Genomic DNA, 144,179 nt, shown 5'->3' on the forward strand with positions numbered 1-144,179 from the left:
AACAGGCCTTTTCCTAGTTTATCGATTTTGTCTCTTGCTTCTAAAAATATAGTATAAAAATAAGTCCATGAGGAATCAGAAATATTTTCTTGGAGAAAATAAAAAAAATTAGAATATTGAGAGAGGAAGCCACATCAGCCTTGGATGGTTTTCATGCGGGTCCTCCATCCTGGTCGCCTGGTTGCACAAAACCTCGTTTAAAAACACACGTAAAAAGCTAACTTGAAACGGCCCAATTCTTTTTTAATTATTTTTGAATCTGGTAATAACCAATGTCTAATCAAGTTCTCTGAACCTTTCTTCACTATTTTACAATTTCGTGTTTCACAAAAAGGGAGTTTAACAATAATGAAGTTCTGCCAAGAAAGCTTTTTGCATCTTTTATCAGTATAGATCTAAAAACGACATATTAGACTTCCACGTTGTCTAAACATTGTTGTCTTATATTGGTGTACATGAGAAGTCATACTGTGCCCCTAAATCGGAAGGTATTACCGCCAGGGATATAAAATATTGTACATTTCTATTTCACAACAACAAGCATTCCGACATATATAAAATAAACAAATTATTTTTCCCTTTGTAATTAACACTTTAGATATCAGCGAATGTCAATCTGAAGCCCTGGCGTCTCATCACAGCGATTATGCTCATAATTGTCACGACAATGCTAACTGTACCAACAACAAGGGATCATTTTACTGCACGTGTCACCATGGTTACTCAGGAGATGGTGTTATTTGTGCAGGTGAAAAATGTCATTAATCTGGGAAAGTTTAACGATGAGTGATACATAGGAAATGTAACTTAGATTAAGTAAACAACACCAGTTCTTCCAGAGCTACCCTTACCCAGACAAGACAAACTAAAACTTGAATTCTCTCTACAGTTGATAAAAATCATACTGTCACAGTAGCCGAACAACCATGGTGTTGTCTTGGTAAAGCAATGAAGCCTGTATTTCCAATAACAATCCTTGTTAAGATGACTTTATAAAAAATTCCTATCTAATGAAATGGTACAACTATTAGGGAATTGACAACTGAAAACTCAATATAGGATTATCTGATGCTCCAGGTTGATGCCCTTTCCCAAGAAAACAAAATAAATCTAGATTTACGGAAGTAAACCACACAGTTCATAAAACCATACCAGTTTTCTTGTTCAGACGTAGACGAATGTTTTCCGAGTCAGTTATCTGACCCACACCTTCATCTTGCTCACAATTGCCATGCTGATGCCAACTGTACCAACACCAAAGGATCATTCTACTGCACTTGTCTTAATGGCTATTCTGGTAATGGAGTGGCTTGTTTAGGTAGGTGATTCTCATAAAGAATATATCTAATCATGTCATTATGTCCAGAGGCTCATATAACTTAATAGTGCGGTATTACCCATTAGCAGGAACTGACTAATTCCTGTAAGTGCTCCAGTTTTTCAGTTCCTTGCCCTCCTTGACGTGTTGTCTTCAAACGAAATAAACGGCAGAAACAACAAACACGGAACTATGAAATGCTGCACTGTGAAAAATGATAAAGTTCACCACATTATTGTGAACGTTTAGTTTCCTGTCTATAGTCGACAAAAATTCATTCGCCGCTTAATAGTTCTTGTAGACACTGTGGTCACATGCATAAGTGTAACTAACAAGTGAAGCGAACAGGACGTATTTCATTAACATCAACGAAAAATGCACTACGAACAATTATGCCTGGACATGGCAGAATTTGGCATGAAGAAGGATATTCTATCATCCAATTTCTCACTCAGATCTACTATACCGTACTCACTTAGTCACCTATCAGTGTACCATGAACCTAGATCAAAGTTATGCAAATACTCTAATCAGTGACGACTAGAACAGGCAGCGCCACGAAACCATCAACAATGGTATGTCTCCAGGTAATTTCCTGACGTTCTCCATGCTTTTGGTCAGTGGTGTTTTCATACTGGAAGTCTTCAAGACTGGCATACACTTACAGCGCAAGCGCAAGCATAAGAAACAAGGTGGGTGTTAACCGTGCGATAAGTATACGCACAAGTTAACACACCAAGGCAAGTGCGATGGCTTTGCTTTATACTGTGCGCAGTGCCTATGCTAATTTTCAGGGGCTTGTAAGATTTGGATGCATCAATCATCGCCGTCGTCGACTTTCTCTCCTTAACCTGAAGAATTTGGCAAGGTACTCGCCGTCTAAAAGCTGCTTTGACCACTGCTGTTCAGATTGTATTGGCACCGCCTCAGAGGAGTGTGGGTAAGACCGAGTGCATGCAAAGGCTGAGCAAGAGCCTGATCTTGACCCACAGGCGCTCAAAACGACATTTTGCGGATTTTCCTAACAGTTCATCGGTCACTCATTCATACTTCTGGGAGGAGATATGCAGTGCGACACGAAAGTCGCACGATACACAAATCACGATCAGCAGTCAAACACGGGCCGGTATTTTCATTCATTGGGCTTTTAGGAAAAAAACCAGAGAGGTTTGTTGCATGCTGCTACTACATTACTGATCTTAGCACTGAGCCTGTGTTGCTAAGCATGCCCTGCTTCCAATGCTTTCTTGTTCTCTGATTGTGCAGACTCTGTGGTGGCCGACTCTTCAAAGCAGTACGGGCAAGACGGGTGTGATGAACTTTCCGGTTTACCTAAGGAAAGTTCTGGGAACTCCTGATCCATATTTTCTGTTTACTTTTTGATTTGTGGAAATGAAAAGTTAGTTTGGAATAATTTAGTTTGAGTGATTTTTTCAAAGTCTAACAAAATGATATAATCACGACAAAATAATATTATTCACATTCTTTGAAAAATTTACTTGTGCTGATTTATTCAAAATTACACGACGAACCTAATGCCCTTGTTGTTAAACAGTGCACATACAAGAGTTACTTCGGGAACCTGCTGACAGGACAACTGGGGTTTTACCGAAAGGAAAATTCTGTAAGGGTCCCAAAATTGTCTCAAACCTTTGGTGATCTTAGGTAATCTTCAGAAACCCTCGAAGTACTTTCCGTTAACTACTTACGTCCTTGGACTATATTTTGAATTGAATAGAAATCTTAGTTTTCACCATTATATATTATATTACGGCCTTTTCCTTTTTTAGACAATCACCATTGAGCGTTTTTTCAAGTACATTCTTACTTGGTTATTTTTCCTAGCGGCTAAACAACCATCAACATTTCGAACTTTGTATTTTAGACATTGAGGAATGTGCGGCAGAAATGGACAACTGTAACCTGGATGCAAACTGCACCAACACCAAAGGATCATTCTACTGCACGTGCCATACGGGATACTCAGGAGATGGAGTCACGTGTGATGGTACTGTAACGTTTTAATGCTTTGAGCCAGTAGGATATGCAATTGCCTCGATGAGGAATATTCATTTTCTCTACAAATTGTTCACTTGCTACTTTCAGACATCGATGAGTGTTTTCCTGACCTGATATCTTATGAATACCTTCATCTTGCTCACAACTGTCACCTAAATGCCAACTGTTCCAACACCAAAGGATCATTCTACTGCACGTGTCATACGGGATACTCTGGAGATGGAGTCACATGTGTTGGTAATGTACTCTATTCTCCTCCATTCTACTCTACTCTACTCTATTCTCATCCATTCTACTCTACTCACCTCTCATCTCTTCTACTCTATGTCAATGTGCTTGCGCACTAAATTACTCTAATCTACTCTCTATCACTCAACTCCTCTACATTCTACACTTCTGCATTATGTTCTACTTTTCACTTCAAATTCCTAAACTCTACACTGCTAAATTCAATTCCACTCTATTCTATGTTGCACTCTACTCTATTCCACTTTAGTCAACTATATGTACTCTACTATATTTTATTCTTCTGCCTCCTACTTTAATCTAATCTACACCTCTGCTCTACTCTACTGTACTCTCCTCTCCTCTCCTCTACTGTACTGTACTGTACTCTTCTCTACCCTACTCTACTCTACTCCACTCTGTTCTATTTTACTCTATTCTACTCTACTTTACTCTACTCTCCTCTACTCTACTCTACTCTACTCTCATCTACTCTACTCTACTCTACTCCACTCTACTCTACTCTAGTCTACTCTACTCTACTCTGCTCTACTCTACTCTACTCTACTCTATTCTACTCTACTCCACTCTATTCCACTCTACTCTACTCTACTCTACTCTACTCTACTCTATTCTACTCTATTCTACTCTACTCTACTCTAATCTACTCTACTCTACTCTATTCTACTCTACTCTACTCTACTCTACTCTAATCAAATGTACTCTACGCTACTCTTCGCTACGCTACACTACATTACTCTACTCCACTCTACTTTACTCTACTATACCCTACTTTACTCTACTCCACTCTACTTTGCTCTACTCTACTCTATTTTACTCTACTCTACTCTACTCTACTCTACTTTACTCTACCCTACTCTATTTTACTGTACTGTACTGTACTCTAGTCTAGTCTACTCTACTCCACTCTACTCTACTCTTCTCTACCCTACTCAACTCAACTCCACTCTACTCTAATATACTCTACTCTACGCTACTCTCATCTGCTATACAATACTCTCTTCTGCTTTACTCTACCCTGCTGTACTCATTTGCACTGACTCTTCTGTAAACTACTCTACTTTACTCGACTTCACTCTACTCCCCTCTACTCTACTCTACTTAGCTCTATCATACTCTACTCTTCTCTACTAAACCATACCCTACTCAGCCCAACCCTACTCTCCACCGTTTACTCTTCTTTAAATTACTATGCTCTACCCGACTCTACATCACTCCGTTCTACTCTTTCCTTCTCTAAACTACGCTCTTATTTAGTAATGTAATGCACTACTTCAACCTTAGATGTAGTTTACTATACTATACTCTACTGCACTCTACTGCACTCTACTTTACTCCACTCTACTCTACTCTACTCTACTCTACTCTACGCTATTCTACTCTATTCCACTCTGCTTTGTTTTGTTATTAATTAGATTAGTTATCCTTTTGAAATACTTTAAACTTAAGGGTCATGCAAATAACGAACTTTGTACTTCTCTACTCTACCCTACTCTAACCTAGGCTACGCTTTTTCTACTTTACTTCAATTCACTTTATTCTAATCTTTTCAACTCCATTCTACTCTTTACTATGTTCTACACTACTGTATCCCACTTTAGTCAACTATAGCTACTCTACTATATCTTTTACGTTTGCCTCCTACACTATTCTGTTTTATAGCTCCACTCTACTTTAGTCCACGCAGTTTAATGTACTTCACTCTACTCTACTCTACTCACCTCTACTTCACTCTACTCTATTTTACTCTACTCTACTCTACTCGTACTCTACTCTACTCTACTCTACTCTACTCTACTCTACTCTACTCTACTGTGCTCTCCTCTGCTCTCCTGTACTCTGCGCTGCTCTGCTGTGCTCTATTCTACTCTACTCTACTCTACTCTACTCGTACTCTACTCGTACTCTACTCTACTCTACTCTACTCTACTCTACTCTACTCTACTGTGCTCTCCTCTGCTCTCCTGTACTCTGCGCTGCTCTGCTGTGCTCTATTCTACTCTACTCTACTCCACACTACTCTAATGTACTCTACTCAACTCTACTCTACTCGGTTCAACTCAGCTCGGCTCTACTCTCCTCAACTCTACGCTACTCTACTCTACCCTACGCTACTCTACTCTACTCTACTCTACTCTACTTTACTCTACTCTACTCTACTCTACTCTACTCTACTCTACTCTACTCTACTCTACTCTACTCTACTCTACTCTACTCTACTCTACTCTACTCTACTCTACTCTACTCTACTCTTCTCTACTCTTCTCTTTTCTACTCTACTTTACTTTACTCCGCTCTACTCTACTCCACTTTACTCTATTCTACTCTACTCTACTCTAATCTACTCTACTCTACTCTGCTAAATTCCACGTTAATCTACTCTACTCTACCATACTCTACTCTACTCTACACTACTCTACTCTAATCTACTCTACTCTGCTCTCGTCTACTCTACTCTAATATGCTACACCAGAGTATACTCTACTCTACTCCTGTCTATTCTCTTTTACTCTACTCTACTCTCCTCTCCTCTAATCTACTCTAATCTACTCTACTCTACTCTACTCTACTATACTCTAATCTACTCTGCTGAGCTCAACTCTAATCTACTCTACACTATTTTACTCTACTGTGCACAACTCTACTATACTGTACTCCACTCTACTCGAATAGTTTACTCCACTCCACTCTACTCTACTCTACTCTACTCTACTCTACTCTACTCTACCCTACTCTACTCTACTCTACTCTACTCTTCTCTACTCTACCCTACACTACTCTACTCTACTCTGCTCTTCTCTACTCTACTCTACTCTACCCTACCCTACTCTACTCTACCCTACTCTACTCTACTCTAATCTAATGTACTCTACGCTACTCTTCGCTACGCTACACTACATTACTCTACTGTACTCTACTTTACTCTACTTTACCCTACGTTACTCTAATCCACTCTACTTTACTCTCCTCTACTCTATTTTACTCTACTCTACTCTACTCTACTCTACTCTACTCTCCTCTACCCTAATCTACTCAACTCTACTCTACACTAATTATACTCTACTTTACTCTACTCTACTCTAGTCTACTCTACACTACTACTCTCTACTCTACTCTTCTCTACTCTACTCTAATCTACTCTATTCTACTCTACTCTACTCTACTGTACCCTCCTCTACTCTACTCTACTCTACACTAATATACTCTCCTTTACTCTACTATACTCTAATCTACTCTGCTGAGCTCAACTCTAATCTACTCTACACTATTTTACTCTACTGTACACAACTCTACTCTACTGTACTCCACTCTACTCGAATAGTTTACTCCACTCCACTCTACTCTACTCTACTCTACTCTACTCCACCCTACTCTACTCTACTCTACTCTACACTACTCTACTCTACTCTGCTCTTCTCTACTCTACTCTACTCTACTCTACTCTACTCTACCCTACTCTACTCTACTCTAATCTAATCTAATGTACTCTACGCTACTCGTCGCTACGCTACACTACATTACTCTACTGTACTCTACTTTACTCTACTTTACCCTACGTTACTCTAATCCACTCTACTTTACTCTACTCTACTCTATTTTACTCTACTCTAGTCTAGTCTACTCTAGTCTAGTCTACTCTACTCTCCTCTACCCTAATCTACTCAACTCTACTCTACACTAATTATACTCTACTTTACTCTACTGTACTCTAGTCTACTCTACACTACTACTCTCTACTCTACTCTTCTCTACTCTACTCTAATCTACTCTATTCTACTCTACTCTACTGTACCCTCCTCTACTCTACTCTACTCTACTCTACACTAATATACTCTCCTTTACTCTACTCTACTCTAATCTACTCTACTCTACTCTACTCTTCTCTACTCTACTCTACACTACTCTACTCTATTCTTCACTACTCTACTCTACTCTACTCTACTATACTCCTCACTACTCTACTCTACTCTACTGTACTCCAGTCTACTCTACTCTACTCTACTCCACTCTACTCAACTCTACTCTACTCTACTATACTCTACTCTACTTTACTGTACTGTACTGTACTGTACTCTACTCTACTTTACCCAACCCTACTCCTACTCTATATTATATTATAGTCTACTTTACTCTACTATACTGTACTCCACTCTACCCTACCCTACTCTACTCTTCTCTACTCTACTCTACTCTACTATACTCTACTCTACTTTACTGTACTGTACTGTACTGTACTCTACTTTACCCAACCCTACTCCTACTCTATATTATATTATATTATACTCTACTTTACTCTACTATACTGTACTCCACTCTACTCTACCCTACTCTACTCTTCTCTACTCTACTCTACTCTAATCTACTCTACTCTACTCTTCCCTTCTATACTCTACTCTACTCTACTCTTCTCTACTCTACTCTTCTCTACTCTACTCTTCTCTACTCTACTCTACTTTACTCTTCTCTTCTCTACTCTACTCTACTCTACTCTACTCTACACTACTGTACTCTACTCTGCTCTACTCTACTTTACTTTTCTCTACTCTACTCTACTCTACTCTACTCTACTCTACTCTACTCTACTCTACTCTACTCTACTCGACTCTTCTCTACTCTACTCTACTGTACTCTACTGTACTCTACTGTACTCTACTGTACTCTACTGTACTCTACTGTACTCTCCTCTCCTCTACTCTGCTCTACTTTACTCTACTCCACCTTACTCTACTCTACTCTGCTCTTTTCTACTCTACTCTACTCTACTCTACTCTTTTCTACTCTAACCTACTCTACTCTTCTGTACTCTACTCTACTCTCCTCTACCCTACTCTACTCTACTCTACTCGTCTCTACTGTACTCCACTCTACTGTACTCTACTCTGCTCTATGCCACTCTCCTTTTCTCTACGCCATTCTACTCTACTATAGTCTACTCTACTCCAGTCCACACCGCTCTACCCTACTCTACTCCACTCCACTCTACTCTATTCTTCTTTACTGTACTGCACTCCAATTCACTCCTCACTACTCTACTCTTCTCCACTTCACTCTACTATACTGTACTCTACTTTACTCCACTCTACTCTACTCCACTTTACTCTATTCTACTCTACTCTACTCTGCTAAATTCCACGTTAATCTACTCTACTCTACCATACTCTACTCTACTCTACACTACTCTACTCTAATCTACTCTACTCTGCTCTCGTCTACTCTAATATGCTGCACCAGAGTATACTCTACTCTACTCCTGTCTATTCTCTTTTACTCTACTCTACTCTCCTCTCCTCTAATCTACTCTAATCTAATCTTCTCTACTCTACTCTACTATACTCTAATCTACTCTGCTGAGCTCAACTCTAATCTACTCTACACTATTTTACTCTACTGTACACAACTCTACTCTACTGTACTCCACTCTACTCGAATAGTTTACTCCACTCCACTCTACTCTACTCTACTCTACTCTACCCTACTCTACTCTAGTCTGCTCTTCTCTACTCTACTCTACTCTACTCTACCCTACTCTACTCTACTCTACTCTACCCTACTCTACTCTACTCTACTCTAATCTAATGTACTCTACGCTACTCTTCGCTACGCTACACTACATTACTCTACTGTGCTCTACTTTACTCTACTTTACCCTACATTACTCTAATCCACTCTACTTTACTCTACTCTACTCTATTTTACTCTACTCTACTCTACTCTACTCTACTCTAGTCTACTCTACTCTACTCTCCTCTACCCTAATCTACTCAACTCTACTCTACACTAATTATACTCTACTTTACTCTACTCTACTCTAGTCTACTCTAGTCTACACTACTATTCTCTACTCTACTCTTCTCTACTCTTCTCTACTCTACTCTATTCTACTCTACTCTACTCTACTGTACCCTCCTCTACTCTACTCTACTCTACACTTATATACTCTCCTTTACTCTACTATACTCTAATCTACTCTGCTGAACTCAACTCTAATCTACTGTACACTATTTTACTCTACTGTACACAACTCTACTCTACTGTACTCCACTCTACTCGAATAGTTTACTCCAATCCACTCTACTCTACTCTACCCTACTCTACTCTACTCTTCTCTTCTCTACTCTACACTACTCTACTCTACTGTGCTCTTCTCTACTGTGCTCTACTCTACTCTACTCTACTCTACCCTACTCTACTCTACTCTACTCTAATCTAATGTACTCTACGCTACTCTTCGCTACGCTACACTACATTACTCTACTGTACTCTACTTTACTCTACTTTACCCTACGTTACTCTAATCCACTCTACTTTACTCTACTCTACTCTATTTTACTCTACTCTACTCTCCTCTACCCTAATCTACTCAACTCTACTCTACACTAATTATACTCTACTTTACTCTACTCTACTCTAGTCTACTCTACACTACTACTCTCTACTCTACTCTTCTCTACTCTACTCTACTCTACTCTACTCTACTCTACTCTAATCTACTGTACCCTCCTCTACTCTACTCTACTCTACTCTACACTAATATACTCTCCTTTACTCTACTCTACTCTAATCTACTCTGCTGAGCTCAACTCTAATCTACTGTACACTATTTTACTCTACTGTACACAACTCTACTCTACTGTACTCCACTCTACTAGAATAGTTTACTCCACTCCACTCTACTCTACTCTACTCTACTCTACACTACTCTACTCTACCCTACTCTACTCTACTCTTCTCTATTCTACTCTACTCTACTCTGCTCTTCTCTACTCTACTCTACTCTACCCTACTCTACTCTACTCTAATCTAATGTACTCTACGCTACTCTTCGCTACGATACACTACATTACTCTACTGTACTCTACTTTACTCTACTTTACCCTACGTTACTCTAATCCACTCTACTTTACTCTACCCTACTCTATTTTACTCTACTCTACTCTAATCTACTCTACTCTACTCTAGTCTACTCTACTCTACTCTCCTCTACCCTAATCTACTCAACTCTACTCTACACTAATTATACTCTACTTTACTCTACTGTACTCTAGTCTACTTTACACTACTACTCTCTACTCTACTCTTCTCTACTCTACTCTAATCTACTCTATTCTACTTTACTCTACTCTACTGTACCCTCCTCTACTCTACTCTACTCTACACTAATATACTCTCCTTTACTCTACTATACTCTAATCTACTCTGCTGAGCTCAACTCTAATCTACTGTACACTATTTTACTCTACTGTACACAACTCTACTCTACTGTACTCCACTCTACTCGAATAGTTTACTCCACTCCACTCTACTCTACTCTACTCTACTCTACTCTACTCTACTCTACCCTACTCTACTCTACTCTTCTCTACTCTACTCTACACTACTCTACTCTACTCTGCTCTTCTCTACTCTACTCTACTCTACTCTACCCTACTCTACTCTACCCTACTCTACTCTACTCTACTCTAATCTAATGTACTCTACGCTACTCTTCGCTACGCTACACTACATTACTCTACTGTACTCTACTTTACTGTACTTTACCCTACGTTACTCTAATCCACTCTACTTTACTCTACCCTACTCTATTTTACTCTACTCTACTCTACTCTACTCTACTCTACTCTACTCTACGCTACTCTACTCTGCTCTTCTTTACTCTACTCTACTCTACTCTACCCTACTCTACTCTACCCTACTCTACTCTACTCTACTCTAATCTAATGTACTCTACGCTACTCTTCGCTACGCTACACTACATTACTCTACTATACTCTACTTTACTCTACTTTACCCTACGTCACTCTAATCCACTCTACTTTACTCTACCCTACTCTATTTTACTCTACTCTACTCTACTCTACTCTACTCTACTCTACTCTAGTCTACTCTACTCTACTCTCCTCTACCCTAATCTACTCAACTCTACTCTACACTAATTATACTCTACTTTACTCTACTCTACTCTAGTCTCCTCTACACTACTACTCTCTACTCTACTCTTCTCTACTCTACTCTAATCTACTCTATTCTACTTTACTCTACTCTACTGTACCCTCCTCTACTCTACTCTACTCTACTCTACACTAATATACTCTCCTTTACTCTACTATACTCTAATCTACTCTGCTGAGCTCAACTCTAATCTACTCTACACTATTTTACTCTACTGTACACAACTCTACTCTACCGTACTCCACTCTACTCGAATAGTTTACTCCACTCCACTCTACTCTACTCTACTGTACTCTACCCTACTCTACTCTACCCTACTCTACTCTACTCTACTCTAATCTAATGTACTCTACGCTACTCTTCGCTACGCTACACTACATTACTCTACTGTACTCTACTTTACTCTACTTTACCCTACGTTACTCTAATCCACTCTACTTTACTCTACCCTACTCTATTTTACTCTACTCTACTCTACTCTACTCTAGTCTACTCTACTCTCCTCTACCCTAATCTACTCAACTCTACTCTACACTAATTATACTCTACTTTACTCTACTCTACTCTAGTCTACTCTACACTACTACTCTCTAATGTACTCTTCTCTACTCTACTCTAATCTACTCTATTCTACTTTACTCTACTCTACTGTACCCTCCTCTACTCTACTCTACTCTACTCTACACTAATATACTCTCCTTTACTCTACTATACTCTAATCTACTCTGCTGAGCTCAACTCTAATCTACTCTACACTATTTTACTCTACTGTACACAACTCTACTCTACTGTATTCCACTCTACTCGAATAGTTTACTCCACTCCACTCTACTCTACTCTACTCTACTCTACTCTAGCCTACTCTACTCTACTCTACTCTTCTCTGCTCTACTCTACACTACTCTACTCTACTCTGCTCTTCTCTACTCTACTCTACTCTACTCTACCCTACTCTACTCTACTCTACTCTAATCTAATGTACTCTACGCTACTCTTCGCTACGCTACACTACATTACTCTACTGTACTCTACTTTACTCTACTTTACCCTACGTTACTCTAATCCACTCTACCTTACTCTACCCTACTCTATTTTACTCTACTCTACTCTACTCTACTCTACTCTACTCTACTCTAGTCTACTCTAGTCTACTCTACTCTACTCTCCTCTACCCTAAGCTACTCAACTCTACTCTACACTAATTATACTCTACTTTACTCTACTGTACTCTAGTCTACTCTACACTACTACTCTCTACTCTACTCTTCTCTACTCTACTCTACTCTACTCTATTCTACTTTACTCTACTCTACTGTACCCTCCTCTACTCTACTCTACTCTACACTAATATACTCTCCTTTACTCTACTATACTCTAATCTACTCTGCTGAGCTCAACTCTAATCTACTGTACACTATTTTACTCTACTGTACACAACTCTACTCTACTGTACTCCACTCTACTCGAATAGTTTACTCCACTCCACTCCACTCTACTCTACTCTACTCTACTCTACTCTACTCTACTCTACTCTACCCTACTCTACTCTTTTCTACTCTTCTCTACTCTACTCTACACTACTCTACTCTACTCTGCTCTTCTCTACTCTACTCTACTCTACCCTACTCTACTCTACCCTACTCTACTCTACCCTACTCTACTCTACTCTACTCTAATCTAATCTAATGTACTCTACGCTACATTACTCTACTGTACTCTACTTTACTCTACTTTACCCTACGTTACTCTAATCCACTCTACTTTACTCTACTCTACTCTATTTTACTCTACTCTACTCTACTCTAGTCTACTCTAATTTACTCTCCTCTACCCTAATCTACTCAACTCTACTCTACACTAATTATACTCTACTTTATTCTACTCTACTCTAGTCTACTCTACACTACTACTCTCTACTCTACTATTCTCTACTCTACTCTAATCTACTCTATTCTACTCTACTCTACTGTACCCTCCTCTACTCTACTCTACTCTACACTAATATACTCTCCTTTACTCTACTCTACTCTACTCTTCTCTACTCTACTCTACACTACTCTACTCTACTCTACTCTTCACTACTCTACTCTACTCTACTATACTCTTCACTACTCTACTCTACTCTACTCTACTCTACTCTACTCTCCTCTACCCTAATCTACTCAACTCTACTCTACACTAATTATATTCTACTTTACTCTACTCTACTCTAGTCTACTCTACACTACTACTCTCTACTCTACTCTTCTCTACTCTACTCTACTCTACTCTATTCTACTCTACTCTACTCTACTGTACCCTCCTCTACTCTACTCTACTCTACACTAATATACTCTCCTTTACTCTACTCTACTCTAATCTACTCTGCTGAGCTCAACTCTAATCTACTCTACACTATTTTACTCTACTGTACACAACTCTACTCTACTGTACTCCACTCTACTCGAATAGTTTACTCCAATCCACTCCACTCTACTCTACTCTACTCTACTCCACCCTACTCTACTCTACTCTACTCTACACTACTCTACTCTACTCTGCTCTTCTCTACTCTACTCTACTCTACTCTACTCTACTCTACTCTACTCTAATCTAATGTACTCTACGCTACTCGTCGCTACGCTACACTACATTACTCTACTGTACTCTACTTTACTCTACTTTACCCTACGTTACTCTAATCCACTCTACTTTACTCTACTCTACTCTATTTTACTCTACTCTAGTCTAGTCTACTCTAGTCTACTCTACTCTACTCTCCTCTACCCTAATCTACTCAACTCTACTCTACACTAATTATACTCTACTTTACTCTACTGTACTCTAGTCTACTCTACACTACTACTCTCTACTCTACTCTTCTCTACTCTACTCTAATCTACTCTATTCTACTCTACTCTACTGTACCCTCCTCTACTCTACTCTACTCTACTCTACACTAATATACTCTCCTTTACTCTACTCTACTCTAATCTACTCTACTCTACTCTACTCTACTCTTCTCTACTCTACTCTACACTACTCTACTCTATTCTTCACTACTCTACTCTACTCTACTCTACTATACTCCTCACTACTCTACTCTACTCTACTGTACTCCAGTCTACTCTACTCTACTCTACTCCACTCTACTCAACTCTACTCTACTCTACTATACTCTACTCTACTTTACTGTACTGTACTGTACTGTACTCTACTCTACTTTATCCAACCCTACTCCTACTCTATATTATATTATACTCTACTTTACTCTAGTATACTGTACTCCACTCTACCCTACCCTACTCTACTCTTCTCTACTCTACTCTACTCTACTCTACTATACTCTACTCTACTTTACTGTACTGTACTGTACTGTACTCTACTTTACCCAACCCTACTCCTACTCTATATTATATTATATTATACTCTACTTTACTCTACTATACTGTACTCCACTCTACTCTACCCTACTCTACTCTTCTCTACTCTACTCTACTCTAATCTACTCTACTCTACTCTTCCCTTCTATACTCTACTCTACTCTACTCTTCTCTACTCTTCTCTACTCTACTCTTCTCTACTCTACTCTTCTCTACTCTACTCTACTTTACTCTTCTCTTCTCTACTCTACTCTACTCTACTCTACACTACTGTACTCTACTCTGCTCTACTCTACTTTACTTTTCTCTACTCTACTCTACTCTACTCTACTCTACTCTACTCTTCTCTACTCTACTCTACTGTACTCTACTGTACTCTACTGTACTCTACTGTACTCTACTGTACTCTACTGTACTCTACTGTACTCTACTGTACTCTACTGTACTCTCCTCTCCTCTACTCTGCTCTACTTTACTCTACTCCACCTTACTCTACTCTACTCTGCTCTTTTCTACTCTACTCTACTCTACTCTACTCTTTTCTACTCTAACCTACTCTACTCTTCTGTACTCTACTCTACTCTCCTCTACCCTACTCTACTCTACTCTACTCGTCTCTACTGTACTCCACTCTACTGTACTCTACTCTGCTCTATGCCACTCTCCTTTTCTCTACGCCATTCTACTCTACTATAGTCTACTCTACTCCAGTCCACACCGCTCTACCCTACTCTACTCCACTCCACTCTACTCTATTCTTCTTTACTGTACTGCACTCCAATTCACTCCTCACTACTCTACTCTTCTCCACTTCACTCTACTATACTGTACTCTACTTTACTCCACTCTACTCTACTCCACTTTACTCTATTCTACTCTACTCTACTCTGCTAAATTCCACGTTAATCTACTCTACTCTACCATACTCTACTCTACTCTACACTACTCTACTCTAATCTACTCTACTCTGCTCTCGTCTACTCTAATATGCTGCACCAGAGTATACTCTACTCTACTCCTGTCTATTCTCTTTTACTCTACTCTACTCTCCTCTCCTCTAATCTACTCTAATCTAATCTTCTCTACTCTACTCTACTATACTCTAATCTACTCTGCTGAGCTCAACTCTAATCTACTCTACACTATTTTACTCTACTGTACACAACTCTACTCTACTGTACTCCACTCTACTCGAATAGTTTACTCCACTCCACTCTACTCTACTCTACTCTACTCTACCCTACTCTACTCTAGTCTGCTCTTCTCTACTCTACTCTACTCTACTCTACCCTACTCTACTCTACTCTACTCTACCCTACTCTACTCTACTCTACTCTAATCTAATGTACTCTACGCTACTCTTCGCTACGCTACATTACATTACTCTACTGTGCTCTACTTTACTCTACTTTACCCTACATTACTCTAATCCACTCTACTTTACTCTACTCTACTCTATTTTACTCTACTCTACTCTACTCTACTCTAGTCTACTCTACTCTACTCTCCTCTACCCTAATCTACTCAACTCTACTCTACACTAATTATACTCTACTTTACTCTACTCTACTCTAGTCTACCCTACTCTACACTACTATTCTCTACTCTACTCTTCTCTACTCTTCTCTACTCTACTCTATTCTACTCTACTCTACTCTACTGTACCCTCCTCTACTCTACTCTACTCTACACTTATATACTCTCCTTTACTCTACTATACTCTAATCTACTCTGCTGAACTCAACTCTAATCTACTGTACACTATTTTACTCTACTGTACACAACTCTACTCTACTGTACTCCACTCTACTCGAATAGTTTACTCCAATCCACTCTACTCTACTCTACCCTATTCTACTCTACCCTACTCTACTCTACTCTTCTCTTCTCTACTCTACACTACTCTACTCTACTGTGCTCTTCTCTACTCTGCTCTACTCTACTCTACTCTACTCTACTCTACCCTACTCTACTCTACTCTACTCTAATCTAATGTACTCTACGCTACTCTTCGCTACGCTACACTACATTACTCTACTGTACTCTACTTTACTCTACTTTACCCTACGTTACTCTAATCCACTCTACTTTACTCTACTCTACTCTATTTTACTCTACTCTACTCTCCTCTACCCTAATCTACTCAACTCTACTCTACACTAATTATACTCTACTTTACTCTACTCTACTCTAGTCTACTCTACACTACTACTCTCTACTCTACTCTTCTCTACTCTACTCTACTCTACTCTACTCTAATCTACTGTACCCTCCTCTACTCTACTCTACTCTACACTAATTATACTCTACTTTACTCTACTCTACTCTAGTCTACTCTACACTACTACTCTCTACTCTACTCTTCTCTACTCTACTCTAATCTACTCTATTCTACTTTACTCTACTCTACTGTACCCTCCTCTACTCTACTCTACTCTACTCTACTCTACTCTACTCTACCCTACTCTACTCTACTCTACTCTTCTCTACTCTACTCTACACTACTCTACTCTACTCTGCTCTTCTCTACTCTACTCTACTCTACCCTACTCTACTCTACCCTACTCTACTCTACTCTACTCTACTCTAATCTAATGTACTCTACGCTACATTACTCTACTGTACTCTACTTTACTCTACTTTACCCTACGTTACTCTAATCCACTCTACTTTACTCTACTCTACTCTATTTTACTCTACTCTACTCTACTCTAGTCTACTCTACTCTACTCTCCTCTACCCTAATCTACTCAACTCTACTCTACACTAATTATACTCTACTTTACTCTACTCTACTCTAGTCTACTCTACACTACTACTCTCTACTCTACTATTCTCTACTCTACTCTAATCTACTCTATTCTACTCTACTCTACTGTACCCTCCTCTACTCTACTCTACTCTACACTAATATACTCTCCTTTACTCTACTCTACTCTACTCTTCTCTACTCTACTCTACACTACTCTACTCTACTCTACTCTTCACTACTCTACTCTACTCTACTCTACTATACTCTTCACTACTCTACTCTACTCTACTCTACTATACTCCAGTCTACTCTACTCTACTCCACTCTACTCCACTCTACTCCACTCTACTCTACTATACTCTACTCTACTTTACTGTACTGTACTGTACTGTACTCTACTCTACTTTACCCAACCCTACTCTACTCTACTTTACTCTACTATACTGTACTCCACTCTACTCTACCCTACTCTACTCTTCTCTACTCTACTCTACTCTACTCTACTCTACTCTTCTCTTCTATACTTTACTCTACTCTTCTCCACTCTACTCTACTCTACTTTACTCTTCTCTTCTCTACTCTACTCTACTCTACTCTACTCTACTCTACTCTACTCTACTCTACACTACTGTACTCTACTCTGCTCTAGTCTACCTTACTTTTCTCTACTCTACTCTACTCTTCTCTACTCTACTCATCTCTACTCTACTGTACTCTCCTGTACTCTACTTTACTCTACTGTACTCTACTGTACTCTCCTCTCCTCTACTTTGCTCTACTCTACTCTACTCCACCTTACTCTACTCTACTCTACTCTTTTCTACTCTACTCTACTCTTTTCTACTCTAACCTACTCTACTCTTCTGTACTCTACTCTACTCTCCTCTACCCTACTCTACTCTACTCTACTCGTCTTTACTGTACTCCACTCTACTCTACTCTGCTCTATGCCACTCTCCTTTTCTCTACGCCATTCTACTCTACTATAGTCTACTCTACTCCAGTCCATACCGCTCTACCCTACTCTACTCCACTCCACTCTACTCTATTCTTCTTTACTGTACTGCACTCCAATTCACTCCTCACTACTCTATTCTTCTCCACTTCACTCTACTATACTGTACTGTACTGTACTCCACTCTACTCCACTCCACTGCACTGCACTCCACTCCACTGCACTGCACTCCACTCCACTGCACTGCACTCCACTCCACTGGACTGCACCCTATTCTACTCTTTTCTACTCTGCTCTACTCTCTTCTACTCTACTCTACTCTAATCTACTTTACTTTACTTTACTCTATTATACTCCACTCTATTCTACTGTCCTCTGCTCTGCTCTGCTCTTCTCTACTCCACTCTACTCTAGTCTAATATACTCCACTCTACTCTACTCAGCTCTACTCAGCTCAGCTCTGCTCTACTCTACACTACTCTACTCTACTCTACTGTTCTCTACTCTACTCTACACTACTCTACCCTACTCTACTCTAATCTACTCCACTTCTCCGCACTCCACTCCACTCAGCTGCACTGCACCCTATTCTACGCTTTTCTACTGTGCTCTACTGTCTTCTACTCTACTCTACTCTACTCTACTTTACTTTACTTTACTCTACTCTACCCTATTCTACTGTCCTCTGCTCTGCTCTGTTCTGTTCTTCTCTATTCTGCTCTGCTCTGCTCTGCTCTGCTCTTCTCTACTCCACTGTACTCTAATCTAATATACTCCACTCTACTCTACTCGGCTCTACTCAGCTCAGCTCTACTCTACTCTACACTACTCTACTCTACTCTACTGTTCTCTACTGTTCTCTACTCTACTCTACTGTTCTCTACTCTACTCTGCTCTACGCCACTCTCCTTTTCTCTACTCTATTCTACTATATTCTAGTCTACTCTACTCCAGTCCACACCGCTCTACCCTATTCTACTCCACTCCACTCTACTCTACTCTTCTTTAGTGTACTGCACTCCAATTCACTCTTCACTACTCTACTCTTCTCCACTTCACTCTACTATACTGTACTGTACTGTACTCTCCTCTCCTCTCCTCTTCTCTTCTCTACTCTACTCTACTCTACTCTACTGTACTCTACTCGACTCTACTCCTCTCTACTTTACTTTTTTCTACTCTACTCTACTCTTCTCTACACTACTCATCTCTACTTGACTCTACTCTACTCTACTGTACTCTACTCTACTATCCTCTCCTCTACTCTACTACTCTACTCCACCCTACTCTACTCCACTCTATTCTTTTCTACTCTACTCTACTCTACTCTTTTCTACTCTACTCTACTCTTCTGCACTCTACTCTACTCTCCTCTACCCTACTCTACTCTACTCTACTCTTCTCTACTGTACTCCACTCTACTCTACACTACTCTGCTCTACGCCACTCTCCTTTTCTCTACTATATTCTAATCTACTATAGTCTACTCTACTCCAGTCCACACCGCTCTAACCTACTCTACTCCACTCCACTCCACTCCACTCTACTCTTCTTTACTGTACTGCACTCCAATTCACTCTTCACTACTCTACTCTTCTCCACTTCACGCTACTATACTGTACTCTACTCTACTCTGCTCTACTCCACTCCACTGCACTCCACTCCACTCCAACACACTGCACCCTATTCTACTCTTTTCTACTCTGCTCTAATGTCTTCTACTCTACTCTACTCTACTCTAATCTACTTTACTTTACTTTACTCTACTATACTCCACTCTACTCTACTCTATTCTATTGTCCTCTGCTCTGCTCTGCTCTATTCTGCTCTGCTCTGCTCTGCTCTTCTCTACTCCACTCTACTCTAATCTACTATACTCCACTCTACTCTACTCGGCTCTACTCAGCTCAGCTCTACTCTACTCTACACTACTCTACTCTACTCTACTCTACTGCTCTCTACTCTACTCTACTCTACTGTTCTCTACTCTACTCTACTCTACTCTACTCTACTCTACTGTACGCTACTCTACGCTATTCTACTCTACTCTACTCTACACTACTCTACACTACTCTACTCTACTTTACTCAGCTCTAATCTACTCTACACTCATCTACTCTACTTTACTCTATTGTAATGTACTTTACTCTACTCTATTCTTCTCTACTCTACTCTACTCTACTCTATTCTACTCTACTCTACCCTAGTCTACTCTACCCTTCTCTACTCTACTCTACTTCACTCTACTCGAATACTCTACTCCACTCTACTCTACTCTGCTTTATTCTACTCTACTTTACTCTACTCTACTCTAGTCTACTCTACTCTACTCTAATCTAATCCACTCTACACTATTCTATGCTGCTCCACTCCACTCTAGTCTACGCTACTCTACTCTACTCTACTCTACACTACTCTACTCTACTTTACTCTACACTACTCTACTCTACTCCTTTCTACTCTACTCCACTTTACTCAATTGTAGTGAATTGTTATCTACTTTATTCTTTTTTACACACATCCTCGGACTATTGTAGGTCTACTACTCTAGTACAATCTACTCTACTCTACTCTACTCTACTCTACTCTACTCTACTCTACTCTACTCTACTCTACCCTACACTACTCTACTCTACTTTACTCTACTCCTTTCTACTCTGCTCTACTCTACTCAATTGTACTGAATTGTTATCTACTCTATTCTTTTTTACACACATCCTCGGACTATTGTAGGTTTACTACTCTAGTACAATCTACTTTACTCTACTCTACTCTACTCTACTCTAGTGTAATCTAATCTACCTTACTCTACGCTACTCTTATCAACTCTACTCTATTCTAATCTACTCTTATCTATTCTACTCTGCTCTATTCTATACACATCCACGGTATATTCTAGATCTACTATTCTAGTTTACTCTACTCCACTGTACTTTACCTTACTCTTCTTCATTGTGTGCCAAAGATTTACTTGACTGGATTCGTCTTTCCTCTACTCTACTCTACTCTACTCTACTTACTCCACTCTACTTTACTCAGCTCTAATCTACTCTACTCTACTCTACTCTACTTCACTCTACTCTACTCTACTCTTCTCTAATTAGCTCTACTCTACTCTGCTCGTCGCTTATCTGCTAACCTTTATTACACTGTACTGTACTATCCTCTAATTAGATGTACTTTGCTCTGCTCTACTCTACTTTACTCCACTGTACTCTTTTCTACTCTACTCTATTCTACTCTCTCTTTCGTTCTCTAAGCTACTCTACTTAACCTTCTCTAAGCTATTTTTATCCTACTCGAAACTAATCCAAGTGACTCTAAACTATTCTGTTTCACTCCACTCTTTCATTATTATTAGAGCACTCACACTATTTACAATACTACGATAAACTACAAATACTAAGACATTTCTTACAAACACAACGTACTACTTCAGCCGTATAACTCTTTACTCTAAATATCATTACATAACTTACAATACTAGCTTAGACATACTGTACAATACATTTATGTTAAACCCCAATCACAAAGGCAATAGAAAGTTACAAAGGAAACAATACAATAAATAGTTAGAGTACAGTTATTGTTTAAACAGGACAAATTGTCCCCAATTTTTTAATAAATTGAGCTAAAGATTCTTCTTAGTACAGATAGTGCTTCACTCCACTCTACTGAACTGTTGTCTACTCTTCTCTGCTCTGTTCTATTCTACTTAACTGTACTCTACACTACTATACTCTCCTTTCATATACTCTACGCTACTCAACTGTACCCTACAGAACTCTATTCTACTCTCCTCCATTCTATGCTGCCCTCTCCTACTGAATTCTATTTTTCTGTACTCTGACCTACTCTAATCTAATCTAGTCCGCTCTCCTCTACTCCATTTCAATCTACTCCCTTCTACTATACTTTACTCTCCTCCACTGGCTCTTCGTTATTTAACTTTACTTTACCCTACACCACTCTACTCTTCTTCTCTCCTCTCCTCTCCTCTCCTCTCTTCTCTTCTGTCCACCTGTCCACGGACTATCCCTACGGACCCCCTCTACGGACCACCCCCAAAAAAGAATAAAAATAGGAAATAAATATTTCACTTACGGGTTGTCTAAGGTCACACATGGACCGTATAGCGGCTGCCAGAGGCGTCAACGTATGCTTTCGGCTCGACCTTGTTGAGCTGCGTCGTTGCTGTACTTTGCGACGGCGGTTAGCCACGACAATTATTATTATTATTATTATTATTATTATTATTATTATTATTATTATTATTATTATTATTATTACTTGTGTCGGCAAGATTTCGAACGTTACAGTGTGAAATGTAACATTTTCGGGTTCAGGCTCGAGCGCAAGTCATATCATTACACATTTCCGTTTCCTTTACTGTGGCGAAACAGTATATGAAAAACCGGGAAGCCTCCAGGAAGCCTCTGGGAAGCCTCGAAATTTGTGCTCTTTCCCCTCTGCCATTTTGTTCGGCCCATTCTCGCGTGGATTCGTGAACTCGTTCCAAGCTTCATAATTTGCTCAGCGGAATTACAGATACAAACAAACTTAATTAAACAACCTAAAAACACACCTCCCATAGCCCGATTGAGCCACGAATGAAAGTTAAGAACTTTCCTTCTTTTTGTCATTGGCATCTTCTTAAAGTGCCACTGAAACGAAATTTTCGTACTCTCTTTTATTAGCCCAGTTTGTAGTTTCAAACGTGCTTAAAATAATGGTGAACTTTATTTCTGTCAAATCCTAACGGAAAGTGTTTTTTTTAGCTACTGAAATCGACTTTTTGGAGCAAAACTGTGTCCGGGCTCTGGAACCGAGTTTAAGGACCTTGTGACGTCACTGGTTGTATTCACGCGAGAAGGGCTATAGATTCTCTCTTGTTTTCACTTGATTTATGCAAGTTTATTCTTCATATTGTCATACCTGCTAGTTTTCTACCTTGTAATTTCTGTCCAGCCTTGACAGGAAATACACATCATAAACGTTGGAGGGCGCCAAAGAGTGTAGATTCACCAAAATAAATGCTACAGATTAGAACAGCTCAGTATACTTTTCGAACATCTTGAGTACTCGATTGGATATTTCGAAGACGAGTGTGGCAACTTTTATATCACGTCCTGAAGCCTTAACACGATATTTCGTCGTCTGTTTTCAGCCTGGTTCTGAAATTTGGGTTCTCACGTTTATCTGAGGTCTATTAACAAGGTTCGAATATATCCTCGGCAACTTTACTGCATTACTAGCCGCAAGCGCATCAGCCATCCGCACAATCACGAAGTTATTAACGGTCCACAAGCTTTGAGTCGAGTGCTTGTTTGCACACAGAGGGCATCTTTTTATGATACTAATAAGTGAGAGTTCTTGTGGTAGACAAAATGTATCTTTGAAAATTGTGATCCGCAGCGGGGTTTGCCATATCGCCGCACACGTATCAGTGTAAACAAAGCGGGAATTTCGCTTCTCTTTGGCACGTATCTCCCAATTGCAATACTTCACGGCCGATGGATTACTTTGAGTTCTTTAGCACATACTTATGTCTATGATCTTCATTTAATAGTATCCAAGTTCAAAGCAATTCGTTAAAACGTCACTAGTTTACCCTCCTTTCGAAGGTTTATTAAACAGAATTTGAACCAATTTGCATATATGACCTTTCGGGGCCGACATTGTCACGCTTTCTCTCGTTTCCTGAAAACAAACCTGTAGGGTTATGGTAGCTTAGTTTACCTTATAGTTTAAATTCGCTCCCTCATATAAAAGAAGAGGGTTTCCTAAATTGTTGCTGTTGTGATAACTTGTAGGATGTAGCAGATACAACTGGACTAAAGGTCACTGTGACACAATCTCGTCCGCGGTGAAACTCACAAAGCGTCCGGTTTCCTCGAAGCGAAGCGACTCGAAAACTCGAAGCGTTGTTGCTGCGATTCGTGCAGCAGAACTCCGGACAATATTTTCAAAAGCCGCTTTCTCTTGTTTTCATGTCTTTTTTACTTTATGAGTGTAGATATTGTTTAATTGAGTGCTGGCCATTTCGCCAAGAGTCCCGATCATTTTGCGATCTAAGAACTCGCACTCGTTTGCTTGCTTACATAAAATATCCCGCAATTATCCAATTAAATAGACTGAAAAGCCCCAGGATCGACTCTTGACCTCTTCATGTGTAAGGCTACTGTTATTATATACTTTACAGCTCTGAGATGTCATTAAGATGTTTTTTGGGGGGCTTCGAACAGTATTCTCTTCTCCCATAATCACTCTAAATTTTCAGCGCGGCATGAGAGTAATACAACCAGTGACGTCACTAGGCTGTTTTGGCCGCGCCAAGATGGCCGCCAATTTTGGGCTTAACCAGCCAACTTCGAACGGCTGAAAAAGCAGTTTTCGCTTACCGCATGCGAAAAAAAGTCTGCAGTGTTTCCAAGTAAGGTTGAAACTTTATTACTAAGCAAAACTCTCACATACGAAAATTTCGTTTCAGTGGCACTTAAAGCTGAAAACAGCGTTTAGGCATTTTTTTTTTTGGAGGGGGAGGGGGTGTTGGGCGTGTTAATTACATTTGCACCGTGTAACACTCGAAATTTCGCCGATATGAGTAATCTAATAGACAACCCATTAGTGAAATATTTATTTCCTATTTTTATTCTATTTTTTTTTTTTGGGGGGGGGGGGGGTCCATAGAGGGGGTCCGTAAGGGTAGTCCGTGGACCGGTCCATGGGTAGTCCACGGAACCAGTCCATAGTGGGGATCCACGGACCGGGGGTCAGTGTTTTCGGGTTACCCCCCACTCCATTCCACTCCACTTCACTCTGCTCTACTCCGCTGCACTCCGCTCCACCCTACTCTACTCTACCCCACTCTACTCTACTCTACTTTATTCTACTCTACTCTACTCTACTCTACTCCACTTTATTCTACTCGACTCGACTCGACTCGACTCGACTCGACTCGACTCGACTCGACTCGACTCGACTCGACTCGACTCGACTCGACTCGACTCGACTCGACTTGATTCGACTCTACTCTACTCTGGTCTGCTCTTCTTTAAACTACGTTACTCTAGTTTGATCTACGCTAGTATATCCCACTTTACTGTACTTTATTCTACTTTATCTTACAGTATTCTACTCGGCTCTATCCTTCTGTATTCTCCTCTACTCTATTCAACTTTACTCTACTCTACTTACCTTACTTAAATTTGCTTCACTTTACGTTACTTTATTTTACTATACTATACTGCTGTCAGCTCTATTCTTTTCTACCCTAAGGTACTCTACTTTACTTTATTCTGATCTGCTCTATCCTACTTTACTCTACTGTGCGTTAGATCCATTGTTTACTTTAATCGATTAATCTCTACTCTACTCTACTCTTCTCTACTCTACTCTTCTCTACTCTACTCTTCTGTTCTCTGCTCTACTCCAGTCTACTCTACTCGACTCGACTCGACTCGACTCGACTCGACTCGACTCTTCTCTACTCTACTCTACTCTACTCTACTCCACTCCACTCCACTTTACTTTACTCTACTTTATTATAAAATCAAAAAGCGAAGTAAGTAAAATTACAAAAGTAATTTTACTTACTTTGCTTTTTGTTTTTCTTTTTCTCTAAGATGTCGATGAGTGTTTCCCTAACCAGATATCTGATGAATATCTTCATTTTGCTCACAACTGTCATGCTGATGCCAACTGTTCCAACACTAATGGATCATTCTACTGCACGTGTCATACGGGATACTCAGGAGATGGAGTCGTGTGTTTGGGTAGGTCTTTCGTATCCCGTTTTGTGCCATCTTTTACTAATTTGCGAACTTATTTATATGTTTTGATTATCGTTACTCTTTTCTTTTATTAAGACATCAACGAATGTAACCCATCTGGATTGTCATCGGAGTATCAACACTTGGCTCACATTTGTCATGATGATGCTAACTGTACAAACACAAAAGGATCTTACCACTGTGCATGCCTGGACGGATACTCTGGCTTAGGAGAATATTGCACAGGTACAGTTCTAGTGATGGTTTAAGTAGGGAAGGTAGACATGGCGATGGAATTGTATAGGAGTGACATAAAACTAGCAGGATGGTTTTGTTAGGATAATAATCAACGTCATTAATATTAATAATAACAATCAGTTCCAGCCACTAATAATTGAGCCTGATAAGTCAATGAAGTTTGTTATAGGATCACTACTGTTGATTCGAACCTGGACCTGTGCATATTAGCCGGTTCTCACTCCAGAATAGGAAAGGGCAGCTATGACTCGATTTGCTCGCTAATTCTGTGGAATATGCTTTTTCTACAATAGATATCGACGAGTGTACATCTGGCACACACAACTGTCATGCTGACGCCAACTGCACCAACACCAAAGGATCATTCTACTGCACGTGTCATACGGGATACTCTGGAGATGGAGTGCTTTGCGAAGGTGAGCTTAAGTACTTTAGGCTGTATAAGATCAGGTAAATACATGTTACAAATATTCAGAATCGGTGGTAAACTAACGCACCTAATAAGTCAGTACAGTGTGTGAACACAGTCAGCGTCATGATGCAGCTCTGTTTCAGGCCACGCTCAAGTTTCCTTGTTCCTATTTTTATTCAAGCTCTTGCTGGTCAGGGTCATTTTCGTACATATAGAACGTTTAATTTTGCACCAAGGAACAAAGCCGGGATTGTCTATTTCGCCCTTATTTCCATTTCATTGTTGAAATTTAAATAGTTGTCTGTAGTGTCTGGTAGAAAACGTTTACAACAACTGGCATTAATCTGAAACGGTTTTCCCAACAGCACACGAAATTTTCCAACCAACTAAAGAAATGAAAACGAACCTGGCCGAACAGTTGCCAACAGTGTACAACCGAAAATGCCCGCCATTACCTTGAATGCGTCTTTTGGTATCTTTAAGCAAATGAATCAACGCCTGGCCATTGCAGTTGATAAGGTTATTTGAAAATTTAAGTACTTTTGGTTGAAAATAGCCGCCTCTCCTGTCAGGGTCTTTGATTACGGTGCATGCATTTTTGTCTAAAATCACCTTTTCTGGGGTAGAAACGACAGTTTATTTCCCTTTAAATTTACAAGAGAAAAGCACCTGAAAGTTACTAACATTCAACATTTATAGGTACGCAATATGCTTTCTAGATCTGTTGTAATTACATTTTAGATATCAGCGAATGTCAAACTGAAGCCCTCGCACCTCATCACAGCAATTATGCTCATAATTGTCACGACGATGCTAACTGTACCAACACCAAGGGATCATTTTACTGCACGTGTCACCATGGTTACTCAGGAGATGGTGTAATTTGTGCCGGTAAAGAAACACCTTTAATATGACATTACTTGATCCGCGCAAGTAACGTGAACAAGGTCACTTTTTCACGTTTTTAATTGAAATCTCTTCAAGTTATGACCATGTTGAAAAAATTCCTGCATCAGGATACATCAGATATCCACAGTCATAGTTACAACTTAGTATAATTTGACCGCTAAATCATAGTTCCTTCTGTGGCAATCCGGGGTAACTGGTAAAAAAAAAAGGGGTTGTAACGTTACCTCCACATAACTCGTTGAATCCTCCAAACATTTTTGTATACAAAGCTCTTTTATTGGAAAGTGATTACTGAAAATTAAAGAGTGATTGCTAAAGAAAGGGTGAGCGTAATGTTGTCTTGTATCGCTCCAAGTGAATGTAGACGACAATATATAGTAAAATCACCACCGCTGGAACCTGCTATTTCCCCAAAACATAACTGACTCTAAATTTGCGCGAAAAGTAACCACTACACGAAACTATCCTTTTTTTTTCTTGTCAGACGTGAACGAATGCTTTCCTGGTCAGATATCTGATGAATATCTTCATCTTGCTCACAACTGCCATGTTGATGCCAACTGTACCAACACTAAAGGATCATTCTACTGCACGTGTCTTAATGGTTATTCTGGTAATGGAGTGGCTTGTGTAGGTAGGTGATTCACCTGAATAATCCGTCGTCATCCCAAGGAGACTGATGTAACTTAACATATTCACAGCGGTCTTACCCAACCGAGTGTAAGATTCCACTGACATTTTGATTGAAAATACAACTGTTGTCTTATGGAGAAACGTGCTCCAGGAAACGTCAGCAACCTTGCTCTCCTCTAAACTGAAAAACAAAAAGTTTGCAAGCAATTTAAAGACTATTTAAAAATTAAACCTTAATTATGTGACTAAACCACGTGAATGTTTAGATTCTACCCTGTATTCCCTTCTTGTGTGGAGAAATGTGTTGATGTACGTTTTAGTTTGAAGTTCCTGGAGTATGTAAAATTCCATTAAGGCAATTATCTTGCCTGCCTTTCCCTGGGATCGGTTCACATGCGTGACCCAGACACACAAACAAAAGCGCACACAAGCAAAAGCACACGCTGTGAAGGAAATAAAAGGTTCTCTGTTACGCTCGGGTTAATGCTTGTATTGCACCTCCCTGCAGCTGGATTGGACGTACTTGTCTTGCATTTATCTTCATGGTTACAGAAGGCACGAGAAGTTGTCTGACTCTGGTTTTAGCGCTCGTACACCCTGTTTAGTATCCTCGCTTACTCATGCAATGAATTTAAAATATATATATTTACGACAATGTTTTTAAGCATTATTCCCTATTAAGCACGATTGTTTATAAGAGCACGCACATAGTTTGGCATGACTATCCCGTTCCATTCAGACCGCAAGGCATATGATTCTCTTGGCAACAATTTTGGCCCATAGCCTTTCCTGCATGGCTGGTAATTTGAAATAGGTAGGTCAAGTCGGGGTTCGAGCTTAGTGGCTCATCAGACCGACTCTATTTCCGGTTTTCGGTTGCATGAAGCGACCAGGAATATTTCTACGGTACCCATATATACACCTGGGCGAAGATAGGTTTCATAGTGCCTGGCCGAAAAACACCAAACATTGATCCCAGCCAGGGCTCAGTAGGTCACGATCCGGAGCGCAGCGTTAGGCCACCGCGCCAGTCACTAGGTAATCTGAAATACTTACATTGTATTGGATTCCTGCTCTGTGTGTTTCCGGGATGTTATGTTGATATTCCTTAGTTTTTGTTGTAATATTGGTTAGTGATAAGGTGAAGGTGATGAAAGAGTAACTAAAAATCATTTCCAGAATGCTTTGGGACCGTGGAAGGCCACTAGACCCCTCTGGGTTCAAAATTTTCCTACCCATATTGCCAGGGTTTGGATCCCGCTATTGCTTGTTACATGTAAGGGCATCTTTGCTGTTGCTGCTTGTGCGCTGCTCTGTCTTCAAGTTTTTGTGGTAGGTTATCTTCATGCCGAGTTTTTTGTGTTTCACATTGTGCTTTGCACTTTGCTGGTTTCAGTAGCTTGAAAAAAAGAGAGCGGTTGGAACCAAGTGCACGCAACCAGATAACTCGATATTCCACCATCAGGTTTCGTTGCTTTCAGTAGAAGGCATGTTTCCTCCTGCCACAGCCACCGACCACAAATTGCTTTGCATTGTTTAATGGAGTGCGAGCAAGACCGGTGTGAATTGCATAACGATATGTTAATACAGTTTCTCCAGAGAAGAGTTCTGGAAAGCCTGATCCATATTTGATTTTACGGACATCCAAATGTGTTAGTTTTTGTAATAAATAAGCACAAGCAATTTTTTAAAGGTTGACAAATTGTATCGTGGCAAATACAATCTGTATTTCTTTCAAAAACTTTATTGTGCTTATTTATTCAAAATAGCACAAGGACCTTATTATACTATTGCGACCAATATGGTTATCTGGTTATCTTGAACAGAATTTCGAAAGAGCTAGCAAGAGTCTTCAGTAAAGAAATTTATTCCTTTCCTTTTCAGATATCGAGGAATGTGAAAAAGAAATAGATAATTGTCACGTGGATGCAAACTGTACCAACACCAGAGGATCATTCTCCTGCACGTGTCATACGGGATACTCTGGAGATGGAGTCATGTGTGATGGTACTGTAATCTACTGTTTTATTAAAAGTTTTATGTTACAACTGATCCAATATCGATGCACCCTTGTCCTTATGACCCAGTTATTGAGACCTTTATGTTGTCACCCACTGTAGGAAATATTTCCTTCTTTCTTTTTTCTTACAGACATTGAGGAGTGTTTTCCTGGTCAGATATCTGATGAATATCTTCAACTTGCTCATGATTGCCATGCTGATGCCAACTGCACCAACACCAAAGGATCATTCTACTGCACGTGTCATACGGGATACTCTGGGGATGGAAATACGTGTGTTGGTAAAATGATTGCTCCTTACACAAGACTAATTATAGTTTTATGAATAAATACAAAACGTTTAAGATGTATAGCGTCCATTAAAATATTTGGTGATTTGTGCTTTTTGCTTTTTCTTAGATGTGGATGAATGTTTTCCTGATCGGATATCTGATGAATATCTTCATCTTGCTCACAACTGTCACGTGGATGCCAACTGTACCAACACTGAAGGATCATTCCATTGCACGTGTCATACGGGATACTCTGGAGATGGTGTCGTGTGTCTAGGTATCACTTTCCCATGGCATTCCATTGTTTTTATCATCTTAGCGAGGGCCAAACAAACTTAAATTAACTTAACTAAAAAGCTCAAAGCATTGCGAGATACAAAACGTTTCTGACAAAATGAAAACCCTTTTTCTAAGTACCGTACGTTTTTGTTGGTTTAAGATTGCACACGTGAAAAAAAAAGAGTAAATATGTCAAAAAGCATGGACTTATAACCACTTATTTACCTTTCTTTTAAAAGACATCAACGAATGTGACCCATCTGGATTATCATCCGAGTATCAACACTTGGCTCACATTTGTCATGATGATGCTAACTGTACAAACACAAAAGGATCTTACCACTGCGTATGCCTGAAGGGATACTCTGGTTCAGGGGAACACTGTACAGGTAGAGTTACAAGATTGCATTTTTAGCAGAAGGAGTGGGCAGTAAGACATAAGAGTACCACTTTATTCAATAAAACAAATCAAGCCTCCAACTTGGTATATTATCTTTTCTCGATTACTGGGACGTACGTGTCAAAAGGCTAGATGTGAGTTAAATAATGTGCATAGCTTGTTCCTGAAAGTCAGAATGCTGAATAGCAAACTGAGGAGAGGGAAGATAGATTCATTGCTACTGAGAATGATGACGAATTGAGAAGATGGTAATACAATTCTTGAAAGTATCTACAGGTACGGCTGTCAAAATGATTTTGATATTTTGTCTTCACTAGATATCGATGAATGTGCTTCTGGAACCCATAACTGTCATTCTGATGCCAATTGTACCAACACCAAAGGGTCATTCTACTGTACCTGTCATACGGGATACTCTGGAGACGGAGTCACTTGTAATGGTAAGCTGTTCCCACCGTTTAAAGGAGTTTATGTTTGAGCGTTATATGTTAGCTGATGACAATTAAGTACCGTAAATACCCAGTATCGTGGAAAAGTATTTCAATCGATTGACAACCATTGGAGCCATTCTGCTTCCTTATACTGCACTATTCTGGGCTCCACCATTTTTCAAAAATTAAAATAAGTTAAAAACTGTATCTTGGCGTATGTGTAATTGCACCAGTACCTATTGTCGGAGATACCTGCCTTGGCCTTAGCCTCTCAAAAAGGTTCTCGCACTAAATTAAACTCTTCTTCCGATCTATGGGGAATCAATTCTGGGTGGATAGATCATACTCTCAATTGAAGCATTATTTACAGTTCAAACCAAATGAAAGGTAACAAGAATTTTTAATTAAAATTACAGATATAAGCGAATGTCAAACTGAAGCCTTGGCGTCTCATCACAGCAATTATGCTCATAATTGTCACGACGATGCTAACTGTACCAACACCAAGGGATCATTTTATTGTACGTGTCACCATGGTTACTCAGGAGATGGTGTTCTTTGTGCAGGTAAAACGAAATAGCTTTGATTACTGAAAGAACGCCTGTCCATTTCGAACACTTCCTGGCTGCTTTTAACCTCTAATTGTAAAAGCCTTAGATGTCTTAGATGAGGAAATGAGTTTGATCAAATGTTTGTTTTATCCGTTCATGTTGACGTTTTTTCTCTGTAACTCACTCCAAGACAAGCCGAAAAATTGGCCTTAAGTAACTATATGCAGTTATTTTCCTTAGCATGAATATGATATTTGCTCATAGACACTGCTTTAAATAACTGCGAAATCTCTCTGCTTAAACTTCACTAGATTAAACAGTTTAACACATATTTTGTTTAAAAAACCGATTCGTAGCTAAGCTTTCAAAAGCGAATATGCTTTATCCTGGTATCCATAGCTATGTTTAAAACTATTGGTTTTGGTCTTTTCAGAAGTGAACGAATGTCATAATCAAAACGAGTCACTTAAATCAAATTGTAGATATCAACGAATGCCGATCGGACGACCTCGCGTCAATCCACAGTCACTTCGCGCACAACTGTCATGTTGATGCTAACTGTACCAACACTAAAGGATCATTCTACTGTACGTGTCTTAATGGTTATTCTGGTGGTGGAGTGGCTTGTGTAGGTAGGTGATTCTCGCCAAGGAAGCTTCGTCATGCCACCAGCGTTATAAGTAAGTCAATCACTTTTCAACGTTACTTCGACTGTTCTCAGGTGTCCCAGCGATAACCCTGTAGAATGTAACCTCGTGCCTCGGAATCGTGTACCGTTTCTGGGCATAAATACGTAACAAATGTCCATAAAATCTCTGTTTTAAGAAGTAAAATAATCGGCTAGCAATTAAACCAGGTTACACATCGTCAGGAAAGCAACATTTTCGGGCATTTTTGTTTTACTTACGTAATTCTGCGATTCTCGTAGTAATAGCTAATTACAATATAATACAACAGAATACAATACAATACAATACAATACAGTACAATACAATACTTTAAATGGCACTCCGCTGGTGGAGCAAATAAAAGTATGTGTATTGTCAAGCCGAATTCTTTTTGTAAGATCTTGTGTTGCCTGGCAACTCATGTTGTCGCAGCAGTACAACTTTAATATGAGACGTTGTAACTGAGAAAGACCCAGCTTCGTCCCGCCAAACCAGGCTGGAGCGAGACAAGTCAGAGGGGAGATGGGTGGGTAAACTGAATTTGACGGAACTTTTACAGTAGTCACACAAGCAATTCTAGATGGTATTTTAAGGCCAGGAAACTCCTGATCCATTATCGAAGTGAATATTATTCAACAAATTGCCACGACACCCATTTACGGTCTGGAAGTTGTTGCTAGGAACTTCTTGATGGGCCCTGCGTCGCTCACTCGTCGAATTTAATCTGGGTGAATTTAATCGAATAAACTTCTAGCAATTAAATTCGACGATTGCGCGACGCATTAATCGAAATAGTATAAATCTACTAACGTTCTATCACGAATGCCGAGCTCTTATTGGCTACGCTACTCACTATCTATTCTGTTGTAGATACTGACAAGCCTAGCAGTGTGCGGTTGTTAACAAAATGGCGGCGGTCTCTTTGCGTTTCGAAGTGTCTATGAAGAGGATTTAGATAAAGTTTTGAACGACTAATAGATTTATACTAAAACAATTAGATTATTCGCTCTCGATTTCTATGCGTGATAGAAATCTCGAGTTCATAATGTAATTGTTAATTTGACTCGTCTGGTGAATTAAATTCGTCCAACACGTTTTATCTGTGTTCGTAAGAAGGTCGAGAGAGCGTGTTCAGCGTGTTTAGCTTTAATTAAATTCATACACTATTTTAATGCATCGCAAATCGATTTTAATGCATCTGCATTAGAAGATACAAAGTATATTGCATGTGCCCAAGTTCATTTTGCTCCCCTTTCACGTTGTTTTGCATTTTTTTTTTTTTTTTTTTTGCAAGTCGAAGTCACTTCAGTCGAAATGGATTAAAACTCTACCGTCTTCCTCCAATGATAGTATAGGAGAAACCAAATATTGGCGTATAACTTGCACGTGAAACACCTGCGTTCGATTGCCAAAGAAAGCTCGGTATTGCCTCGAGTGGGCTGCTTCCGAGGCTGCTTGAGGCAAATCATGAAAGGAAGCCGAAGACCACAGTGAGGCAGCTGGTCAGGACTAAAATGACTCGATTTATAGTTCTGCCAGGAATAGTGAATAATCGACGAAATTTAATTCGAAATTAAATGGGTCTTGTTGACAATCTGTGGAAGAGTGGAACAATTATCCTGTTCAATCTTGAGGAATATCAACTGATTTTAACAACCTCTGCCCAAGGCCTCTTTGGCAAGGTATCAGGCTATCAGATATTTCTCGCGAACTCGCGGGATAATTGTTAAATATTCACTGACCCTAGGCCTGTGGTAAATTGTTTTAGTATATTAATTTAGCATGTTGAATATTATCAACTTTAGAAATAATTTGCACACATGTTCACCATAGTTACATCGATTGATAATCATTTTTTGCATCTTGTCAATTTGATACATGTAAAGACAATGAAAAAGGCAATCGTCAGGTACCTTTGTTTAGGTTTTGCTGGCTTCATGGGTAATTATAACTTAGCCCTAGAAATAAGCAACACTGGTCAGAAGAGAAGTACATCTCGCCCCTCGATCCAGGACAGGTTGTCATGGTTACCAATCCACAAAACTGCTGCCTGCAAATTTGAAACACCTTGAATAGCATCTAACCCAAATATTTTGGAGATTATTTCCCTAAATTCCGAAGCTTTAGGGATATGAGCATGAAAGACATTTTCGGACTTCATGTTACGCCAAAAACTGAAGCAACAAACGTTAATATGTCATCACCTGTCCTTTCTACGCCATGCGACAAATTAAGCCGCTACAATATTCCCCCAACGAACAAACGAAAACAACGTTCTTGTACAGCATGTCCTAAGGCACGAATCATTAGTAACACCTGTCAGTCACAGTCGAAAATGTCATAAATCACAGACTTTAGGAAACCACTTATTTGCTGTTCATCGTAGATTCTCCAACTAGATTGGCAACGTTGACACCGGTGTTTTTGCTGTCAAATGACTTGTCATGACCAAGTTGGTCAACCGCAATTTAAGAATAGTAATATAACTTAAGCTTTATTGGTGATCGCGTATGGAACAGGTTGTTACATTTTGCGCGTCAAAGAAATTGTCCCATTTGCGTCAGAGGTTCTACATTTGGCCTTAATGTTACAATTTGTGGCGTTATACTCCATGTTAGCTTGCTAGCACAGTAAATGTTGCTTAGCTTAGCAACCACTCCTTAAAATTCTATTTAACAAATTGACGCCAGTTTTTCATGTGTCTGTCCTTTTCTTGAGCCAATAACAAGGGTTGACTTTCGCCAGGTAAATAAATAAATGATAAATTAAAGTGAAGACAAAATGTATATTATTTGATAATTCTAACGTTTGTATTATTTTTCTTTCAAGATGATTAAGTGTTGGCATTACTAGCGGACAGGACATACGCGTCAAATAGAAATTGTAGTATTAAACCACACATTAGTTAGTTGCAAACAAACTCTCACAGGAGGTCACAAACTAACCAAAACCCATTTCATTTACTTCAGACATAGAAGAATGTACAACAGACACAGACAACTGTCACGTGGATGCCAACTGTACAAACACCAAGGGATCATTCTACTGCACGTGTCATGAAGGATACTCTGGAGATGGAGTCATGTGTGATGGTACCGTAATGTAACGTTTTGAGTTTGCTGAAGTAGGCGTGGTATACATATTTATTAAAAACAGATCTTTGGATAATGGCTTAGCCATCATGAGCTATGAGCCATTACACCGTGCCCTACAAATATGGTACAAGTATGTGTGAGTTTTGGGGGCGTTCTTATTTTGATTTTATTTTAGTTTTTTTATATTTTGAGGGCGTTTTTAATAAAACAATTATTCCACTCGCGCTTGTTGGAGATGACATGATTATAGCCAACTCGGCGCTACGCGCCTCGTGTACTATCTACCATCTCGTGCAAATTTCTAGTGAATGTGAATTACTCGTTCTGCAAACTGTTCCTCTCCACTTTGAAGTCACAATCACATTTCTTTGCTTCCAGACATTAATGAGTGTTTTCCTGGTCTGATATCTGATGAATATCGCGATCTTGCTCACAACTGTCATGATGACGCAAACTGCACCAACACCAAAGGATCATTCTACTGCACGTGTCATACGGGGTACTCTGGAGATGGAGTCACGTGTGTTGGTAAAGTATTTTGTTTTACGACGTTGTAACATCAAGTCGTTGTTATCAACGTAATTGAGTCTTTCACATATTCCAAGCAAATTTAAATTTGAAATCGACTAATTTGTTAATGACTAATTTATAGCGCTGAAAGCTGGAATGAATGCGTAGTTGTGCTATTACCTCGATGCTTTTAGATGTGGACGAGTGTTCTCCAGATCAGATACCCGGCGATTATCAGTATCGTGCACACAATTGTCACGCTGATGCAAAGTGCTCCAACACTAAAGGATCATTCCACTGCACGTGTCTTACCGGATACTCTGGAGATGGCGTCACATGTGTCGGTGAGTCTTGGATCGATTGGTCATAATGAGTAAAGCAACCCCACCCAATGCAAATCAAATTGAACGTAGAGAAGGAGTAAAAGGGGAAATGGGAATTACCTATTTTGTTTGACTGGGAATCACAAAACAAATCAGGGCAATGGGATTGGGATTTCGGCAAAAACTAAGCTAGAAAATGCGATTTTAGCAGGATTTGGGCTTGGAAAGGGGATTCATACCCCACCTCAAGACCCTCGATGGCTGGTTCTAACCTGAAGATCATATATAGTTAACTAGATTTTACTCTTTTAGATATCAACGAATGTGACCCATCTGGATTATCACCCGACTATCAGCATCTCGCTCACATCTGTCATGGTGATGCCAACTGCACAAACACCAAAGGATCGTATAACTGCGGCTGTCAGGAAGGCTATGCAGGAAATGGAAGTCAATGCGATGGTAACTTGACGGGACTTTTACTTTGTACCTTGTTCGGTTGGTATATGATATCCTGACCAACTACTCTGTCAACTGTTTTAATTTCGTGTCTGGAATGGGACAAGTAAATGCTGCATTTATTCTTACCGACTTATTGTGATTGTAATCGCTTTTTTCCCAAAAATAAGAGGTTGGGAGCTGTGAGCTCGTGTTTTTTATTATCAAGGTTACGGGGGAAACAGTGCAATGTTTGAACGTTTCTGTTTCCTCGCATTTTATATTGGTAGATTGTGACTGGTTTTTGGACTCCATGAGAGCTGCATAAACTCGCAACAACTTTATGTGGCACTGATTTCACGTACCTTAAAATAGCTCGACATGGCCAGGACGATTTGAGGTCATAAGTTCTTAAATCACTCGTTTTTAGGAACTTTTCTGACACTGCCCGTAACCATTTTTTTTTGTTAAGACATCGACGAGTGTGCATCTGGTACACACAACTGTCATGTTGACGCAAACTGCACCAATACAAAGGGATCATTCTACTGCACGTGTCATACGGGATACTCTGGAGACGGAGTCACTTGTGAAGGTATAATAAGTTATAATTTATTCATGTCTGAGCAAGACAATAAAACGAATCCACTGACCTTTTGTTTCAATTTTTTATAATATTTAACAGTTGAATTTTCATAGTATAGTCCATCTCTTCGGTCCTCTCGCGGATCTATTCCCTTAGCAACTTGGTGAAGCCGTACCTGAATGTTACTCCTTCATCGGAAAGCAAATAATTTATATGACATGCAATACGCAAGTGGACTTTTAATGCAATAATTCAACCGGTCGGTTGTTTACCTTTGTTGCCTGGTTCTATATACATGTATGCCGTCTTGAAACGACTACAACCTGAGAACGACATTTAATGACCTTTACCAGACCCCCAATGGAGTAATCATAATTTAAAATGTTTTCTTGACTTATTTATTCCAATGTAGATATAAGTGAGTGTAACACGGAGAGCCTCTCACAACAACACAGTGATTATGCTAATAACTGTCATCCTGATGCAAATTGCACGAACACCAAAGGGTCCTTCTATTGCACCTGTTTAAATGGATATTCCGGGAACGGCGTAACATGTGATGGTATGAAAAATGTGTATATTACGTGTTGCACTAATATTAGTCTGATGTCAAGCGTTCTTGAAGTCCAAAGTCAACAGAGAAAGCTTTCGGGAATAACGTTCAAGGGTTCCCCATTTTACTCAGCTGTTAAAATTGGATATTTTAAATCCATACGTTATTCCACAAAAACCAAAGAACTATCTGGCTATTGCAGTGCATTGCCAGAATTAGTTGGAGGATGACTGTAAAAAGGAATTTATTAAAGCTTGCTTCCTTGCATGTAAGTAAAATGAGTAGGCAGGACTTACGATCAGAAAGCACACGGATGAATGACTTTTCACTGTTTAACATACTTTACTCTACATACTGCTTTTCACTGTTTAACATACTATTTTCCTTTAGACGTGGATGAGTGTTTTCCTGATCAGATATCTGCTAATTATCATCATCTTGCTCACAACTGTCATGCTGATGCCAACTGCACTAACACGAAAGGATCATTTTATTGCACGTGTCTTAACGGGTATTCTGGTAATGGAGTCACGTGCATGGGTACGTATATAGGAAAGGGAACAATTTTCCTCAAGTTCGAAAGAGAGGTAGTTTTGAAAGCCAATTCAATTAAGAGAACTCCTGATCCAATTTCTGATTTGATAAACTTTAGTATTTTTTTCTCTGTAATATTTGTGAAGTTGTCATTAAAGTTAAAGTAAGAACAGAAACTGCGGAGACTGTGCATGTTCAAGTACGAACCAACTAAGTAAGACAACTACATTTGTCTTAGGCGGAAAAGTCGACTCAAAGAAAAGGAGTGTTTCCTGCCAATCTGAAACTTTTCTGCAGATCGTTGGTTTCTCACTTTTTTCGGAATGTGAACTTTACAAAAGATTTAACGCTTCGATAGCGTTTAAAACTTTTTAAAGGGCATTCCCAAAATTCTTCAATGAAAGGTCTAAAAGAGAGTGGCAAATCTCTAAAGAATCTATAGATTATCAAGATATTTCTGATGTTAATAAGACTAAGTCTAAGCTGTTAAATTATGGCTAAATAATGTTTAATTAACAAAGATTATGCGACTTAAAGTTACCTTTTCTACATTTTTCTACTTGTGTCTATTCTGTTTATGCCATTCTTGATAGTTGCAGTATTTATTATTACAGTTTGATGAGGTATTAAACTACCCTTAAGATGAAATGAGTATAATTTTAACTACTTTTGTAATAAGTATATCATTATTATTCTAAGAGTAAATAGATAAATCAATGAATTAAAAGCAAGGTCAAATGTGTATGTCTAAGTCAGTATATTGATTATTTTTTCTTGTAGGAAGTAAATAAATAAATAAATGAATAAATAAATTTAAAGTAAAGATAACATCTTTGTTGTGATAATTCTCACGTTTTTATTATTTTTCTTTTAAGGAGTTAGTGTTGGCATGACTAATGGACAGGGCACACACGTCAAATAGAAATTGTAGTATTAGAGCACGTGCTTTCTAGTCAAACAAACGTCACGAACTCACCAAAAATCATTTCATTTACTTCAGACATAGAAGAATGTACAACAGACACAGACAACTGCCATGCTGATGCCAACTGTACAAACACCAAGGGATCATTCTACTGCACGTGTCATAAGGGATACTCTGGAGATGGAGTCACTTGTTACGGTAAATGCATATTCTACAGATATCCCCATGATCAATTTCTCGTTTACTAAATATTAAGTATCTCGTGCTTTTCATTTGAATGATATCAAAAGTATTACACATTTCCTTTGGTTTTGCTTTAATCTTCGTTTAAAAATCTCACAGAACCTCCTCAACCAAGCCATCGTAATAAAAACCAAAACCAATTGTGAGTCTCTCGCATACTTTTTTTTTTTGCCGAACTTCGAGTTTTGATTGGGTCGTTGGATTTCTTGTGTTCATTGTGATTGACCTTAGTGGGGAGTTCCATTAACAAAAAATACTTTATTATATCATGTCAGAGATACAGCTTATTAATTTTACAGTGCAACTGTTCCTAAGAGTTATACACACAAAATGCCCATGTTGTCAATCTCCATCCAATATTTCAATGAGTGCTCAGGCTAGTAAATTATTGTTCAGGCGACTTGAATTGGCGAAATACTAGCGATCAATCTGAGATGGACTTGTATTTCTTTCATGTGGGTTTACCACTTGTCAACTTATTAACGCTATAAAAACGAAACTGCACGCTTGAGATCAATCCTAAATTATAAGAATTGCAATTTTCTTTACAGATATCGAGGAATGTCAAACCGAAAGTGACAATTGTCACGATGACGCAAATTGCACGAATACCAAAGGATCGTTCTACTGCACGTGTCTTACGGGATATTCTGGAGATGGAGTTACGTGTGATGGTAAGTAGTATCTTCTTTAATGCTGATTTAAAACTTTTCTCGTAGAATAGTGGCTTCAATCAAACCTTTCAAAATTCTGGCAGAGTTGTTAAAAAGGCTCTTAACGATAGATATAATCGACCCTCATTTTACAAACACTTGCCAAAATGCGCACATCCTCTTGCTGAAACCTCAATATTTCCTCTGGATAGCTAAGCTCGCGGCTTTACGTACTACTAAACCGAAAAAAAGAACAGTCAGTTTTCCTCTTCATATGAAACATCGTCCTCGTGACTTAACATTATACAAACGGTTCAGCAGATGTCTTGTCCTGAAGACCTGAAGACTTAGTACCACGGTATTTATATCGAAATACGGGAAAAGCAGAGGACTAAGGGATGCACCGTCAGTCTTAATATATTCACTTCTTTTTCATTTCAGATATCGACGAGTGTTCTCCTGGTCAGATATCTGCTAAGTATCTTCGTCTAGCCCACAATTGTCATGATGACGCCACATGTTCCAACACCAAAGGATCATTCTACTGTACTTGTCTTACAGGATACTCAGGAGATGGTGTCACTTGTGTTGGTAATGACAGCTTATTTAATATCACGTGCCACAAGACCATTTGCTCTGCCGATAATTCCTGATTTGTTTAGAATGAAATATCATCATGAAAGCATTAAAACTAGCCGGAACTTAAGGAAATTGATACATGAAAAGAATTCGTTGCCAGAAACTGTGGAACTCAAACTTTAACTTGGTATGACTTTAAAAACTAATGAGTATATTGGGAATCTCAAAGACTCGGAAATATATTGCTCCCTGTCCCCCTAATAAGCATGCCGGCAAATACACCACTTACTTGCCTCGACGATGCTAAGTAATAGGAATGAATTTTTAGTTTTCTATATTTCGCTTTTAGATATCAACGAATGTGACGCATCTGGATTATCAGCTGACCACCAACATCTGGCTAACAAGTGTCACGGTGATGCCAACTGCACAAACACCAAAGGATCGTACAACTGCGGCTGTCAGGAAGGTTATGCAGGAAATGGAAACCAATGCGATGGTAAGTTACAATGACATTGTTTGTTTACGCAAGTCGCGCACGGCCTGGAATGTGTTTGTATGGATAAATATATGCAAAGTTCGAAGGAAATTTAAAATTAGCGACCATCGTATCAATTTAACTAAAACTGATGATATTTGGAAGGATGAAAATGAAATGGAAAAAGTTAAAGTAAAGTTATAATCAATTCAGTGGTGCTGCAAGGACCAAATGTCAGGGCTGCAAAGGGATTCCGCTTTCCGGGGCGTTGTCCTCGATGCACTCGTACATCGATAGCAGGCGATTGCAACTTCATATATTGCTTCATGAATAATAGAGTCAAACGTAAGAGGAGAAACGCGAAAAGAGATGTCCAACGGAATATGAAGTAAATCATGGTCCTTGGGTTCCTGTGAGGAAAGCTTTGCTTGCTTCCACAAAGTAAGTTAAAATGCGTGCAGAATGTTATAACGCCACTATTCGAAGTGCTAAACCGTTAGCACTTTTAAAACTAAGTTAAAACCCCCATTTTTTATTTAAAATGAAACATTTGTTCTTAGCTTCCTATGAGAACATTTTATTAGGATTTTTATCTTCTTTTATCCTATATCTACATGAAGGAAGTGCCAAAACTGTTGTCCTTGTTGTGGTTGTTGTTAATTTTTTTCATTAAGCATTTTATCATAGCTTTGTATTGCCGGAAATTTGGATTAGGAGTTTGCTTTTTACCTCTTTTATCGCTATCCAATTTTTGTTATGTTATTAACGAAATTTGTACAATACCAATTATAATTATTGTATTATATTATTGTATTATATTTTTTGTGATGTAATTCGACATATTTCCCATTTTCATAAGACATTGATGAATGCACGTCTGGCACACATAACTGTCATGTTGATGCTAACTGCACCAACACCAAAGGATCATTCTATTGTACCTGTCATACTGGATACTCTGGAAATGGAGTCATGTGTGTTGGTAAGCAGCTTTATTGAAAGGTTTTCCCATGTCAAAACGAATATTCTTGACTGTAAGTCTGTAATAGTTCTAAAGAATAATGTAATGATAAATTACTATTTTAAGAGGAGGTCTTCAATCACCTAGAGGTGGTTTTCAGGTGGTTCCTCTAAGAAAATAGAAGTCTAAAATATGCATTAAATGTCTAAAATACAGAGGTAATAAAAGCTTAAAACTAAAGACTACAACTAAGGTTTAAAACTAAAACTAGGATAAAAAAAAAATACTACAACCTACTAAGGTTAAAAATCGTTAAGTAAAAACTGTTTCAATATGTGTTTGAAAATCCTTTTCGACATAAGTTTCTTAAGCTCACTCGGAAGTGAGGCCCATATGTTTTGATTTCTCGGAGGTATGCTAATAAGCTGGAAGCCCAGTTTCCCCATTTTGTTCAAGGATTTTATTTTCACTTATATTTTCACTTATTCGGTTCTTATTTACTGAAAAGATATTTCGGAGTGTGAGGACGAAAGCCTGGCGTCACATCACAGCAATTATACTCATAATTGTCACGACGATGCTAACTGTACCAACACCAAGGGATCATTTTACTGCACGTGTCACCATGGTTACTCAGGAGATGGTGTTATTTGTGCAGGTAAAGAAATATATGTGCGTAAAATACGCTTTTTTTCATAAAGGGAAGAAGCGATCACAGAAAATATTTACATGTTACATTAAATTGTGTTTTTGGTTGACCTCATTCCGGAATGTGACTATATTTCGGAATATTCCAGAACAGCTAATCCATCCTTACTTATTGAAACGATTATTTTGCTTGTGGAATAATCCAACGGATTCTTGGGTGTTTTTTAGTTACGTTTTGGAAACAATTTTTTTATTTTCCTGTACAAGGACAGGAGAGGACACACCTCCCAAATCATGGTTACTTGTGTAAAAACCCGCATTTTTTCGCGACGCGACGCAAGGTGACGTCATCATTAACTTCTTAGGTACCGAGTGCGAGAATATTGGCCCTCCGTAGTGGCAATACGGACCCAGGCAAGCGAGGTTCGTATGAAAACGACCGAGGAATAATACTCCTCAGTACGATCCTCGAGCAAGCTAGGGCACCGGAGCCTTGCATTGCAAAACAAAAAAATACCCGGCTTATGACTGTTTCAGTGGAAACGGTTCGCATGGCAAAATAGGGAAGTCAACCTCATAGCTGAAGACTACCTTTTCACATGATAATCAGATTATAATCCGTGAAATATTTTCACTCGCGCGCGATTGGTCTAAACGCGTCACGTGACTAAATATGCCCCATTAAAAACTGGGGATTAGTATAGGTAATCATACGGTTTTTCTCGTTCAATTTGGAATTAATTTACGCTTGTGAGTTTTTCAAAAAGCTGAAATTGTAAGAGCCGCTTCGGCAATTTCAGCTTTTTGAGAAACTCACAAGTGCAAATTAATTTCAAATTGAACGAGAAAAACCGTATGATTACTTATTAATAATATAACTATGAAAAAATTCGCGTGGAGGAAGTACCGGATAGTAATATATGAGTGGAATAAATTTGCCGTCGCGTTTTACCTTTCAGACGTGGACGAATGTTTACCTGATCAGATATCTGATGACTTTCTTCATTTTGCTCACAACTGCCATGCCAATGCCAACTGTTCCAACACAAAAGGATCATTCTACTGCACGTGTCATACGGGATACTCTGGAGATGGAATCAGCTGTGTTGGTAAAGTGAACCTCATTTGATGATCAGTTACCTCTATGCAACAAATCAAATCTCTTTTATCCATTGAATACACGAATACAAAGAAAACGAAATGGAAACAAAATAAAAATTAAATACAAACTTACTAAAGTCAGCAAACAACCATTAAGAGTAGAATCGTCTAACGATAATTATGCTAAGAATACTAATCAAACAATTACAATTTATTATTTGGTAAACGGGAAGTGGCCTTTGTAGGTCGGTGATCTACGTTAAGGATGCGTCGCCATGACAACAGAGGTACAGATTTCTGTTAACACTTTTAACACCTAGATATATATAACTTGCAGGTAGCCCAAAAGCCAGGAAACTCCTGATCCATAATCATTTTTTTTATTTAATTCGAGTAAAGTAACATTTGTTTTACTTATACTCTGGAGGTTTATTCACCAGGGTAGGTGTGTCAGGATGTTTGTGGTGTTGGGTTGAAAAGTTTTTGAATGTTGGAACGTCATTAAAATAGCACTGAGCACTTTATGTGAAGCCTCTTCAATCTTTCATCTGTTTTCTAATCAGGTGAAAAAAATACCAGAACTAAAACAATAAAAGCCCATAATTGACAAACTTGCATTTCAGACATTGAAGAATGTGCGACAGAAATAGATAATTGTCATGTGGATGCCAACTGCACCAACACGAAAGGATCATTCTACTGCATGTGTCATACGGGATACTCTGGAGATGGAGTCACTTGTAACGGTAATTTACACTTGGATAAGTGTTAGTATAGAACTGTGACCTATCAACAGATGTCAAAGAACATGACACTAACAGTCAACTGTGCGAATTTATAGTACATTCAATATAGCATTTGATATGGCCAATATTTTTCTATCTACTTTCCACTTTCAGATATTGACGAATGTTTTTCTGATCAAATATCGAATGAGTATCTTCATCTTGCTCACAACTGCCATGCTGATGCCAATTGCACCAACACTAAAGGATCATTCAACTGCACGTGTCATACGGGGTACTCTGGAGATGGAGTCACGTGTATTGGTAAAATAATTTGTGATTACCATATAATTGTACAAAACAGATTTACTTTTAAGCAAAACAGATTACTTTTAAGCAAGCAAACGTTATTACAATTCGTGATAAAATGTAGCCTAAAATTTTTATTATCGGTCATTTATCCTTGTTCGGTACTTACTATCGTCTTTAGTATTTCGTAACAATAGATTGTAAGGACGCTATGTGGTGGTTATTTATGTTGCACAAGAGGAAGACCACCCAATATTAAAAGAAACAACAGCATTCCACGAGTATGGCCGGCGTTAATGCCAAAACAGCATAAGAGGTTAAACACCATCCGTAATAGGAAGATCATTTTATAATTTGTCGTTTTAACACACAAACAACAATGAACCTATATAGGGAAAAACTGTAACATCCTCCCTGTGGCTACAACGATCATGTTTTGTAACGCCAACCAATCCATATAACGCTTTTTCCCCAAAATGTTGATTAGCAATTGCATTGTTTGGCATAAATGGAATAGGCCATTTTCTGGTTGCCTTTTGCCTCTGTGTTAAAACGAGACTTCGTGGAAAACAATTCACAATGAAAATGTGTTCCCCTTCAGGTTCTTTTTCATGCAAACCAAACTCATTTTCATATGAAAGGTTTTGCACGAGGACTCATTTTGAAAAAAGAGGCACAAAGTAACTCGGTAATGGCCTATTCGTTTGGGTCCTTAGTATTTATTCAGTTATGGCCGCGCAATTACTAAATATCGTCGATGCAGAAATAAAGAACACTCATTCAATGGAATAAGTATGATCACTTTAGCTGTGGAAGTTCAGCATATCCCTTGACATGATGGTAAGAAGCCTTGGGTAGTTAACAGTGCGGTGGTTACAAAAGACCCCCTGAAACGATTCTCTGGTACCTATTTGCTTTTCGTATTCTTTCTTTCAAATATCAACGGAAACACAATTGCGAAGTTCAAAATCGTAATTTCAGAAACTCGATCCACAGAAACGCCAAACTGACTCCTAATTATTCCTATATTATATTTGCATTAGCACTACGTTGTTCCGCTAGGGATCCAGACTGCCTGAACTTTTTTCCTGTTAGGAAAGTTAATAATCCTTTAAAATGTTCCTTCTTGTTCTTATAGATGTGGACGAGTGTTTTCCTGATCAGATATCTGCTGAATATAAACACCTTGCTCACAATTGTCACGTGGATGCCAACTGTTCCAACACAAATGGATCATTCTACTGCATGTGTCATACGGGATACTCTGGAGATGGAGTCACGTGCACAGGTACCACGGATTTCCCATGCTCCTTTATTCTGTTCTGAACCTTTTTTTATGAAATTGCAAGGACGCGAACACGTTATTATCATGAGCATTTTAGTTCGCAAAGGTCAGATTTCTCTGTGGATTTTGGGAATGCTTGACAAAGCAGGAGCTACAAAATGTATGGGCTGTAATATACTCTGAACCAGCAACAGTTATAATTCCTATGTTTTCTTTTATCTAAAGATATCAACGAATGTGACCCATCTGGATTGTCATCTGAGTATCAACACTTGGCTCACATTTGTCATGACGATGCTAACTGTACAAACACAAAAGGATCTTACCATTGCGCATGCCTGGACGGATATTCAGGAAATGGAATCTCCTGCCAAGGTGAACCATACACTCAGGTTATAACACGCGGGATTCGTAGTTATCCTTCATCGTTAGGGAACTTGCTACAAACGTCTTTCAAAGGTCTCTTAGAAAATGTGCCTTCAATGTTGTCTTTTGCAGGTCTGTAAAACATTTGCCACCATAGCAGTTTTATCCAGTTATTCTGACGTTAAGTTAGTGAGAGTCAATTAGTGATTAAAAATCTGTATGAACCCAGAAGTTTCTTCCAAAGATCTATTGGTTTGTGATTAAAAACTGAGGTCTTGGTTAATTAACAAGATTCGCAATTTGCCATTTTGTTGGGATAATTAGGTCGTTTGTTACAAACAGCAGATAAACGCGTTCTTGTCACATATTTCGGTAGATATTGATGAGTGCTCCGTTGGAACACACAACTGTCATGTTGATGCAAACTGCACCAATACAAAGGGATCATTCTACTGCACGTGTTATACGGGATACTCTGGAGATGGAGTCACCTGTGAAGGTTTGGCAACAAGACATAATAGTTAGTCTCAAAAGATAGCCTTTCGAGCAAAATCCAAGGCTCACTCCACAGTTAATAGAGGGGACTGGTTATGAACCCCGGCAAACATTAAAGGAGCAAACACAGATGCCAAGATTTCTGTTAGAAAGTCCACGACCATGCACAATCTTTTGTTTTGCGCATACACTATGGTACGAATGACGTAACCAACACGTTTCTATTGGTTAGTTCCTCAGTACGGAGTAAACAACTATTGTGTTTTGTGCACGGTCAAGACCAAAACAGGGAACAAAAACATACAACGAAGAGCTGTTGGGTTTCATAACTATTCCCCTCTATTAACTATGCTCACCCTTAAAAATTAAAGTCATTTGTTTGAGAAGATAAAGGGTACCCTTCGTCCTCTCTTGTTTAAGAAATACGATTTTTCTTACCAAACGAGAAATGAACTTCATCAAATATCCATAACATATTTAATATTGAAGTAAGCGTATTTCCTGTGCGACCTAAAGAGGTAGCATTGACACTCCACTCGTTATGAATCGTTATTTCGTTACCTTTCAGTGGTAACGTTAGATTAGAATTCCCGTTATTAGCGAACAAAAGTCGACTTTATATCGAGTCGTGCTAATCACCGTTGGTACAGTCACGGCATTTCGCTTCTACCAACGTAGAAAGAAGTCCCAGTTGGAAAGAAAGATGCGATCGAATAGCTTCAGCACCACCAATGACTGAGGCGCTAAACTGGTTTTGAACGTACACTATACCACTGATTTATATCTGTTTCTTACCTAGATATCAATGAGTGTCATGTGAACAGTTTATCTCAAGAACATGTGGATAAATATTCCCACAACTGCCACGTAGATGCTAACTGCACCAACACCAAAGGATCATTCTACTGTACATGTCATACGGGATACTCTGGAGACGGAGTCACTTGCATAGGTACAAACTATGTTTTCACAATAACATACAAAGTAATGATAACTGTTTGCTGTTATGAAAATGACGATACCTGAAGACATAGTATTAAACAGATGAAAGTTAATTTTTATTTCATGAACACTTATCCTTCTTTCTTCCCGTCGTGGATTAACGTAAAACGATGTGTGGTAAAACCGTTTCCTGTCTACCTTTCACTTTCAGACATTGACGAATGTTTTCCTAATCAAATATCTAATGAATATCATCATCTTGCTCACAACTGTCACGCTGATGCCAACTGTACCAACACTAAAGGATCATTTTATTGCACGTGCCTTAATGGTTATTCTGGGGATGGTGTAACATGTGTGGGTGAGTTTAATCAATGAAGGATGGTAAATGAGGCTAATGATAGGACTCTTATATGGATTATTTAACCATTACTAACATCCATCTAACTCCTGATCCATCCGTAAATTACCTAACTAAGTAGCTTTATACGTCTAAGTTTAAGTTAGATTTGTAATCCTGTAATATACAATAAACCCTGTCAATATACTAATCAATGATGCACTGTGTTACAACACATGTGTATCCTTAAAAACAGTACCTGTTTGACTTTGGTTCAGTTTTTCCGTAGGTTGACCGTGAGACATTAACGTATGCAAAGTTGTGAAGTGAAAAGTCAACGTTTGAAGTTTTCTCGTTTATCTTCAATATAAAAACATTGTATATCTAAATTTAACTTTTCCGTTACTAACATTTAACCTCAATTAACCTTTATTAGTAATTTAAATGTATTGATAATAGTCTGAAAAGTCAATTAGTTCTCGATAATGGCAGTCACAGATGCGATGATTCTTGCAATTAATGAATTTATCAATGAATTTTTTTATGGTAATAACTAAAAAAGCTGTGACCACTCGAATCCTTTCTTACTTTTAAGATATCGAGGAATGCACAACTGATACTGACAATTGTCATGATGATGCAAACTGTACTAACACCAAAGGATCATTTTATTGTACTTGTCACCATGGTTACTCTGGAGACGGGGTCACATGTAATGGTGAGTGCAGTTTAACCAACAAGTTAAATTTCACGAATTATTTTGTAAATTAACGCAGTTACCATGGTTTTATAGTTTAATTAAAAGTTGTCATTTCCTTGGTTCCTTGTGGTTTAGATGTGAACGAGTGTTTTCCTGGTCAAATATCGGATGAATATCTTCATCTTACTCACAACTGCCATGCTGATGCCAACTGCACCAACACTAAAGGATCATTCTACTGCACGTGTCATTTGGGATATTCTGGGGATGGAGTTACATGCATTGGTAAAATGGATGAGTTTGCAATTTTCACACCATGTTCATTCAGTATTACATGTAATAAAATGCAAGCTATGCTAGATTTCTACTCTCAGCCGGTCAGCTCTATCGTTTCTTCTTATCGTAAACTCTTCTTTCTAGTTAAAGCTGGTTTCAACAAAATCATCTAATAATTTGGAAAACAAGCCAATGCAAAAGAGCATCCTGTTTGCTTCCCGATATTTACTAACAGTTGGTCTTAAGTTGAAACATTTTTATAACAATTTTGTCTAGCCGATAATATTGCTTCAAGTGTAAGGAAAGTGGCTGAGCATTCAGAAAATAACTGTGACAGCAATATCGTGCACAGTTTCGGAGAAGTCTTTATACTTTTAAAAGAGCCACAATAAAAATTTCATCAAACAGGTCCAAGAAGATATTGGAATCTCTTTTTTGCAAGGAACGAACTCCACTAATATAAAACCATTAACGTATTTTTTTTATATATATTTTTCCTTAATTGCATCTTTTTAAATCTTTTTCAGACATTGACGAGTGTTTTCCTGATCTTATATCTACTGAATATGCCCACCTTGCCCATAACTGTCATGGTGACGCCAACTGCACCAACACTAATGGATCATTCTACTGCACGTGTTATACTGGATACTCTGGAGATGGAGTTGTGTGTGTTGGTAATACTATTGGGTATATTTTGCGAAATGTAAGTTCATTTACAATGTATTCATTTTTTGTACCTTGCAAATTGCCCTTACACAGATATCAACGAATGCGACCCATCTGGATTATCAGCTGACTATCAACATCTGGCTCATATGTGCCACGGTGATGCCAACTGCACAAACACTAAAGGATCGTACAACTGCGGCTGTCAGGATGGTTACTATGGAAACGGGAGAAAGTGCGAAGGTGATGCTAATTTTTAACACCTTCGGGTATTTCGGGTAAAAGGATAAAATTGATTATTAACTGAATTGAACAACAATTAACTTCTAGATATCGACGAGTGTGCATCTGGCACACACAACTGCCATGCTGACGCCAACTGCACCAACACCAAAGGATCATTCTACTGCACGTGTCATACGGGATACTCTGGAGATGGAGTCACTTGCGTTGGTCAGTTAGATATCATTTAGATAGATGTCAATGAAACAGTAGTCATATTCCTTCAATAATATTGGTGGGAGCTTTCGCCAAGAGGGGATTATTATTTGAATGAGGCCATTATCGAGGAAGGGGGGTAAAAAGAGCTAGAATACGTTGTAAATTCACGTCATGAATTTGTTTGTACTTTTGAATTTAGATATCAGTGAATGTCAAGTGGAAACTCTGGCGATTGAACACAGCCATTATTCACACAACTGCCATAATGATGCTAACTGTACGAACACGAAAGGGTCTTTCTACTGTACATGTCACCATGGGTACTCAGGAGATGGGGTTATTTGCGTCGGTAACTGACAGTATCTTATTAACACGTTTGTAATATCCTACGAATGAGATTTGAGTTGTTAACGTACGTCAAAATCAAAAACGCAGCATTATAAAAGTTGCTTGCCTTGATATTACTCTTTAGTATTTGAATGATCGTCATGTTATCACCAAGTTAAAAAACTGAACCCTCTACTAATAATGAATTAGTATGAATCATTATCATAACGAATTACAGTCTGATTCTCGACGTGGTGTGAATGCGTTAGCTATCATCCAGCAAAGTGTCCGAACTTTTTGTTCGACAATTGTCCGAAATGACATAAAAAGTGTCAAAAAATTAACTTAAGAAATAACATCTCCGAAATTGTCTGCAAGTTTTGTATGAGCAAGGTCTATTGTATACACTAAACGAAGTGACTATAACAACAACAACAATTTATTGGTATTCCCATATAAATGATGTTACCTAAATACATAATCGTTAAATAAAAATTCAAACACGAAACAAATTACAACAGCAACCAGAAAGAAAAATAAACATAGTTAGTTACAAGATTCTTCATTTTAAGTTCTAGGGTTACAAAGTTCTCTTATTTGTAGTGCTTCATATGTAAAGTAACCTAGTTTTTTACAAATAAAAGTGTCAGCATTGTTAAATAGAAATATTGTTTTCTCTGTGTTATTGAGGCATAGTTGAGGCAGCAGTTTACAAGAGACTAACGCACTTTGAACTATTGGTTGATGACGACCGTCAACGTTACGTGTTCGTTTCTGTTACAGATGTAAATGAATGTTACCCGGCACAAATATCCTCACGATATGCACATCTAGCACACAATTGCCATGACGACGCCAACTGCACCAACACCAAGGGTTCTTTCTATTGCACGTGTCATACGGGATACTCTGGAGATGGAGTCACTTGTATTGGTACGTAAGAAATGCGAGACTAAGCAAATACCTTTTAACGTACTAACTCCTGATCCATAACCATTAGATAGCATATATTATTAGGGATATCTGAAGTCATTTAATAGCTAATATACTAACCATTCTAATGATGTTTTTTTTCTCTAATAGTTGTGCCATAGTTTAGTTTTTCCCATGATAACCGTATTTATTGCAGACATTGAAGAATGCCACACCCAAACTGACAACTGTCATGTCGACGCCAACTGTACCAACACCAAAGGCTCGTTTTACTGCACTTGTCACACGGGATACTCTGGAGATGGAGTGCTTTGTTCAGGTAGTTATATCAAGTGAATGCTCTATATAAATACAAGGGTTTTCAAAGAATCCTGCTAAAGCTACAACACTTTTGGCGCCTTCCATTCGATGAACAGTTCTATTTTGAATTTCCGGAAATTTCCAGTGACGATTGGAACATCATTTCCAGGAATTTTCGGTAATTAGGATAAACCGGCGCGAGGTATACCCAAATTTTCGGAAATTCCGTGCAGTAATTACCGTTCCATTTTATTTTCCTCCCAGAATTTACGGAATTTCGGTTGAATGGTTCGCTTTTCAGAAATTCAACAAATTTCCAGATTTTCTGGAAACCTTCCCAGGAAATTTCCGTACCAATTTCTCCGTTTCGAATTTTTGGAATTTTTGGCTAAATTTGAAGCGCCCTTGTACTTACTCGGTCAGCTCTGATTTTAAGATCATGATTGGATGTGATAACAATGACTAGCTTTTGATGTCTACATTGTCACTGAGGTACACGTATTTGTTTATACGACGCGGGGAATAATAAACCTTTCCCGCTTTCCAACAAACAGGGTGACGAGTCGAGGTCAAGGCTGACAAAAATACAACAAATGTATGAAAATGTCCACCCCAACCACGCTCTGGTTCGTTATTAGCACTGAAGTTGAATGCGGGAAAGGTCTACTAATATCCCAGACCAAAACCTCGAGCATCAGTTGCGTTAATAAATAATACATGAAAAGACTTAATTTGTTGGTAAAGTACTCATATGGAATAAAAAGTTTATTTGGCGACAAACTATCACCTGCTCGGTTGTAATTCTTACCCTTCCGTTATCACCTAATGATAGAATTATTCATAAATTGTTACAAAGATTACAAGGAAACTAATTTGTCTATTATTCCGGCTATTATGGTATATGTAAGAAATGAATGTATCGAGATTGCAACCCAAGGCATTAATATACATTTACATGGGTGAGAAAATTCAATGCAAAACGGTTAAAAACTACAGGAAAAATAACAACAACTCCGAGGAATCTGTATAAGCATACTGAAGTGACACAGAACTGAGTAAACACCATGTTTTCGGCTGTGATTACAAGACCATTAGCAAACATATAGCAAAATGATGATTTGCCTAATCAGGACACAGGGCTAACCAGAAGGTGACAGACGAATATTAATAAACTAACAAAATGAATTGCAAAAATACTAATTATAAGTACAAGAGTGTTAAAACGGGAAAATAAAATTGAAGCAATGTCATGATCAGCCTTAATGCCATTCCTGGTCTGTCACCTTTTGGTTGGCTGTCAATGTACGTTCAGCACATCATTATGGTACGTTTTCTGACTGTGTTATCATTTCCTCCCTATCCTTATATTTTAAGTTTGCAAAAGGTTTTTCGAAGTTGCTTTTATCTTACATTTTCTACATCTATCGGCGGCTGAAGGTATGACGGTACTTCGTGATATGACACATTTACCTTTCGTACTGGTTGTCACAAGAAGTTTCTGTTTCTATTGTAGATATTAACGAGTGTGTTGTTGGGACCCATAACTGCCATGCTGATTCCAACTGCTCTAACACGAAGGGTTCTTTCTACTGCACTTGTTTGACTGGTTACTCAGGAGATGGGGTTGGCTGTGTAGGTATGTGTTGAAACTTTCCCTTCATAAGTATCTTGTGAAAACAGTTGTTTGGAATCTAAGCGATTCAGACAACAGTCGTATTATCTAAGACAACTAATCTGACACCTCGCTATGCTTCAACTATCAACAAATATATTTTTAACTGCTGTAATGAAAATCAGTAGAAGATTAATCTTTGCCGTATACAAGGTTTGCAGTGCTTTTCGCAAGTAGTAACCTAAATAGACTAGGTAGGTACAGGTTACACAGGGGGTAGCCTGCGTACAGACGTCTTCTATTTCAAGTTCCTTTTACACGTGAAAGGAAACAAAGAAGTTCGCACGAAGGCTACTCAGGCAGGTATCCAGTTAGTAAGCAATATAAACCTTCTTTGTTTGTTCACGTTATAAGACCGTACTGCATAAAATTCAAGATTTCTGCATAACTCGGAACCCGCAAGGTTCATTTATCCCCTGGCTCGACTTTAAGCACATATCTTTTCCCTAAGTTATTGTAATTTTCTTTGCAAATGTGTCTAGAGTAAATAAAGCATTGTTGTTGTTGTTGTTGTACGAAAAAGCCTCTCCCCGCAGACGAGTGAAAGGACAAAATTCAAAAGAAATTGTCATTAATTATCAACTTGAAGTTAATTAACAACTTTGTTTTGTCTAAGTGGAAGTGGCCGTTAAGAAAGTTTGTAACAATCAGCATGCTTTTGATAGCATCAGAAATGCTTGTAGCTATTATAAATTAATTATATTCCTTACATGCAGAATATTTTAACAGCCCTCCTCCCAATTAATTTTCAGATATAGACGAATGCTCGCCAGGAAGCATATCTGATCGTTATTCACATCTTGCTCATAACTGTCATCCTGATGCCAACTGCTCCAACACCAAAGGCTCGTTTTATTGCACGTGTCATACGGGATACTCTGGAGATGGCGTTATCTGTGAAGGTGCGTGCATGTACTGTAAGACATTAGAAGCTGAGACACTAAAGCGTCAGTATCATTTTGCAAGGCGTTCGTTTTTCGTTAATGTCGCTGAATCTAACAGTTTTAATATAGAAGTCAGCTGAACAAGCTTGAATGAAAGCGTCCCAACAGATGACACTGAGGTTTCGTCTTGACAAAATATCGGTAATATGGCTGACCAAATACTTAAAATATGGTCAGTCATTTGTGAACTCGGTACTGTATACACTAAAGATTGTTTCTTTAGTACAGTGTATTTCATTATGTGTTATTTTATCACTTAGATATAAACGAGTGTTTTCCTTCTGGTTTGTCATCTGAATATCAGCACCTGGCTCACATCTGCCACGACGATGCAAATTGCACCAACACCAAAGGGTCGTACTATTGCGGCTGTTTAGTTGGGTATTCAGGGGATGGAGTTACCTGTGAAGGTGAAAAGCTTTTTTGACATTTCATTTCACTTTCCTTGTCTGGCAGCCAGCCTATGTAAGCGTTTTATATTTATCTTTTGATTGATTTTCAGATATCGATGAATGCTCTCCTGCTAGCATATCTGATGACTACAAACATCTTGCTCACAATTGCCACGCTGATGCAAACTGCACGAATACCAAAGGTTCATTTTATTGCACGTGCAAGACTGGATTCTCTGGAGATGGAGTCACTTGCGTCGGTAAGTGATTACCAATGTTCAACTGATCGCCTTGATGATGTTTTCAAAAAGTACTATAATTGTGTAAAGATAATAAAGGAGTTCACAAACCACCTGTTAATCTGTTATGATTCCTCTGTGAATAATGATGATATGAACCTCTCCAGAGACTGTTCCCGACTGATTTATGAGTAGAATTTAAAGTACACTGTATGCTGAGTAACCTTTCCTCAAAATTCTCTGTCCGCCAGACATCGTCTGACGGGGGAACGTCATTCAGATTTCTTGTCGCTGAATGTTTGTTTTGTATGGGATATTTTGTTCTTGGGTTGTGTTGATTCATAATAAATTCGATAGCGTGTCGGAAAATCATGTTTTTTTCGTGTAATTTCCACTTAAGAAAGATTAATTTAAGAGAAAGTTATGCTTTTCTTCATGTTTAAGCTTCTTGGAAAATTCAAACTGAGCTAATTGAAAAATGACTGACGCATTCGTGTATTTCAGGGGTTTTTTGAGGGGCAGAATTCCGTTGCCCCTGTGAAGAACGTAGGGAACACGACACTGAATACTACCTGTGGGACTCTTCCCGAATATTCCACTGCTTTATTTATTTTCTGATTGGCTGTATCGTCAAGGCACACACGTGATGGAAGATAGGTCATTATGCACATTAATAAGTAAACGGCCATTTATCTCATTAGCAAACTAAGTTATAACGTGAACGCGAAATTACGCGCACTAAGTTAGATGCACAGTGAATTACTAACCAGCTACTATAATCAAATTGCAGATATCAACGAATGCCGATCGGACGACCTTGCGTCAATCCACAGTCACTACGCGCACAACTGCCATACTGATGCTAACTGTACCAACACAAACGGCTCATTCTACTGTACATGCCATACGGGATATTCTGGCGATGGAGTGATTTGTCAAGGTTAAGGAATTAGAATAACTTATCTGGAAACTGACCTCTGAAATACATTTCTTAAGTTCTGTTTCAGTTAACTAAGTTTTATAAAAGGTGACCCATTCTCATTTTTTCCCTTTCATCAGATGTAAACGAATGTTACCCAAGTGAAATATCTGAGGAATACAAACATCTTGCTCACTATTGCCACGATGATGCTAACTGTACCAACACTAAGGGATCATTTTACTGCACATGTCTGAACGGGTATTCTGGAAACGGGGTCACGTGCCTTGGTGAGGATCAGCTGAAGTGCAAAACCACATAACTAACTAAAAGAAACTAAAATAGTTTAAACTGCTTTTGTTTAATTAACGTATTAAACGCTGAGGTAATCAATGTCAGCCAGTCTGTCGGACGAGGGTGTGAGGTCATCTCCTATAATATAAACATTTAATTTTATCCATTTAACAAATTTAGCCTGGCCTAATTATAAGAATAACATCTTCAGTTTCATTATCTTTTTTCCATGTCGCTTGCCATTGTGATATATATATTTTTTGATTTTTTTATTTCATGTTCGAAGTTTCTTTCAATACTTCAAGACCAAGAAATTATGCAATTGATAAAATAATAATGAATCTGCGTCTGTTGTTTTCCCAAGATATTGAGGAGTGCCAGACAAACACGGATAACTGCCACGTTGATGCCAACTGCACCAACACCAAAGGATCATTCTTCTGCACCTGTCATACGGGATACTCTGGAGATGGTGTCATGTGTGTAGGTGAGGAGCTACAAAAGTATTCTCCTGATGCTTGCTCATGAAGTGACATGTCATATCTGTCTGCCTTTTTGACGGAGTGTAGACGATGAATTTTCTCGCAAGTCAAAAAAGTAGATCTGTGAAAAGTGGAACTCAGGGGAAGTTACACTAATCGAATTACTGATTTAATACTCTTCTTCGTTTGTTTTTTAGATATCAATGAATGTGCACCGGATACCTTATCTGTCAATCATACATATTACGCGAATGATTGTCGTGACGACTCCAACTGCACAAACACAAAGGGTTCATTCTACTGCACTTGTCTCAATGGGTATTCTGGAAATGGAGTTAACTGCGTTGGTAAGCCATTGTATACATCACTCTTTGAAGGATAATATTAATTTGGCTTTTCTTACCTGACACTTTTCTTGTTTGGGGTCCTCACAGACGTGAACGAATGCGAACCTGATGGAATCAGTGATGCCTATAAATATTTGGCCCATAATTGCCATGATGATTCTACCTGCACCAACTCAAAAGGCTCATTTTATTGCACATGTCTCGTGGGATATAGCGGAGATGGAGTCTTGTGTACCGGTAAGTTAACTGAAGATTGTAGACTGCTAGGTAGACAATACAAATATCCGTACCATTTAATTACTAGTTATACTGTATTTGCATTACCTTACAATGGTTAAGCTAATCCATTGTTTGACTGCGTTGATTACTTTTTGTTACCTTTCCTGTTCGTGTCATTTTCCAAAGTTATGTTTCTTCTTTGTTTAGATATTGATGAATGTGGCACAAATACAGACAACTGTCACGTGGATGCCAACTGCACGAACACAAAGGGATCATTCTACTGCACGTGTCATACGGGGTACTCTGGAGATGGAGTGATTTGTGAAGGTAAGATTATAAATTTCTAAAGGTAAATTCAAGAATGGGACATTCTGATTGGTCGGATGCTCACCTTATAACGATATATTCACTGCTCTATGTGGACTATGCGTTGAAAATTACACTTCTAAGCTTGGTTACCAAGCTATGCCACCCATGTCATCTGGACAAATAAACTTGGCGGATAGCTGTTGAATGAAATTTTCATTTATCGAAAAGATATCACTGCGAGTCTGCGACATTGAAAGCAAGGGGAAATTTTTTAAAATAACTACCGATAGTTGACCAGAAATGTGTTAAAGAACTAGTATTTCAGGCATTTAAGAATCGTAAACGCATTAGTTTCGTAAATCACCAACCATGACAAACTGTGTGAGATAGAGGGACCGAGGTAAATTTATATTTCTACCTGTTTTAAGACAGTAAAATTGAATTCTTATTTCAAGCACGTGATAGCATTATGCTCTTATTAAGGTACCATGTGTATACTAATTATTTTGGATGATTCGTCAACGGAAGGCTAATTATGGCTCCCACAAAGGAAGCCATTTATTATGCGTGTTATTTTCAGATCTTTATTAGAAAGTTATTAGTGATGAGTTACTTTAACATAACGCAGTTTTCACTTGTGTCGCATTTGTTTTGGTTTGTCACTACCTCGCTAAGCGATTGCGTTGGCATAAAAAAAAACTCACGGCACCTTCTCATCCAAAAACAAGCGTGACTCGCCCCACACACGTCTTCCCGTGCTTTTGGTCGACTACATGTATTGCTCTGACGTTTGATGGATACACTGGATTGTCTGTAGATATCGCGATTGGTTAAATGACTTCTTTGGTTTTGTGTTTACGACACTCAGTTGGAAGCCGCTCTACTACGAATAGGTTAATTTGTCCTGATGCCCTCATTTGTTTTCGATGATAGTGCAATGAAAATCTTGAATTTATTGCAAGGTCTCATGTATATGTCCCAACAACAGTCTTCCTATTAAATTCTCAGACATCGACGAGTGCTTGCCCCAGGAACTCTCAGCCAACCATTCACATTACGCGCATAACTGCCATTACGATGCTAACTGTACAAACACAAAGGGATCGTTTTACTGCACGTGTCACTTGGGATATTCTGGAGACGGAGTTGTGTGTTTAGGTAAGTTGAAGTTCTGCGATATTGCGATACCTTACCTTGAATCTATAGTAAGGACTACATATAAGGCTCGTTAATTTCTATAAATGGAGTTCAACTTGAAGAAAAAAACTCTTACATATGACTAAAAAGAAGCGTTAGTTGCTATTTTGAACTATTATAAACCAACTATTGTGCCAAAAATAATGTTGACTTATTTCCCATTAGATATTGACGAGTGTGAAACTAATACGGATAACTGTGATGTTAATGCCCATTGTAACAACACTAAAGGATCTTTTCAGTGCACCTGCAACACTGGTTACTCTGGAGATGGTGTTCGATGTGAAGGTTAGTTTCGGGCAACAAAAACTAAAAAATCTCCCCTAATCATCCATTCAAACCAGGCACTAAATAATTATTTTTAAAGTATATTTTGAATTACATACTTTATTTGATTTAATTAATTTGTCACTGCTTTTAGACGTCTTCAATGGCCCATTTAGCTAACTTTTACATGATTTATCAAAACCGTTTTATTTCGCTTACTATTAGCTCTTTCTTATTGATGACGCGTTGAGAAGATGGTGACTTTTCTCTGCCAGTATGCGTTATCTATGATGGTGAAAAGGGATCAGAATATTGATGACTTTTATGAACTTTACTGTACTTTTGTCAGATATCGATGAATGCTCAGATGATTCACATAATTGTCATGTCGATGGTATCTGCACCAATACAAATGGCTCGTTTTATTGCGCGTGCCAAGTGGGTTATACCGGCGATGGAGTCAACTGCACAGGTAACAAGAACTCATCAAAGTTGCACAAAATACTTTGCAAATTGATTCAAATCAAATCAATAGTTTATTGACACTCCCCTGATGGGGCTTTTCAGTGACAATACAAGAGAAGTAAACTTATTAAGTTCGTTTCCCTGCTGTTAGCTAATAGACCTTCTCCGTTTATTTTGTTTTGTAGTTTGGTGTTTGTTTACGAGACCGTCTCGTAATGCTCATGTTGTATTTAAGGCTGTTTGCTATCCTTGTGTAGCAAAACTGACCACACTGCTTTTCACAAACAATTCTGCTTCAGTAATTATTAAGTGAAAAAATTAGATTATCTGATATAGAAGAAAGGATTAAAAGAGCATAAGATAAGCCCAATGTGAAAAGACGTGATGAGATAAGAGGTGACCACATCAAATAAGATGAGATGCGTAAGATAAGCTTATAGACTAAGGTTGTTATCACTTTTAACTGGAAGAGTTTTGTGTACTAGAAAGAAATTGAGTGACGCGATACGTTTCAAGCTTTCTTCTGATATACACCATTCAGCTGGCTTGACTGGAGCTCGATTGAAACAGAAACTGAGTGTCAAACAAAACAGAAAGAAACTACTAGTGTTCCACTGGGACAATTCAACGAAATCAACCGAGCTTTCGATGAGATGACTTACATTGTAAAAGACGTTTTCGTCCGAAATATGACCATAAGTTTTGTTTTTATCTCCATAGACGTGGACGAGTGCAGCCTGGGCACCCATAGCTGCGATGAACATGCTACTTGTACCAACACAAAAGGATCGTTCACTTGTCGTTGTAATCCTGGTTATCATGGCACAGGATATAACTGTACTGGTGAGGCACCTCAGTGTAGACTTTGTTGCCACAGCACTTTGTATGAACATGCATGAATGAAACTGCAATGTGTTTTCCGTTTGCTCATATTCCTTTAGATACTGATGAATGTGAAGTTGAGATGGATAACTGTCATGCAGATTCCTTCTGTACCAATACCGATGGATCGTTTAATTGCACCTGTTTGGTTGGCTACTCTGGTGATGGTGTCAGTTGCACAGGTAAGCTTAAGACTGCCTAGAGTCAATTAAGTACTAAGGTATACCTAACATTCATTTGTAAGAAAAATGATTTGTAAGAACAAAAGAAATTAGGTAGATCTTGAACGTAGATCTTTTCTATCTATTTATATATACACTGACAGCTAACAGACCGCAAAGAACAGTTTTATTTTATTCGGCAATTGACAAATTAGTCGCAAAAACTGTCTGCAAATCATTTTTTTTTTAATATATTAACTTCAAAATCATTCCTGAAAACTGACAGGCGGCTTGAATTTATTAACTGACTGAGAAAAGAGTGTTTCAAGTTCGATATAATAAGTGATATGTGGCTTAATTTTCAAGAGATCACGTAAAAAATAGTCCAGGTTTTTCCGTTCAAATAACCCTCGAACTTTATGTTTCAGATATCAACGAATGTGAAACAGGAACACATAACTGCAGCTGGGGCGCGGATTGCTTCAACAATAAAGGATCCTTCTATTGCACTTGTTCTCCAGGATTTTCTGGAGACGGTTTCCGTTGCTCAGGTTAGAAACTTCCGTAAATGTCTTTAATTTTATCATTTTACCAATTTCATGAACCTAAAAAAAAAGACAAGAAATAGAAAAGAAATAGATGGCAAAGAACACACATTAGTTGACCGACCTTAAGGAATGCAAAGTGCACTCGCAAGCCATTTATTTACTCAGCGAAAACGATTCCGGAGAGATGTCTGGAAGACTAAACGCCTTTTTTACTGACAAGGAAGACGGAATTAATAAAACTTTCATTACTTGGCATTTCACAAGCAGTTGTACAAGTTTTACTGGCAAGCGTTTATATTATTTCCTTCTTAGTTATTTTGTTCCTGCACTACATGCTATTGTCTAATTCTTCATTAGGACTGAAATCTTAATGTTACCCTGTATATGTGACTGGGTTTTAGATAACAACGAATGCTCGATGGGAACTCACAATTGCCATGATGTCGCTGAATGTACGAACACCAATGGTTCGTTTTATTGCAACTGCACTCCCGGCTTCGCTGGAAATGGAACATATTGTCAAGGTATCCGAAATGTTGCCACTGACATTTTGTGCAGTGAAAATTATCATTCATTTAATTTTCTTTAGTTTGTTTCTAACAACCGTTTTTTAAACATTTATTAACCCCTAAATTAAAGCGAATATGGTCGGAAATGTTTTTCTGGAACAGTTCAACCAAATCAGCTCCTTGATGTCAGTTTTTAAAGTCCAACCGATCCAACCGAAAAGTCTTTCCCCGCAGAATACTGAAAGCCCAACGAACCTAAATCGATTGATTTCAATGAAACACGGCCGAAAATTATATATATTTTATTCCAGAACTTACACTTTGCTTCCTGCTTTATCAGGGCGTGTATTTCTATTAATTACTTTCTAATTGTTCTTCAAGCACCAACCATTTGTTTGCTGTTTCATTCTATGTTAAAGATTGGGACGAGTGCTTAACTGGGACAGATGACTGTAATGGAACTTCAACGTGTAACAACACATATGGCAGCTTCCAATGCGTGTGTCAACCAGGATACCGCTACAATGGATCCGACTGCTTTGGTATGCAACAGAACATGCTTGACAGCTAGTCAAACGTACGCATCGGATTGTTTCGTGCATAAATCTTCCTTACCGAGATTAAAAATATCCTAATTGAAAACATTTTATAAATCTAAGTCTGGCGGTTTTCAATTTTCACTTACTTGAGTAGTTTTAATTTTAATTTTAGTCGGCTTCTGTTTAAGTTCAATCAATTATCTTATGAACTTGTTAAGTTGGTTTCAAATGTTAAAAGCAGAATTAATGGGCATTTCCATGTATCCAACATGATTGTCAAGACTAAAAGTTCATTAAATGTAAAAGTTGTTAAAAGAATTAAAATTCCTATGTGCGCGATATTATGCAAATGTCTTATCATCAGCAACTAACGTCAAGCGAATCCAGTCTGATTGCACGTTATTTTTTTCACGCATTTGTTTTTCAGCAATTCATAGATAATGCAGTCAAGTTTATAACGGTTTCTTCATTTTTATTTACACGTATTAATCTATCTACTTATTATTATATATTTTTTTAATGTTCAGATATAAACGAATGCAAAGAGAAGATGCATAACTGTCACAAGATGTACGGTGTCTGCACCAATCTTATGCCTTTCTTTCAGTGTACGTGTGCACTGGGCTTCAAAGGGAATGGTACTCATTGCATTGGTAAGTTACTTTGCGCTTTGTTTTAAGTAACTGTTTCTAGCTAACGAAACATCGATGAGCTGAGTTTAAAAAACATTTCACTGCAACTTTGAAGAGACATCAAAAAAGTTGGTGCAGACGTCACTTAAAATCGATCCCATCCATTTTCTTGATCCGGGGCTAGGAGTGTGTGCAGTCTAACCGTCGTTCAAGCTAACAAACTCTACATATGATTTCAGCAACTAACCTCTAACTTGTGTTATCATATTACAGCACTAGATCTGGTTTACATGATTGACTTAAAGCTTCCAACAAGCAGATGGCGTGAGGAATATCGAATGTCCAACTCCTCACAATTCCAAACCCTTGCCTTGGAAATAGAACAAGGGGTATTATTTTCGTTTTATTTTTTGTTTTATTTAGTGAGAGAATTATTCAACTTTTCATATTGCGTCTTGACTTAGACATTATCACCAGGAGTAAACAGCTAGTCAAATAGATCCCCTGTTACAGCTGTATCGCTATTCACGTTCCACTTTTCTTCGCTGTACCTCGGTTCTGGGAGCACATGAATTGTCTTCAAGAAGAGTTTTTCGCAAGCGTGACAAAATCGAACTGAGGTGAAATTACTGACTAATAAAGGAGATTGCAACGAGGGGGGAAAGGGGGAGTGTGGTACACGCCACTTTGCGTAAAGTAGTTAGTTGAAGGTGAGGCACGAAGATTGTATCGGGACAATCTTCCAACTGGTCAGCATCTTTTTAACGTGTTAGTCCTTTATCTGGAATAAACAGAGACCACCAAGACTGTTAACTGATGAACATTACAACTCTTTCAGGTAAGGTACGTCTACAGAGATGACCCTTCGTTCTTACGGACATACGTTGTGGGTCTTCATAACAGGTATAAATAATATTATGTAATCATCTTCTGGAAAGGAGACGAACGTAAACCATCCAGAAAGTCGCTACTTAACCTTAGCCAGTTACCTGAAATTATAGCTACTCAATACGTACAGAGGGCCACACGCAATCCTGGTCAATGGTCTTCGGACGTGAGACACTTTCTTCTTTCCACCGAACGTTCATGGTACAGCACAATTGTATTTAGCAAATGACTTGGCGGACGTAGCCTATGCTGCACTCAAAGGAGCGAAGAGAATGAGTGTTAGTGACTTAGCGGATAGTTACCTAATTTTTTTTTTTTCGAACTGGCGATTTTTGCCCTATCAATTAAAAGTCAAGTCTCCAGTTATCGCCTGAAAAGGATTCTTCAAACCGTCGCTTTCCTGCATGGAGTCATTTATAAAATACTCACTGCATTTGAAAAATTATCTCCTCATACCTTGCCTTTCTATTTTGAGTAGAAATCATTAACGCATAAATAGAAGAAGTGTTCATGTCTTCTCCAATTGATCTATTTTCTATTCTAGTGATGGGATTGTGTTGATTGAGGTCTGGATGGCGTTTGTCTCTGATGCAATACTACCAATCAGGCCTCTGAACCTGGCTGTGAAGAGGGGAGGACTTAAACACCTAGCCATAGAGATGGATGGTTATCATGTCACACAAGTAGCTGGTATGTTTAGATTTCCAGCCAGAAAGAAATTTTCATAAGCAAGAAAATTGCCGGATAGAGTTTTTCGTTCTTTATAACAAAATCGTTTTTTCGTTACAGAGAGAATTGACTGTCCAATAACGTGTTCTGAGCAGGCCTATTGTGAAAGAAACGGTTCTTCCTTTGATTGTGTTTGCACCAGAGGTTACATTGGTGACGGAAGAGAGTGCATCGGTAAGTTCGCAATTAGTAAGTTGGATTAGTGGCACATGGCGAACCAAGAATGCTATGACTAAGATGCATTGAGCCAAATATATTTCAGTTGTTCTTATTGTCATTTTTTGCCGTCTTCAGATCTGAACGAGTGCGAGGTTAACAATGGCGGCTGTCAGCATGTGTGTATCAACAACCCGGATGGTAGCTACCATTGCTTATGCAATCAAGGTTTCCTTCTTCATAGCGACAGGAAACAATGTCGAGGTAAACGATGAAAACATGGAATTCATGTAAGTATGTTGGCAGTCACTTAATTTCTTACTCTGTGATTCGCAGCGTCTGAGGGTGACTTAGCCTATTGTTCCGCTGAATGGCGTCAAGATATTTTATGGAGTCATACTGTAGCAAGCAGTACAGACATCAGCTCTTGTCCTCAGGATCACCTGACTAGTAGTAAGTTATACATTGTACCTAGATATGCGCGTGCCATTGAAGTGCAAACTAAAGAGAGGAAGAGCTTCAACCACAGGTGATATACGTTGACTGGTGTTGATTAGGCATATTACAGATTCGTCTATCTAAGAAAAGGACTGGATTTTTCTGTTCCGATTCACTTCAGGGCGATCATTCCTATTTGATTCAAGTTTAATCCTATTGCAGGCTTTTTTGCAGAAGAAATCTCTTTCAGAACTACGATTTTATACATAAGTGATGATGTTTAAACCACTTATTTTATCTTTAACAACTGAAAACCGGGATGGTCAAAACTGCGACGAAGTATTATACTGAGTATGTCTGATAATGGTATTGATGTTGCCAATGTGTTATATTTTTTAATCAGATGAAGCACAGAGGACCTGCTTCAGTGGTGTCAGGGGAGGAGTATGGGGAGTTCCTGATCTTTCTCGGTGCCTGACAAAAGCCATGCATGAACTTCAACAAAAGGCAAGGATTCCTAACCGATGTCATAGTTTTCTCTCTATGTTACGCTTTTCTGCAGGGAATAAAATTTGTCATTAAGACTTGATGGCTATTTTTTCAAACTTTCCTCGAATTAGCTAGAAGGCCATTTATTGGTCTTCGCGTAAGAACGAAGTGACGAATCACCTGTCAGAAAAACTATTATTTCGTCCAGCAATTGTAATTTGAAGGAAGGTTTTGGCGTTAGGATATCCACAAATCAGTACATGGAACGTCAGCAGTAATCTTTTAAAAATGATACAATTAAAAACCTAGCTTACTTCACTGATTTTTTCTCGACAGGTTACAACATTGCTAAAAGGAGATGTCAGTTTTTCCGATTTGCTACACATTTCGAAGGAACTGCGAAATATCCTTGACCCCAAAGTTGACAAGATTTACGCAGGAGATATATTTGTGGCAGTTGATGTCATGGACACTCTAAATCAACAGATCAGCGCTACAATGACCAATGTCACTAAACAAGAGTTATCTGATTTTCTGCAGGTATGGAGTATAATTAATTTAACAAATTTTTCTCCATGTACATAATAGTAATAATAATAATAATAATAATAATAATAATAATAATAATAATAATAATAATAAATAGTTTTTATGGAGGAAGCTTCCGTCACATTGCGTGGTTTTCAGGGAGGTCCTCAGTAACTAAGGTAAAATACAATAAAAATGTAAAAACTAATCACAATCAAATCCAAGTAGTAATAAAAAATGGAAGTAAAAATTGAAAATCACTTTTTAAAATTTAAACCTATCAAGTAACGACATTCTAAGAGAATTATAAGGAAGCTTTGTTATGTCCATAGGTAGGGCATTCCAATCGGGCAAAGCACTATTTACTGATTTGAGCAAACCCGGTTACTACTTGATTTCATGGATCGAATAGTGTCCTTTGAGCGTTGTGGGCATAACTGATTTTTTTGCGATCAACTTTTAGTGGGATTCTTTCAGTTGTTAAAATATATTTCTATTGTCACAGAACATGGCCGGCAGTGTAAGCAATCTACTCCACCCAGAAAACAGACAGGCCTGGAATGGCATGGATAAGGTAGATAACCCTGGACATTTTTCCATTTAAATCTTTGACTTATTTGGCTGCTTATTTAATGTTAAATGTATAAGTCATTGTTTCCCTTTTCAAGTTTCCGTGTGCATTTTTGGAGGGATTTATATTGCCAACATGAAATGCTGAATTCTTTATTTTTAGATTGCTCTCAAAGCTACAGAGATGGTGTCAGTTTTAGAAGATAGCACTGCAGCCGCTGCTAACCAACAGCTTCAAGACATGTTAAACAACGCCATTACAGACCCAGACAAGTTTCGTAATCTTAGCATAACAGTCAAAGTCCCCCATGTTGGTAAGACGAAGTCAGCTTAGCACAATGTCTTTCACAGAGGTCAATCTTTGATAACCAAGAAAAGAAAGTACCTAACTCACGTTGACATCAATGTATTTTGGCTTTTGCTGTTGGACACGATCACGTCCGTCTTACTTTATTTGTTTTATTTTTCGATCTTACAACGCGGCCAAAGTGTCTGAAAAATAGAAAACCAGCCTACCCTTTATATGATATTGTCAGCCCTTTGAAAAGGTTCTCTGTCTTTCGAGAAGGTTGGCGGCGTTGTAAAATGATGCAATTTTTCCAAGGAAACTTTCTTCACTGAGAAAATTTCCCACTTTAGCACTTTATGTGGCAATTTTCGCAGGACAATTTTTGCAAGTTTAGCAAGGATTCAGTTCTACTTAAGCATTTTTACTGCAGGAATCAGAGTAGCATGTTTCTTAATTCTTCCTAAAGAAGTAGCGAAAAAACGTTTTCTTCTCAAAACAAAGAAACACGCAGAAGTAAACAAATAGCATTCTTTCTCATTTTTTCTGCTCTCTTATTAAAAAAAATTAAGACACTTCGTGGTCTAATTGTTTGCACTTTTGATTTTTATGATCTTTACAGAGATAACCATTGACGTCATTGAGATGATTAAGTTCAAAGGTCTTTCACTTTCGATGATGCGCAACTTGTCCGTGGATGGTGGAAATGGATCGGTCATTATAAATCAGATTACTTTCCCACCTTCCTTATTTGAAGATGCACTCAGCGAAAAGTTAGCCTCAGGTGTGTGGTCTGTTAGTGCTTTAGAAATAAGAATTGAGTAATTAGGATGATTGAATGACAGCACTAACAAGCATGTCTTGTATGAGGTTTATTTGACTCAGGGATATCTGTAACAATCCAAGTTCGATTTAGCAAGATTCTAACATGACATCGAAAATTTCTGCCATACCTCTATACTTCGTCTTTTTTCTTTGTGTCAAGACTGGTATAGGAATTACAAGACAAAGGAATTTCAGAAAATTTACAATTTTGAGCAGAAAACCTTAGGGTCATGTTGGAATTTTAATATACCAAATATGGTTATTGCCTCTGGTGATGGGTACCGGCGAACTTAATGCTGGGTGTAACCCTGCTTTACCTTACTAACGTTGACAAACAAATCCGTTTCGAATATACTTTTTCTTTGCATTTTCCAGGATTCTATACCAGCCTTGGCTGTTATAGCGACAATGATCAAGACCGAGCAGTACCTACCATGGAGGGCACACATCAGTTGTTAAAAGAAAGCTTTCTTACTCGCAAGGATGCTGTAGCAAAGTGTGCAGAGGTGACCAGGAGTCGTGGATGGAAGGTATTTGCTGTTCAAGATGGCGGCTGGTGCGCCTCAAGTCCCACTGCTCATTTGACGTACAACAAATACGGGACCGCAGTGAATTGCGTTGATGGAAAAGGAGGAATGTTCGCTAACGATGTTTACATCATCAATGGTAAGATATCTCAGTGACTTGGATTGAGTAATGAAAGAAGCAAAAAGGTTTCAGGTTATAACAGCAGAATTTCGAAGCACCGAAACTGTCTGAATTTATTTCATCTAATTACGTATTTTTCTTAGAACTCAATATATGGACGTTTAATAATGTGATGTTTTAACCCAGATTAATAATTTTAAAGCCATAAAGTATAAATGATAGTATAAACAAAGGTTAGCTGGCAGCTCAAAAAGAAACCTATTTTTTAAAATTAGAGAAATTTTTCATTGGTTTAACTTTGGCCCTGTAAAATGCTTTTACAATGGTTACAAAATAGGCAGAGATAAAAGCTAGATATCACTAACGTTATACTGATTTGATTTCTTACTTAGCATACTACACAGGCGTTTGTTCGATATTTTACACGAACTTGGAGGATTTATTAACGTCGGATCCTCTGCTAGAAATATGGTGAGTTTGAGCGAAGAGACCATGATCATGATGGCAAGGCGACATGAGAAAATCAAAAGAGCGGTTAATCTATACTGACACTCTTGTTTCTTAATTTAGTTATAGTTTTTTCTGTCTTTATTTGCTTTTGTTGTTTCCTCTAACTAACAATAACTTGAGTGTAGATTAGCCTTTTTGTTATAACGCCTAATGTTCTTTACAAAATTTTATATTTTTTCCTTTATCGTGGATTTGCAGGTCTTTGGAGGAAATGGGCGCACAGACGCCCTATAACAAATCCAAGCTTAACTCCATTATTATATCGGGAAAAATAGTGTCTGAACAGCAGAAGTTTTATCAGTCACTGTCAGATCCAATAGAATTAGTATTTGAACACTTGGTAAGACAATTTATTGAATTAATGTACATGTAATGCGTAGCTGCATCACATTAACTACGCCCATAAGGCCAATTTTTTCTTGATTTGTTTAGAATTTGAAATATGCACAAACATTAATCACAAATAATCTGTAGCTGAACATCAGGTCGTTACACAACGAAATGTAGTTAAATTTGCAAAGCTTTTAAGATCACGTTGAGGTCCAAAACTGCTCAACTTTTAATTAGTTTTGTCGATAAAATTGCGCACTGGTAACTATTCAAAATAAGCTTTTGAGATATTTAGATTTTGTTCGAAGATAACGACAATCCGAGCCAGGTACCAAGAGTTGTTTCAGGTCATATTATTCAATTAATATCGATGTTTAGGCTTTTTTGTATTTTCATTCAGGATACTAATGACACGACACCTGTCCTTTGTGCTTTTCTTAACATGGATTCGGAGTAAGTATAAATTCAACTTGCATTTTGCATCGTAGAGGAACGAATTGTCCAAAATTGTATTTACACCATCGCTAGAAGTTTTTCAGATCCCCAAATCAAAAGCATCTTAAAAGTTTGTTTTGTTTTACGTTGCAGTGGTCCGGATGATCGATGGTTTGACTATGGATGCTATATGTACCAAACAAACAAATCCCACACTGTGTGTCACTGTTCACATCTCACCAACTTTGCTCTCCTCTTCGATTACCGTGGCTCTCCGGTAAGACGTGCTCTGCGCTCAGAATAGAATTATACCTTGTTATTTTAGCCATCAGTGAGCAATGTTTGTGCCTTTCTAAATAGTCGATGCAAAGGTCTTTCTTCACTGAATAGACTTTATTCCCTTAGTCGGCCGAAAACTTGTTACGCCTGAATACGTGACGGAGTTCGGTGGCAATGCTTTCTAGCGCTCTGTTGTGAAAAAATAATAATATATATTTCCACAAAATTACCTTGTGACAATCACGAAACAACGATTGGGAATTGTCCAATGCACGATATTGACACTAAGATTTTTACAACGTAAATAATGTATCACTGCCAATTACTTTCTACCTTACCTAGAATTAATAGCTATGAATGTAAAGTTTACGCCCAACAATTTTCAAAGCAGTGAGTTAAAGATGTGACTATATCTCGTTTGACTCGCTCCTTAGTCTCACTATCTTCCAATATGGGTTAAGGTCGACTTAATATATTTTGGATTTAAGGATCCTAAAAAAGCAAGATAACTCAAGTTTGGATTACTTTCAGGGAACAAGTGATTTCTCTACTATTAACTTTGGGATACACTGAGTTTCAGGGGAATATGGAATTTAAAAATATAGGTGCAAGGAGAAATTGAAAAAATTCAAGGGATTTGCTGCAATATCTAAGCCAGTAACATAATAAAGTCAGCAACTGAGAATTCAACAGTTGGTCCCAAATAGACACCTTGTCAATGGTGTCGATAATTTCCACTGAAGTTCGGAACACGTTTTGTCATGACTGCAAAGAAATGTTGTCACGTGAAATAAGAATAATCAATTTGCATACAGGATGTAGGTTCTTTTGTTGATTGCAAGCTTTAAGATGATTCAAAACGTGGTAAAATGTTACTGTAAATGCAGTAAAAAAATATTAAAAAAACATATTGTTCATACAGTTTGCATGCTTCTTTTGACACATGTAGATCCTTGTGATGTTAAAAGTATATGTTGATGATTGACTAGTAGTTTGCATCCATATTTGTTTCTGGATTCAATATTAATCTTCAAGTGGCTGTTAACATACAATTGTTAAAAGAGTTGTGTAATAGAGCTTCCAACGACTCACGTGAAAAGTATACAGTACCGGTTTATCAGCTGGAACTTGATAAAAAGTCAAATGCTACATGACAAACATCAAAATTATGTCTAAAGGAGTGTTCCACATTGCTCAGTATGCTTCACTCTGGTTTACTAGGTTCTTATGCTCCCATGACCTGGTACAGTTGTGTCTCATTGTAGGTGTTATAATTGTTTTGTCAAACCCAATGCTACTTAGATCGGTTGGATCTGCTTTAAAATACAAAAAGATAATAACATATTTTTTATCATGTTATTCACAGTGGGAGGTTAATTAATTAAATGTTATTTGAAGAACACAATGCAACTGTTATCAGCTTTTTTAGGAGAATTTCTTGTTCACACATTCATTCACTGTAATCACATTCCTGGTCGTGTTGAACTTGTTGCATATCAGCTTGACAACCACAAATCAAGACTTGTGCAGTACACCTTTCATTTTGAAAGGACCAGTCCATGTTTGTGAGCAAGACATTTGCAAATATAATAGGTTTTTAAGCTCTTCAATGCTGACCAAAGTGTATCTCCCAAATGAAAGGGGTATCCCATGCAAATCCTCGAAGTTAAATTAAAAATACGTCAAAGCTGTGCTCTGACGTCTTTGAAACTGTAACAAAAAACAATTGTAGTAACAATGATGTAATACATCAAACATTTCCAAATATGGAGAAGAGTGTTTAAATATCACACACAACTGAGAGTTTTTGACAAAATTTGTTACAATAAGTAGCCTAGCATGACATCGTGACGTGTAGTTTGTCACGCGTTCCAGTTGTTAGTTGTACTACCATGTTTGGTCAATAAAGACCGCTCCTTGTTCACGGACTAATGGCGTCCATATGTTGAAGCAAAATTTGAGGTGTTGGAGATGGGTTTGATGGAATGTGGTCTTCGGTGTTTGACACACTATATACACAAGTACACCTATCTTCTCAATTGAGACTAAAACTAAGGAGAAAAAGGCGACTTAAATTACAACATCTATGCCAAATAAGATCAGATATCCGAACATCACCACATTTATGATTTGCACTGTTTAAACTTGATGAGTTATTGATGAGTTTGAGAAAATTATTTGAAAATGCGTCTACAAGTGAATTTTTAAGAGACATATATTGGGCATTGTTTGATGTCAAGAGTAAAAATAATGAACAATGTATTAAATTGCATTACGCTGTATTGAATGTACATTCTGGCAAAAGCTGAAACTATCCTGGAATATTAGTTAACCTCATTGTAACAGTTTAAGGCAAATACACATTTTTTTGTACAGAATTAATATCTTGTAGAACTGTATAGGCTCGATCCAATAAGCATATTCTGAGTACAGTGTCTGCTATTTGATTGTAAATTTTAACAATAATCGAGTGAACATAATTTGCAACACGCTGCTTACCAATGTTCACCAAAGTGTGCTTCTGTCAGTTCCTTGACCTGTGGTCAGCAGACACAGTGGTTGTTGTATTATTTTTATCAAATACTGCAGGGCCTGGATTGTTCTCCACATCATTCACTTCCCCTTACAAGTAAAGGGATGTAGACAAAATGTAGCCCATCTTTTCTTTACATGTCCAGAATTTGTTTCAATGTTTCCAAGTAAAATACATTTAGCTAAAACATGGTAAAAATCCATCCCCGTTGAACATGTGATAAGGCGTCCTTCGCTTCCTCGACCGGTATTGTTCAGTTGATGTCCCCATACTCGCAGTTAATATTGTCATGTAGCTAACAAACAGCTCCAGTACATGTAAGTTCAGCAGTTTGACTGCATTCACAGCTGCTCAAAATGACTGCACAGTACAAGTACATGTATACGATTTACGTGATAACAGTAGAGTCCAATAACTGACACTCTCTGGGTAAAGAAGGTGAGTGCTTGCGAAAGCGAATATATCTCCCGTGCAATCCACCCTGAACACGAGCCGAGCCTGGATAAGTTAATGGCTTGCGTGAGGAAAACAAATCTTGTATCGCCGAAGAAATTTTCTCACGAAGACCTAAGTGAAATAACATAGAGTATAAAGTTCTCGAGGGCAGTGCGGGAAGAAAGATAATATATAACAAAAACGAGGCAAAGCAGTTTAGAAATGGAAAATAACTTACCTTGAAAACTGCAACCAACTCGCGACGGTAAGCTGTGGAAAAATATTACATGGACTCAAAACAGCAATGGCCGCCGTATCGAGCGCTCACGTCATATAAGCCTGCTCAATTCCTCCAAGAAGACCTCGCGATACGCTACACGTAGACAAAAAAAAAATCCGCCGACGGTAGCATAGTGGAGGCTGAAGCCCCCACAAAAATGGATGGTAGAAAAAAAGACTAAATTCTTTGTCGGGTATTCAGCCTTGTTCTCTGCCGCTTAGAAATCAATTTTGGTTTCCTATATACCAGAGGGGAAAGCAATATTACATTTATCTTTTCAGTTACGATTTTGTAATTTTAAATAAACAAGAATAGCCAAATTAGCTTCCCATCTCCTCTTTAATACAGATTTATCTTATTTTCTTATCAGGATAACGCTAAAAAAGGTGAAGACATGATATTGTTCATGATGTCTTTTGTTGGATGCGTGTTGTCGGCCACATGTTGTTTTCTTGCCATCTTCATCTACAGTATCTTACAGTAAGTAAACTTAAAGCTTCAGTGTGTAACAATTAGTAATTAGATAAATTAGAGTGTAATTCACGTCGATAGTGCCAAAGTGTGGTTTTACATCTATTTAGTATGCTGAAACTGACAGTAGTAGCATGTTTCGTCCAGTGTGCACCACGCAAACTGTGAAGGATTTGCTAAGGGTTAGATCAGGTTGGCAGACCATAGTTAGTTACATCGGCCATGATAAAGTTGACTGGTTGTAATTGTTTTCAGCCTCAAGGGGGATAGTATACACGTGCACAAAAATCTGGCATTCAACATGGGGGTCGTTCAACTCATTTTCATGCTAGGAGCGGATCAGACTCACAATAAGGTAAAACATTAAGCGGTTAAATTATAATAAGAGACTTTTTTTTGAGACTGACTTTCTGAACTTTAAATTATCCCGCGGGACGAAAAGCAATCGCAATCGTCTTGTTAAATTATTGTGTTGAATTTAGCTGAAGACATTGTGCAAACATAGTGCGTGGTCGGGAAAAGAACTGGGAACCTGAAAGTAAATGAAACACAAATTCTACGGAAGGACGGGAAGAGGCACTTCAAAAGCTGTGGGAACCTAAGGAAATATGACAAAAATTACAATATATTTATACTTATAGTATATTTTCAATATACATTAGACAAAGAGCAAAAGCCACTAAAAGGGCGGGAACGGGATGTTGAGATGTATTTTTCTGTTCTTATGCTGTATGATTGCAAATACAAACCTGCATTTTAAAATAATATCATCATTGACACATAAATTGATTGTGAGTATTATTTTCTCCACAGTGGTTGTGCAAGGCTGTGGGCATCGCACTGCATTTCTTCCTTACCGCCATGTTTTCCTGGATGCTAGTGGAAGGATGGCACCTATATTTAGCCATCATCAAAGTTTTCAGCACTCAAAAGAAGAGTTTCCTCAAGAGATACTATATATTAGGATACGGTGAGGTTCTGTTTTAAACAGAGAATGAAACTTTTGTTTACTTATTGCGTTAATTAGCCTTACAAGCTTTCAAATCCCTAATCGTGTACAACCATTTTCAGTCAGTTTCGCCATCATATCACTAAACCCGGCTTCATTTAGTGTGTCCTGGAAGATTAACGACCGCTAACCTTCCAGCTTAAAAGAATCCGACATTTTATCTCAAATTCTTGGATCACAATCTCCATGTTCCATTAAATTCTCTGAACTAATGCTACAGCACTTACTCTTTTCAAGGTTTACCTACCGGCGTGACTGCATTGTCCATGGCTATTTTCTGGGACAACTATGGAATAGGGAAAATGTGAGTACTTTAATACAAAACACTGTATACTGAGAATAATGCGATGCAATTATGTTAGACGGTACACCCCACAAAAGAGATTTCTACGTGGTAGATGATATGCAAATTTCTCTCTTGTATAGCCAAGATGTAAAGGTTCGATTCAGGCATCCGAGTAGACCAGAAATTTCGAACAGACGTGACCATTTTAAAGTTATGAAAATCAGTGTTACTTAAGCTCGGCGCACACGAGGACACTAGTCCCTGCGACTAGTCCCTGCAACAAGTCGCGGGGACAAGTCCCATCGTGTGAACTGGCCATTTTTGCTTCAAAATCTAGCCGCAGGGGCCAAACTTTGGTCCCTGCTACTAGTCCCACCAATTCAAACCAGTTTGAATTGTTGGGACAAGTCCCTGCGACTTGTTCCTCAAAACGCTTCGTGTGAACTGTTCGTTGGACAAGTCCCTGCGACCAGTCCCTTCGTGTAAACTGTTCAGGGGACTAGTGGCAGGGACTAGTGGCAGGGACTAGTTCCCTCGTGTGCACCGACCTTTGAACTCTGAGTGAAACTGCGCCAAGTTTAAATTGACCTCGAAGGTGCAGAGATCACAAAAAAAAAATAGCATGAGAACAAAATATATAATTAACAGATGAAACGCTGCAAGGTCTACACCGAAACAAATTCAAATCTAACTTCCATAAAAGACCTGGTCGCCGAGCACAACAATAAAATGCACCCTCGTTTTCTTTCCGACAACATAAAAAGAAAACTCCGTATTCATCAAGCAATTTCCACTGTAAACTAAGAAAAAGTACTCCGATCCATGACCCCGTGAAGCGTTTTCCAAAGGTTTCCTAACCGCTGTCAGTAATAACGCTAAAGAATCAAATGGTCAAAAGATAGTTTCTGCGTTTCTTGTAGATGCTGGATGACTGAAATTGTCCTGGTTTCTCTGTTCCTTCCTCCAGTTGTTGTGGTTATTTTGGTAAGAAAAGAACTTATCACTGTATCTAACTGTACCTATCTGTATCTATTCTGAGTCTGAGCTAACCAATTACTTTTCGCTCAATTGCATTAATTTGCTAGTTCTAATATCATGAGGAGTACGTTACTTGTTCATGGATTTAGACTGGTAATTTTCACCTGTTTTCTTCTAATTTTTCAGACAAATGTGGTAATTCTCGGTATGGTTATTGGTGTGCTAATATCTCCCACAACAGAGAAACGACAAAAACATGCTAATGATAAGACATTTTTTAACAACATCAGGTAACTGCATATACGAGAGGCATGCGATTGCGTTCAAAACTATTCCCAGTTTTAATCAAGAACTCTAATTTTCAAATTTGGGTTAAATAAATGGAACAGAGCACTTTAAGACGTGTTCGTCAGATCACGAGGTGAGCCCTGGAGGTTATTTTTACATTCACTCCCGCGTTAACTTGGTTGCTCGCTTTGTTAATGTAAGAACTTTATTAAGGCTGAGTAAATTTCAGTTTAATTCTCAGTTACAAATGGAGACCAGGTAAATCATATTAATTTGGCAAAGAAATAATTTGATCGTTGGAGATGACAAGTACTCACTGACAGAGGATTCGTGGGTGCCCGATGTGCCCCAGCCAGAAATCAGTTTGTATTCTGTTTTAATGCCAATAGGTGAACTGTGATATCCAGTCCAGGTTTCAGATTTTTCGCCATCGCCAGCTACATATATCGAAAACATTGGTCAACTAGTACATGTTTGTTTAGCCCATAAGTTCTTGAACGTCTGATTAAATCAGCCATCATGTCTGTGGATATACAGTGATTTTCCCATATTTTTCAGTTGTGATTAAACTTTTTATGTTCTTATTTATGTCACAACAGGATGGCCCTGAAGGCAACTCTGATACTGCTACCCTTGCTTGGAGTCACGTGGTTATTGGGTTTCTTGCAAGCTAACTCTGACTCAGCTGTCATGTCTTACGCCTTTGTTCTCCTCAACTGCGTGCAGGTCATTAGAAGTGTTTGTAACTTTAAACTTTGATTCAAGTTCTTTTTTTTCAAACCAATTTATTAGCTGTAACAATAGTCGATGTACGTAATTAATGGAGCTACCTAAGCCCTTGTGTTATGGTCGTAGTTTCTGTTTCTTCCGCTTAATGTTTGTTTTGCATTGATTTCTCTACAGGGGGTTTACTTCTTCGTAATTAACATAGTCCTCAATCAGGAGGTAAGGCTGTATTTATGCTTAAAATATCTAATTTTGCCCATAAACTGATTTATAGTAAATCCAATTAATTTCATATATAGCGTAACAGTAAGGAAAACACACGTTTTCTATTTGTTTGTTTTTTAGGTTTCCACGGCGTTTAAGAAGAAATTCTTAAAGAAAAACTACTCCTGGGCTGCATTTCGCTTTTCTTCATCGTCTAAGATGCATGACAGTGTCAGAGAGGGAGACATTTTATCTGCGTCTGTGAAAAGGGTCAGAAAAGAAATCCTTACTAGTCATTTTAACTGCACTTTCGTTGACTTCATGTATTTGGAATTACTAACTGTCAGCTTTCCTGTCAGAAGAAACACTGTCGGTCGAGCAGCAAGATTGAGAATTCCAGTACTTGGTTATGTTAATGTATTTTAAAATAGTGCATTAATTTATATGTTAATTCAGGCCAGGGCAGCAAGGGATTTGTAATTGTAACCACAGTCTAAATAAGTATACCTATACAGACATTAGGGTCATTGTGGAGACATTTAAACGTTTTTTTCAATTTTTCGCATCAATTCTTTTAGGCCACAGCTTACTCCAATGAGTCCTTTAGTTCTCGCAAGTCGTTTGTGAAAAGACAAATGGAAGAAGGAAGAAATGAGAACAGTCTGTACGCGCCAAACACGCAAATAAAGGTAGCTGAAATAACTTCCTCTTAGAGTATACAACCAAACGGAAGCATATACGAAAACGCAATCAGATCACGATGCCGAATAAATTATGTATATGTAACTTGTGTGAAAAAGGCGAAGGTTCCCCATGTCTGTTATAATAAATTATTTTTACCATTATTCAGCCCCGACACCGTCTCCACTGTCATACAACTGGTGCCTGATCATGTTCAAATCCGCCATGGATCTAGATATAGTATGAATTACAGCTTTCCCATCGTCTAAAATGTCATCGAGTAAAGTGACAGTTCATCAAGAGGCGAACTGATACAGGCAATACTTACAGAACATCAAGCATCAAGACAACATGTTATATATGATGTTCTGCCAGTCTCACCAGTTATGCGCAAAACTCAACAATTATTGGACTAGGTTGAGCAAAATATCGTGATTTGTCAATTGCGAGGAGATCAATTTACTATTATCTGCGAGACACTGACAAATCTTGATATCTTTCGATAATCGAGTTTAACAATTGTTTCATCATTCGATCACTAGCTCTGACAGCTTATATCACTAGCTCTGACAGCTCAGGGAAGCGATCAGCCATTTTTTAGACAAGAGCGTGGTTACAATTACGCATGAGCAGAATATTTTTTGCAGCAAAACAGATTTAGAAGGTACTACGCATGAGCAGACCATTATTTGTTGGCAGTCATTTGCAGGCCGATGAAAAGGAAGAAAAATTTGATCGAATGAAAATAAATATTAATTAATTTACTGTCAATAAACTGATTAATGTTTAATTAATGTACTGTCAGTGAACTGATTGGTGTTTTCTTTCTCTGTCGCAGAGACAGTGGCAGGAAGTTAATGACTACTGACTGAACTGCAGCTCTTGATCCATGTTTCCTACTTTCCATTGTCAGTGCATGTTTATGACGCTCTGCTAAACTAGATATTTCATTATTGTTCTGTCCTTGAGTTGATTACGTTTGCAGTCTTCATCACGAGATCAGCGTAGCGACAAGTAAACAATCGACTTCGTCACCTGATGAAAGACTTCCAGTGTTACATTCGGAACGTCACAATCAACTCCTCATGTGACGCCGTAATGAGACAAGTGAATAAAAGTTCACGTATCTTTCAAACCACATCTTAAATTCTATCCGTGTAGCGCCACGTTAAATAAATGCCTTATGATATTCAGCATTTAAGAGGCCAAAAGACAAGCGTCACAAAAATTAATATGATAAATAAATAGTAAATAATATGTAAACAGTTAACTAGTTATGAAAGCACTTTATTTTTAGTAAAAATAAAGGTTTACTGGCTATAAAGATTAAACTGCACTGATGAATAATATTAAGTCAAGTACGTCATTACCTTGATCTAATAAAGAAAATTGTTGTCTCATGCAGTTTGTTTGTTGTGCCTTAGTTGCTTTTCGCCAAAGATATACGACTGTATTTGTTTTTCTGTTGTTTTGTTTGTTTGCTTGTTTCGGTTTTGTTTGCTTTTGCCGAGTGTCTTTTTCCGAGTATTCTCGCAGTCAATTTCAAATTTCAAATAAGAGTTGTACACCCCTGACACCGCCAAACCCGATTGGACGTCATTGTCGCCTTTCCAACGCTTCTTTAATAACGAAAAGGTGTTAAGGGACAATTAATGTCAGGAATTGCGCATGGGCGACGTTTCGATGGACACTTGAAAGGTCTAGGCTGAATTTTTTAAGTTTAGTTCAACAAATTCAATTTTGCAGGGTCATATGCACCGCCGGAGAAAGGAGGAAAAAAGGAACTTGCAAATCTACTAGATCAGCCGGAATTTGATGACGTCCATAGTTAAAGACTCCACACATGACTCGCTGGATGATCTATTTGCTCATCAAATCACAAGACAAACTTGTAGTTGGGGACTTATGGCTAACATATTTTTATGCTTCCAGAGAAGTTGCACAAGCATCTCGATCCTTGGAGGCGCGGGGCAATTTCTCTCCGGGATAGCTCTGTGATTGGCGACTAATAAGTGGCCTCTCCAGCAGAAAGTAATATGTTGGGGTCTAGGGAGGAAATCGTTAGCAAAACTTGAAGGAAACTTCCCTGAGCGGTAAACATGGGTTTTGACACCATCTTATAGGGTTGGGCAGGCCAGTTTTATAGCCCACTTTAAGGAAAGACCGCATCAGAGAGCATTTTGGGGGTCTGGGAGGAAATGTTGCGAGATCATTGTATAAGGGTAGGAGGAGATAGGCTCCGAGTGTAGCACAATTCCTAAAGAAAAGGAATGGAATGGAACAAAACTTCACATAGGAAAAGGGGATGTTGCAATAGGGTTAGCTGCACGTTAACACATTTCATTGAACTGAGTAAAGCAAAGGATATAGGTCTCTCAGAAAGGCTTATACTCGGTTCTATTCAAAGAGTGTTGAGACGTCTGTATGTTAAATAAATATTTAGAAAAACATAACACAGCTATAAATCAGCTCAAGGCTCTTGTGCTTGCTTTACAAGTGGGTTTCTTGTACTTATGGCTATGCTTGTGTGGCACCTACAAAGCCGCCTTGTGTCGTTGCTGTCCTTGCAATCCAATTCTTCTGCTCCTGTTTTGTAAGCATGCTTTGAGTTTTAGTAGGCTCAACTAGTAAAATTTTGCAATCAGAATGGAAAGAAGAATTCTCTAACGAAATTCATTGGCAAACGACAACATCATAAACTGAGGAACATGTAACAAACTTGCACCTAAACGTATGTACGTGTGAATTCCAAATCACGTGGCTGTTTATTGATCTGAATACTGCGCGTGTTTGATTAGACCTCCATCGTGGTACCTAACCAGCTGCAACGAGAAGTCAAAACCACGCTCCTTCTGGAATATTTTTTGGCGCTGGAATAGTAAGTTGCTTTGCTCTGGCCCAAGCTTCCCTTGGCGTCAGCTGAATCCTCGTAATTGGCTCATGAGTACAATAAGTTCGATTAACAGTAATGTTCATATCTGCGTCTATTTCTGACAGGTCTGATAATTCAGACGGTGGGTCCTCGTCAGGACCTCCATCAGGACACACTTTTCCTTTCCTTGTCCTATTCCTTCTCTTTGTCAACATTATAAATAAAATACAGGGACAGGAAGAGGCAGTGAGAACAGATGCTGTCACGACTACTGCTATCTCCACTGGAGTAAGACCTTGTTTATTTTCCCTTTCCTTTTCAGTGTACGTAGGAGAGGTGGTTGTACTCCACTCTAAAAATGAAATAACACTCAATCGTTTCTCGCTCTTTAAGTGTAACCTTTATAATAAGGAGTTCACAACTTTAAATTTAGCATTGATGTGTTCCAACCCGCCACGAGAGGGTTATCAGAAGAATCTTATGCTCGGGTTGCACTGTGATTTCAGCCATCAGACATTAAAATCGGTATGATCTAGCTTGAAAGCCGTTTTGTTGCAAACTTGTGTAATGTCCTTCTAGCCAAATAACAAAGGGATTATATGAAATATACTCATTCGTTCCGTTTGACCCTTTGTAAACGAGGCCGGAAAACTGGCTGCTTGGGAACTATTTCTGTCTTATCTTTAAGCTTTGAAGACGAGATAAAATTTAAAATGGGTAATATTTTAATCTGGACGTTATGGTTTAAGACACGCTGCATCAAGATGGCTACCTTACCTGTGCTGCTGTAAACTTGTTGAGTGGTCTGCGGTGTAGGTGTGAATGGATCACACAGAAAATCAAACCCAGCAAGAGCAAACATTTTTGTAACAAGAATTTTCTCTGAAGCAGCTTCTCCAGGAACAAAAGGAGCGTTAAAAAAGACTTGTCCAATTGTCACCGCTGCTTCAAGTCTCTCTGTCAAGTTCTGGATTGGATACCTGTCGATTTCACCCTCGTTGCTCAAGGACAACTGTACAGACGTCTGGTAGAGAAACAGTAATATTAACAGAGAGCACAAAACTGACCCATTAACTTGCTGTGAGCACCCAGCAGACCCAATACAATAAAAACGTGTATCTATTATAATGAAAGTCTTTTCCTTGAGTCCCTTCGCAAAATTGTAAATTGATGTCTTGTTATTTAATATAAAACTCGAATCTCAAAGTGACGCATTTTTTATAGAGCGTTTATCGCATACTTTTGTCATAAGAGAAAAATGCATTTTACCGCTTTTGGCATGTACAGCTTTACAAAAATTGTTGTTTACATTTCAGTCGTTTTTACCTCATTGTAGAGCTTGAAGCGACGGATTCTGCTGACGTGTGACCTGCCCAACAATGTAACCAGAATAGACTGCAACTGAGTCTCTATGTTTGCGCTCATTTCTTGTGAGGCCTGTGGCAGAGCTTGGTCCAAGGTTAATAAAATATGGAGACTATGGAGATTTGAAAACATGACATTAACTAAAATGACATCATCCTTCCGAATCTTCTGCTACTTCGGTCGGGGTTTAAGGAAGGAAAAAACGGATATCCGAACTTTAAAAAAGTGGTAAACTTTTAACGAGTCTCAACTGAATATAAATTCGAAAATCGTTCTCCACATTTAACTACTTTTGTTATCGAGTTTTTGTAACAATCACTCTCTTACGCGAAACTGATCAGACTTTCCTCCTACATATTGACCTTCATTGAAGAAAACTGTAAATCGAATAAGGAAAACATTGAACTCAGCCCACGCGAACAGGATGACTGCTACGCTCGTATATTCGTTTCCTTATGCCGCACATTCTTTCACTTACTGCTGTGTACTATTAAGTCCAATACGGCATCAACTAGAAGTTAATTTAAGCAGTGAAACGTTGCATTTACTCGCTTGATGCAAACAGAACCACTTTTCAGTTTTTTCTTCATAATGATATTACAAACTTACTCTGTAAAGTGCTCGGTACTCCTGGCAGAGTAAATCTCAGGTAAGTCTATATCAGGTTCAAGTACAATTTTGCCTTGTTTAACCAAGCGTTGGATATTTTCTTGCAATGTCTTCAGGTCACTGTTTGAGGTAGTTCCATACAATTTGAATTTAATTCCATCCTGTCAGAGGAATGGACAAAGTGTTTAAAAAATCTAAAGCGTAGTCGAGTTCTTAGATAAATAGGTTAATTAATAACATGTTACGCGTTGCAACATATCTCGCGTCAGTTTCACCTTTCCGTAAATGGGTCAAGTCACACAGAATAAGCAGCAGCATACTTGCCTTTTGTAGTTGTAAATTATCAATGTTTAGCGCGGAGAGTTTTGGAACAAGTCGTATTATTGCTTCCTTAAACAGGTATTTTAGGCTATTTTGTTCCCCAGTAGATAAGTTCATCAAGTTCTGGCAAGGAAAAAGGACGTACATCGATAAACTGAAAAAAAAATATGAAAAAATGTGTTAGTTGTGTAGATTGTTCCCATAAATAAATTGTAAAAGGAAGGCATTTTATTTGAGCTGGAACATTTTATGACCCTATACATTGCTGCAGTACATGTGAATGTTCCACTTAAAGTTTTCAACTCCTATAAAGACAAACGCTTCTAGCTCCTGAAATCAACCATGCACCGGCCTTTGTATTGTTTGTGATAACGTACATATCATCATTAGTTGAAAGCAGAAAGATACTTCTTGTTAACATTAGTAGTATGGGTAATCAATATAGGAAGAAATCTTTTGACGCTATTAACTTTTATCTTTTCCGTGGATTCCAACGTAACTGAACAATCTCACAACACACACGCACAAAAAATGTCAAATGTTGTTGTTTACAGTGGTCAATGCGCTTAGCTACACCTAGCTAGTTCACAGGCATGCCATTTTAAATGAAGGAAACAAATATATCAACTAAACGTAATAGGCTTAAAAATCCCGACTGGCGGGAGTCAGACCAGTTGGCTATATACAAGCATGACCGAGGAGCTGAACTAAGGTCTACCGAGAATCAACTCCAGCTAAGTGGTCTGAGCGGGACTTGAACCCGCGACCTCCAGATTTCAAGTTCGGCGCCCTATCCACTCGGCCACGCTGCCTCCACGCCTCCACAAGTAAAACCTTTCACGGTCTTGTGTGATACCTTTGTCCTGTTCTGCATCCTGAACTGCATGATGGACTTTCTTCGTTTAAACACCAGTGGCAGCCTACAGTTTTCTGGCATTCAGTCATGTTCCCTCTACAAACAAACATAAGAAATAGCTAGAAATTATCATCGGTCTCTTCAGGAAGAGGGCAACTGACGGTTGAGCAGTGGTATCTTCACTGCTATTTTTAAAAAATAATTTAAGACGTTTGATGGGTATTTTAGACGTAATTAATATTCACCATATTAAATCAATGGCCAAAATGTACACGTTATTGTCATTTTGACTTAAAAAATCGTAGAACCATTGGCACTCACATTTTTAGACAATCCCGTGCGCATCTTGGTACTGTAGCAAGCGCCTCCTGCAAAGCTTTGTCTTCTTTTTCTGTGTCAAACAGCGGAGGAGCTGGGACTAGAAGAAACATGAGCAGTGTGAAGACAAGTGAATTGTTGTTTTACATTGACGAACACCTCGAGAATTCCACTTACCGGGGCAAGGTAATGAAGTCCAAAGTCTTGTAACAGAATTGTCGCACTCGTCATATGACATATGACATGAGCAAGGACACTAAAAGACAATTTTTTCATTAGCTCTCCGACTTAGCATTTCGTTTAACCAACGCACCTTTACCTAACCAGCAATGCTTTCCACAACATCGATACCCATTAGGTGTTATAGAAAAAACTTCAATTCGCAATTTTTGATGGAGTACCACTTCTGTTTTCGAAACTAACCTGACAGTTTAACATGACGTCAATCGAACAAACATTACAGAACTTCCCACAAAAACAATCCTGAAAGTAAATAAAGAAGCAATTAATTTGTATTTTAAAGAAGCTTACTTTCTGTTTATGATGTGCAAAAGATAGTGATTGTTAAATCACCAACATTCTGAAAGCGAACACCACTTATTCGTTAAAAAACGTAATGCTCTAAGCTGGAGAGACATGAAGAAATAACTACGCCTCGCATGTCATTAGTGACTTTCATCATCCTTTACAGATTTTTGGTCACGTAACTACTTATTGGCTTCCGATAGACAATTCCTGTTTTCAGAATATGAGAATTTTCAATTGAAACCAATATGAATTCTGCGATTTTTCACGTCAATGACTCGTAGGCAAAAATTGTCGGTACAAACCTCGTTGGATGTGAGAGCGCTATCAGAACAGTTATTTACATTCCTGGATGGCAGTCCTAATAAGAACAGAGATGTGCCTTGCACTGGGCTTATATTGAATTGACGACAGGGATCGGAACTGTTTGAAGATGCACCATTGAGGTCCGAGAGCTCATAAAACATTTCAACTGCATGCTGCTGATAATCATTACACCAAGAAGCCTGAAAATCAGTTCAAGTTAGCCATTGCATTAGTCGTATTTTGTGGCAGGAAAAAAAAAATCTTCTATTTCTGTTTCAGAAAAAGGTCTAATGATGATAATAATTAAAGATTTATATAGCGTTAATATTATCGAGATATTCAAATGCGCTTTACAGAAAATGTACATTTAAGATTTTCGTACTCTTACGTACTCACACTCATTCCATACTCATGTGGTTATTGTCATAAAATCGAACTCAAATAAGGTTTAAAGGCACTGCTCTGGGTTCATCTTTAAACGGAGTTGGAACGTAGAAAAGCCTATATCTGTCGTACAGGTTGGTGCAGAAACGCACTGTCGAACTTCAAAACGAGGTGGACAGGTAAAAAGTTTGTTTTTATAATACTTATTCTTCCAAAGTACGTGTACTAATATTGAACGACCGATTTTAGTAATGAGGTGAACTGATTACAATTATAAAAATAATTTAGTTCCAAGTTATAAATAATAAACAGTAAATAGTAAATAAATAATAATAAAATAGTGAATAATAAATAATACTTAACCGTTTAAGTTCTCGTTGTTGTTGTTGTTTTAACAGTAATAGTTTTCATCCTGTGGTTATATATTTACCGCATATGTGCTGATCGTTTCGTCGGTGTAAATCAAAAGGTACCGTAAGGAAGGGTACTTCCGATCCATTATTTTTGGTTTCACTTTTGTAGCGAAAGTATTTTAGGGATGGAAGGGATGGAGTTAGTTGCACTTTGGATGAGATAATAAGGTGATTAGGCAAACCATTGACATATATGTAAAATAGATTAGGCATAGACAAATCATTAATATATATATATATATATATATATATATAACTGATTAGTAATCTATTCGTATTGTGTTTCACAATACAAAAGAAACAAAGCACTCGCCCGTGCCTGGGTTATGAGATAAACACACGCGTGCTACAAGAAAAAGACACGTTTGATTACGCTAAAAACAATACATTCATTAATAACGAAACCACCAAAGTTACAACAACTAAAACGAAAACGTCTAAACACAAGCAGGAGCTTTTATTCTAGCATGAATTCGCAATTTGCAATTGTAACTAAGAATCACGCGATGAACGCAGGGCGTAACTTTATTTTAAAAGCAAACCAGTCAATGTTCGCTAAGAGTGGGCTAAAACGGGCGAGTTTCTCGTCGTTTCTACTGTGAAACACAATAGAAATAGGTTTCTAATTTCTTATATTTATTAATGATTTACCTGTACCTACCTAATCACTTATGCATATTCATATCTTACCCAATCACCTAATCCCAAACGGTGTTAATTTCGCCCCTTGTATACTGCTAACGAAGTTTGATAAACCTTTTATTATATGGCTAGCTCCGTGAGCGGGCAAGATAAATCAAATCCTGCGCTGTGATTGGCTACCCGAGCGGGCAACATGGAGCTATCTTGCCCGCTCGGGACTACTCGCCGTGCCCCGCAAGAAAAATTTCCCCGAAAACCATATAATAAATCCTTTATTGACCAAGCTTGTTCGGTCAAGATGGCTGGATATTGGCCTCGTTCTTTTTTTGCGAGTTTATGGACCTCGACTTCGTCTCGGTCCATAAACTCGCAAAAAGAGGACTTGACCAATATCCAGCCATCTTGACCTCACACTTGGTCAATAACCCATACATATATGCGCACTTGCGAGATGGTGACCGTAATTTAAACCATTTCAAGGATACCATATGTATGATACCCAATTACTTGGCAACCCCAACAGCCATGTTACCAAATCCTACCTTAAGAATCTTTTCGTTTTTGATTAATTCATTTGCCAGCCAAGGAATAACTTCTGTTATATGTTTCTTGTGAGCTTGTAAAATAGTGGAACTTGAGAAATTAAGCACGATGTGTCTAAAACGTTAACGAAAATACAAGAATAAATTATGTCACTTTTCATCGCTGAGAAAAGATCTTCCAAGCTAAACCAAGGTGTATTGACATTCCCATTCCACATAAGAGAGCTCTGCCTCTGTTTTAAAATTCTCAAGGTCACTTAAGGTGTACAATAAACAGTAACATGCATTAAAGGACAAGCATTTATCTACTGCAATAGAATTTAAAACTGTTATAGATTTGTGTTAAGTAGCTGATTTGTGTTGAGTGTAAATAAAACAAATCGATAACCACACCAAGGAAAATTACAAGAGAGTATTTGCTTGACGCAGACGCCTTTGACTCAGATTATCCCGATTTTGACTAATCACAGTAGTAACTATCTTAATAGCCATTTCATGTAAGTAGCTGTATGTAACTTACCCGCTGCGTTCGAGAACGTACCAAGTCATGTTTGTATCTTCATTCAAATCAACCTGAAGTGGATATGCAAATTACGGGGTTAAGCAATCATTTATTAGCCCTAACCCGTAACGTTTTTAAGTCGGAAGTCTAAAGCCACGAAATTAACTTGTTTTTATCCTTATCAGGTTCGATAAACATAAAAATAATTTTGTTTTTACTGGCCTAATGGCTATAGTGCGATGGTGTCATCGTGATGCGTTCTTGGAAAAGACGCTTTACTCTCATAGTGCCTCTCTCTAACCAGATGTACAATTGAGTACCAGCGAATTTAATGCTCGGGGGAGGAGTAATCCTGCGATGAACTATGAGAATGGAAACCGGCTTAAGCTGCAATGGAATGGGTCACTTTGGCTTGGTATAGACTTTCCCATTTAGATCCCTTAGTTTATATAGTTACCAGAGACAAAGATACCGTGAGTCAAGGTCTCAGGAGTAGACCCTTGGCATAAATGGGCCTAAATTAATTTGAATAACAATACGTTACATCCTAAACCTCACATTCATGTGAAAAAACCTTTGTCTGGAAATATACGTACGACGCTAAGGATGTATAAAGTATTGTTATTCAAATTTAGTCGCCATTTCTGAAAAGAGTCTATGACTTCACAGTAGTCACTAGTCCAGACAAGACGTTATACACTGTCTTCTACCGTCACTTCTAAATGATTTTGCACGAGGCATTGCGTGTTAAATGAACTTACATTATCAGTAATAAGCTGTAAGAAAGCACTTTCGGTCATCTCCATTCCCATAACCGCTAGCAAGTCTCCCAACTGACTACCTTCGCAGCTGCGCATCAAAAGAAATAACAGAGATTTTGTTGGCAACACTTACAACGCAAGAACATCCAAAAAGTGCAACAGAGACTGGTTTAAGCTTAAGCTTAAGCTTACATGTTCATCACAAGACTTGCCTGGTCTTTCGTATAGCTTTGCTAAAGCTTAACATTCTGTCTTGCTCATAAACCGAGGTTCTCAATGATACCACTAGTTTCTCCGGAGATGACGCTGCTTGCCTATACCTGTCAAATTACAATATTCATATCAAGGTAATACCGTCAACAGAAATAGCGTAACTTTCGTCTTTTATCTATTGAACCTATTTTTCATTATCTTCTCGTTTCATTTATTTAAAATCCATTTATTTATACTTATCTGCCTGTATATTTATTTATTCCACTATTCGTTTTGGATTGGTTTCTGAAAACGTATTTTTTTTCAATTGACTGAAGTAAGTACAACTCTTATTGCATAAAGACAATTTCCTTTATACTTTCACAATTTACTGGGGCAAATTAAAACATGAGTTATAACTAAATAATATATTTAGTCTGAGGGCGAAACCTGCAGATAAAAAGAAAGATGTTGGACTGGTGTTTGGTGTTTTTTTTTTGTTTGTTCTTTGTTCGGCTTTACTTGCTTCAATGTACAGCGCTGAGTTAAAGCTGGATTCCCTAACTTGATGCAGATACAATGCAGTCCGCTATGTTGTTGATGTTGGTACCTTTCAATAGCTTTAAATAAATATTTTTCCTTCGTTGTTCACCCGTAAGCTCAGAAATAATGCAGTCATGTACTGACCAAGACTGTTGTCGGTGAGAATACGTCTTTTGCAGTCGCAGACCAGGATATGTTCTTAATACTCCTTGTTCAGTTCCAACAAACCTGGTAAGAAAAATAATCATCAATAGCACACTTGCACGATATCGTCATTTGACTACATCTACTAAAATTTAAATTTTTTTAAACCACAGAGGGGTGACAACTGGGCCAATTAGCATGAGAAAAACATAACGTGAAGTTAAGGATTTCTGATACTTGTAGTCAAATGACGCCACCATGCAGTTTGATGGAAATATTTCTGTGTGCAATGAGATAATGCGCATTTTTTCGTCCCGTGCTCACCTCCAGGTAACTACATCCGGGTTTGTAAAGTCAGCTCTACGCCAGATCTCTTCTAACTCTGAAGTAAGTATCACTTCTGCGCGAACTGCTTTACTGAAACCTATACCAGATCAGTGAAATGCGAGTTACCAAAAATATGATTAACAACTAATAATAATATTCTTTTAGCTGCTAAGATAACAATGATATTATCTTTTGAGCAGGGATTTGGAACATATCGTCTCCTAACAGTGTTTTATCAATAGCTATCTTAATATATTTACATACAGGCATCTATATTGTTTGTTGGTAATAAAGCCAGACCTTTATATTGAGCTTGAGAAGTGTTGTCATTAAAAAACCGTTGGATATCTTGCACATCCTCTAGGGTCTCCGTCCTATAGACATATTCATCAGAATCGTTGAAGGCAACTGGGGCTATCTGAAATTCAAACGAGAATATCTGAACTGACTCTGACTTAACGAAGAAAAAATGTAAGAGTCCATTCTTTTTATTTCCATTGATTGTCGACGACATTTTTACAAGAGAGAATACTCTAAAGAGGGACTTTGTCAAAACTCAGCTGTACCAGGAGCCCATCACTAGGAGCGTGCAACTCCCGGTAAGGAAAATAATGGAAGTTTTTCTTTTTATCTTCAGGTGAAATGATGACGTCAGTTAAAAAGTCAAGTCCGGGCTTGTGATTGGTCAGTGGGTTCTGAACTCGCGGTAAATTCAAACTAAAAATAGATCGGTCTGTGAAATCGCCATGACAGGAATATGGGGTAGTTGCACGCTCCTAGTGATGGACTCCTGGCTGTACGCAGTTCCTGCGCAGCTGCAGGCCCTCAGAAATACCCGCCCTGTATGATTAGAACGGGTTTTCAAAACTCAGTTTCACAACTGCCTCCAATTACTTTTCTTCAACCAAGATTTACCTAATTATTTTAACCGTTTATTAATGTTTTCTTACATTGTTGAATTGTCTAGAATTAAAATTTCTTTTTTTCTTTATGTGTAATATTAGAACTAAAATCTGTAAGTCAAAGGTAAAGTTGATAAAGCATTGGTAAAACTTGTCAAAGGGTGACGTGACTTCAATTCTAAGATTAACATAAATTACGAAAGAATGAAATTACCTTTACAGTGGACGACATTGGAGAAATGAGAAGATTTTCTCTCAAACTGCAGACCTCGTCAGGATGGGAGGTGGTATCGTTCCACACCAAATCCAAGCGATGATAGAACGATGATGAAATCTGCGCATTATCTTTAAACTACAGAAAAACGTTCAAGAAGTAGAAAAATTTCATCAGTGGACCGAGAAAAGAAGATTCTACGAAAAATTGGCAATCTAGACTAGCAGGTGATGTTAATAATCCTGCAGGCAAAACTAGGAAATCAAATCAGCGAAAAAACGTAATTTCTAACATTGTATAAACATTTTTCTGTCTTGTTCTGTCTACTTTACAACCACCAAAGAACACAAACTTACCGACGTTAAGTCTGTTGTAACAGATTGTCCATCAGCTACCACAAAGACAATGGAATAAGCGCTGTTTCCTACTGGTGACCAGAGGTACGTGGCGTTAGTGTGAAATATGTGTGCTCCATCTGTAGACTGATCACCAAGTGGCACAGGAAACCCAGCCTACAACAATTAAAAGATCATTTTGTTCCTACTATATTTTCACTTGTGATTTTGAAGCGAGACAGAGTGAGGCGATCTTATATTATTTCTAAAAGTAAACATAAAGAGTGTTTCAAAGATGAATTGGCACTGTTTTGTACTGATTGTAGAGCGAGAGGTGTTCGCAGAAAGGACGTGGAACATACCAGTTTTCTTAGAAAATGGCTATTACCACGTAAAAGTGTTGCCTTGTCATGTAAAAAAGTAAGGCCTGTGAAAATCAAGTTACTTACATTAAAGTGCTGGTGACCGGAACCTCCGCTTGTTATGTTCAATATGACGTCAGGAGGCAGCCCGCTCTCAAATAGAGACAGTGGTAAAAAGGAGCGGCTGCTTGTGGTGTCAGTGGGACCAGGAAGAGATGGGTGCAAAATAGTGCGACCTGAAAAGAAGCCGAATATAACGTACATAATAACAAGTTATCCGGTAATAAGATCTTTGGAGCTTTTGAACAGATGTTGAATATCTTTTGAGTTTTAGTTCAGTACTAGTCATTGTTCGAATCTCGTTTCCTTAAGTCACCGGGATAATAACAAAGTAACGCAATAAATATGTTTGTTAACAGTGGTCAATGCTTTTAGCTACACCTAACTAGTTCACAGGCATGCCAAGTAAAATGAAAGTAAACTGCGCAAAGATAATCCAGCCTTTATCTTGGTCAAGCTTAGTCCAGCTCTGAACTTCATTCAAGAAAACTCTTAATTCACGAAAATCAATTGCCATTATTTTTATTGATAGTTCACGACATTACCTTCCTTGTCTACAAGTATAGCATAGGACAGCGAGGGAGACGACATCTGGAGGGCCTCTTTGAAAAGGTGCTCCAGAGGCAGGTCTAACGCCAGCACTCCTTTAAATGATCCATTTTCAGTCAGTGCAAGTGACATCGTCACCATAACACCAAGCCTCGAGTCAATGTAAGGCACAGAGAGTCTGGGCTCCTGTCCAAGAGGAGACTCGATGGATGTATAGTAACTTCCCATGATTCGTTTTAACACCCTTCTGTGTTGATCTCTGATTTCGAAAAATACGCCGCTATTGTTGGAGGCGATTATTTGTAGTCTTTTGAGGCCTTTAGAAGATATGCCAACACCAAGGGCGTACGTGTTTATTTGGACTGTCATGTTCTATAAAAATAGGAAATAAAATAAATTTAGTTTTAAGAACAAGCATACGACTATGCGAAAACGCTACAAACAGCATGCAATAACACATGCTCCTAATAGGGCAATGAATCCATTGGAGCGTTTAAGAATTTAATGACAAAAGTAACATAGCTAGAGTTAATAAATAACCCTGTATTAAAACTCCATTAAAATTCTCAACAAACCCTTCTCATTAATGTAATTCATTCGCACGTTTTCGGTTGCCATTTTATTTCCGCAATCTTTCATATTCTCTCTGATGGAAAATTAAACTTCAGCTTACCATTGAAGTTCATAAAACCATGAGTCATCCTATGTGACTGGTATTCAGAGACAAATTACGCACCAATCTTTCCTGCCCTTCTTCAATTTCTTGATATATTTGTGCTTTATCAGCATCATTTGGATTACCATCCGTGAGAAACAAGATGATGTTACTTCTCCCAGAACCCTGACACAAAACAAAACATGAAATTAACGCTCACAAAGGCGGTCCTGATTATTGCAATAAAACCTCTGATCTGTACCCTGTATACACTGTGATAATTAACTGATGAAAATTAATGATTCGTTAGATGACTCACCTGATTTCTGGTGACATTTTGAAACATGGCGAAGGCGTGTTTGAAAGCTGGGGCGTAATAGGTATATCCTGAAACAGAGGCAAACATTTTTGTTCTTATCCAGATAACAACACATCTGTGCTGTTTAATTTACTCCTTCTTCGGCTTCCACGTGGCGTTGCCAATAGACCAAGATACTCTTGGAAATTCTTGCTTTCAACTTTTTTTCGAATAGTGGCGTGTATAATAATGAATATATTTTAGGCCCAGTTCAGACGTCGTGCTTCTGCCGTGCCGAACTAAATTGCGATTAGGTTTGACTGTAGCACGGCAGGAAAACAACTTTGATTCAGACGTCGTGACAGAGTCGAACCAAATTCGGGATATACTGATGCCTCGTAACAATTCTCGTCCTAACTCCCCGTGGGAACGCAATCTCGCCAAAATACATAAATATAATTTATGAATTTTGTTTAGCGCGGCAGAAGCACGACGTTTGAATCACTGCCGTGCTAGAGTCGTGTAGCACGGCAGAGCGTGTCGAACTTAATTGCTTACCGAACTTAATTCAAAAGTTTGATTCAGACGCCGTGCTTCTTCCGTGCTTTTGTCGAACTTAATTCCTGAATTTAGATCGGCACGGCAAAAGCACGACGTCTGAACTGGGCCGTAGATGGATAGAGAATATCACGTGGTCTGTAATGAGAAACCAAACCTCCCAAGCTAAAAAGGTTTATGACGGAATCCACCCAGAAGTTCGAGCAACGAGTGGACAAAAGCCAAGTACCAAGATTATTTATATCGTATTGCAAACTTCTGTACGACTGTTTTAAATATCTTCTCAAAAAAAAAATCCTTTCTAGCAACACCAAACGTCGAAAACGAATGTTGACCTTCGTATGAAACATATGAAAGTACTGGTGAAATGAAACTGATGATTAAATTTTGCCTGTGTTTGCACAGGTTCTGTGAACTTTGAAATTCATTTTCTCTCGTTCCCACGGGAAATTTTTTTCGGTGTTGTTTCAGGCAATTATTTATGTATTTACCTTTAAGAAAATGTACAAATGACTGTAAAATACTTAAAATTATTCTGGTACCAGATTTTTGTCCACTAAAACCTGAAATTGCTCGATTTTCTATCAGATTTCGTCTTATAACTTTATGTATCACCATATTACATCGCTCTTCCCATCTAACGAAGACGCTCTGGGAATGAATCTTGAAAAGCTTTGAACAGTAACTTGTAAATTCGATACGAATGCTTCACTTTAAGCAAAAAACTTCCTACTATTAGCTTAGCTGTTTTGTCGCGATCTTCGTTTCGCGAAATAAAAACAAATGCAAAATCAAATGGGAATTTTAAATCTCCGCCATTTTGACGCAGGTTCTTCTTATTATGGTACTCATCCCTTACTCGAGAATGGCGCGCGCGACTTAGAGCACGCGCAGTCATTTCCAACATCGCCTCCCCTGCCAACGAGGCTGACTCATTTCGCCGCTGTGCCGCCAGAGGAGCTAGCTTTGTCGTTCTCGTTAAGATTTATCTGCATGGCATATCGTCCCGTTAAGGTCTGCCGGAAAACCTTCAGCTCCAAGTGCCGAAACTACGGTTAAGAGAAATGTTGGGGAAAAAAAATGGAAAAATCTTTACTTACCACGCGCTCTAAGTTCCCGGACCCACTTTTTTAATTTAGCTAAATTAGCAGGAATTCCTGCTGCCACTGTGGTACCAAAACAACCAGAGGGAGTCTGGATCCTGTGCGAGAATGCTAAGATACCAACCTGGAGAAAAAGAAAAAAGAAAGTGTAAAACAACACAGACCAACAATGTGAGCCTTCATAGGTAGGTGTGACACACGTCTGTCGACTGTACTCTAGCGAGAAGACCTGACAACCAGTGATATCAGATAGGTTTAAGACCGAGTTAAGAAACGAATCGCCTTAGGTGTTTAACCACTCAGTGAGCAACTCTGTGTCATGACGATTTTATATTCCTTGTGATCCTTTCAGACTTCGTTCTTAGTTCGGGTAACAGTAACATTTTGTTGAACACGTTCAAATTAATAAAGTGTATTATCGTTTGTCTCACGATGTAGTCACTTGAGATGTAGATCGCGACGTTTCGACTGCTTACTGCTAGTCTTTTTCAGGCGATAAGGTCGACTGATTGCACGGTATCATTTATATCACAAAGGTCGGCTGTGATTGGTGCTTTTCGATTCTCCTATTGTTCCATTGTTCCGGCGAGTAGCTGTTCCCTCAGTGGTCCGCTGTTGTACCGTTCTCCTGTTGCTGTGTTTCTTGATCGTGGGTATCCATGCTTCAGGAATTTCAATTCCACTATCCCTGTTGATGTTGTTAGGGTGAAGTCTTATGTGAATAGCTTCCTTGACCCTACGTGTGTACCAGTGAGGATCTCGATCAATAAACTTGACCTCATTCCAGATAGGATAGTGGCCGGTCTCGTGGGTGTGTTCAGAAACGGCGGAGGTCTGAGTACGGGCGAGTCGTATATCCCTGTCGTGTTCTTTGATCCTCTCCTGCATAGATCTCCCTGTTTCCCCGATGTAGACTTTGCCGCACTCACAGGGAATCCTGTAGACAACACCATCTTGTTTAGCCGGGTTGACGGTGTCCTTTGGTCGCACTAAGTGTGACCGAAGTGTCGTGTCGGACTTAAAGACGTGCGAATGCCTTGTTGTTCTAGCCAGCGGCGGAGAGACTCCGAAACTCCTTGGACATAAGGTAAAACGGCGGTGGATTTAAATTCCGCGACAGGCTCTCTTCTTGGGGTTGTTCGTGCCTTTGTGATCTTCTGTACAAAAGAGGAGGGATATCCGTTAGAAACAAGTACAGATGACAGATGTTTCTTCTCTCCAGCGATTACTGATGGTTTGGTGACGAGACGTTTAGCCCGGTCGTACAGACACTTCACAATACCGCGCTTTACTGACTGAGGCTGGTGTGAATCATACGCTAGGTACTGATCAGTATGTGTTGGTTTCCTGTAGACACTGGTGGTAAGGCGGCCATCAGGTTCTCTGTAAACAGACGTGTCGAGAAAGACGATCTTGTTGTTGTCTTCGATCTCCATGGTGAAACGGATTGATGGTTGTTGACTGTTCAGGTGTTGCAGGAAGACGTCAACTCTATCCCGATCCAGGATGGTGAAAGTGTCATCTACGTAGCGTAGCGTTGCATCCACCACGATGAATAACAACAACCTTTTCCTCGACATTCAAATTAACGACATAAAAGACGCTTTGTACTTGGCTTTTACCGTATTCTTTGACACTTCATATTTCGAAAGACACCATGATCTCGTGGTCCTGGATCTCTTCACTGGCGATGGTGGAGGCGAAGTCAGTTGAGTTCTTCACTGTGAAGTTCGAGTTACCCGCAAGAGGAGATAATACGTTAGCCAAGAAAGCAGACAGGTCGTATGCAAAGGTGTTGACACACGACACAATCGGCCTAAGCGGTGTGTCGGCCTTGTTGATCTTCGGCAAACCATAGATCCTAGGTGGTTGTTTGTGTCGGGGTCTGATCTTATTATAAACCGCCTCTGATATGTGTCCACTCCGTTTCAGGGTTAGCAGCTTCTCAGATAGCTTCCAGGTCAAGCGGTCTGTCGGATCTTTGTTGAGCAGCTGGTACGGTCCGGAATCAATTAGCGCTGACATTTTTGCGTGGTATGTGTCAGCGTCCAGGATTACGCTGGCGCGTCCTTTGTCGGCCGGAAGGACCATGATGGAGTTGTCCTCTTTCGAGCAATAGAGTCCGCACCTTGCAAGCCTAAGATCTGGAAACGCTACGTAGATGACATTTTCACCATCCTGGATCGGGATAGAGTTGACGTCTTCCTGCAACACCTGAACAGTCAACAACCATCAATCCGTTTCACCATGGAGATCGAAGACAACAACAAGATCGTCTTTCTCGACACGTCTGTTTACAGAGAACCTGATGGCCGCCTTACCACCAGTGTCTACAGGAAACCAACACATACTGATCAGTACCTAGCGTATGATTCACACCAGCCTCAGTCAGTAAAGCGCGGTATTGTGAAGTGTCTGTACGACCGGGCTAAACGTCTCGTCACCAAACCATCAGTAATCGCTGGAGAGAAGAAACATCTGTCATCTGTACTTGTTTCTAACGGATATCCCTCCTCTTTTGTACAGAAGATCACAAAGGCACGAACAACCCCAAGAAGAGAGCCTGTCGCGGAATTTAAATCCACCGCCGTTTTACCTTATGTCCAAGGAGTTTCGGAGTCTCTCCGCCGCTGGCTAGAACAACAAGGCATTCGCACGTCTTTAAGTCCGACACGACACTTCGGTCACACTTAGTGCGACCAAAGGACACCGTCAACCCGGCTAAACAAGATGGTGTTGTCTACAGGATTCCCTGTGAGTGCGGCAAAGTCTACATCGGGGAAACAGGGAGATCTATGCAGGAGAGGATCAAAGAACACGACAGGGATATACGACTCGCCCGTACTCAGACCTCCGCCGTTTCTGAACACACCCACGAGACCGGCCACTATCCTATCTGGAATGAGGTCAAGTTTATTGATCGAGATCCTCACTGGTACACACGTAGGGTCAAGGAAGCTATTCACATAAGACTTCACCCTAACAACATCAACAGGGATAGTGGAATTGAAATTCCTGAAGCATGGATACCCACGATCAAGAAACACAGCAACAGGAGAACGGTACAACAGCGGACCACTGAGGGAACAGCTACTCGCCGGAACAATGGAACAATAGGAGAATCGAAAAGCACCAATCACAGCCGACCTTTGTGATATAAATGGTACCGTGCAATCAGTCGACCTTATCGCCTGAAAAAGACTAGCAGTAAGCAGTCGAAACGTCGCGATCTACATCTCAAGTGACTACATCGTGAGACAAACGATAATACACTTTATTATTGCATCCACCACGATGAATAACAACAACCTTTTCCTCGACATTCAAATTAACGACATAAAAGACGCTTTGTACTTGGCTTTTACCGTATTCTTTGACACTTCATATTTCAGATACCGTAAGGAACTGAAATAGTAATGAGAAAAACTCGAGAATAAGTATGTAACGTGAACTCAAGAAGGATATGAAAATTGGTCAGACTTGCCGTGCTTGTAACGACCTTATTACATACCGTAATCACTTACATTGTCTTGCGGTGAGAGTGTGTCCAACACTGTAAGGGCTGCATCAATAGCCAGCTTCATTCTCGTCCCTGACATTGAACCGCTGCGATCAATAATAATGACCAGATTCTTGTTAACAGGTGAAGCTGTTTCCACGTACCATGATCTGGATTACAGAAGCACAACAGCAATACCACAGACTTGGACATGTGATGAATGTTCAAATACGTTAGTTAGACTAGACGCCCTAAAACAACTCAGTGTCTCAATACGACACATTCCTTAGATTCTACCCTAGACTCTATGTTGAGATTTCGGTTTTCTTTCGCGTCACGCACGACGGACTAAGCGAAAAAGGGACCACTCGTAGTCTAGAGCTTTACGGAAGCGTGCTAATTTTAAGCTTTCGTATTCCTGTCTATCAGACATTTACCGGAGGCAGAGTTTTTCTAGATAGGTATTTATTATGGGGGAGGGGTATCGAATTATATTTTTGAAGCTGAGGAAACTAGATTGATCGATCAGATAATATTACGAGAACCAAAAACCTTTGTAGATGATGTCACTAACTGAAAATCCTCAAGATCTGCAGAGAAAGAGGTGCCTTCCTTTAAAAGCTACAGACTGCATATATCTGTTTGTCACCAGTGTTTTTAGTCCAGTTGTTTGGTTGTTTTTTATTTATTTAAACATATTTGTTATTGTTTTCCCCAAAAGCACTTAGGCAAAAAAGCACTACTGAAGCGGAATTGTTAAAGTTCCAGTTGTTGTTGTTTTCTTGTTCGTTAGTAAGTTACTAAGTTAATTAGTTTGTAAGGTTGTTTGTCTGTTTGCGATTTCTAAAACTTTGGCTTAAAAGACAGTTTTGTTCCTGCAGGTTGAGATTCATTTTAAAATTCCAGGGTAACTAATGACTGCAATAAATTCCCATTATTTCAAACCAGCAAGGGAATCAGAATAGGTTCAAGAAATGGAGGGAAAATATGTCCTGCCTGATTGCCAAGGGAGCAAAATTTTTTTTTTTTTCAATAATCAGGAACGTTTTGAAAAATAGGGCTTATGAAAGAAAGTCACTCACGGACTATCATGTTTCATCTTCTGTTCTGTACTACTTAGAGCCGACTGTTTAAAGTTTACTTATACGTAGGTGACTCGTAAGGATCACACTTACTTGAACCTCGGGTCGAAATTTGAAGTGTTGCCATTACAGTATCGTGTACTCGCGGGATACTGTAAATACTCGCCATCTATGGATCCGTAATATTGCCACGCCACGATTGAAGACTTGTTAAAGTTCCTCTTAAACCCATTTAATAACTCATTATTGAGTCTGGAATTGTTCTGTGCGCTTTGTAAAGATGATTGAGTAATAGAACAGCCTGTAGATAGATCCACGAGTGAGCGAAGTTTATCACTAAAGTGAGAAGAGCCACTTGTATCGTTGAGTCCGCGACAACATCTGACAATATTTACTTTTTGAGTTTCTGATGAAACTTGTTGTAACCTTCTACTGTGATCCTTCAAAACCCTTACAGAAGCGTTCAATCGTGCAGAGGCGGATTCAGTTATACTGTGAAGCAATTTTGAGGCGTCGACGTCTTGATTGGCGCAAGAAAGTGAATCGTAGAGTTTCTGTAGATGTTTGAATCCGAGATTTTTCTCGAATACCTCATGTAAACAGTCTGCTATCTGTTTAGCAGCAGTGTTCGTTTGAGCGGCACCAGTAACGGGCGGTATAGATAAATCACTGTTTAACAGTATCATAGAGCTAACAAAAGCTGTAACAACTTGTTTCAAAAATGAGTTTGTCATTGCTTTGCAGAAAGTAAACTGCGGCAATTCCACAAATATGCAGCCAGTAGCTGTTGAACAGAGAACAGAGCAAATTAGTTCTTCCGGAAATTGCAATGGGGTATCTTTCTCATTTGTAAAACCGATAGTTGACAAAGTTATGTTAATGTTTCCTTATTTAATGAACACGATCAATTAGTGAAAGGAGAATGTTAGCAAGTTGTCAGAGGATTGCATTCCAAAGAAACGAGTTTTTCCAACTAATATCTTATTTTTTCAGTTAAATGCCCCAGCGTTAATTTCAAACTTGGCCTGGTGGACTGTGCGTTCGTCTGACTCCAGCGGTTTATTCAAGTTGTTCATTATTTTTGGCAGCCATATGATAACTTGCCACTCATGGATGCCACTTCACCTAAAGCTTGTTCCTTCTTGCAAATGCCTGATCTGCTTATTTACAATTCCAATCGGGAGACTTTAATCGAGAAAAAACGTTAAGTGTTCAATCATCTGAATTATTTCAGACTACACTGTAAAATATGCCATTCTATCGAGTCCATTTTCCAAACCTCTTCGAGAGAAAGCTGATGTAAGTGTTTTAATGTTTACTGTATGCCGTGAGACATGCACTCGTGACGTCAAAGCATGCATTGAAACAAATGATTTTTATTCTACTACGAAACGAAAACGGCTAATTTGTTTAATAAAATTCAAACCCCGCATGAAAAACTTTGCTTATGAATGCAACTTTATTGGCTTACTTCAGGAGGTCCTCGGCGCGTTAATCCCCCCTCCCCCTCCCCCCCATGTAATGAGCAGTTTTTCTATTCCAGTTGAACATTTCACGCTTTATTTGACCAAATACTGACAAATTATCGTCTCAAATGATCAGATCACTTGCACTTCACAGCATGCTAACAGTGTAGTGATACTAGTGTTAACATTTGTTTTCAAGAGCTAAGGCGCTTACTAATTGAACTTACAGATGACAACATTCAGAGAGCACGTTTCTATTCCACACTCTGAAAATCTTTACTTTCTCTTAAACGTGGAGCTCTAGTTTACAATAACCAAAGTGAAAAAGCTTTTCTTAAAACATTGGTTTCAAGCAAACGAATTCGATTTTTTTGCGTGCCGACGGACTTGCGCCTGCCATACCGATAATTAGCTCAAAAGATTAACTACTGACTCATGTTCTGTTTGGATTTGCGGTAAATGACAGTTTGCCGGTAAACATATCCCAGTTGCATACGTGTAGTTGTTTACTGTTACGCTATATAAACACCACTGATTGGCCGTGATTACGAGATCAAAGTACGGCGACTTGAACAAGCCCAGTTAGTCATATACATTTACACTTCGTCCGTAATACAGCTGTGGGAAACAAGTTTATTTCCTGTTTAGATTTTAGTCACTGACGGTCAAACTTTGGGGTAAATCAGTATTTCCCTGTTGTGCATTACAAGCAATTTTTGTTAGTTGCTGTTACAAAAAAATGTTCATTAGTTTTATTTCGAGAACAACTTATGAATTGTCTGAATTACACAAGCCCGTTTAATTATCAAAATTTACAGTGAATCATTTTATCAGTAACTGAAATGCAGCAAGTAATTTATGCTTACGTAATGCTATTCGAACTAACTTTTACCCTGCTTTGCTAGCGGGTTCGTTGTGATTCCGCCAGCAAACCCAAGCAACTAAATTTTACAATGATCTTGAACACTATTTTAGTTGCTCTAGCTCAATATTCGCCAGGTGAAAATGAATGTTAAAGAACGGAATTAAAATATTACTCGTGGAAATACATAGATCACAGGTGAGATAAAGGTAATGTGATTTCATGATGTTCCCAAACAGGCACTCAAAGTAGGTGACACCTTACCGGGCTTGGTGTAGGCTTATCATTCACGGCAGGACTTCAACTGTAGGATTCAAATACAAAACGAAATGCAGAAAAATTTCGCAGCGAACTCCATTTCAGAGTGAAAGAGTGCAAGTGTTACTCCAGTGATCAGCGGAGACAACTACGTGAGTCGTAATCTATTACACGCTGAGTGATAAAGATAATAGCCATTGACGTTTTGATGTTGCGAAATACATGACTCAAATGTATCCTTGTTGTAACAAGGCCAGAGGCTTACAGCTAAACGATTCAAATAACAGAAGGAACAACTAGGATTTATCTTTCTAGGATCATAAACGAAATTATACAACGAACCTGGGCGCTGACGAACTACCCTACTAACCTGCTAGTGGTCGCTAGCGGAGTCACTGCGTGCTATGGATCCCAGAATTAAACTGATGTCAATCCCCCATCAGAACAAATTGCGCCTATTGCTAACCGTGTCAATGCCTCCGACCCAAACACCCGGCACCCACCCCACCCCCACCTACATCCTCGAGCAATACTGAGGCACTCACTTTCCATGCAAGTGAAAGTGGGGGCAAAAAAATGGCGAACTCCCCCGCCTCACTGTTAAAACCAGACCTTTGTAGTCCCTTTCTGGATTACCAAACCTGAATTTTGAAAAATGCGAAATTTTTAAGAGGAACAATCCGACATGTGCACTCATATCAAGATCTATCAAAAGCTCTCCTCGCAATAAATGAACCATACAGTGCTCAGAAGAACAGGAAAAATATCGTGAAATTAACACAAGTCAGCAAGTTAACGCTTCCAACCGAGATTAAACAAAGCGTTGCCAATTTTCCCAAGTACACCACACGAGGTTGTGCCAAGCCGCAGAACGTGTCCTGAACGTGTCATATTCCCGCACGTGTCCCAGTTACGCTTTCAACTTAAGCACGGAAAACCTAAATACCGGTACCTAATGAGATCCCCATGGTGTTGCCTGCCCGGTCCTGACCTACATCAAATACATTGTGTGTGGATTATTGACCAAGTGTGAGGTTAAGATGACTGGTAAGGTATTGTTTTCAGTTGCGTCTTTATCTGCTTTATGGACCGAAATGCAGTCGAGAATGATATCCCCTCCCCTCCCTCTCCCCCTAATCAGAAAAAATAGAAAGAAAACAATAACAGACATGCGAAGGAGAGTAAGGAGATTCTTCACTTGAATCATGTGGTGCCTGAAAGCTATCGACCGAGCTCAAATTCATGTAAGAAACATCATCTCAGAGCATCTCTCAGACTTATTCAAATTCATTGGGTTGTAAATACTGGCGTTTTGAACATGTTGAAAGTCGCGGACATTTCCCACTCTCCGAGCTAAGCTTTTCGCAGCTCGGCGAACAACAAACTGATGTATAAACAAATGACAAACTTACTTAGCCTTCTCGAAGTAAGCTACAGCGACATACAACAGTTTCTGACAAAGCCGGATAAAAGTTAAAGTTGTTATCCGTGAGAGAAGCAACATATATCTCATTGCAAAAGGTTTTATTGAACAGCCCATTCCATAACTACAATTTAGAATGCAAGCTACCAATGTCTCAGCGTCAAGGACTATTTCAGACGTTTTCCTTCCAAACAAACATCAGATGAGCTTTAGATATACCCGGCAAGAGAGGGTTTTCCCGCAGTGAATAAAGAGAACTTCTAAGAAAACAACAAGGGCTTTTAAAAATTACAGCAAATATCTTGGGTGCATCTAACACCTGCAAGAAAAAAGGGTTGGTTTGTGATCTCTTAAAAGAGATGCTTTCAGCAGAGCGCAAATTCTAGCTGGCCATGTACTTTGTTGATGTTCAAACCAAGTTCCAAACTTTGCTGCAGGAAATAGGATCAAATAGTATAGTTTAACCTTTTAAACCCTACACTGATCATATTTCTCCTTTCCCCTCATACATTCAACACAGTGCTCAAATGACGAAAAGTGAAATTCTCCCAGTTGTTGAAAGAATGATAAATGTATGGATACCAATAAGGATAATTTTGATACTGATATTGGTGTCTTTAGAAAGCCCCCCACTGGAAACGGTTAACACTAATTCTAGAAAAAATAGCAATGTTAGTTTCTCCAGCGGGAGTTTTTGTGGCATTACTGTGCAGCTGTATAAACGAGTCTAAGACTGCCATGAAAAAGGCTTTCTTTAAGGCGAGTCTTTTGATCCTTGTGTAATTGTACTCAAATCCATCACGCTTTAACCAACACTGAATATATTGTACCATGGTTGTTCTTCCCAATCGTTCTTCTGACCCACAAGGTGTTGCTATTTCAAGTAAGAGAATATTCCGGAGCCGAAGTTTGTGTTTTACGTATTCCTGTGTTAACTCGTCCAGTCTGCTCTGCCTCAACAGCTCTAGGCTCAAACATGCGTCGTCTGTTCGCCGCTAATGAAATGACCAGTTTCACTTTGACTCTCAGGGCTCATATCAGGCAGTGCATTGCTTGAATCATGACTAAATATGTTCAGTTTACTCCGCAAGCACACTTTTCATCTAATACTGGGTTCATATCGTAATATGTTTGGAACACACATGTTTATTAGAAACGCGTTTCCACAAAATATTACATTGTTCATAGAATTTGTTCCCAGACAAGGATTATTCATGGTTTTATCGTTAAGTTGCGCGGTTCTACAATTCTAAAACAATAATATTAATGAACTGAAGAATTGCAGTATCATCTCTTTAAAATTACCCGTCCCCCCGTACACCACATCGGTAAAAAGGTAAAGTCTGCATTTGAGCCAAGAGGCCCAAGAGGCCAGAGCTTATCCCGGTTTCCGTAGCATGAATCCTCCATCCTCCCATTTATTTACCTGGGTGGAGAGAGGCACTGTGAGAGTAAAGTATCTTGCCCAAGAACCCAACTTAATGTCCTCGGCCAGGATTCGAACCCGCACCGCTCGATCCCGAGTCGAGCACACTAGCCACGAGGCCACCGCGCTTCCCGCACCAGTACTTCACTTCGATACTTCGTCATTACTGCAAGAGTTTCCTCGAGCATTCTATTACGCATCTGATACAATAAAGATGAGTTGCTTTTCACTACCATGCATGATCTTTATCAAGTATACAACCCCATTATTAACGGCAGTCAGAAATGTACTTATATGTCGATACACTGTATTACAGAATTTTAAATTATCACCTTGGATGATACTTTACACATCGATACATACCTTGAAATACCTTATAGCTTGCCTCGATCGATCTACTAAACAAGGATATTTCGGCTTGCTTTGCCTTGTAATGATACAGAAGACATCCTCAAAATTACGACCTTGCTTTCCAGTATTATATCAGCGCAAATATAGGAAATAAACTGGTTAGACATAAGAGGGTAAACCTGATATAGAGGATCAAAGTCGTGGTATTGCTGTAATAACATGACCTCGAAGTATTTCTTTGATAAATGTTTGCAAAGACATTTGAAATGCTAACTTAAATAACATATGGGCCACATAACAATAGAAACTTCTTAGAAAAGTCATTGATTTCAGTATAAACGAAACAGACATTGTTTTACTTTTTAGAAAAAAAAGTATTAACTCAGCTTTTTAACTTTTTTTCCAGCTTAATTTGTGAACCATAGAAATTTTAACACCTGTTAAATAAATTATCCGGGTTTTTTGCCGGTAAAAGCGTTCAATCAGAGTTTAAACAAACATGTTTTGATACCGACTTCACTTTGCATTACGAAGTTGACGTAAGACTCCATCACCCAATAAAATAAGACAAAACTTGCCGATAAACGAGCTAGTTTCATGTGGAAGGTCCTAGGGACTCGTTATTCGTTCATTGATCTTTTTACTTCGGCACAAGCCGAGGAAGAGGCTTTTAACAGAAGGACTTCCTTGCCCTTCCGCGTTCCTAGCTTACTTAGGTCTGTTCCTCCGAAAGCAAACCAAGAGCTATGGAAGTCGTTAAAGCTGTGGAAACACTCGCATATCGGCTCGCGTCCCCCAGAATTCTGCCGCATAAGTAAGTACGAGCAGGTCGGGAGCCCATCACTAGGAATGTGCAACTCCCACACTAAGCCTATGTCATGGCATTTTTTACAGATCGATGGGTTTATTTTTAGGCTTCTTTTCCCGCGAAATAACAGCCTCGTTCCTCGTCCCCCCCCCCCCCCCCCCCCCACCAAATCTTTAAGGGCAAAGCCGTGGGAACGAGGTTGGCGAAATAGGTCAATTCCGGTCTACATGAGCGCGCATAGGTAAGGAAAAAATGGCGGCCTCAGGTGGACATGTCGGCTTAATCTTCCGGTGAAATGATGACGTCAGTTAAAAATTAAGTCAGTGCTTGTGATTGGTCACTGAGGTTCCCGCGGTGGTCTGAATTCGTGGTAAATTCAAACTAAAAATAGATCGGTCTGTGAACACGCTGTGACAAGAATATGGGGCAGTTTCACGCACCTATCTTATTTAGAGTGGTCATGCACTTAGCTATACAAGCACTAAGCTTAGCTAGTTTACAGGCATGCCACTGAAACAAAGGAAACAACTAATTCAAATAAACGTAACATAGTAAAAGATCCCAACTGGCATGAGGCAGACCAGTTGGCTATTTACAAAGCATGACCAAGGATTTGAACTCGGGACTACCAAGAAACAAATCCAGCAAGTGGCAGGGTGGAGGCCTTGAACTTATTTATTTTATTTATTTATTTAACATTTCTTTATACACGGTTAAAAATTGTACTGAACCACTCGGCCACGCTGCCTCCACGATTCTTGGTGCTGCAATTGGTAAAGGCTTCGAATTCAAAGAAACTAACAAGGGAACCTACGACTTTTAAAACTGAATTTTTAGGAATTGGAAAAGTAAAAGGTATTTCCAAAACTGTAGTGTGATCGCCCGGAAACGAAACGCGAAAAATAGATCCTGCTTACATGAAGTATCTCCGAGTAATATTGTAACCCTCAGCTGTGCCGAATGTTCGTGGGCTTCGTCGGATTCGAAACTTCGATCAAATCACATCAGAGTTCTGCTATCTGGGCTGCAGTAACCAATTTATTCACGACAGGACATCTTTGGAATACCGAATAGAAGGCTTCACGTCACCAATGTAACATGAGCGCGGAGTTGCGAAAATCTGCTGGCTCAGATATCAAGCGACTGCAGGAGATGGTCAAGCGGCTGGAGGAACAGAATGCGCAACTGAAAAATACTGATAACCGGCGAACACCGAACAAAGGTGAAGACAACATGGTGAAAGTCAAGTTAAATTTGGATGATGTCCCTTTATTGGATTTAAACGCAATGGTAGAAGAAGATGAAGATACTTGGTTAGTAAAGACAGTAAACAGAAAGGTTTTTTGGTCCCGGCCAGCTGTTTATTTTAGTTTCCTCGAACCTCATTTTATTTCTCTTCGCCTTTGAACTCGAACTGACCTTACGTACATGTATATATATAGCTACAATAAGTAGTTTATAAAGGGTAAATCGACACGTGAAAGGTCTTCTAAACGACAGGCGTCATTTCTTGTATCTCAAGTAACTTATAATACAGTGGCAGCCTTTAATTTCTGTTATTAAGAAACGAATGGGCTTATGGAATCTTCACGCTCATTGAAGTACAGTTCAATATTGTCAATTACTTAAAAACAAGCCACTTCAGGACTCTAGACGTCACCACCATGACGTGTGACTTCAGAGTTTGTTAAATGCTGAGGGCATGGAGCACCCTTAACACTTTTGTTATATACAGCAGAACTTCTGAATACGATCCTCATTGTCCCTTGAAACATTTCAAGTTAATCAGGGGCAAAAATTTAGAATGTACATATTATTATTAATTAAGAGCCTGTTTGGATTGAACAAGTTTCCCCACCCCTACCACAGTGAGTCACCCCTCATGCCACATTATTATGACAATTGTTTCCCACTTGTGAAGTGGAAGATCTGCACAAAAAAATTGATAGTAATGACGCAGTTCTATGGAGATCTAATTATGGTCTGTGATTAGTTGTTGCTTATAGTATAAGGAGCAGCCAATCTTAGATAGTGTGTATGGGATCTCTGTAGAGCTTCATCATCAATATGGAATTTCCCGGGTCGAATCTTAAATCTCTTTTGCATGCAGGAAGAATTGAGGGTGAGAATGTCTTTCTGCAGGAAACGGTCAAAATCATTTGAGTATTTATGCATACTTCTGAAAATTAAAAATATGAATCCTGACCATTTTACATGACTGCCAAACTTCGTCCTCAGCAGTTCACTATTCAAAGTGAGCCTTAAAACACCCACCTCTGCCCTTAAGGTGTTAATATAAAGAGTCTTGTATCTTCAAAGGTATTTCGACCTTGACGTATATAGACACCTTTGTACTAACGATACTCAGCTTTGTCCCTAAGGTGTCAATATAAAATGGCCTGTATATAAAAAAAATATATTTTGGCCCTAAGGTGCCAATATTAAAGAAGCCTGTATTTAAAAAATATTTGGAGTTGAACTTGTTTTACATGATTATATCAAAACTGGCTTGATCCATCTGGCATTTAAATAAGTTGCCAACAATTTATTTAAATGAAGTCAACAACATACATGAAGTGTTTTCTTGTTTCTCTTCACTGTTCAACATGATTGTCTCCATCAAAAAATTGTATTTATTAGTGAAAAGAGTTAGTAGCAACTAGCAAAACTATGTAACAGGCAGAATAGTGAGTACATTACTGTGGATATTTTTGTAGCCATAATTATGTATTTTTCTATATGTGCACAGTTGTATGTGTTGGAAGCCTGCCAAATAAATGATGTATTCATGTACTTTTCATTTGAAGCGAGAAATTAATCCAATCATCCATGAGGATTTGTTTAAAGTCTTAATTTGCTGCGAGTTACATGTATGTGCAACCAATATTGACTGTATGCTTCATTTTTGCAGTCCTGCTGTAAAATGTATCAGCATTGTATGACATCAATTGGTTGTCATGGTAAGGATTACCATGACAACTAATTAACCAACCAATTATTATATTTTGTTCCAATACCAATCAGGTTATATGTGTCCCCAAAACACCCACCATCAGCAGAACAGAAAAAGATCAGTCCCTATAAATATCTGAAGGACAGTTTAGATGTACCTGAACTCAATAAAGTGAGAGGATCTCTTTTGGCAAAACTGGAGTCAATTGCAGCACAGGAAGGTGAGTTTGTATCCTAGATTATAAATCAAAACAGTCTGAGATGTGTTTTAGTTCAGTATATTCTGCAGAGGTGCTGTGGCCTCGTGGTTAGTGCACTGGTCTCCTGATCAAGCAGTCCGGGTTCGAGCCCTGGCTGGGGACATTGTGTTGTGTTCTTGGGCAAGACACTTTACTCTTACAGTGCCTCTCTCCACCCAGGTGTATAAATGGGTACTGGCAACTTAACACTAGGGGTAACCCTGCGATGGACTGGCCTCCCATCCAGGGGGGAGTAGAAATGTTCTGGTAGTCACTTCATGCTACAGAAACCGGGATAAGCTCCAGCCTGATGGGCCACTTGGCTTATATACAGACTTTACCTTTACCATTTTTTGTTCTGTTTAGTCAACCTTTTGTGATCTATCATCCAATGTATCAGCATGATAGCAAACAGTTTATTTCTGCCTTTGGATTCTATTTTATTAGTTTCCAGTCTTGCCTACGTTAAAATTCTTATTCACCATCTTCAGTTTTTGCTGGACTTACATGTTGTACATATTTTTTTTCTTACAGCAAATTCAGGGCATTAATGGCTAGTTATGTCATTCTGTTTATGTCACTTACAATACTGTGAATAAGCTACAATTGATTTTTGTCTCCAAAGTATATCTGATCGAATTCGCAAAAACATGCCCGAATTGACTGAAAGACAGTCCCACTGGCCAGAAGTCCTCTGACCACCCCCCAGCAAACCACCAGCAGATAGGCTAGTGCTTGGGCCATGTGCCCGGCCTAGCCTTAACGCCCACCCTCCCCCTCCCTGGGTTTAAGGTTGCTAGCTTAGCCTGGATTTGGGTTACGCCCGAATCCAGGCGAAAACTTGGTGGGCGTGTTTTTGGGAAATCGCTCTGATATACAGTCACATATATGTATTGTGGATAAGTAATGTAATGTATTAACTGTTATGTAGTAATGTAAACATTTTCTATTACAGAAGCTCTTTCAAGATCTCCTCCCCATTCTAGTGTGGATGGTCGTCATAATTCTTCAGTGCAGTCAAGACCTCCTCATGACAATAGTAAGTGCTGTTTGTTATACAGTTTCATAATCAATTAGAGCTTTATTTTGGAAACATATATTTGTGATTCACCAGTAAGAATGTATAATTTATGTCAAACTAAAGGTTCAGTTGAAACTACAATGCCGCTGAGTGATGATGACGATGATGATCATGTTCAAGTCACACCACGTAGACGTGTTCCTTTAACAACTGCAAGCCTCGATGATTCTGATCTAGTTGTGAAAGGTACATGTGTTTCAGTTATATAGTGATTCATACTCTGCGAATTAATCATTTATCTATTAAGTCTGTGAGATTTTTTGGAACCTAACATACTGCCTAACATACATGTGATCATGAAACGTTATGTAAGTTGTTGACTCCAAATTATCCAAACCTTAATTCTGTTGACTTTTTAATTATTCATTGTTTCTTTGTGCTCATTAACTAGTCTTTTTGAACATTGACTTCAAAAACTGTTTCAATCTGTGAGTGGCAACAAATTAGAATAATCAAGCCTTGGGTCTCTTTTTTGTATATAACATTCTTTCTAGAGTTGTAAAAATGATGAAAGTTAAAATTTCTTTGATTTTGTCATTGTACATAGGATATTTTACCTTAGTTAGATTATTACCATTGTTAAATTATATTTTATTTAAATATTTGTTTTCGTTTGATATAAACAGCTCCATATCAGCCTAGTTTATAAGCTGCCTTAATTATTCAACCTGCTTATCAAATAATATGTGGTCTGTGTATGTATAATGACTTTGGAGTAGTTAAGTACTGAGCTGTCTGGCCAGTGGTAAAGTATGAGTACATGTATTATTAACGACCCTAGTCAGCTGCCGCCATTTTCAAGGCCATCAAATTTAGTCATATTGCATATAGTGAAGTGAAATCTTATTGCTTTACTGTAACTCGTGTTCCTGAAAGTATATTTAATTATCTTTAGTAGTTTCACAGTGATTTCCTTCTTTTTGACATGCACCGAATAAAATATAATGGCCAAACTCTTGCATGTAAACAAAAACAAAGTTGTGGCTGACTAGGACCCTTTAAGAATCACTGCATTCTCTTATGGCAGGTCTGAGAAGAAGAGGAGCACCATCAAAGCCAATACCATCAGCAAGTAATTAAACCAAACAGTTTATTTTATTGCCAGTTTGTAGTGTAATTAATACATGCAATGATACCATAGTCTGTTCACCATATTTAATTAACACAAGGACAGTAGACACAGAAAATCAACCTACTCCCAACAGAGCTATCTCAATTAAGAGAAGACATCTCAGTTTCTAGGGTGGACATAAACTGTTGTACATAAATCATGCCAATATAACTCTGTCAGACTCAAGACACTCCTATCCCTTTGATCAAATTTTCTTAGTTTACCCTCCCCCTGGCATTTCTTTCAAACGTTATATGGTGTACCTGCCCATATTGATTTAGCTCCTGCAGTTTACATTGTATTTGAACCTGCTTTTAAAAGGGAATCAAGTCATTATTTTTGAAAGCCATATGACCTTAATGCCTCCACAGTCAAGTGCAGATCAATACCCTCAATCAATACACTAGATTGAGCCTCAATCAACACTAGTTTGACACCTCAGTTGACACATAATCAACACTTGATTGACATCCTGGTTGAGAGTCAACTAATTTTTGCAGACATGCCATTGAGTGTCAATTGATACATATGAGTCGGTTGACACTCGACCAACTTTCGACTGACTGTCAATCGAGTGCCAATTAAGTTGCCAATCAAGATGGCCATCAAGTGTTGATTGACATGTCGATTGAGGGACTTAATTACAACAGCACTCTAGCATGGAGGACTGGGATTTATTTCAGACCAGGTATTTGGTGGAGAAAATATGTTTCTCCCAGAACCTTATACTTAAACTGATACAATACAGAGCTCTGTTATTTAAAAGTGTCTGTGACAGATATTTTGTTATTGGTTTATGGGGATCTACCTGATATTGTGATATGGAAATCGAAAAATAGAATTGGATATTGTTGTTTTTTACTGAGCTGTAGCCATCTGAAAACATGAAATTCCACTTCCGGTTGGGTCAGACACCATGTGGAGTTTAAGGACCTGGGACTTGTCAGGCTCTGACATCAAAACAAAAATGTAGATCTACTTATTATCTTTCATAAATGTGTAGAATTTTGGACCAAAATTAGAATTATGTTTGCTTGCCTAATCCATAGTACAGTGGAATCCTGATTTTTTAAACTTCCAAGGGAAATGAAAATTAGTTCAAAAGATCCGAGATTCAAGAAATGGGGGGAGGGGGGGGGGGGATAAACTACATTGTTTGACTGAGGAGGGGAAACGACTTTTGGTTCGAGTTATTGATCGGGAGGGTTTGAAAAATGGGGATTCCACCATATACCGAATTTCACTTATTTTTTCATTTCTATTCGTTTGGTTCAAAAAAATAAGTAGATCTGCATTCTTGTTTTGAAGTCACAGCCTGACTAGTCGGACTAGGTCCTAACCCCCCACAGTTCCTGACCCAACTGGAGTAGCAGAATTACATTGTTTGATAATTTCCATCATTGAGATGTGTGTGACTAGGGTGTGAAATTACAAGTCAATTTTTTTTTTACAAGTTTATCCAACACTTTCTGCAGGGTTGCTAGTGCATTTTAATTTCTTCAAAGATCCAGTGTTCATTAGGGTCATCTGAATGATGTTTGATCATACTGATGTTTAAGTTGATGACCTTGTAGATTCACCTCAGAACTCAAGACCAGTGAATGAAGATGATGACAGTGATGATAACAGTGCACAATACATACCACAGAGACGTGTTCCAGCATTTAATTCTTCTAGTCAGGAGAATTCAAGCCTAGTAGTAAAAGGTAATAATTTAAAATGCCTGTTTGTCAAAAGGTTTAAAAGTTGGTTAGTCATTTGTATAACTGTGTGGAAAGTCAACAACTCGAATTTCTTTTATTTTTCTCCAATCATTTTGCAGCTTCAGTGAGTCTAATATTAAGAACTGGCTCGTATGTTTTTGCTTGAAACAAACCTGACTAAGTGTACTACTTTTATGAACATTCAAATGCTTATGTTATGGCAGGTCCACTGAAACGAAGAGGAGCATCACCTCAGCCAAGAGCATCACTTGGTTAGTGTTAACACATAGTAAAGTCTTTGTAAAATCATGTGTAACTAGTAATGAATCCAAACAGATTGGAAGTAATACTCAGTCAATCCATGTTGTGCATATCAGGATATAAGGCCCCAAAGAACACTCAACAGCACTAGCACCAGACCTTTGCCAACTTGTAACCCTCCAAAACTCCAACCACTTTCTACTATCTCTTGCTCCACGACTCATTTCTATGCCCCCCTTGGTCCTGAACCTAAGAAGAAATTGAGCAGGCCATCTTGTTCCTTTTCCATGTATTTAGAATGGTTGTATATTGTTAAAAGGAAGACAACAATGCTGTATTTAATAGTTATGAAAGAGGAATAAAATTTGTCTCTTGTGAATCTCTGATTGTGCATGTATATATGCTGAAAAGTGATGAAACTGTAACAGTTTTAAATTTCAGTGAAGGTGATTATTTTAGGTACATTATATACAATAAGCATTTCAAAAATAAATTTAGCTTTATATGTGTTTATTAACAACATGTGGCTTCATTGCAATTAGATGATGACGATGATAGTGATGGTGTAGTTCCACAAAGACGTAACCAAGTATCTCAAGAACATGAGGACTTGGTGGTGAAAGGTGAAGCTTTTTTTTTTTTTAATGTTCGCATTTTTGACCTGTTTTGCTTGTATGAGCAGTTAATTACAACAAGGGAAAAAAGGTATACATGAGCACAATTCTTGCAGCGAGGTTACATGTACTTACAAAAGTAACAATGTGAGAAACTGTCATGATAAAATATGTTATAGGGTTGCTTTGCACAAGACAAGGCAAACTTATCAACACAATGGGTCCTCTTTTGATCAAAATGTGAAAAGAACTATCATGGTAAAGATTCGTTGAAATCAAGGCGTGGATTTGAAATCATTTGAATGTATGTAGTCACTCACAAGCAGGAAGATGACAGGGGGAAAAGTTTGTCTTCTCTTTTTCAGTTTCTTCTGAGCCACAAGTGGGGAATTCTTGGTTTTCACCAGTCTTGTGATCAAAACTAAAAATCGTAACCATTCAATAAATAAATTCAAGAATCTGGGATAGATGATTGCTTTATACACAACCTCGCCAAGAATCAGGTTTCTGCTGTTTTTCATTCGCCCATTATTCGCAGAAGTGTGTCACCCAAACTTATCTAGAACTTTGTATGGAGATGCCATTTTTGTGCCCTTCGGAGGGTCACAAACATGGCGGCTGTAAAGTAACAAAAACATCTGTCATCGAGTTTTGCTATTAAAACGAAAATTTTTACTCTAGAGCTCCGACACATTGAAATAAATGCTTCTTCTAGTGCAAGCACCGTTTATTTAGCAAGAGCTGAAGCAATCTTTTGACCGACACAACAGTCTTTTCAGGCTGCCATTTTCATGTCACACAACATAAAAGCTTGGAGTGCTCTATTACAAAAAGGAAAACTTTGTTGAGCTAAAACATTGTCAAATGTCACGTTCCTATAGGGTCTTTTATCTGATGAAACTAAAACCTCAGAAGGAAAGATAATTTCTAATTTTTGAATATGACTGTGTCACATTCATACCAAGAATAGAGCTGAAAAAGGCTCCATAGATTAATGTTTAACCATTGAGCATGATGTTTATCTCTCAGGTCCATTACGGAGAAGAGGGCCTGGAACTCCTCAAGCAAGACAACCAGCGCCAGCTGGTGAGTTCATTAACAAAAATTTACTAAAGTAGATTGATTGCTTATAGGCTAGGATTGGCTGTAGGAATGACTACTGGGGAAACTATTTTTTCTCAATAGAGGGGAGGTCTGAATGTTCATGTTTTTTTGTGTGCATTATGGGTGAGGAGTGCTGGACAAATTGAACCATTTCTGGTCACATTGATCTGATCAAGTTTGTGAATTTTGATTGATGCCATGCAGGTCTGTAGTACATTTTCTCTAAGTAATAGTGGCACATTCTCCTGTAGGATTGGGATGAATTTAAGGTGGCATTTAAAAATGTAACTACAGTGTTAAATTTCCAACAACATAAAAAATATGTCACTTTCTTGTGGCAAAGTTTAGTAAATTGTAAAGTTTGGAATCTGCTTGTTTTATATAATAAAGAATAAAAAAGTGTGAATGATGTTGTCTATACATCAGTCTTCCAATTGATTACAAGTAAGAACCAATCAAAATGTGAGAATAATTTGACTTATAATGCATCATATATTTTCACTCATGAGCGATTGGTCTAAATGCATCACATGACTGAATATCCCCCAACTAAAACTGGGGAATATCCAAGGATACTCCCCAATGTGTTGCAAAAAATATTCGATGGTTAATTAACACAATAGCTTCCATTTGTCATGAAAATATGCTCGAATATTTGTCCATGGACATTATCTGTTCCTCAAAGCTCACAGTTTTCCTCGAGCTACGCTCATGGAAAACTGTTCACTTCTCGGAACAGATAATGTCTGCAGACAAATGTACGAGCATATTTTTGCACCAAATGAAGAGTATTGTCTACATATTATGTGAAATGCGATTGATGTCATGGCAAGTTGATTATATATAATCTGACAACTAAAATATTCTCTATATGGGTATTTGATTTGTGAAATGGTTATCAGATTTTGGTGAAACTAAACCCTGGAGTGGATATAGGATTTTAGAGTAGGGGGTGACTCGAGATAAGGACCTCCAAGGGCAGTCCCCTTTAGGGGGTCTGGGGGTATCCTCCCCTGTAAAATTTTTAAAATTGAGGTCCTATAAAGTCAGCATGTTATATTGTCTCACTTTTTTTTATTTAAGGGGTTCGACCAAACCCCCCTGAACCCCTCCCCCCTCCCCTATAGATATCCTCCTTAGAAACCTAGTGTTGTGTAACATGTGGCGCATATTTTGATAGGTCCACTGAAAAGGAGAGGAGAATCCCCCCAGTCCAGAGCGTCACTTAGTGAGTGTGTCATAATTTGTTGACTATTGTATGTAGGTCTTTGAATTCAAAACTGAGCAAACCCAATTACTCCAGACCAGAAATAACTACTGAAACATCACCAACATGACATCGACTTTTAACAAAATGTCCTAAATGGCCATAACATTCTAACCACATCACATGTAAGAACTAATTTCCGACTTACATGTATTGAAATATGACAACTGGATGACTGATATTTCAAGGAAAGTGGGTGCTTACCAAGAACAAACAAGCAAGTGTTATGATATACCACTTGTTTGTTTAACATACAATTACATGTACATGTACCCATATAACTTAAATTAAATATATAATTTTCATTGCACCCAACCTCCTTTTTTTTTCAACAAGATGTGGCGTCATTTGAAATGGATGACGATGACGAGAGTGATGGTGTAGTTCCACAAAGGCGTGTTCAAGTATCTCAAGAACACGAGGACTTAGTAGTAAAAGGTGAAGAAAGGCGTTTTATGACTTTCTTAGGGTTTGCAGTGCAATTCCGATTTCTCGAACCCTCATTTTTTCGAACCTCCCCATAACTCAAGCCAAAAGTCGTTTCCCTCTCCTCAGTCAAACACTGTAATTTTATCCCCGATTTCTCAAATCATCAGATTTTTCGAACCAAATTTAGTTTCCTTTGAAGGTTTCTTTTCTTTTCTCGGCCGTACTGATATGATTTTGAAAGCCATGTAGTAGGCAGATACCACAGTTTATAGAACAGTTTTCAGCTGGGTGTTGTAAAACCAAAACCAAACCAATAACATAGCCAGTCAAGGAACCGTAGTAAACCCAAATCAAAGTAATATCCTGATTACTTTCAACACTCGATTGACAATTGCTCTTACTATCAGTCATTTGCTTTCAATTGTTGTTTGTCCATTTGGTTGGTTAGTCGACTATTTGCTTGCTTTTTATTTTGTTTGTTTTTCTGTGATAGCCTAAACTTTATATAGTAGACAATTGTATTTTCGAAGACAGTTTATAGTTTGTTGAGGGAAATTTTCTTTTTATACTTTAGGTCCATTACGGAGAAGAGGGGGCCCTCCACAAGCAAGACAACCTGTGGCAGCTGGTGAGTTGGTGAACAAACGTTAATGTCAAGGTTAAATCAACACGGTGAATTACAGGTGTGTCACTCATTTTCTTTAATTTCTTTTTCTTTCATTTTTTTCAAGCTGACAGTGACGAGGACTTAACACATGTGCAGCCCAGAAGACGTGTCCCAGCTGCAAACAATCAACATCAAGACGATTACAATAGTAAGTGTTTGAAGATTGCTCTCCTCTGTTGTGATACTTCTGAACAGTTACAGGTTGCGGGACATTGTAAGAAACTTAATAGTCTGATTATGATAGACTGCAGAATAAATGTGGCATGTTGGAAATCAAAGATTGTGTTTTCAATTTGTCTCCAGGCTCTTGGCAGCGAGAAGAGTTGAGATCTGATCATGACATTCCTATAGTAACAGCAGGTACATGTAACTTCACTTGACGGAATCTCTTCCCGCAGAACATATAATGAGCGATAACAATCTAAGTTTGTTTTATCCACACCATTTACCCCTTTTTGTTGTTTGAATATATGTATATTGTTAAAATGGATTTATTGCATTGGTCTGAAGTTTAAAGTGCAAACATAGTCACTGTATTGGTTCTCAGATCAAACTGTATGTTTAGATTCATTCAGTTCTAACTTATTTGCTTTTGCTGAAATGTTGAAAGCGTTTTTAACTCATACATGTCTAGGTAGAGAAATAACTGTGACTTTTCGTCAAAGCTGATAATAAGTTTAGCTATCTCTCTCACTGATAGTGAATTTGTTCAGACTCCTTTTTCTGTTACATAATTATTTTTGTCTTTTCAAATTCTACTTAAAGTGAGAAGACGTGAACCGAATCAAGTCAGAAGACGTGAACCTGGAGCGCGGCCACGGACAGCAGAGGATGTCGAAGTACGCAGGCGCAGTTTGCCTCAAGCTCCAACACAAAGTAGAGGCGCTCCTGGCCAGGTTTCTGCCAGTAGACGTCCTAACACGCCACCACACACACCATCACCAAGGAAACCAGTGACACCCAGAGGTCAGCTGGCAGCACCTAGGTATGAGATAACAATCAGTTTCTCACTTGTTACCAGTTATAATAATAATAATAAGTAGGTAAAAAGGTCAAGTCTTCATACAAGCCAAGTGGCCCATCAGGCTGGAGCCTATAATAATAAGTAATAAACTTTTATTTATCCACGGTAGCGATTAAAGCTGTCAGCTCCGAGAGGTTTTTTTCCGGGTACTCCGGTTTTTCCCTCTCCTTAGAAACAAACATTTCCAAATTCCAATGCGATCCGCATTATTGTCAAGCACTTTATCATGAGCTTCTGGTTCGGGTGATTACGCAAACACTCCCTGTGTTTGACATTAAATATGCATTTACATTTTTTTTTAACTTTACCCTTACCTATTACAAGCCTTTTATAATAAGGACTAATTTTAACCTGAAAATGTTAGTGTCTTTCTTTTTTTCATGTTAATTCAGTTTTATCCTAATTACAAGTATAACCTGCAAGCCACACATGTACACACTGCGGATCTATTTTTTTTATTTCTCCAAGGAGAATTCCAACGCCTCGAGGAGTGAGTCCGGCAAGATCCAATGGTGATGACAGTTGGAGTGAGGGGTTCTACTGATCACATGCAGTATTGCTCAGCATTCAGGCGAGAATGAACGGAAGTCTCGTGCCACTGCAATATTCAGAGACCAAATCTAGTGTATTTTATTTGTGTGGACTACCAACTATTTAGTTGTTTTACGCAAATTCAGTGACAAGGGTGAACTGGTCTCGAACATTTTGCGTTCTCGACAAAATGAACAATCAAGCAATGTGGACAAATCGAGATCTGGAAAATTGGATTCAAGCCATGCTATACATGGTGCGGGATGGGTGGGTAGTCAGTATTTGTTTTAACGTATTTGTTTATTCTGATTTTATTTTTAAGTTTTAACCCTACACTAATTGGACCATTTTTAGGATGGCGTCAATAGCCCTTTTTACGTTCGTTTCCGTCTTGGGTGGAGACACGTTCTTGTGTCTGGGGGCGGTGATTTTTTGGTGCTGACCAAAAGAATCGCGGTCTCCGCAAACGAGATTGTTTTAGGGAATATTGATGACATAAGTTGTACTACAACAAGTCAACTAGGCGCTCGCCTGACTTGCCAGCTTCTCTCGCTTCTCAAGACTTGCTAAGTTTGATGAAGATTATCCCAACATAACAATTTGATATTCAATCGGAATCCGGTGATCCGGTGACAGATGAACGATCGCCTGTGGCTGTGAAAAGTAGGCTCTCAAAGTAAAATTATAGCAGAAAGTCGTCGTTTTAAGGTGGTTCAAGACAGTTCCAGCAGTTAGATTTTGATGGGTCGTTTATAACCACTCGTTATCACTTGATGCTACAATCGTGATATCAAAAACTGACCAGTCATTGGTGAACACATTGTTATCATTTTCGTGACACAATAGTTTACCATAGCAACAGTATGACCTGCTAAAAACACTCTTAATTTCAGCTCTAGGGGCTTATAATTCAAAAACGGCACGGTAAGATCTTTTTGTATCATCAAATTTTAATAAGCATGATAAGAAGCAACTTTTGGTAAAGTTTTAAAACAATTTGTAAAGAGGGTTCAGAGCCGCCATAAAGTTTTGAAATTTTAAGGTGGCTCTGAACCCTGTGTACATAATAATCAAAATCTAAATGCTGGAGACAGTTTTGAGCGACCTTAAGGAGAAGAAATGAACGTGTGTATGGAATTCAGGCACAATAAACTTAACTATAACGCTGCGTCAGTTTTGAAAATTATGCCATTCTAGAAAATAATATTTAATAATTACTTTCTTCCATGTAAATAAACCGGGTGCATTTTATTGGGAAAGGGAATATTAGAACTTGGTTTGAATGATATAAACAATCAAACAATAAACAGTGTGAAAATCAACTTTGTTTCTAAGAGACTTCAAATTTAAGAGAGCGTTAATTTTTATCAAGGGAATAATGCGACTTAAGGTTGCAAAACAGGAAACTGGAGCTATTGGGAGAATGCTAAGCTGAGTGATAAAAAGAATACAGACCATATTTGCAGTTGAAGTGTAGCCATGGCAACTTCATGGAGCCGATCACGACACGAAGCCCTTTCCTACTGTATATTCCGTGAATTTCGTTTGTAACGACCCTCGTTACTTTGAGACAAACTAACTTCCGAGTTAGGATTTCGAGTTGGATTTCGAGTTGGATTTTCGAGTTAGGGTATCGAGTTAGGATTTCGAGTTGGATTTTCGAGTTAGGATTTCGAGTTGGATTTTCGAGTAAGGATGTAGAGTCGGTTTTTTTCACTAGTAATCCAGCTGCAACGAATCGGCGAGTTTGTCCGTAAACCGTCTCGTAGATTTCCAGTCCAATTCAGCCAACAAAAGAATTCCTGTAGGGGTGGGGTTAGTGTTTTGCCTTTTATTGCACGTAAACAGCTACATTTGAATCACGTGGTGCCAGAACGACCAAAAGGAGGAATAAACCTATACGTCGAGCTCGGGAAACATAAGCTCGATCAGATAGTTGCAAGGAACAAAAGAATGTTTCTGGAGAAACGTATAGCCTTCTCAAAATAAAGCTACGGCGTCTCAGAAGAAAAACGTACAAGGACAAATGATATAATATCCGTGATAAAAATCTACCCACTATACTTGCAAACAGTTTTAATCACAGCCGGCTCGGCGTCACAATATAGAATGCAAGTGAGTAAAATTCATATTTTGTCCCTCGAAAGCAAACACATGGAGACTTAAAAACATATCTTGCAATATCAATGAGCCTAAAAAAGGCATAAACACATGGCAAATTACAAGGGTGTCAAACTCGACGAAGCGACATGCAGATAACAGCGGAAATCATGCAGACCTATGACCTCTAAACCTTTTGCTATAGCACGGTCTTACGGCTCAATTCTACGTAAAATTCCTCCTTATAACACAACATGAAGTGCCCTTCATAAACACGAGTGAAGCAACAAAAAGGTCGATTGACCGAACAGAGAACGACAAATGTACAAATGTCACTAACCGTAGGAGTCGTGTAGGCTTGTCAACCCCATTTTACACTGATGTCACTGATTAGCCATCGACTGCCTAGAAATCTAGAAAAAATGCCGTTAAAAAAAAACAAAAAATAACGAGGTCGAGCTTCAAACAAATAAGGATCGAAAAGTACATTACGCCATTGGCTAGCTCTATCTTGACCAATAGGAGTCGTGTTTGGCCTGTCAATCATTTAAATCATCAAACCACTAAAAATTTATTGGAAATCCCGTCAAAAAAATCCCGCCAAAAAATCTAACTCGAAAATCCAACTCGAAAATCCAACTCGAAATCCAACTCGAAATCCAACTCGAAATCCTAACTCGGTAAAAAGGCAACCTCCGTTACTTTCACCTTTCGAGGCCTTTGGGGCTCGCTACTTTCGGAGAGCGAAAAAAACGTCATAAAGTTTTTGCGGCCAAATTATTTTTAGGAAATGAAAGACGGACATACGTAAAAACAGAGAAACAGTCTTAAAAGGTGAAATTCTTCGTTCCAGTAAATGTGTGTTGCTGCCACATGGTTTACCGCTTCATACCCGCTACTTTTGGGGCGTCGTCCGTAAGCTACTCGCAGAGTCTTTATTGTTATCCAAGAGAGACTATAATGACGTTGTTAGTTAAGCCATGCATGTTTACCTAGTTAGACGTTTACAACGCGTTCAGCTCGCCGCTGCTGGCTTTGTAACTGGCAAATTTGCAGAGGTGTAACATATTGCACAAACTCTCCGCTCTAGCAGCGAAATCAGACGTGACACACGCACACGCCTGGAACTTTCAATTTCTGCCCCTCAAACGCCTTAAATTCCGTGCCTGCCTCACTTAGATCTTTCCATAATATGCATGAGTTCAATCGCTGGGCCAAACTATATTTTAAACGAAAAGCTGAGGAAAGACTTTTCATTTAATTTTAACTCATTTTAAATCTTTTAACATTTATAATTTTTAATTTGATATTTTGGCTTTTGTTGTAAGCTAGCTGTATCATATAAACTCTTGGTCTTCGGCCATCGTAGCTTGATCAAAAATATAAAACAAACAGGGGTGATAAACATTTTCAAAACATGCATTTTATGAACTTGACGTTTGGTATGCTAGTCAACATACGTTTTCAAAAGTATAACCGTTAAAATATTTTGGAAAGCTATTTATACTGTATCAATGGTACACCTCAATGGGGTTCTGGAACCTAGACAGAAAACATCTGCAGTAGAAATTTAAGGTAATTCCACTGAAATAGAACCTGCTTTGAGATTTTTGTGAAATTTTGCCTATTGATTGTTTATATTATAGGAACTGAAATTTTGAAATAAAAATGAGGGATCCCCATGTTCGTTTAGGAGCAACAGCACCTTGTTTACATCCAATAAATCCCAGTCACGATTGCTTGCCAAATTCACGTTTCCGACGATTGTTTTTTGTTCTACACTGAGAATTGGTCCATATTTATTTTACACAGAGAAATATATTATTCAATTCAAAACAACAGAAAAAATGATAGGTCACCATACTCGTTTGCGAGAAAATGACGGTTCACCTCTATGGCGAGGTCCAGCCGTACAGAAAAAGCCTCCATTTTTTAAAGCGCGCGCGCTAATCACGCGTGAAATTATGCGCAGTAAAGCTACCGTTGCTCTCAGGTGATATGTCTCTGGTCCGAAGATGATGGTTGTCTCCGTAGTCATTTTAAATGAAGCGAAGCCTGAAACGTTTTTAGTCCGTGGTTTTCATTGTGAGACAAGTGGTATGCGCTTGGCTTAACAATGAGCCCCCCCCCCCCCCCCCCGCCATGTTTCAAAATGCTCTGCTGCCCCCGCCTTGTATTATTGCTATATGTCTAGTGACACTTTGTGGAGCTTTGAATGGTTTATAGACCTGTACTAAACAGAATTGTACAGAAGGAATCATTCAAACTGTGTGGTGCTGGGTCTATCTGTTAATTAACTTTAAAATGTGACTTAATGACATTGTTTTGGGAAAGAGATAAATGCAATCCAGGTAAGATGAAAATTGTTTTACAGTACTGTAAAGCAAAGTTCATTTGCAGTATCCTTGAAATAAAGGTTCTCTTTACGGATAGAGCCAGTCATATGGTTCACATAACAAAGTTTGAAAATGTAATAAACAAGCAGAGTAACTCTTTATGGCAGTCTGTTGATCATGACTTTTATTTAACTTGGTGGCTCCTAGAGCAGCCTTTGGTTTTTGACCCATAGAGTACAATGTCGTGCCAAGTAAGTATGACCCTACAGGATTTTTCCCGCTGAGTACAATGCAGGTGCCTTGTATATTGGTATTGTCAACTGGAGTGTGCAATGTCATACCAGGTAAGTATGACCCTACAGGACTTTTCCCACTGAGTGCAATGCAGGTATGTGGCTCTTTCAAAAAAGAGCCTTTTTGGAACAGGTCTTGCATGTTAGTCATCCATCTTGCTCCACAATACTCAGTAGTTCACCTGGAAAAATCTACTCCAGACAGCCTCCCTGAATAGAAATGTTTTGGGGCAAAGATTTTTGTGACCTGTTCTGCGATTCGGTCAGCGCACATCCTGCAACAAACTGACTGAGGTTGCTTCTCTGTTAACATTTTCATTCTGCAATGAAACAATAGCAGTAACAGTGTACATAATATCAGCCATACATGTTAAATTTGATGAACTGAAACATGGGATATTTACCATTGGCATACAAAATCAGTAAGCCACTTTATCTGCACATTGAGTATATAAAGTATACTGGTAGGGAGGGGGCAGGTGGGTGGATCACCCTGGTATGTATGCAGATTATTAAAGGCAAGCACCTTCCCAATCTACCTGTCTGTGACTTACCCAATCCATTTCTGCCAGAGAAATGCGCATGTTGAAAGTGCGGTCAGCAAAGTAAATTCTCTTTGGGCAGTAGATGAGTCTGAACGCAATAATATTGTTGAAAGACTCCACCCAGTAAGTGCCACGACACTGCAATTATAGAAATGGTTCACTGTTAAAGTAGCTTTGTGATGATTTGTCAAAACCTTTCTTGGAAATTATTTGCTCATTGTTCGTGTTCTTTGGCATGATGAGCTAAAGGCTTACTACCAAACACAGAAGAAATACCAATGGCTGCTAATATACCAGATAGTAGTCCTCAGCAAACCTTGTACACCTTTGATTCTAAAATAAATTTGTGCAGGGCAGCCACTGCTCTTGCATTTGTAATTTTAGTCTTGCTGCACTGGTATCCAGGTTTCTTGCACTTTGACTCGGGATCAAATCTACCATGGTTGCCCTACAATAATGAGTGGTTACATTCCAGATTTTTTAAAAATTTAATTAAACACTAGGATTAGTTGTTACTCTCAGAAATCCTTGCTTACATTTCAATAACTGATATCAATCAGTTTTCTTGACCTTTTCAAACCTGATCATGTAGTAGAGTGTTGTACCTGATAGTGATCAACTACTGTGGGCAGTCTCCTCCTCAGATCATCTGGACTTGTGCAATTCTACATGGAGTAGAAGTGCCGTTTAACACTGGCCTCTAAAAAATATTGGGAAATTCAATAACAGTGATGCATCTCAATATACCTGACTACCCCTGAGGGGTTGTACCTAAATATACTATTTTGTTGACTAGGAAAAGAAAGATTGCAGTACATACACTTGTCTGATAGCTCCGAATACCACTTTTCACCTTCCCATTTCTGTGCGCCACTACTTATTTCTTTCATGGCCTTTGCCACTCCCTTCATTCCCAAAAAGCAACAAGAAATGAGGTGAAACAAAGTAAGATTGCTGATTCACTGGAAGACAAGGCTTATGATTTTAATTCTAAAGAAGTTGCAATGCCATGACACACCATGTATTGTCTTGTTTTCAGATCTACTTAAAATATGTTACAAGTGCCAGTAAAAATAAGTAAAATCATGTTCTTAATGTTGCAATATGAATTGAATCATCAGGTAATTAATTTCTTACCATGCCAAGTGTCAAAAGAATTTTGTATGTTCTGCTGTAAAAGCCAGTTTTTTATTTTTGGCAAAAAGTCATGTGCCACTTCTATCACATTGAGTCCTGAAAGATATACCAGTATATGTTAATAAACTACTGTTACATTGAGAGAAATACATGTAATCTAGACGCATGACAAATGGTGCGACTGTAAATACCTTTAGCTTGAACAACAGGGATAATTTTTTTAATAGCCTCAAACTCGTGTGTTTGGGAGCTCCGAAACTCTGCTTTGGTCACCGTTTGAGTAGCCAGCACATGTTGGGTCCTATAACATAGTAATGCTTCACTGTAAGTGACCACTGGAGACAGGAAGGCCCAGTTACCATAATGTACTAAGACATGTCTTTGGATTTTAATTTAATATTGCACTGCTATTGCCCATTTAAAACCCAAAATCAATAAACAGGTTATCCACAATAGGCTTCTATAATTTGGTACGCCCCATGTCCCTCTGGAGGCAATAAGGATTAATGATGATGATGATCACTGACTTACAGCTCCATTCCTGTCCTTGTATGAATCAGTGTTTTGGACCTCACATATACTGCTTGCTGTTGATGCCTCTGCAGTTTGTCATACACTACAAAAAAAAGGCACAGGTTTCAATACAGGTACTGACATAATTACATTCCAAAAAGAACACCAACAGTAACAAACCATTACCTCCTCACTCAAAAAAAGGTAATGATGAAGATGAAAACTATGATAATGATAATGATGTAATGTGAACTGAAGTACAATGATAACAGTAAAAATAATTGCACTTTTGTTTATGTACAATTACCAATTTCAGCACTTATAAGTACATACAGCTGTAATGAGGGCATGATGGAAATTCAGTCTTCAGTGTGCTAGTTTGTTATCATAGTTTACTATAATAATTATAAAATGTTTTCCCATCATAGTTAATAGTATTTCACAAAGAAACATTGACTATATCAAGAGCTCACCAAAATCAATATACTTGTCTCCAACATTGCCAGGTTCTGCAGCCTCAGCAAAGCCTTGGTACTGGCTTTCAAGCAAGCCAGAGCTCATAAAACCATGAACCAACCTAAAAAAAAAAGGATGGACAAGCCATTGTTAACAGTTCTTCCCTAATCCTGTGTAACAGTAAGTGCAGTGTTGTGGTTTTGCAAGCAAAACACAGGATGTTTACACGTAATGTATATATGTAATACCAAATTCCAAGGAGAGTGCCACCGGTGCATGAAAAGAAAAACGGATAAACCGATAACAAATCAGTAGTCATGCCTTGAATCCTTTTTGCGACTGTAAATGTAACTACAACAAGGGTATTACTTATTGTAGTACAATAAGCTCTATTCATTCTCAATTGATAACAGCGAAGTCAAACACAACTCAGATTTGTTGGTGTAAGACCTCATACCCATTCCTGCATTCCGGGGACATCTGGTGAAACAACTACACAACTAATTCAAGAAGGAAATAATAATTTCTAAATCGTGAAATGACTAGCTTAAAAGTAAGCTTGTTTGCTACTGAAAGAGCAGCACTGTGATAAAAATATAAATAATTGTGTTATCTGCAACAGACCAATTTCGATATATTAAAATTCAGCCTAAAACAATAGACCTCAGTACGAGGCTCTGGGGAATAAATACAGAGTTTCTGGGGTTTATTCCCCATAGCCTCGTGCTGAGATCTATTGTGTTTGGCTGAATTTTAATATATCGAAATTGGTCTATTGGCAGTGTACCTGTTGCCAAGTATGGACGAGCTAGCCCACTTGACTCTGTGCCCCTTCATGTAGCACAACTCTGTCCTCAGTACATGCCCATCCATAGCTGCAGTCCCATCGAAACCGCATTGCAAACCACATACACATCTTGTGGCAGTTTCCTGTAGCAGAACAGTAAGACTGTCCTGTCCACAGACAAAAAAATTTTCATCCTCACGAGCAGGGGACAAAATCTGTTTACATGGTGGAGCTTCCCCACACGGCCACTGACACTGGAAGTCGGTCTTTTTGGCTTCTCTTTCGGCATAAAGCTCAAAGACAGATTCAGTGACATTCGCTTGCACTTCAACCGAGTGCATTTCTTTGTCATCTGGGCCGCTTTTCCCCTCATAACGATCCATGAGAGAGGCCTTCCAAGGGGTTTGAGCGACAAGCGACATTGCGTCAAAATGTGGCGACAATTTGTTACCAAAGTACCGACAGCCGACAGAAGTTGACATGAAAGGGGCGACAATTTGCGAAAACGACAATCCATTTTTCATTTCGACAAAGCGACAACTGCACTTTTTTTCTTCGACAGCGACATGACTGTCATGACTTGACAAGGTCAGCGTGACTCTTTTGGAGCTCTATTGTTTGCGTTTATGGTAGATCAGTTGTACAAATATTAACAAAAACAAACCATCATTCAACACTCTTTACAAAGAGTTAAGAATTAAGAGTTGTATGTTAACTAGTCAGTCTCTTATTACATCCCGTAAAACAAAGAACTCAAAGAGAAAGGAACAAAGGTCGTCAACGTCACCCGTTGCGGTTGTTACGATCCCGAGTCACGCGCCAGAGATTGTCGTCATTATCGAGTTCGCCAGGTCTTTTTATTGACCTTTATTAGGGTATTCAGGTTATTAACCGCGCGGCCATGGGCCGAGCGCGGTTCATGGTTTACCCGTGGTTTTTTTTTTTTCGACTTCGGTGCGAGCAGACCCAAGCTTCCACTCGACCAAATTTTGAGTCACGCAACCTGTGATGTTTACTCGCCAAAAGCTGTTGAAACAATAAATCTCATCTTTCGCGGGAATAAATTAAAAACCCAGCGCTCGTCAAAAATTATATTTTTTCACCAGAAATTTAGCTCGGAACATATACATATTTATATTTGTTTGAATCGTCGATGAAATGACCTTTACCGGATATTTTTTCCTTCGGGGTCAACCGAAACCTCAGATTACAAAATCACGCCGAACCCACATGTTGCAAAAAAATCTCTTCAAAACCCTGACTTCGAAGCGATATAACACTTCAGCGTTAATAGCTACCACACATCGGCAGGCGGTAAATCTATTCGTTAACAATCCAACTTTATCGTGTTAAAATTTCAGCGAAATCGAACAAAACCAGAATTAATTAGAATTTTTTTGTGACCTCACTTCCCAGACTTGTCCTAACAAAGGAAGCAGCGGTCGCCCATAGCAACCGAAAGACACGAACATAACAAAGCCGACGTTTCGGCCAAAAAACTCCACAATTATCGCCTGAGAGTTTAAACTTGAATGGGAACATCTTTTTCGAACCTTTTTCAACTGATTTAGACGAAAGACTGGCCTCGGCGGGCTACAAAAACGACAAAGAGAAAAAACAGAACAAGACAGCAGAACAAGACGATAATATTTCATCGCGTGGCTTTCGACACGAAAACGAAAATACAGCTTACTTCTGGATAAATTCAGCCTTAGAAGCCAGCAACCGGTCCCAAATTACTTTCTGTATCCTTACAAATGTCCTGATTTCCATCTCCGAAAGATTTTGCCCCAATTTTGAGCAAATAAACATTTCGCCGGCGGCGACCGCCATTACGGTGGCTTGCATACTAAATTAGCTAACTTCACAAAATTCTCCCGAGGGGGGGGGATACGACAAATTTGGTAAGAATCAAAAGTAACGCCAATTTTCTGTCACGTTTTCAATCTGTGGTCACTGGAGTGACCAAAATCGATACATCGGTCGGGATAGGGTTTTTTTATGACTTGTGTGACTACTTTGCTAACCCTTTACTCGTGGAAAACACCAATTAAATTTAATCATGACTTTTAAGAAAGAAAGCTGTTGTTAATAGTGTTATTATTGTGTCGTTGATATCGTTCATGCCCATACATATCCCGAAGAAAGTTCTAGATTAAGACCATTAAGTCATCGGAGATTTGTCAACGGCTACCACTGATGGTGCAATAATACAGTTTGTGTTGATCAAGTGATGTGATGTCTACAGTAAGAAAAGAATCATCAATGACTGCTTTGGAATGTGCACTGCGTTCCGACGGTAGTGCTAAGCGAACAGTTAAATTTTAAAAGCGCGGTTATAAGATCTAACAGATCTTCTTGTTTTAGGTGATCTAAGGTCGGGTGAGAGTCGGCCAATTGTTTGCCATGGGCAAACATAAGAAAGCCAAGAAAAAGACCAACAAGAAGAGTAGAAAGAAGGAAAGGGTGGAAAAGAGTTACAGAAAGAAAGACAGGAAAGGTGAGTTGGCGCTTTTCATAGTTAATCGGTTTTCACGGCCTTAAATATTTAGCTTTGTTGACCATTGTTTGGCAATCCTTTTTTATAATATGGATGATCGTATCGGATAGATAAAGCATTAAGTCATTAAGTTTATAAGGCGATCAGCGAACATGAGCGAGCTAGAATCTTGCACTGCACTCTGTGTACACGTGGACAGATGATACTGATTTTGGAGCGTCTTTTTGCTTCTCGATATTCTTTATTTATTTCTCAGCACACTGATCTCTCAGCCTTAACTTGGTGCAGTGTTTGGCAGTTTATTTTTCCAATCATAGACCATTATACTATTGACGATTCATCATAAAATTATGAAGCATCTACGGCGAACAGCGAGTTCGGATCAGCTCGCAGCCTGCGGTCTGTGTGAGTGTACACCGACTGTGCACTGGAGATAAAGTTTATTTTTCGCCTTTTGACGAATACGTTTACACAGAATGCTATATTAATGATTACCATTGCTGTCATTGATAATAAATTATGGAGACAAAATTGAAATACTTGCAAGCCCTCATACTTATCCAGTCTATCCTGGACGTTCAGACTCATTCATGTTCATTTGGATGGTCATGAGCAGTGTACAAGCGTGCAAACAGCTTGTGGTAAAGACGGGAATGACATGTTCCACCGTAATGGTCCGTAATGCTCACAGCAAGATGACAAGGTCATGGTGACCGGGATAGCAAAATCAAATGAAGATAAAAAAATAATCGACCTTTTTTTAACGTTAGGCGTCAAAATGGTTAATGTTATGACTTCTAGCCATGAAATCAAAATCTCTTGTGTCTCTTGCTTTCTGTTATGTTTTTTTTTTTTTTTTTTGCTACTTAGTTCTAAACGCCTATACTCAATTCTGTTAAGGCGCAAATTTCGGAGCAATCATTAAATGTTACTAACACTAACAATATTAAATTGTGAAAATTTCGTCCTTATTTCATATTTCAGCATCTTAGAATTTAAGACCAATATTCGCTTTTGCCTGAAAAGTGACGTACGCTCTTCTTATCATAATTTCGGCATATCAGACTACAATAAAACCGTCAAACAGCCGGTAACCTATAAAATCATGTGAAAGGGCAAACAATTTGTCCTAGCTGTCTACTCTCTTTTTCTCATGTATTCGTGTTTTGTTGTCCACCAGAAAAGCCCCTTTTAGTGTCTAGTTCGGAGAGTAAAAATGCCGAAAGGCGGATTATGGATAAGAGAAAACGCGCTCACTCCCCATCTGAATATTCTGACTCTTACTCTGAGCCTGAGCGACCTAAGCCTGCCAAGACCCCCAAGAAGGTGCAAAAGCCAGTTTCAGGTTTTCTTAGTGTTAGTGCTGTCCAGAAGTTCACAATTACCAGAAGTCTACACCTGACCTTATCTAGCACTGGGGCGCATGCGTGTGTGTTTTATTTTATAATCATCCCGCTTAAAATATATTTATTCATAAATGTGTCGGTCGCGGGGTACAGTTGAAGTCGTCATAGCATTTAGCCCTAAGCCCCATTACCATAGATGTAGACTTCTGGAATATTGAACTTTTGTTGATGGTTATTATCAAAAATAGAGTTTTACAAAAATGTTAAACATTTTATTTAAAATTGGAGGTTATAGCGCCGAAATAACCCTGAATCGTCACATGTATACTCGCCAAAATTAGTACGTTAAGATTACGAGCGGCCTTATTTTAGAGAAACGTCAGAGACAAATTTTTGTAGCGACAACGACATATGAATTTGTACAGGGAAACGACAGCGACAATTTCCTCCGCTGGTTAGGCGACAAAGGTACACAGAAGGATGCGACAAGGCGACAAGACTACCCCCCTTGGAAGGCCTCATGAGAGCGATCAGGAAATCGGCATTGGTTCGACCAGATCTAAGATCGGCCATATTGCCTAGCCGAACGAATCTCTCGCTTGTGGCTCTCATCTCTTCTTCTTCACCGAAACCGAACTGAAAATTCAAACTAAATTGCGGTTTGCGAGGTTTTTTCTTTCGTCTCTACTTGTAGACTCTCTACTGATCGCACTTAGCTTTCTTTGCACAAGCACGATTGCGAACATAGGCACGCAAGGCGTGCAAGAGTTATTTTTTTTGTGAACTATAAGTCTCGGAGATAGGAGCATTCATGGAACTGTTTACAGTAATGATTTGGTTGATTTGACAAGTTTTTTTGGTTGCGATGTACAGCAAGAAAGAAACTGGGAGTTTATGATGTACATACGATGTTACATCGGTAATGGTAAGATAACTAAATAGTAAGCCATAAAATGTTTGACTGAACAAACTACAGTAATCTGACTCGTCTCCAGATTAATGTAGATACCATCTTATTTTCTAACAGGCAATTTTATTCGTTCTTTGATACAAACCACACTGTGATTGGTCTGACACGCGCACATGCATAAATCCCTCACTCACCGATCACGTAGCCCTTCCCCCGGAGGGGGGGGGGGACTCCCTTATATGGGCTATATAGGTCTGTGCGGCCCCGAAGGGTATGGTTTTTCAGCCGTTTTGGTCATAAATAGGGTATCGATTTTAGCTGATTTTGGTCATTTTGGTCATAAATAGGGTACGGTTTTTGCACTCTAGCCTTGATATGGGTATGCTTTAAGAAAAAGCCACTTTTTCATCATTATCGAAAAGAAAATCAACAAAAGCCCTTCACAAATTTATATGTTTACGGTAATTTAACATTCGTTTGAACTAGGGAGCTAATTATAACGCAGGTCTGAAGCAGGGTTTTGATTTGAGGGTCAGGTCGTAAATAGGGTTTCGAATTTTTGGTCAGGTCATAAATAGGGTAAGGAATATCGCAGATTTTGGTCAGAAATAGGGTAAGGGTTTTGGGAAGCGGGCCGCACACCCCCAACCAATTTTTCTGGGAGTACCCCCTCGGGAGCCCTTCCAGCCCCCAAGAGGAATTTTTGCTCAAAAATACTCGAGTTAAGGGAACTTTTCGCATTTTATACGAGTCGTAAGTTTACCCTTTTTACACAACACAACGCAACAACACTACTTCACCGAAAATTGACAGAAAGAGAAAAAACCTCTCTGACACGTTGAAAGTCTGATTTAATTAAATTGCACTTTAACTTGGTGCCACACAGTCTTCAAAGAACATTTGAACAGTTTTCATACTTTTTACCTTTAAAGATATCGGACTGAAAAGAATGTCATAAAATGCCCATCAAATAAAAATATTAAACTGCTACTGCAGACACGTAAAAACACTCTAGAAATGAAAGCTTCTTTTTTGTTTAATATCCTGGGAACAATAGCCGATAACTTGTAAGCTCTAATTGAATTTACTCCCATATGAAAAACAAAAGTGTCGAGTTACCATTTGTAACTAAAAATAGTAAACATCTCGTGGGAACAAATGGTGACGATTCGTCAGCTCTAATTGAATTTACTACCTTGTGAAAAACAAGAGTGTCAAATTACCCATTGTAACTAAAAAATAAAAATATCTCGTTATATTTGCATGCAATAAGAACAAAACAATCGTTACCTGCACTTACTATTGTAAACGTTAGAACTGCTTCAATCTAAATAGTCTCGTCTCCTCTAAAACATGTCCTAAGAACTAGAAGCGACGATTCGTGACCTCTAATTGAATTAACTCCTTGTGAAAAACAAAAGTATCAAGTTACCCTTTGTAATTAAAAATAAAAATATCTCGTGCCATTTGCCTACTACTCATGAAATGCTTCAAAACTCAAGACTCATCTCGTTCATAACTAGCCACCATTACACTGAAAATTATGCACTCTAAAACAACCCAGTGTACGTATGTAACTGTCACACTCCCCTCCAAACCGGACTAAAAATCACAAACCGGCAACATACACGTCACTCTTTATTTTTCAATTACCAAAGTCCTTGTGTTTAAACATACCTTGTGTTTCTCGCGTACCATTTACCTTTACAACAAGAAATTTGATTGGCTGTTCATAGTAGATCCAATCTGATTGGTGTGACATACATACATCTCTCACTCACTCACTCACTCACTCACCATTGACCCGTCCATAACATACCCGACGCGCCGACTAAGAGGTATTTTTTTTACAAAAAAATAACTCAAAAAGGGTTCTGTTTACTACAAGGAAATCCCTCTAATTTTATTCGAACTTTGCACCATCGCTAGCACCAATGAAAGAGCTCGTTATATTTATGAAAGTATACACAGACCAATAGTAAGTCTCAAAAGAACAGGGGAAGAATCAGAACAAAGGAAAACCCGGGGAAAGCTAGTGCTAGGGTAGATATTGAAACAAATGGCGCACAATCGAAAACACCTAGAAGTGTTCAGGTAAACTACACTCAATTTTCTTCATGTAAACCAAGAATAACACAAGAATACACTAAGGTTTGAAGTATGTTTTTATTGTTTATTGATAAAGATTGTATTTTTTAAAGGAAAGAAGCAAATTTGACTCTCGCCTGCCATCAGCCTAATGTCCGCCATGTTGAAAATTTCGTATATTAATTTCATCGAACGGCGGGGGGAACCGGGGGGAGCCCTATTTATACGGAGCCTCCGCGTCATAACATCTATCAATATTATTTGTCTTTCGTCTCATAAGCCGCCGTTTACAAGTGTAGCAATTTGCTGAGATCCTAATTGACCCAAAAGTCTGTTAACAGCCTTTAAAATCTTCCTTTTAGTCGAGGATTCTCATCAAGAACTCGTTTAAGCTCAGTTCTGTTTCAATTTGTCGTGCACTCGCCATTATTAGGGGTGGCGAATGGTAAATGCGATACTTTGCGAGACGACGAGATTAGCGTTTTTATTTGCGAGCCCGAGACATTTTGACCTCTTCAATTGCGAGACCGAGACTTCAAAGTGTTTTAAATGCGAACTCAAGGCGTTCAGGTTCTAAGATGTTGTGATGTCATTTAACTTTATAAAAAGAAATAAACAAATCGGTACTTAACGACTTTCTAAGCCTTGAAAAAAATCGAGACTGCGAGACAGCTTTGTGACAAAAATCGAGACTGTGAGACGCACATAACCGCCAAAAAACGAGACTGCGAGATCCGTGAGATTCAGCGAAAATTTTGCGAGACCATGGGTTCTAAAGGACCATTCGCCACCCCTATTATTCCGCAGATTGCGTTACACGTAACAAGTGCACATTCCAATCGGTAGGGGTAGGGTGGGTAGGAAGTGAAAATGTAATAACCGGCTTCAAAACCATTTTACGCATTTCGGTAAACAAGTAACTGGCTTTCCCGGAATGATTTGAATATGAACTTATGCTTGGAAATTTGAGTTATTTTGTAGGTTATGTTTTGTGGGGTGATGGGGGAGAGGGGAGGCGTGCATTGTATTAAAAAGAGAAAAGAAACCGATAGACAGTATCAGGCTCTTGATCAGGTGTTCCAGTTCATCACTGAGGCCCTGCTAGGGGGTTTTCAGGATACTGGATATTTAGGTAAAAATTTGACAGGAAACGCGAAATTTAGGGGAAAAATTAATGGGGGAACGCATGTTTAGATCAGATAAAACGGGACACTTGTGTCTTTCGCTGCCTGAAATGCCATCAAATTTTGCGAAAGGCGGTAACAGACTGACAAAGAGTGCACAGGAAGTAATGGTAATAAGTGCGAGAGACGTCAATGTTTGACGTCTTAGGGAGGTAACAGGAACAAATGTAACAGGCAACCGGCAAAGTTTTCGAAAGGATGAAACAACTCATTTAACTTTTGAAAACGTGTGATTACGGCTACATTTTATGTCATGAAATGGAAGTGGCAAGCCTATTTTACACGTAAATAGTTTCTTGCTGTGAGGAAAAACTATGTAGACTGTATTTTGGCCAAGCCAGGGGAGAGCTGTCCAGGGACGCTAAAAGCGCTGTTGCGACGATTTTGTTATTAAAAACATACCAAAAGTTGTTTTTATGTTACCATTTACCATGTAGTTTAAGATTTTTATTAATTTGTTTAGTTTTCTGCATGTAAAGGCGAACTCTTGGAAAATCTGTGAAGAAATATCTTTTCCTGTTTTTTTTTTTGTGAAAAATGCTAACGTCAGCAGTTTTCTTGGAGATTCAAGGCTAATTATCTCGGAAAAAGTATTGGCTACCCCAAGTTTTCTTTGTGGATTCCAATAACCGTAGTTAAGATCTACTTTTTCCACATTTTCCTAATCTGGCGGAAACACGTTTATATTTAGTATATTTATGAGCCTGAGACACCCCTCAGCCGCTAACGTCGTCCAGTTCTGTGATGGAGCACAGCTACATGTCTGCACAAGACTAGTCTTCAATTCTAGGTAGGGCGCTTTACGCGATCTTGAGATGTTACAAACATCTAGATCAAAATTATCGCATATCAAGCAAAACATGTTGACGCTTTTCTTTTTAAAACTATTATAGATGGATTAGATGCGTTTAAGGCACACAAAGGTCCAAGGCGTTCCTTGCTTCCCCAGTTGAGAGAGTAATGCGAAGGTCCCGAATGACAGTAACAGGGAGGGGAGGAACAGAAAACCAACACTGGTAGGGGAACAGTATTGCTTGTATTAGTCTCCAAGGGAGTTCGAAGAACTACATCTCCCCGTCAGGTAAGTACCTTCCCTCCGGGGAAATATAATTTCTTCTTCACCCCCTCTATGACTGATACTCACAATACTTGTGCAGACTTTAAGGGTTACTGGCATGAGAACCATAATCCTCAACATAAACCAGGCTAAATAGCCCTATCTATTAACTGATATGCGAAACTCCTACTGAAAACCTACATAAGGCTACAAAACAGAAAACTTTCCGGGACAGTTGTAGTTCTCAATACATAGTACAGAAACCGGTATAGAAGTACTCAGACACCCGATAAACAACAACACTGATAACAAAACTAATGGCCCACAGAAAAAAGGTGGGTCACCTACTGAAAATGTATCTGTGTCCTTAAGATAAAGTAAAACGTGTTCCATGGGCCAGTTACTCTGATACAACAGAAAGTACTGCCCTAACAAACTCCCCCTTGTCAGGTGATCTCAGGTAAAAGCGCTTGAATGTCTCTGACGAGGACCAATCCGCTGCCACCAGAATAGTATCCAAAGGGACACCCGCTCGTGCAGCTGCAGACGTAGAGGCACTCCTAGTGGACTGACCAGTAAAGCGGCAAGCAATCCCTGCTAGCTGCATAGTTTTCCTCAGCCATCTGGACATAGTCTGACTTGAGATGGGTTTAAACGGTCTGACAAATGAAATCAGGAGGTAAGAAGATTTTCGCCTGGTCTCCGTCCTGCATCGATACTCCTGTAAGGTTTTAACTACGCAAATCTTAGGATTGCCTGGGAAGGCAGGCAGATAAATTTTCCTAGCCGGGTGACCAGGTCTTGACACCTTTAAGTGTTCAGCCAAAGAGAATTCCCAGGAATCGCTCTTGATGGAGACAAAGTCCAGATCCAGTTTAATCAATTCATGTGCACGAGCAGAAGAAGTCAAGACCAGTAATGCTGCTAATTTCAGAGATAGCATTTTTAGTGTAAGGCCAACAGGTGGATCCAGGGTTGCAAGAAACTCGAGCAAGCGCTTAACATCCCAGGTTGAGCTCAATCGAGGAGTTGGTGGCTTCATGCGAAAAATTCCCTTCATAAAACGAGATACCACTGGAAGGTCTCCAAGCCTAGTCTGAACCACAAGCAGGTGTCCCTGTGAAATAGCAGACTTATAGACTGCAAGAGTTCTATATTCTAGGGAATGATTTGTCACTGTCTGTCAAGAAGGTCAACACATATGTGACGGGTGCTGAGACGGGGCACAGGCCTCTGGAAGAACACCAATTGAACCATGCCCGCCAAGGACCCTGGTAACGCTTCTTGGTTGACTGGGACCATGACGCTAGGAGGACATTAGTCACCTCTTTAGGGAAACCTGCCGCCTGGTAGGCTGACCCGATATCGGCCATACAGTCAGATTGAGAGACGTCCGCCACAGCGGGTGAACTGCCTCTTGGTCGAAAGGCAGAGACAGCAGTGACTTCTCCTTGGGAAGTGGGTACGGTGTACCTGTCAGCATCAGCTGAATCTGAGCATACTATGGTTGACCTCGCCAGTCTGGGGCTACTAGTGGGGCGGTTGCTTTATCGCTTCTCACTTTCTGAAGAATTCGAGGTAGTAGCACAACTGGTGGGTGGATGAAACTCTTCCACTGGCTCCAGTCCTGTTGAAAGGCATCCACCGCTGAAGCACCGGGGTCGGGAAGTCACGATACATAAAGAAGCAGGTGATGGTTCAAACGCGACGCGAACAGATCTACCTCCGGAACATAGAAGTGATGTGTTATGTCCCGAAAGACATCCTTCCGAAGCATCCACTCTGTGCGCATTTTGAATTCCCTCGAAACTGCGTCTGCTTCCACATTCAACACTCCCGGTAAGTGACGGGCTGTCACCCATGAACCTTGGGTCAGCAGGAAGGACCACAGCTCCAAGGCCAGTATGGACAGAGATGGTGACCGAGTGCCCCCCCTCCTTTTCACATAGGCCACGGCGGTTGTATTGTCCATTTCCAGAAGGATATGACGTGGGGGGTGGTGGTCCAGACTCTGGGGTGGTGGCTGCATTCCTACTTACAGGAATGCCTTCAAAGCTACAATGGCTGCTTTGGGTTCCAAACAATTGATGTGTTGTTCTGCCTCCTCCACGCTCCAGCGTCCCCCGGTCGACATGCCATTGCAGGTTTCGCCCCAGCCCCAGCCCAGTAAGGATGCACGAACGGAGGAAGAGTGATGTCCTGACTGTTGCGATCGTGCGGAGCTGAGGACACCCACCATCTCAGGTCCTCCAGGGAGGGTTGAGACAATGATATCTGACACCTCGGTCTCCATCTGAACTGGTGGAGAAGCAGAGTCTGCTGGCGTTGCAAGGCTCTGTAATGTAATGGTGCTACCCACAGTCCCGTCCGTGCGGCGTGGCTCATGCAGCCCAAGAGTCTCGACAGTCCGCCGAGTGGTGTTGACTGAGACTCTAGTACTTCCTGGCATGCTCCCTGTATCCGATTGATCTTTTCCTCTGGAAGGGCAACTGACATGCAAGTTGTGTCTAGTACCGAACCCAGAAAGACTAAGAGACGAGTTGGTTACGAAGAGCATTTCTCCAGTTTCACTATGAAACCCAGGCTGGACAAAAGTCTCCGCACATAAAGGAAAATCTCGCTCAATGTGTCCTTCTGATGGTGGATCAGGAGAAGATCGTCCAAGTAGATGACTGTTCGTATCCCTTCTGAACGCAGTTTGGCAACAATCGGACAGAGGATCCTGGTGAAGACTCGGGGAGCCAGGGAGAGGCCGAATGGGAGGCAACGGAACTCGTAAATTGTTCCCTTAAACTGGAAACGAAGATATTTCCTCGACTCCGGGTGTATCGGGACTGCATAGTCCTTGAGGTCGAGTTTCATCATATAGTCGCCCTTGCGTAGAAGAGAGCGAGCGGTATGGAGCCCCTCCATTTTGAACTTCTCCTTTGGAAGAAATCTGTTTAGTGCCTTTAGGTTGATCACAGGGCGGAACTCTCCTGTCCCTGGTCCTTTCTCCACTAGAAAGAGTCTTGAAATGAACTGTTGTGGGCAGGGATCCACTACTGAAACGGCACCCTTGGAAATTAGAGACTATATTGCCCCTTCATTAGCTCCGTCGGCTGTCCTTCCTGGGCGACTGTCGGACGAGCCCGCCACTGACGCGGGGGTCTGAGGAAAGGTATTTTGTACCCTGAAACAGCTTGAAGAATCCATTTGTCCGTTGTGAGCAAGGCCCTGTTCGCACTAAGACGAAAATTTGAGTTTAGCGTTTGCAAAAAAACTGAAAATTTTGTGATCACCAATTTTTTGTTTTCGTAATCCTGTTCGCACATGAAGATGCGAAATTTTTTTAGTGACGGATGTCAGTTAGTAGTTTGGTCAATTTACCATCAAGATGTCGTGACATGTCTTAAAGGGAAGGTTTGATACTCGGCGTTTTTTCTCTTTGTTCCCTTTTTCGTGGTTTCTGTGCTTCCAATAGCTGCAGCAGTCGTCTGATCTTCAGTGGATGTTACGGATGTGGATGCTGTGTTCAGCGGATGTGGATACATTGTGAATCCGCTCGAGTCTGCTGCGATGGAAACTGTAAGAAGTACTGCTGTTGCGTAGCGATTTGGGAATCGTAATAACTTTGATTACCCTGATCTTGATCTTGGTAGCATTGCGAGACATAATAATTGAAGTACCATGGATCGATGTTGCTTCTGTGCGGGTCCATCTAGCTCAATTAAAAAGGCGGGAAGTCATACGGTCACGTTCTCTTCGTAATCGATATGTTGCGAAATTTGATGACCCAATGACGGATGGATGTCGAGGAACAAAGGATTTTCTCGCCTGACAAAATTTTTACAGCCTCCAAAGCTTGTCGACGGAATCTTTGAAGTTTCGTTGCGCTTGCAAAAATTTTGGTGGGTTCAAAAAATCGTTCGCACTAGAAATGGCTGCGTGTTGACAGATTTTTTGGCAAATCAGACAACATTTCGCGTAGTGCGAACAGGCCCCAAGTTCCAATTTGTTAAGAAAGTTCCGAGTCTGTTTGCCATTTGATTGTCCGAGAGTGAAAGGGGAGGAGCAGATGACAGATAGTCAGCTGCTGTTGCTAGCTGACTGGGTAGAATCTGACGCTCGTCTGGCACCTCCATTGTTTTTGCTGTACTTAGCACTGGAGCCTCCAGGCTTGTAGGCCCATTTCCTCTTCCTGTCTGCTCCGGACTGCTGTCCCCGTGTAAATGAGGCAGAGTCACGAAAGGACTGGGAACCAGTCCATCGCTTAGGGCCTGCCTTCGGTTTGCAGATCAGCTTGGAGGTGGAAGCTATGGTCATGCTCACTCTTTATTTTTTCATGGAACTGGTGTGGGAACAGATGCCTATCTGTTGGTATACCTTCACGAAGAGTCCGTCTGCCCAGATCCATTAGGTAATCTGAGAAACGTCGCTGTCTCCAGTCATTCAAACGGGCGTTTGCATTACCCAGCAGAACCTAAAGCATCCTCCAGCATCTCCCGGACAACCTCGGGGTCAGTTCCCCCTTCCCCCTCGTCATTAGGGGAGGAGTCAAGATTCATCAACGCTGTCAGAATTGGCCTAGCCACTGTGAGGAAAGGCCCCTGCTGCTCAGCTAGGCCATCATTAAAAGAAAATACCTCCTTGGTTTTCCGACGCCCATGAGATTTCCTGATCTTCTCCTTCGTGCCAGCTTCCATGGTGAACGCACGAATAAATCCCTCCGTCCCCTTGATTGGAGGGTAACTCGCTGACAGATCTTTCCATTTCTCTTTGGTCAGAGGCTTAGTGAAAGCCTTGGTTGTAAGATTGAGAAGCTCTGAAGAGAGCTCAAAATCCTCCTCTGGTGAGGAGAAGCGTTCACCCCGATTGGAAGGGCCCGGGACCTCCTCGTCTGTTTGGTTGCTCGGGGAATTAGAATCGACGTTCTTGTTTGAAGGCTCTTGCAAGGAAACAAGACCTCCCGAAGAAAAGAACTTGGCCAGAACAACTGAGACAGCCTTTGCGATAGACTCTTCTATGCGCTTTTCTAACGCAGAGCCGGAGCCGACTTATTCACGTTGTCCCAAAGGACAAAAAGGCGGTCAATGACACATGCCTTTACTTTAGTAATGGATTCGGTGCAAATGAGAGCCCAGGTAAACATCTCGCTCAATCCGCTGGAAAAGCGACCATCCTCTGTCGAAAAGATGATAAACATAACGAACTCAAATACAAATTACGTTATCCGATGAAGAATTCCCCATAAGGAACTCGAATATGTGAAAACGCCATATAAATAATTTATAAAACGAAGCTGTGGTCGACCGTAGCACGCCACGAACGAAAGAGGCAGCAAGGAACGCCTTGAGCTTTTTTAAATTGTGGTACCCAGACCGCGCGCGGCAGCGCTCTGCACAAGTATTGTAAGTTTCAGTCGTACAAGGGGTGAAGAAGAAAATACTCCACTCGTAAAATTCATACGAAACCACATCCGGGACTCAAGTGGCATATTTTCCATATCCTCACTAGTGAAGATATGGGTGATTTCACTGATATCAAGTTTGTCTCTTAAATTGTACTTAAATTCGCTGGTAAATGATCGAAACATCTTCGGGTCTTCCTCGAAAGTCTTCGGTAATCTTCAAAAATTTTCGAAAAATGTTCGGCAACGTTCTTGAGACCTTCAGACAAGTCTGAGAGAATTTTCGGAAATCTTCGGAAAATCGTCAAAAACGCTGTCATCCGTATGTCTATGTAATAAAAAGAACATTACTCGTTAGCTTGAAGACATATCATGAACATAAAATTCATATCTTCTCACCACCGTGTAATATCCTCTATATATATTAACGCGGCTTTTTTCCCTGGCATAGCATTGTCATTAAGATCCAAAGTACTGTAACTGCAGCGTTCAAGTCATTTATAAAACTGAAATTTGTTTTGTTGCAAAATTGTATGCTCGTCATTTGCTCTATATATTTGTAATACTGTATGACTGTGAAAATTACTCATTGTGATTGGCTGAGAGCAGGCAAATTTATCATTTATGCACCCTCGTTGGCATTGTTCTCAATTACATGATTAATGAGTAATCGCATGAAAGCTCGAGCATCTTTTTTCGTACAATTTTGAGAGAATTTTCAATAATCACTTGTAATAGAAATCCTAAATTGCACTGGCTTTCATACTATTACTTATTCAAATTTGCGACAGGTGCATGGAAATCTCATCGACGAAAGAATAATCAAGAATACTCACGATACAGGACACCACTGTGCGTGATAAGGAGACTACAATGGACACGTTTTCTCCTCTGTTCATCACCGTTCTGCTTACAATACCAAACTGGTTCATCTTGACTGCCTTAAAAGACTTAAGGCCGGGAGATAACAGATCTAGATTTTTCCTCGTTATGGAGGGATTCTCCCTCTTTGATCACATTTTGTCGACGCATTATGCGGAAAGCTCGCTTATTTGTGGGTCTCTCTGCTTGAGGAATAAGCGATGTGCTTCATTCAACTTTGGGGGAAGATCTTCAAGCGATGGAAAGTTTCTTTGTGAGCTAAGTAACTCAGAAGCGAGCCAGTTTCCAATGGACTTCAAAGGACGAAGCGTCTTTGATTACTTCACTTTTCTGGTAAGTCGACGACAAGATTGAGTTACATAACAACCCATCGGTCCGGTCTCGGAAAGAATAAGGAGATCACTTTACTCCCGGATATCGATTAGAACTTTGTATGAGCGTTTCACGTTAAGTTCCACAGGAAACAAGCGACCCTTGTTACTTTTGAATTCAGCAGACCTATTCCTATAGGTAGTTTCGGGAGGTCATTGGTGTGTGAAAAAAACAGCTTATTAAATATGTTTTGAATAAAAATTTTGCTAGCTATTATTCAATAATAGAGTTGAAACTGATTGAAAACTAATTTGAAAATAATAATTTACACACGAACAGAGTTACTTCGGAGCAAAGGACCATCAAAAATAAGCATTACATTGATATTTTTTGTACAGAAATAATCCTTCGAAGGTTTCTTTATGAAAAATCAAATATTATATAAATTAGGTTTTTTCGGGAGGCACGATGACCTCATGGTTAGTGCGCTCCCCACCGGATCAAGCGGTCCGTGTTGCAGTCCTGGTTCAGATCATTGTGTTGTGTTCTTGGGCAAGACACTTT

General features: G+C 39.1%; 5 protein-coding genes, 2 long non-coding RNA genes and 2 pseudogenes across 9 annotated transcripts in view; 5 read left to right on the forward strand and 4 right to left on the reverse strand.

Annotated features, from left to right (window-relative positions):
- LOC110047630 (uncharacterized) overlaps positions 1–26,643 on the forward strand; it is a 49,799-nt gene extending 23,156 nt beyond the window's left edge. The window contains exons 14-19 of the mRNA XM_089273378.1: positions 599–748; positions 1,169–1,318; positions 3,204–3,326; positions 3,425–3,574; positions 26,228–26,377; positions 26,471–26,643. Coding sequence (XP_089129504.1) covers positions 599–748; positions 1,169–1,318; positions 3,204–3,326; positions 3,425–3,574; positions 26,228–26,377; positions 26,471–26,643 — 896 coding nt within the window. The remainder of the gene's footprint in view (positions 1–598; positions 749–1,168; positions 1,319–3,203; positions 3,327–3,424; positions 3,575–26,227; positions 26,378–26,470) is intronic.
- A 286-nt stretch (positions 26,644–26,929) lies between these two features.
- Positions 26,930–28,761, forward strand: LOC149102790 (uncharacterized). Its single transcript, XR_016202019.1, has 3 exons — positions 26,930–27,048; positions 27,786–27,935; positions 28,438–28,761. It is a non-coding gene; the product is annotated as an uncharacterized LOC149102790 (long non-coding RNA).
- Positions 28,762–30,737: 1,976 nt separating this feature from the next.
- Positions 30,738–31,537, forward strand: LOC110047629 (uncharacterized). 2 transcript variants are annotated; one of them, XR_016202017.1, is made up of 3 exons: positions 30,738–30,887; positions 31,006–31,155; positions 31,397–31,537. It is a non-coding gene; the product is annotated as an uncharacterized LOC110047629 (long non-coding RNA). The 2 variants fall into 2 exon arrangements; XR_016202018.1 differs by lacking the exon at positions 31,397–31,537 and having other exon boundaries at positions 31,006–31,345.
- A 5,644-nt stretch (positions 31,538–37,181) lies between these two features.
- On the forward strand, positions 37,182–80,364 carry LOC110047627 (uncharacterized). Its single transcript, XM_089273379.1, has 73 exons — positions 37,182–37,221; positions 37,448–37,597; positions 38,046–38,168; positions 38,572–38,721; positions 39,103–39,252; positions 40,247–40,369; positions 40,966–41,088; positions 41,509–41,658; positions 41,996–42,145; positions 42,984–43,106; positions 43,594–43,743; positions 44,693–44,842; positions 45,458–45,580; positions 45,734–45,883; positions 47,007–47,156; positions 47,379–47,651; positions 47,896–48,018; positions 48,814–48,966; positions 49,168–49,317; positions 49,892–50,014; positions 50,132–50,281; positions 50,800–50,949; positions 50,984–51,184; positions 51,272–51,394; positions 51,582–51,731; positions 52,493–52,642; positions 52,839–52,961; positions 54,456–54,578; positions 55,367–55,516; positions 55,819–55,968; positions 56,061–56,210; positions 56,980–57,129; positions 57,249–57,398; positions 57,767–57,889; positions 58,082–58,231; positions 58,319–58,468; positions 58,658–58,780; positions 59,771–59,920; positions 60,125–60,247; positions 60,576–60,698; positions 61,412–61,534; positions 61,633–61,755; positions 62,163–62,285; positions 62,684–62,806; positions 63,211–63,333; positions 63,858–63,983; positions 64,236–64,351; positions 64,801–64,865; positions 65,395–65,540; positions 65,640–65,753; positions 65,874–65,999; positions 66,072–66,188; positions 66,577–66,731; positions 66,999–67,202; positions 67,696–67,764; positions 67,924–68,074; positions 68,669–68,830; positions 69,247–69,537; positions 69,912–69,990; positions 70,228–70,369; positions 70,760–70,812; positions 70,948–71,071; positions 74,692–74,801; positions 75,048–75,147; positions 75,606–75,762; positions 76,039–76,105; positions 77,008–77,071; positions 77,252–77,355; positions 77,953–78,079; positions 78,257–78,298; positions 78,425–78,553; positions 78,862–78,972; positions 79,803–80,364. The coding sequence occupies exons 1-73, from the start codon at positions 37,182–37,184 to the stop codon at positions 79,830–79,832; spliced, it is 9,585 nt and encodes a 3,194-aa protein (XP_089129505.1). The 3' UTR covers positions 79,833–80,364.
- A 967-nt stretch (positions 80,365–81,331) lies between these two features.
- LOC110047576 (VWFA and cache domain-containing protein 1-like) lies at positions 81,332–101,007 on the reverse strand. Its single transcript, XM_089273274.1, has 26 exons — positions 100,297–101,007; positions 99,147–99,291; positions 95,620–95,746; positions 93,983–94,050; positions 93,745–93,849; positions 93,005–93,380; positions 92,487–92,635; positions 92,059–92,214; positions 91,703–91,840; positions 90,887–91,004; positions 90,584–90,683; positions 90,260–90,343; positions 89,593–89,700; positions 89,381–89,468; positions 88,638–88,690; positions 88,084–88,232; positions 86,136–86,344; positions 85,729–85,788; positions 85,483–85,561; positions 85,309–85,405; positions 84,988–85,083; positions 84,135–84,285; positions 83,811–83,971; positions 83,163–83,313; positions 82,614–82,860; positions 81,332–82,188 (listed from the first exon to the last, which is right to left on the reverse strand). Exons 1-26 carry the CDS (start codon positions 100,935–100,937, stop codon positions 81,800–81,802), a joined length of 4,245 nt encoding a protein of 1,414 aa, XP_089129400.1. The 5' UTR covers positions 100,938–101,007; the 3' UTR covers positions 81,332–81,799.
- A 6,758-nt stretch (positions 101,008–107,765) lies between these two features.
- On the forward strand, positions 107,766–121,102 carry LOC110047650 (uncharacterized). The gene is made up of 16 exons (XM_089272919.1): positions 107,766–108,110; positions 109,822–109,970; positions 110,944–111,027; positions 111,133–111,255; positions 112,097–112,141; positions 113,755–113,886; positions 114,108–114,155; positions 114,687–114,767; positions 115,788–115,844; positions 117,043–117,090; positions 117,466–117,567; positions 118,133–118,186; positions 118,290–118,373; positions 118,529–118,585; positions 118,991–119,210; positions 119,718–121,102. The coding sequence occupies exons 1-16, from the start codon at positions 107,896–107,898 to the stop codon at positions 119,791–119,793; spliced, it is 1,575 nt and encodes a 524-aa protein (XP_089129045.1). The 5' UTR covers positions 107,766–107,895; the 3' UTR covers positions 119,794–121,102.
- A 3,271-nt stretch (positions 121,103–124,373) lies between these two features.
- LOC110047577 (uncharacterized) lies at positions 124,374–130,242 on the reverse strand. 2 transcript variants are annotated; one of them, XR_016201846.1, is made up of 8 exons: positions 127,948–130,242; positions 127,178–127,281; positions 126,723–126,807; positions 126,383–126,492; positions 126,192–126,287; positions 125,660–125,754; positions 125,064–125,192; positions 124,374–124,829 (listed from the first exon to the last, which is right to left on the reverse strand). XR_016201846.1 is itself a non-coding variant. In XM_020753319.2 (6 exons), exons 1-6 carry the CDS (start codon positions 128,469–128,471, stop codon positions 125,720–125,722), a joined length of 954 nt encoding a protein of 317 aa, XP_020608978.2. In that variant the 5' UTR covers positions 128,472–130,242; the 3' UTR covers positions 124,374–125,719. The 2 variants fall into 2 exon arrangements, 1 of the variants encoding a protein (XP_020608978.2); XM_020753319.2 differs by having other exon boundaries at positions 124,374–125,754.
- Positions 130,243–137,243: 7,001 nt separating this feature from the next.
- On the reverse strand, positions 137,244–138,579 carry LOC149102791 (uncharacterized; annotated as a pseudogene).
- On the reverse strand, positions 138,524–141,033 carry LOC149102792 (uncharacterized; annotated as a pseudogene).
- Between the last annotated feature and the right edge of the window lie 3,146 nt (positions 141,034–144,179).

The sequence above is a fragment of the Orbicella faveolata genome, unplaced genomic scaffold, assembly GCF_042242905.1.
Source record: "Orbicella faveolata isolate gen_17 unplaced genomic scaffold, um_ofav_v1 contig_35, whole genome shotgun sequence".
Taxonomy (NCBI): domain Eukaryota; kingdom Metazoa; phylum Cnidaria; class Anthozoa; order Scleractinia; family Merulinidae; genus Orbicella; species Orbicella faveolata.

What these genes read in the sequence shown, in the direction of transcription:
- LOC110047627 (XM_089273379.1), top strand. Translation starts at nt 37,182, where the DNA reads ATGAGTAAAGCAACCCCACCCAATGCAAATCAAATTGAAC. An exon ending in AGATGGAGTCACTTGTTACG is followed by an intron (nt 40,370 to 40,965) that starts GTAAATGCATAT and finishes TTTTCTTTACAG; the next exon opens with ATATCGAGGAATGTCAAACC. An exon ending in CGACAGGAAACAATGTCGAG is followed by an intron (nt 66,000 to 66,071) that starts GTAAACGATGAA and finishes TGTGATTCGCAG; the next exon opens with CGTCTGAGGGTGACTTAGCC.
- LOC110047576 (XM_089273274.1), bottom strand. Translation starts at nt 100,937, where the DNA reads ATGACAAACTCATTTTTGAAACAAGTTGTTACAGCTTTTGTTAGCTCT. An exon ending in CCGGGAACTTAGAGCGCGTG is followed by an intron (nt 94,051 to 95,619) that starts GTAAGTAAAGAT and finishes CCTCTGTTTCAG; the next exon opens with GATATACCTATTACGCCCCA. An exon ending in ACGTCATGTTAAACTGTCAG is followed by an intron (nt 85,562 to 85,728) that starts GTTAGTTTCGAA and finishes ATTGTCTTTTAG; the next exon opens with TGTCCTTGCTCATGTCATAT.
- LOC110047650 (XM_089272919.1), top strand. Translation starts at nt 107,896, where the DNA reads ATGAGCGCGGAGTTGCGAAAATCTGCTGGCTCAGATATCAAGCGACTG. An exon ending in TCAGCCAAGAGCATCACTTG is followed by an intron (nt 114,156 to 114,686) that starts GTTAGTGTTAAC and finishes CATTGCAATTAG; the next exon opens with ATGATGACGATGATAGTGAT. An exon ending in TGAGGACTTGGTGGTGAAAG is followed by an intron (nt 114,768 to 115,787) that starts GTGAAGCTTTTT and finishes TTTATCTCTCAG; the next exon opens with GTCCATTACGGAGAAGAGGG.
- LOC110047577 (XM_020753319.2), bottom strand. Translation starts at nt 128,471, where the DNA reads ATGAAAAATGGATTGTCGTTTTCGCAAATTGTCGCCCCTTTCATGTCA. An exon ending in ACAAGGACAGGAATGGAGCT is followed by an intron (nt 126,493 to 126,722) that starts GTAAGTCAGTGA and finishes ACTATGTTATAG; the next exon opens with GACCCAACATGTGCTGGCTA. An exon ending in TTCTTTTGACACTTGGCATG is followed by an intron (nt 125,755 to 126,191) that starts GTAAGAAATTAA and finishes AATATTTTTTAG; the next exon opens with AGGCCAGTGTTAAACGGCAC.